Here is a 144,179-nt window from a genome sequence, read left to right as displayed (position 1 = left end):
TCATTCATCGATCTTATCAGCTGTGAACGTATCAACAGATCAATTAGACTGGCAATCTGTGGAAAACACTGATATAATATCTGATGATTGAGCCCCACAAATGACTGAATGTACTGAACACTTCTTCCCCACCTTCCAGCCAGTGCCAGCATTTTTGGTCATATTTATTAATTTTTCTAAGAACCCACGAATATTTTCCTCTCTAAAAACATAAACAATGAAAACATAAAAAAGAGCATTTCCTCTGTTGTCATACACAAAAAAACAACAACAATATTTTATTCTAGCTTCTTCCATTCCTTTTTTATCACAAACAAAAAGCGGAGTAAATCCCATTTGTGTCAAAGAAAGTCATTTTCAAGTACAAAATTGATCTCTTGTTTACATTCTCGTTTTGTTTTTCCTCTTTTTTTCTTAAGTCAACTTGAGTTCTCATGAGTTTCAGCTCATTGTTTATCTGTCTGGTCCCCAACTTTTGATCATACTGCTTGCATAGTGTCATTTTCTGTCACAGCAGGCAGCTGTTTTCAGCAAAAAAAGCTTTAAAAACTCAAGGCACACTTAGCAAACAGTAAATGTAGCACGCCATATAGTAAATACAGGGAGTGAGGAAATATTTTTTGAACATACATCAGCGTGACAAGCATTTTTGAGTTTATGAGATGTGTGTAATTTGTAAATGGGAACAATAATTAATTACTTAATTACAATAAGTTTTATAAAATTGCTACTTCTTTGCTTCGCTAAAACAGCTGGACAACACAAATGAAAAACAATAATGAAGACTGTATGTTGAGCACTTAGAAAATCCACCATGATTGGCATTACTTAAAAGCAAAGCATATCCGACACGCCTTGTAGCAAAAAAAAAAAAGCCTGTCTCTCAGCAAGCCAAAATCAGGAGCAGTTGTGTACAAAAAAAAATCTGCATCTGTCTCACACACCAAGTAATTCTCACAATTAACACCTAATTACCAGAGAGTGATCTGAACAGGGCTAAATAAAGAATGAAACTGAGAGTGATATGTGCTGCTCAAAGTTAATGAGCAACTCACCCCATGGGTCATGGACATTGGAAATATTATTTCTGTATGCAAGGAGAGGGCCTCAGATTCCACATGGTCGCATAATGGAGGGGGATTAACGAAGAATACCTCCTGTCATCTGTGGACAGCGTGATGAGCTGAGAGGGGACTGAAGGAGAGAGAGACTGATAAAGAGAGGAGGAGAACCAGACAGAACTAGGCCAATTGTTTTGATGTGCTTAACTCTTTCTGGCTTTTGTGTGAGTGTGTGTTTGTGTGTGTTTACGTAAACATTACTGCGAGTCTGAACTCAGACTATTCAGGATACATTATATCGTAAAAAACTAAACCTGCATTCAAAGACACCTTGCTGAGACCTCCAACACTGCATGTAGTGACATTGAATAAATTGAACATCTTTTTGCATTTGCTTTGAAAGGCTAAAAATGATTATTTTTATTATTGATTAATTTGTTTGTTTGACTAATCAAATTAATTTGTGCTTGATTAATGTTTATCTATTATTTACTTGATTTTTTTTAAACCACAGATTCTAGTAAAAAAAGCTTATCACATTTTTTCCGAGCCCAAGGTGACATCTTGACATGACTTAGTACTCAGGCCCTTGTGTACCAGTAGCAATACAACAATGTAAAAATACTCGAACTTAACAATCAAACACTGTGCACTGTCCTAAAAATCTTAAAAGTAAAAGTAGTCATCCTGGAGAAAAGTTATATATTCTACATTAAATAATGAGATTGCTATCTAAGTAGCCCTTTTATTGCTGTAGCTGGTTGAGGTGAAGCTAGTTTTATCAACTATAAGGTAGTTTAGTTCAGTGGCTCCCAACCTAGAGGTCACACCCCCTCCAAAAAGTGGAGGCAAAAAAAGGTCAGTAACCACTGGTTTAATTTTTTTTAAAACAATAATAACATGGCAGACTCAATGGAAGTGGACCTCCTCCATTCGTAGATAGAACTTCACACAATGATTCGTAGGTCAGGTTATTGCACACTTATGGAAACATAGATAATATACTATATTCCATTTCTGCCAAAAGATCCCCTTTAATCCACACTGGACCTTTAATCAGATGTGATGGGCAGTGGCCTCATGACATTAGCAGATAAACTAATGACTGTCATATTTTGATTGAAATGTTGTTGAACGCTGATTGGTACACAGATGCATGTGACACATAGAAATGCAAATGCAGAAGAGAGTGGACTAGATGTGTGAAGTAGCTTAAAGTGGAAATATGACTAGATTACCTCAAAACTGTACTAAATACATTACTTTTGTAAATGTACCTGGTTATTATCTACCACTGGGATGGACAGAGAAACATCCCTCAAGCAAAGCCCAAAACATATGTATGGGATCTATTCATCCCATCTAGTAGATGATAAAGATTATATACAAGTCTTAGTTAGGTAACACAGAATGCACCATTGCGTGGTAACCATAATATGGGAGGGGGGGGGGGGGGGGGCACTTTGAAAGAGGATATGCTGTTAATACCCTCCGCTTCCACCAGAATTGATATACATGCAGGGATTGTGGCATGGATTGTTTTTAGCAAAAACATCTGCATTTAATCCCCCCTGCGCATTATTCAGATGATGAGAATTCATGCGTGGTGGAATGCTTATTTGCTATTTTTAAATTCCTTACTTTCATTCTAATTTATACAGATTGTTTTTTCCCTTCACTTTACCAAAGCGGGTTCAGTAAACAGTAGGTTTGAGGTAGCCCGCACTGTAAATCCTAAATGTGATTAGACATGAGTTTAAGAATCATGTTAAAAAGTGTGCTAGCTGTGCAAAAATGATACATGAGCAAGACAAAAGACTAATATTTATATGCTAATAAACCGGAAATAACTAATGGCCGTAACACAGAGTCCTCACATAATGGATGTTTAGTTGTTAGTTGGCATGTGTTCACACTGGTGATATATTTTTGGAGGAAAGAAAAGTGGCTTTACTCTAAATGAGTCCACTTAGTTTTTGGCATCAAATTTCATTATAATGATGGAAACACTTGTTAACCTTGAGGCTGTTTAATGTCCCGAGAATCCCCACTTAGCTTTCTTTTGGTGTAACTTGGCATGTACTTGTGATTGGAGGGAGTGAAAAGGAGAACAACCTTTGGCAATGTTTGTAATGTGATGTCCATTAGGAGATTGATTCTTAACCCATAGTAACAAGACGGGCGCATGGCTGAGGTTAGTCAGAGAATGCAAGAGGGGATGTATGTAATCATTAGAAAATGAGAAAAATATCTTTTCTGTTTCCTTGTCAATACAAATTGCATTATCTCATCTATGGTTCCCCTCCCCTCCACCTCTGTCCATGCCCTGCTTTCTCCGTGGAGACCAAACATCCGCTGTCACCTGTCAATCAAGCCCTGACAGACAGTGACCTTGCTTGGCATTGTTAAAAACGATTTGAATCGACCTTGCATTTTCAAGTTGCTTTCGCTGCTGCTTTCCCCAGCAATTGACTTTTAAAAGAGGTGCCATGACAAATAAAATTGGATTGATTAGCTCTCAGATAAGTTGATTTATTGAGTTGGAGTGTGAGCGGCCAGACTGGAGATTTTACAGTCAGTTGTAATGCAGATTCATGTAGTCACAATCATGTTTTTGACAGTGAATGAGCCTCCATATTATGCCTTCGGTTTATCAAGCTAATGTATGCATCAGTGTACTTTGACATTGAAGGTGCAGAGGCACCCCCACGGGGGGCCAGGTGGGGTACAATGATACAATTACTAGCCACCCCACTGTCACTCCCGGCGAAAATAGTGAAGGCTGATATTACTGTCTATAAGAGGCTGTGGCATGCTCACTTTGTCAGCCAGTGGTATCTTACAAAACTAGACAACTTAAGGCATCTATTGGTACCAACCACATCCACATAGCTTGTTGAAGAAGTTGGTTAATAACACATATATATTTTCATTACTTTTTGGGGACATTTTCTGTGTTGTTTTTGTTCTTTTCTTTTTTGGTCATTTTCAGGTAATTTTCCTGTGATTTTTACTGACTTTTACTCATTGCCTTCCCTACATGTTTTTGAAAGAAATAAAATCTATTTGCTCAGGTGTCAAGGGGTTAAAAAACCACACATTCAAACAGGATTGTTGTGGAACTCAAAATGTTAAATGTAGCAGAATAATCTATGCACATGAAATAATTATATTAACTAACTAAAATAAGAATCCAAAGTACGTCGGTATGTGATTCTTTAACTGTCATATTGTAGTGTTTCCTCATACAACGATTCATATGAGTTCCTTTGAATTTGCAGCTCAAGAATGATGTTACGTTCTTGACATAAAGTTACATATTTAACGTAAAATTAAAGAGGTTAGTATTTAGGCAAGTAAAGTTACGGAGGTTACATTTAGGAAAAGAAACTTGATGAAGATTTACCTTAAAATGACTCAAAGTTCACACGGTTCTGAACACTGGGGAAAGTCCTGTGTTTCGTGATCCATCCATGACCTCAACCTGCCTCCTGACTGGACAGCTCTGGACCTCTTTCTTCTTCACTCCTGTCAGCATTGGTCCAGAAATCGCAGCCCTGCAAAATACATGAGTTATGGATGAATTACTGGCTCATCATTACATAGAATATATACAAATTTTGCAGTAATTTTTGAAGAACAATGTCCAGACATTGCATGAGAACAGTCTGCATGTTGGAGGAATTTTCAACTATTTATACTTCAGCAGCATAAGCAAATTCCTGAAAATCAGTTATGGATTTTATTTTTTTTCGCCACGCCTTTGAAAAAATCTAACATTTAGACATGATCATCCCATTAGCATCCACATCACATATTGCCACATGAATGCAGCTGAGCTCTCCTGACTCTGATCATCCTCTTAGAATTCCATTTTAATGAAATTTATGTAAATGTTTGAACAGACTTGCCTGAAATTCCATTACACCCCCCCCCCCCTCCAAAAACATACTGTTTGTCTTAAATCAGGTTGTTTTGCAGAATAAAAACAGTAAGCACAAACCTTGTTTTTGTTGCAACTCAACAAGATGAGAAATGCTTGACTGCAGGGCATTGTCATTTACCAGAACCCGCTATTTCGTGCAAAAGTATGTCAGCATGATTTGTGCTCTCGACTGATACTTGTGGAAGTTTGTTTTGTCCCAAATTATTTGAGAAATCTACTATGTCAGCCATGCATTTGTATCTAAACGGAAGTGGAACAAATGAGGGAGTTCAATATATGCCCGTTTGTTGTTTTTGTGTGGGTATTTAGCAGGTGGGGGAGGACGCTGAGGGAGAGCGAGGGTGATACGAGTGTGTGTTGGCAGGGTTAGCTGTCTAACTCAATCTGTCCAGGCTCATGTTTCTGTCAGGGTTAGCGTAAGCCAGCAGTCAGATATGTCAGACACTAAATGCTAGTTTCAGGGAACAAAGTCACTTTATTTTTTATTTTTTTTTACCTCCATTTCATATGTAGAGCTCAAGGGGAAAAAAAAAATCACAAAGACTGTGGAGGTTACTACTGTATGAGCATGTGTCAGGGAGGAAGATGAAGAAGAATACTGACTAGAGACAGACAATTATACAGCAGCGAAGACTCTACTACAAAAATATGCTGGTGTGCTCTGTGTGTGTGTGTGCGCGTGCATGTGACAGGAGGGTAACACATGGTGATGCTGTTCCTCTTGAGGAGACAGAGACCTGTCACAATCTGCACCTTAAGCATTCTCTCTCTTTTCTCTCTCTCTGTCGCTCTGTTTCAACCAAGCAGTCACAATGATTGGTTTTTGTTTTTTTTGTTTTGTTTTTTTTAGGTGGGACGTTGCCGTAAAATAACAAAATTGTAGCCTCTGCCAGCAGTGATTTTTGTGAAGTGGCTGTTGCCCGTCTCTCGCCCATTCCCTCTCACACATCACAGCCTCTGCCTCCCTCCCTCCCCCCCCCCCTCCCCCTTTTTTTTTTTTTTTTTTGCCCCCCCCCCCTCTCGCTCATGAATGTCACCTCTACTGATGGTGGCTGCTGGAATTCACGCACACATACTCTCACAACCACTCGCTGACTTTGGATGGGAGGAGGAGGAGGAGGGGGAGGGAGAGGAGGAGGGAGGGGGGGTTTGGTGAGGACTGTGGGAAAGGAGCGTGCCATCAGAGGCAGAAGAGGAATCTCTGTCTGTCTGTGTCCATGTCTCTGCTCCGTTTCCAGCTTCATTCCCACAACAACCGTCAGCGTTCTGCCTGCTCTTCTACCTCTGGATTTAAGTCGGCTGGATTACCGCTCGGACTCTCGGCTCATTATTCCATGCTGCCACGTTTAAATGGGAGGCAAAGTTGGACCTCCATGGACTGCACAAATGGTGACAAACAGTTTGATTTCTCTGGCGCTTTTACAAGCTTCCTAGCATTCAAAATGATGCCACTTTTCTTCAGTAAAAGTGTTTTTATATGTAGAATAAATTGAGCTCCATCTCTTTGGTGTTGTCTCGTCTAAGTAGGTTAGTTATTTTGCAATAGAATATTTTTGAAATTGGTGCATTTTAATGTGAAAGATGAGTGGGGAAGAGGGGTAGAGATTTGTCTCCATCCTTTTTTTTTAAAGTCAGTCATTCTATCCTGTTGTTCTAAAAACTGAAAATGTGACTGTGGCACTTTTTCGTGTGCTCTCTTAGTGTCAGATTTTTATTTTCGGTCAGCGTGGAGGCTTCACATTGGACTGCAGGTGAACTTGCATCTCTTCCCTCTCCAAGGGAACCCTCAAACTAAACTCTTCCCTGTTAACCCACTTAGACGCCCCTTGTCTCCCCTGTGGGGGTTTCTCTAAACTGTCTGTCCTACTCTAGTTTTTTTTGGAGAAAAAGCAAAAGCCAAACCAGCAAAACAGGGGTAGTGGGAAGGAAGACACCCCCCTCCCAAAGGTGAGAGGGGGGGAAGATGGCAGCTCTCGCCAGCTCTCTCATTAGACAGAAACGGGCGGTCAAGGACGACCAAGCCAACCGACCGGTAGCCAACAAGCGCAAGCCCTGTCCTAAGAGCAACAAGTCCTTGTGCCAGAAACAGATCCTGGTCCTGATCTCCAAAGTGCGACTATGCGGGGGTCGAAAAGGTCGGAATGAGAAAAGACCGGGTGAGTCACCGCTATTGTTTTCGTCTTTTTCTGCTTGTTTCTTTTCTTGCTCATTTTTGGCTGGATATTAAAGCTTAAATATTCATAAAACAAGTAAAAAAATGAGCTAATGAATTTTAATTTTGAATTACATCTACATCTTAATTAATAATTATTTAGTTTAGTTGTGTGATATAGACTCATTTAAAAAAAAAAAAAAAAACAGTTCCACTGGTTTTTTTAGTCAATCAAAAACCTGCCAGAGCTTTTTTTTTATATCATTTTTTTTTTTATCACATTCAATTTGTTTGCTATAGAATTAACATTAAAAGTTATACACTTAATATCTATCTATCTAGTAGTAGCCACCTCTTGCAGCTTTACCTGTTTGATACACTGACCAATGGCGGCTGCTGCCCTCAGCTCTGCAGAGTGCAAATAAAACAAGTTGTTGTATAAACGCAGCCCGATTGACTTTCCACACACCTCATGGAGCTTTAGCATCCCCAAACATGTAATTATGTAGAGACCTGTAGGAACAATAAATTTTGAAATGAACTCAATAACTGTTTATTGCAGTCTAACTACTCTCTCTGGTTTTATGCACATTAGAAGATTGTGGAATTCAAGGCATCTGTACACATTTCAGTTACCAATTACCATGTACACGTGACTGCATGCAATGGGAGGAAATAACTGGAAAAAGAATGCTAACAGATGGCTAAAGGTCTAGTGTGCAGGATTTAGTGCCATCCAGCGGTGAGGTTACAGATGGCAACCAACTGAAACTTCCCAAGTGAAACTGTGCAAAGTGTTTTGGATAACTATGTTGACAAAGGCAAATGGCCCAATCTAGAGGCAGTGTTTGGTTTGTCCTATCTGGGATACTGTAGAAACAACATGGCAGACTCCACACAAAAGAGGACCCATTGCATATGTAGATAAAAAAAAGCTCATTCTAAGGTATATATATATATATATATATATATATATATATATATATATATATATATATATATATTTAAAAAAAACACTCTATTTTCAGGTGATTATACACTAATGAAAACATAGTTATTAATATGCTATTCCATTTATGAATTTCATTCATGCAGCATCCAGCGACACAAATCCGCACTGGCACACCCACACAAGTACAAAATGTAAAATCTATTGTTTTACTAAAATTTTGATTTGGAAATTGATTAGGAAAACTACAAAGGGATATTGTTTAGATGGATTATCTATTTGTATGAATAGTGTTTTTTTAGCCTCAAAAATCTGTCTAATTTTTTTGGTCTATATGTATAATTTGTGCTGGAAACAATGACAAAATGTCTATATTGTTTATCACAAAAATTACAAAACTGAAAAACAAATGGCAGACTGGGCAATCATACATTGGCATATCAACTTTTCTTTCAAAATTAAATCTTACAGTTGTGCTATCTTGACATCCGCACCAGCCACACAACCAACAGTGTGTAAAAGTACTCCTGTGCTGGGTAACTCTGTCAGCTTCTCTGATGTACTTCCTCTTTGAAAGCAGAACTTAAACACTGAGGCTCTGAATGGAGAATTATGTGATGTGTTGCCAGCATCACCTTCTCTCTTGTCAATGGAAAAGAAAAATGTGCCACAACACAAATTAGCCCTTTTGAAAGTATACCATCTCCTTGATGTTGTGCCTATGGGTGCAGTGTGTGTTTTTATGTCCTTGTTTCATATTACTATTCATAAATGATAAAATGCCTACTTATCTTTTTTTTGTTTCATTTCTTAATATGTAAACCCCTGTGTATTCCTTTCTATAACAGCCCCCCCCCCCTTCATGCACTGTTACATTAATTCAGCAGGGAGAGTAATGTAATATCTTCGTTTATTTGCACAGTATTCTTTACTCCTTTGGTGTGACTGCTAGACAGCTGAATTATTTAATTCATCACTGAGAACTGTTTTGCCTTATTCGTGCACAATTAGCAAGTGTAGTATGCTTAAGTTAAATTATGCATATTACAGAAATGTCGCTGAACAAACATCCTTCATAAAGAGGCCGCGTGCTTTCATGGCTGATTGGGAGAAGAAACTGTGAATTTGGAGTGCCTGCCCCCCCCCCCGAGCTAAACACTGCATCTGAGCAGATTGAACGTGAGAATGATGAGCGATGAGCAGAGCTTTGTGCTTGATGAGGACTTTCATTTCATTCTGCACCACTGTGTTCACGTATGTCTACTACGCTTCAAACAGAATTGTGACTCAAAAACTTTGAAGTCCACGGCATGGTGTAAAGACTGATGTACTGTAGATAAGATACTGTACAATATTTATTATGAGACTGGCAGAAAGCTCCACCTGAAATTTGTCTGGGGATGAGAAACATGGTCTTGCTTTTCTAGTGGCATTTGTGGTGTTGTTAGGTAATAGCCATATAAAGAGGTGTTTGCACCTTCTATTATTAAGTCATATACCATTGCTGTAGTACCGAGCATACAGGTCAACGACAACATCCTGTAATTTTATAGCTACTTCTCAGAAAAAAAGTGTACTTGAACCATTAATTTGTGTCTGTGTAGCCAATCCCTGCTTTTTATTAAACTGGCCTTAAGTTGTTTATGTAATAACACCAGCTGTTCCTCTGGTGTTGTAGTTGCAAGAAGCGGACTGTGGACATGAATGAAAAAAGGCTCTACGCTCACATCAAGTTACACTTATGATCATTATAAGATTACTTTCAGTCTCTCGGTTTGTTCTGACACTCCATTTGCTGTTTGCGCTATAAGGCAGTGTGTGACATGACATAAGCTTTCAGTTTCAGTTTATTAAAACAAAAAAACAATCGTTAAAATATGAGTGCAATTCATGAGACGTAATTGAGATGGGAAATGGGACACCAATCTGAAGCTTGACAATACAGGCCCAGACACTGAGCAGATGGTATTTGAAGTATGTGTTTACTGACACGTTGTTTAGATTGAAGAAAAAGAAAGTGCATGTATTATACAGTAACAGGCCTACAAAGCTCCTAAGACTAACCAGTGACCCTAAAAACTACCCTAACCCTGACAACAAAAAGGTCCTATCACATCTGTTCCATCAGTCTTGGTTAAATGTGTAAGATATAAAAAAGGGACGTAGGCAGGTGAAAATAAAGATTTCAGCTGATTTTACGGTTACAATTGTAATTGAGAAGTCCCCAGCTGTTTAGAGTATTCAAGCTTAATTTTTTTTTTTTTTGGTGATACAAAAAACATTTAGGTTCCATTTGTTAATGTGCATGTTATGCTTGTGTGTGCATGCACCCATGTGTAGTAGCTCACCAAAAACATGACCATAGAAGTCAACTGTGCAAGCTGCTTATTACGATACATACTTGTGCGCTCTAGTGTTAAGTTAGTGTTTAGATAGACTTCCAAACTGCTTTTTTAAGGTGAAAAAGCTTCATAATGTTGCTTTAAACACAGGTAACAAGTGTTACTCTTCTTGTATTAGAAATTATGCCTCCACATTCATGCAAAAGAAGTGCATATACATTCTGTAAGATATTAACACAATAGTCTATCATTTCCACAAATGAATACCTTGTTACCAGAAAATACATGCATAAGGCTGCTAAATACTCCAATTCCACGATTAAATTCAACTTTGAACTTTAAGGTCACCATTCGCTTTAATTTTCAATTTAAACTTTTTTTGAAGCACTGACAGCTATGCCATTGTTAGACCATGGAGTTTTAAGTTTTAAAGATCAGTAGCTAATTGGTTTTTTTTTTTTGCTTTGCACTTGCATTTTCAAATTCCTCTTCCTTGTAGATAGAATACATGGTGTTATCACAGCCATATTTTGGGGCGAAAGTACCACACTAAGGTCAAATTTAAATATTTTTTTTAGATGTAACAAAAAATAACTACTTTCACCAGTTACTTGGGAACAACAGCCATTGAAGAAGGGTTCCTTACAATAAGAGCTTGGGCCAGAAAGCTATCAAATCCTGCTTATTTTTCCAGTCAAATCAGCAAGTCGTTCACTGCTGTGTTAGTTGCAATGACTGAGGTGTACCTGCGTGAAGCATAGCCTATGAACTGTAGTTTTTCTATCAACGACACGTTCATTGTTGTTGGTTTTGAAAAGTGCACCCGCAGGCTACCAGTAAGCTACACTGTGTCATCCTTTAAGTGTTGTTATTTTTTTGTTGAATGCAAACAAGTAGATGGGGATGTAGAAGAAAGAACAAACAGGGAGATTCACAGATCCTGCTTTTGATTTCAGTGATCAAAACTGAAAAGCTCATTTTGATCGATTTATGATTTAGAATTAAAATCGTGACACCCCTTACATAATATATTTTCTCCACACAGCACAGCCATCACAGGATTCTGCAGATTCTCCACCAGCTGTATTTTTTAAGAGTTTTTCCTCAGCTGTCATATTAGCATCACACCAGCACACATAAGCTATTCTAACTACTGCCATAAAGCAACGGGCCAGTGAAATGATAGGGACGGACATAAACCCTGCTGTTTGTACATGTGGTTGGCACAAAGCTCACACTGGATTAGATCCATGACAAAGCCTAGAATCTGCATAAATATACCTGCCTCTACCCTCCTCATCACCCTCTAGGTGTCCTGTCCTGTCCCTTACTACACAGGCAAACCCCTACAAGTGCCGGCCTGACCAATGAGAAAACTCCCCCACTGTCAGTGATCTGCACCGCTGCCCTCTTTTCAGATCAATTCAGCTCATTAATGTATAGCAATTAATCAATAATCACCCTCTTAGTTTGTTCAAGGTGGAATCTGGCTTGAAAGGGAGGGATATCGAGCTGCTTGCCCCTGTGGATCACCTTTCTCTAAGTTAGAGCAAATGAGCTCACAATCGTAGCATTAAACATGTGTGCATGGAATTTGATAAGCAAACATTTAACTCTAAGTGTGATATAAAGAAAAAATTATTTTGACAGCGTTGGTAGAAGAGAAATGTCACTAGACTTTACAGTAGTTCACTGTAGAAACACAAGTATGCATTAAAAATAGCAACACTATTAGCTGAGTCATTAGAAACTAATGCATGCAAATATAGTGCAGACCTAGACATCTTGTAGCATTGTGTGGGCTGTTTGGCATGGTGGCGCACTGTAGTATGTTGTAGGAGTAAGCATCCGAGGGGCCAGTCGGCAGTCGGGGCACGAGTGAAGGCCCCAGCTGCCGAGCGGCAGACCGGGTTACAAGGAGAGATCCAGCAGAGGATAGCATTAAGCTGACCCCAAGAGATCGGGGCCTCGAAACTCGCTTACTCAACAACACCTGATCAGACAATGCAGTGTTAGGTAGCTTCTCATCAGAACTTTACTGACTGTGACAGGGGTCAGAGAGAGAGAGAGAGAGAGAGACAGAGAGACAGAGAGACAGAGAGACAGAGAGGGACGGCAAGTGTCCTGAGGTAAACAGAGGTTTAAAGAGAAAAGTGAAGATGAAATTGTGGAAGTGAAATTGTATCAAAAAGGTGGAGGTGGGAGGACACAGATAAAGAGGTAATCAAAAACACAGAGAGGGAGGCAGGGAGATACAGCAGTGGATTAAAGGGGAGGTGGGTGGGACTGAAAAGAGCTGTGAATCAGACTGTCATAGAGGCAGCATGTGGAGAACATGAGATGGGACACCACAGGGCTGATATGAAGTGTCACTGCAAAACGGCTTCCCTCAGACACAGAGTTCCTCTTGTTTAACAACCCGTCCAGAAAGCAGGTGTTTTTTTTTTCTTTTGTTTGATTGAAAGCTAAACATTTTTTCTTCAATTTAATAACTGTTGCAGGTAAAGTTAAGTTAGGTGAGTATGTCTGTGATAGGTGGAGAACATTCACACATTATTTGCAAGTTAAGCCACATGAGTTTTTTTTATTTGTTTTTTTTATTTTAACATGTGCTGTGTTCTCATACCACATGCATGTTGTAGGGAGGCTGTTATGCTCCCTAATAAACACAATTTTCTATCAAACCTAAAACACTTTTGGGTTATTTCACAGAAGAGTTTTCTACATTTTATTTATTTATTATTTCATTTATTCTATATATTATTGGTCAAAGCGCTACAGACTTGTTTGAAGTGGGCAGGGCTCAGCTGGAAAAAGCTGATGTCACATCCTTCAGTGAACCAACCATGATATCCCAAAAATGTTTTTATTTCAATGTTTTTTTTACCAAAATGTTTGTGTGATGACACACTGTGATGTGTCATCACATTATGATCAAACGGTGGGCTGCTCGGCGGGTCGCTGGGAATGTTTGCCACTGCAAATCAAATCTGATCAAACCATATAGACACTGTCCTGATGAAGCTTTTTACCCAAAACTTCAACTTTCCTTACTTAAACATCAGGCATTCATGTTATAGATAACATTTTCGGGGATTTAAGGCAACAAGAGCACTCTGACTAAGGGGAAGATTATGGTCTGGGTTACTTTTTTTTTTAAGTATAGCCTACATGTTCTATCTCGTGCTTCAAGTCAATGGGTGTGAAGAAACCTCAGGAAGAGCAGCACAGGCTGATGAGAGATCCCTCTTCCAGGGCAGACACAGACGTGCAATAGATGTCGTAAATAATAATTTAATTACAATTATGACAAACAGAAAAGAGAAAGAGAGAGGAGAAGAGAGGGGGAAGATGCACAGTGCATTCAGCATCGGCATTTTGCAGTTTGGTAGATACTTTCATTAAGAACACGTGGTTATGTTTGGGTGTACCGCCATCAAATTTTCACAAGTATATCTGGCGGCAACCCTGCAGGCAACTTGGCCAATTTTTATTTACCATCAAATTGCACAAATTGAAACTGTGAAAAGAAAATAGGACTAATGGAAACACGTCAATTTTAAAAAAAAAACCTGACGCTTGCATGAAGCTGTATTTCAGGAAACTTGAAAAAGCAATATTTTGCAAAAATACAATAAAAACAATTTCACTTTTTTACGTCACATGATGCTATGGCTATGTGCTTGTCAGTAGGAAGTGGCTCCCTCAAGCATGATGCAGCAGACGCCACAAGAGGTGTTATTGCATCAAGTAATTCTTAAAAAGTTGAGTGGATCATCCGAAAGTTTTGAATCCAGAATTTCTCTGTGAAATCGTGAACTATAACCTCCCAGATATCCCTCATACGTGGCCAGTCCCATGTATAAGGGGCTTGCATTTCCATTATCGCTCTATAACACGCCTACATCTCCTTCATTTGGAAATAATGACGGCTAGTGGGGTGGCTGCAATAGAAATAAACCTGCTAATGTTTTGAACATCCATCGCCACGCTTCTTGGAATGTTATTGAAGAAACAGGCCATCATAAAGTTTCATTTGTGCATATAATTTTAATAACAGTTTTTGTTTCTCACAGACTTCATCAGCCACCTGTCTACAATTTCCCTCTTTGTCATTTTTCAAATTGCCAGCTTCTATAAACTAGAGTGCTTCATCATCGTATAGCAAACCAGTATACCAAGATGTTTTAAACTTACCAACAAAATTTCATAAAGTGCTCTGGCACAGTTTAGTGCAGACGGTTTTGAGCCCTAATCTAAAATTGAGAGATCTCCAAGAAACAACAGCTCTCTGTTTGTCTAAACAGGACAAACAAAAGATTAGTTGCTGATTGCTGTTGAGGTCATCTGGGGATTTCCAACTTTGAGCAACCCTTTTTTCATCAGAGGGAACTTAAATACAGGATCCAGTGTCAAATAACGGGCATGGGGACGCAGCTGTTCATGAACTAGGTGATCTAGTTAATCCCTTAAACTTTCTCCAAGATGTACATATCAGATTAAACCAGAATGAAACAACAACATTTTTTTAACTCTAATCTTTTAGCTTGTCTTATATGAAGTAAAAATCCATTAGAGATTAAGGGATTTATTCATGCATTTCTTTCAATTTTGAAGGTTTATCTAACTTTATGTCTCTGGGTTGCCGACGCTCTTTAGACACTCAGCAAATAAAGTCAGTGGACATGAGGGGATCAGGGGGATCAGCGACTTTTTCTATGAGTATTACTGCAGTTGCAGTTTAGAGTTGGCTTTGGAAAAGATATTGAGCTGTGGAGAGGATGTTGACAATGGCCCTAAGTCTTATTCAAAGTGTGGAGGTGGAAGGATGTGTGTACAAAGAAGCCACTTTTGTTTCCCCTCGTCTTGAAGATACCACCTTAACCTCCCACACACACCTGCTAAATTGAATCTGTGGATGCTGTGATTAAAGCTGACAAGGACAGATTGAATTTACCACTAACAAGAGGAAGACAGTGAGGATGGAGGACACCTATAGAGGTAATGATGAGAAGACGAGGAGAAGGAGAGGTTTGAGGAAGAGAGACGAGGAAGGGCACGAGCGGGAGATTGCAGAGAGTGCAACAGAACCAGGAAGTACTCCTTCTGCTACTCATACAAAAAAAAGATGTGTACCTCTAGGGAAAATACCAGAAGAAATTGAGAAGAAAGATTCAGATTTGTTTTTAATATAAGGGTAGCAATAATTTAAAAAAATAAATAAATAAGACATTGGTTAGAAAAATGAAAACTTAAATAATCATAAATGGAACGATCTTGTGAATTAAATATATGAAATGGAGAAGATTACTATGAGAATTAGAAACCAAATACATATATTTGAAGAAAGATGTAAGAAATAGAATAAATATATAACATAGAATTTGGTAATCCTGTAACATGAAAAAAACTCTTCTTCTGTCTTTGCCCTTATTTATATAGTCTTCTTGAACCTTTTTTTATGTTACTGATTTTGTTAATTTAACTTCAAAAATGCTAAAGTGCACATATGTTCACGTGTACAGACAGTATGCACATTAATATGCTACTATCATAGTTATTAGTATCAGTATTTTACTGAAATGCCAGATTATAATCTCACATGACAGTGTTTAAATAAGCAGAATGCAGTTTGTCAGTGTTAATTCAAGTGTCCATCATATATTACATTTGTTAATCAGGTCATCTCTTTCAGATCAAAATATCTTTTACAAGAGAGTTGAGTACTGTAACAAAACTGATACCCTCTTGCTGTGAGGCGACAGTGCTAACCAACACACCACCGTGCTGCACATAAAAATGATCATTCTCATTACCTTGGTCCAGGTCCAGACTGCAGTACGACTTTTGGTAGTGCTTGGTCTGATTCTGGTTTCAACCTTGCGTTTCACTTTTTTCTTTTTTTTTTTAAAAGCAGAACATCTTGAATATTTGTCATTTAAAATAGCAGCAACGCACCAACGCATCATGACCCTCATCATTTTTAGGTCCTGTAGGCTATTGTGACAAGCACCGTTCAGTCGTGGGACCTACAACATTTAGAAAGTGCAGCTGGTATAGATCTTCTTTTACATTTACATGTGATGACCTTTGGAGGTAAGGATCATTAAATCAATGGCAGAACTTCTCTTTGCAGTGACAGGTCGACAGAACAGAGCAAAAAGAGTACTCGAGACTGGCACCAGACCAGCTTCCACACCGCTGACCAACCTTTGGCTGCTGGGTGCATCCCTCGGCTACCCCAAAGGATACACCATTCACTCATGATTCACAGAACAGGAAGTGACTTATCAGGCGGAGAACAGGCTGTGGAATGTAGCTCTATATATAAATCTTATGATTCTGAAAATACCAATGCTCCCCAAATCTCATCGGAAAATACAAACATTTCTGCAAACCTGTTATGTTTGATATAACATCTAGTTTGTGCTTTGCTCACTGGCTTCCATGTTTGCACATATGTACTGTACATTCATTTGTTCAAACCTATTTATGGGAGTATTGAAAACTATGTCAGCTTAACTTGATCTCAGACGATGTTTTGCTGAAATCTACAATGGATCCTCTCCTCCCAGCTCATCAGCGTCTCTACTCATGACTTTCTTCTTCTTCTGCGTGGGAAAAGCGCACCATGTAAGGACTATATCAAAGTGTTTCGGCGTGCAAATCAATGTTCACGTTGTGAATCCTTTGTTGTCCGTCACTGTGCTGTTTAGCTTAGTTGTTTGTTTACTTGTGTGATCATCACACGATCTGACAGAGGTCCGGATGCCTGTGGGAGTGCAGAGGGATGTTTGTGTTTGTTTGTACTGCATATATTAAAGTGCCTATTTGTGTCCTTGCTGGAGGGTCCATGGGGGATGAGGATAGGTGAGAGGTGCTGGAGAGCTGTTGGGCTTGGTGGTTTTGGAAATTTTAACATGACAAAATCAAATTTGGTGCTACAATGTTATTGATGAAGCTGTGAGGCTGCTGTTTGTCTGATGTGCTGAGGATGTTGTTAACTGTCACTGATATGTACCTGTCATAATGCTAATGAAGCACATATGTGAATATTTAATGTGTGTCAGGGTAGCAGTGTGACTCCAATATGCTTCTGCTCGTGTTTGACATGTTCTTGTCAGCACCATTAATAAGCAGCAATAACTCCGTCTCACTTATGTGAACTGCCATTGTCACATGAAATGATTTATGAAGCCTTGAATTTAAATCAAGAGGCCATTGTTGGAGCTGCGGGTGATGTGACACCTCATTCATTCCTATTCCTTTAACCTCACCCTGGTCCAGCTATCCCTCTTCGTCCTCCTCTAAAACATCCTTTTTCAATCTGTCTTCCCCTATCTCCTCTCACGTCTGTGTCGCACTGTATCTTTGTATCTCTTCCCATCATTAGCCCTTTCTCTTCCTCTTGCTGTCCTTCCATTTTTTTATTTCTGGACAAACATTCCTCAGTCTCGCTTCTGTGTTGTTAACTAGCTTTCACGACTTCATTCCCTCCTTTGCTCCTCTCCGTCTCTTCCCCTCTATCTTCCCACAAGGTTGATAATTACAGTACTAGCAGCACCGTAGCTCATGGCCCAGTTTAGAAATGAAAAAAAAAAAGGAGGAACGATGTTCTTTCATTAGAAGCAGAATCAAACACTACACAAGAGACAGACTCCCTTTTCTTGCATATATGCAGCACACGTGTGCACGCTTGGATGCAATCACACATGTACTGTAAGCATGCATGCATACGCAAAGAGTGAGAGCTAGAGAAAGAGGTGAGAAGGGAGGGCAGAGTCAGGGAGTCCTGAAAATATAAGCCAAGGAAAACCCCTGTTGTTTGGTGCGGCCAGAGCAGAAGAAGAAATGCCCTTGGCTGCTCAGTCATGCAGGCCCCAGTAATTACCTCCAACCTTATCAAGGGGAGCTCGGCGAGAGGGAGATCAGCGAGCGACATACTGAGCTCAAATCGAGCCAGATAAATACATTAGTGTAATGATAACCAACACCAAGCCGTACACCACGCTGATTAGCGATAAACCTCAACCACTGCTTATTTTTCAGAGCAATTACATTGCGGCGAAGGGTTTAAGTGTCCTTGATGGCAGCTGCGATGCATGAAGTGATTACCTTGGGTTCTTATGTGCATTGACCTCATTTATACAGACACACACATAATTGCAGTGCGAATGGTTGTACTGTAACACCAGGCTCCAGTCTCCCTCAGGTGATTTCTAAAATGATTATCAGTGCTGAATGTAAATTGATGAGGGGCATCCCTGTGTAGACGGGTTACTGCTGGGATTAGCAGCGCACCCAATTTAATAAACAAAATGCTCTTATGGCTATAATCTCTCATGCTTTTACAAAACTTGTACCACTTAATAATTTGTTTACCTCTGTCTGAAAGTTGCAAATTAATATTTCTCCCCACTCCCCAGCATAACAGAACCACAACCTACAATTACCACTTCGTGGTGATATGCCTCTGCGAACTCATCAAGTTGCAGTTACAGTTTACATCCATGTCTTTGAAAACATGGATGCTTCACACACATCTTCCCCCTGGCAGTTTCGAGATTAGTGTCACCTATTCAGTATCTGACCAAATATCTTCTCTCATGTCCCTGAGTTATAAAGCTGAGTAATGGCTAGAAGAGTGTTTTTGCAGAATATTATAATCAGTCACAGTGAAGTTGACCTTTGATCTTTTTAAATATAAAATGCAATTACTTCATCATTATATCCTGTTATTTACATTTGTGTAAAATTTGCCATAATTAGTGTATGAATCCTTGAATTATTGCCAAACGTGTTTCGTGAGGTCAAGTTGGATGTTTGTGCCAAATTTTAGAAAATTCCCTCCAGACCATCTTTAGATATCACACTCACAAAAGTAAATGGACTCAGTGTCACAATGATCTTTGATCACAAATTGTAATCACTTCATTGTTGAGTCCGAGTAGATGTTTGTGCCAAATTTGAAGAAATCAATTCAATGTGCTCTTGAGATACCGCATTTATGAGAATGTGACAGACAAGGTCACAGTTACCTTGACCTTTGACCTAGACTATCAATTTTGGATCAGTTCAACCTTGTGGATGTTTGTGCCAATTTTGATTACATTTCCTCAAGAAGTTTAAAATATCACATTCACAAGTATAAGTAGGATGCAAGCTAATGGTAAATTTGACCTCTGATCTTTGAGCACCACCAAATTCAATACATTTGTGCCAAATAAAAAATAAATAAAAAAAAAAATCCCTCAAAGCATTCTTGAACTATCATGTTCAGGTGAATGACACAGACAAGGTCATAATGACCTTGAACTTTGTCCTATGATCACCAAAATCTAATAAGTACATTGTGAAATCCAAGTGAACATCTGTTAAGGCATTGATATTGTGTTCACAAGAATGGGAGGGAAAGAAAACCCAAATACATTATGCATCCAGCCATGGCTATCACCAGCGCAGAGGCAAAAAAATGTCTCTGTCAACTGGAAGAACCATCATCCTTAAAAAAACTGTGAATTTCCCTTTCAGACTTACTTTGTGTCACATAAATCGTAACATAAAATTAGATCAACAGTTACACATACATCATCTGCAATAAAAGGTGATAATGTAAGCATTTTTGAGCACTGGCAGAGTAAAATTCAACCTACAGTGCATATACAGTTATCGTTTAAAGCCACATCCCTTAAGGCACTCTGCTTTTCCGCTTGTCAACTGCAAGTCATATTTTCGCTCATGTGCTGAGAGGTCAGTTGGAAATGGGCCTGCTGATGAGTCAACATGTTCGTGGGTGCGCTGACAACACCTGTGCGCTGATGTACATAAACAGACAGGGAGCTCTCTTTGACCCACACTCCACTGACCTGGATCAGCGAATGTTTTCTGTCACTCAAGCCCACACGTGTCCCAGGAGTGATGAATGTAGTCGCACACCTCCTCTCGGCGGGAAATACCCAGGACTGTCGAGGCTGCAGGTTGTGTTTCTGTCACAGCTAGTGAAAGTTGTGCAGGGCAGATGTGGGTGTGCTCACCCTGAAAAATAATGTGTAGTCCTCTCTGTTTCTTTAACTACAGAACAGGGATGCACCTCACACTAGGTGACTAACAGCAGATAGGATACATATGGCAAATTAATCATCATTATGAGCAGTCTCAGTTGGCTCAAGAGAACAGTTTTTGTCTTGATGTATTTACTGTATTATGATCAAAATATAATACTCACAGGGGAAAACTTAACAAGAGTTTGTAATCTAAGTCTGTTCAACAGAGCAGAAGTCAAACATATCCAATTCACCCTGAAAACAACCAGGTTAATTTCCCTTCACTATTCTAATGTCATCCTACTCCCTATTTGGACTTGGATGCATTTTCTTCTTTTTCATTTTCATGCAAAAAAAAAAAAAAAACTTGTCTTGTAACATGGCTTCATTCTTAAGCCCCTCAGGGAGACTTTGTTCTCACATTGTTGTCACACATTAATGTCAAATCACCAGGCCTGTAGTGAAACATTTAATATAAAACATACACATGAGTTAAAAGGATTAGCTGATTGAATAATTACAGGATCAGCAGAAAAATGTGCAACTACTTATATATTAATAAATATTTTAATTTTTTCAAGCAAAAATGCCAAACGTTGAGTTTTCAGGTCCAGGTGGTAAATTAAACATCTTTAGGTTTCAGAATGTTAATAAGATAAAGCAAGCAATTTAAATGCCACACGTTAGAGTCAGAGCAGTTATAATGGGCATTTTTCAATATTTTCTGACATTCTGTACGTTACCCATTAATGACAATAATTAAGGCACAACTCCACTTTACACTGCGTGGGAGTACTTGTTAGTGATTTATAACAGTGGTATTCAGACCTTTTATTTAAAAACTCAAAAAATTAAAAGTAACAATACATCAATGTAAAATCTCTCAGTAAAAATCCAGCATTCAAAACGTTGTTTAAGTAAAAGTAGCAAAGTATTACCAGCAAAACGTACTCAAATTATCAAAATTAGAAACACAGAAATAGAAAAATGGCCCCTGTGAATTATGCATTATTTCATTTGGTACTATCATTATTTAGTCTGATGCAACAACGTGCAAGTAACATTAAAATCAATTCTCAATTCAGCACATAAGAGTGCTGATTTCTGGATTTGCTCTGATCCACTCTGCACTAAGGCGGTCTGTCAAATTATGGTATGAAAGCAGAATAAAGTGTGTATAAGATTATGGAGTTTTTATATATAAAAACATTATATGAGCTGCAATAATGTAAACATATAAAGTCAAAAACAACACATTACACAAAAAGTAAAAATTTTGCCTAACATAAATAAAATTGGTTGTTTTAGGCTTAAATATTTTGCTGTTGACGTCCTCACATCACAGGAAAACACAACACACACACAGGCAGCGAGACTTCAGTCTCAGCTCAGGATGCCATTACTCCACTATGTCTTTACATAGCAAACAGTGGTTTGCTGCAACATTAATGCTGTGAAAGTCACACACAAAAACTTTAAGTGCTTAAGTAAAATACTCAGAGAACTTTCCACTACTGCATTATAAGATGATTTACTTCAAACATTAGATTCATTTGGATTATGGTCTTATGAAACCATGCATGCTTTTGGCCCCTGCCATCTAAAATATGCCCTTCCTGTTTGAATACAAGTATGCCCTAACATGCCCAAATCACTAAACATGACCTTTGAGTCAGAAGCTTTCCGAGTTATCGTCTTCTCTGTTTACCCCTGTGGAGCAGTGGAGACTACATGTGCACACTACACATCCTCGTGATACAAACACAGGCTTTTTGCTCATGTAAACAACTCTGTGTGCTTTGCTAATCCAACCAGAGGTAGACTGCTGTCACAGTGTGTCACTATCTGTCAGTGTACTTCCCCAAGGCTTATGAAGGGGGAAAAAAGTTGGCGTGCCTACTAATGTGTGCTCACTCCTATGTGGCTTGGACACAAACCATTAAGTTTAAAGGGACACTCCAGTGATTTTACACATGAGGCTGAGCTTAGCTATCACAGGAAGGACAACTCAGCCTGTGAGAACATGTGTATTATGTCTTCCATGGCTCTGGAGGAAGCTTTCTGAAGCTTGGAAAAATAACACCGATGATACCCTCTACAAATACAAAAAAAGATTGGTAAACTAACAAATAGAGTATGGCTCTGCAAATACATAAACAAAATCCACAATTTAAAAAATATTTGAATACGCTAATTTATGACTATGCGTTACATACACAAATACCCACTGTGTCAAGTAATGACAATGATTAACCTATCACTGATTGTAAAAAATAAAAAATGTAAAAAAAAATAAAAAGCTTCTAGAAATATTACGTGTCAAATTACATGGCGATCACATGCCATCTGAAAATAGTTGATTGATTACAGGTTTTGCATTAACACACGTATTGTTCATCTGTCCACACAAATGATATTGAGACAAATATATTTCCATAAGGTCAGTTTGGGCTTGATACTTAAAACTGAAGTTGTGGAGTTAAAAAAGTGTGCATTTAAGAGCCAGTAATGGTCTGATGAAAGATACTATCCAGTTGTATTATTGAAAATTGAGCTATATTTGAGACTAAAAGTAAGGAGTGTTTTGGCTCCTGCTGCTTCAGTCATTCTCTTTCTAACCCGTCTCTCATCAATTTTTCTGACTTATTGAAGTGTTATACTAAATCTCTTTAGCACTCCATTAATTCATCCCCTGCAGCAGATTGAAAGATTTTTTTTTAAATGTCTCTAGACCCATATATGAAGACACACATTATTCAAACATCTGGTATATTTGTATATTTGTGAGTTTCACATGTGTCATATCAGCATGTCTAAAGTGAGATAATATGTATGAGCTGACTGTCAACGGGGATTGGAGGTGATGGTGGATGGTGCATCACCGAGCCAAGTAGGCAGCGAGCTGCAGGACACTTTTCAAAACCAACAAAAAACAAAAACAGCTGCTTTCTAGCAAGCCATCAGTAACCTGGTACATTTCCAGCCACTGAGCTGGAAAAAAGCTCACCAAAAGTGATAATTCATAGCCAAAACAAGATCTTTTCCTAACCATAACCGAGTGGTTTTGCACCTAAACCCAGCAACACATTAACCACAGCATTTGTTTGAACATGAAGTTTCAATGTATCAGTGACACAACAACTAACATAAATATGTGATGTATGCTTGGTTTTCAGAACCGTACAACACCGACATTTACTTTGCCGATTGCATTGCTTTTACATAATAACTGTCAAAATGAGTAAAGCCTATAAATTTTGTGGATGGGGAGAGTATATTAAGGTACACACAGATCAAACCTACACACAAAAATTATTTCTCCAAGTCTTTCGAAACAGATTCAAAAGCATTCACAGACATCAAATCATGTTTTAAAAATTCCGCACTGTATCAGAGTCTGAGGGTACCAAAAAGCCCTTTTCCCACTCAGTAAAAACATTTAGTACTGATTACATATACAAAAGTCCTGTGACCATAAAGAGTACTGTCCAGCACTCTGCTGTGAACTATTTCATACATAGGATAGGAGCAGCCCAAGAACTGCCTTGTATATAAACCAGCCTGCGCACATTGCCAGAGCAGACCACACTCCCCGGGAGTAAAGCTCAGTGTGAGTCATGGCTTTACAGTTTGTGATGAATCTAAGGGAAGCATGGTAAGCTGTATCACTCATACGCAATGGCAAAACAAGTGTGTGTGTGTGTGTGTATGTATGTGTGTGTGTGTGTGTGTCTGTGTGTGTGCATTACGCAGACACAGATGCTGTCAGGACAGTGAGAGGGGAGCAGTTGTCAGAATATGCATGGGATGTGGTGGTGTATCTGCTATGTGATGACACTGAGTCGAGTCACTTATGCACATTTTGTTAATTTGCATGTTGTTAGAAGCCTTGTTGATGCATTCGTCTATTAGAGCCAAAATAAGAGCTTTGCAAGTTCACAGTAGATGGAGCACACATGGAAAGATACTCAAAATAATTTCAAAGAGTAGTTTAGTAAATCCACTTTCTTGAGTTAATAAATTATCAGTAGTCACTTTATTGCAGCATCTATTGATCTTGCAAAAAGAGTTCTTCCTAAGAATATCTGATATATATCTTCTGGACTTCAAAAGTCTGTGTAAACTCTATGACACAACCTGGGACACCCTGTCCCTAAACTACGAGTCAATGTCTCATTCACCTCCACCCCCACTCGTTTTAATGCCTACATATAACATCTGGCGGTCACACAGAATTCATAATCGCTGTTATGTAACTTGTGTTTTTACGTCCAATAACAGCTAATGTTTAACTCAAACAAACCCAAAGTGTCTTTCTAAGTGGCTGATATGAAAGCAGTAACAGTCTCCACCTTCACTGATGACCAAGACTGTGTTTGAAGGCTGTTTAAACAACTGCCGTAAGCGCAGAGAGGCTTCGGCAGATGCAGCAGAGGTGGAGTGACAGAATAAGGACTATGAATGAGCGGCCGGGTGGGTGTAAATTTGCCCCAAACACTTTCAGAGGTTGACACTGTAAAATATCTGCTTACCAGCAGTTGTACATGTATTGCAACGACTGTAGTAGTTCTACAACTACTCTCAGTTGCACATTCTGTCTTTGACACTCCATACTGTCATCACTGCTGCTGGCTGTTTGCCAGGTAATTCTGGCATAATAGCGTGATCCTATGAACCAGCCTCCCAAAACCATAATCAGGAATGATTTGTTATTATTAAATCAGTTACATCGCAAATTTATAAGAAATTAAAGAAAAGTATACAAGTACTATTTGTTGTAAGGGCTAATGCAGCTGTGAATGTTGATCGTCAAAAGAAAATTGTTCTGTCAGTTTACAGTAATGCATAACACTGAAAGTTATGAAACCTCATTATGACCACTCATTTATTGACAAGTATCTCCCAGTTCTAAATAACAACAACTTTGAAAAACTTTGCCAGAATTTTCTTTCATAGGGGTAGCGAGATGGGACCACTGACAATCTTGGGATGGTACACCAAAACCAAAACCCGTAACTGGATTTCAGGAATTAGATGATGTATTGGCCTAAAAAGGCTGGTTGAATGTAGAACATTTAGAAATCGCATACTGACATAATTTGGTTTCTTGTTTAAAGGCCAATACTAAGTTTCTGGTGTGGATAGATAAATAGTGGTACAATTAACATTGTGAGTTTCACAGCAGTCCTGTTTTAAAGCTGTAGTTGGTAACTTTAATAAACCCAAAAATAACTTTTTTTCATATTTGCTGAAACGGTCACTATTCACACAACACCAAATAAGACAGATAATCTGTGAAAAAAAAAACATATTTCTCTGCCTACTCTATTGCCTTGTAGCGCTTCTAATTGCATAACTGCACATGAATGAAAACAACCAATCAGATTGTAAGTGTGTCAGTGCTGTCAATCGCTGCTCATGGACTGCAGTCAACTGTCAAAGGCAGGCATTGAGGCAGCACTGATCAAATATGAATCACATTCCTGTTACTAAATTGCCTATTTCTCACCTCACATGGATCAAGAAACATATTTTAGTGTACTGTTTAGCTGTAAAATGAGAAAGTTTGCTCCAGCCAGTGGGCGGTGCTTGGAACCTCCGTCAACTGTGTCCAACATGGCAGCTGGGTCACAAACATTCTCTATTTACAGCTTAAGAGTACACTAAAATATTTTACTAAAAACATTTGATGCAAGAAAAAGGCAATACAGTGACTGTATCTTATTTTATTTTTTGTTGACTAATTGTTTTTATTAACTTTTGACACAAATTGCAGATATAAATGAACTGCTGTCAGTATCACAACATATATTAATATCAGGGTAATGAGGAAGTTTGGGTTTTTTTTTTTTTAAAGGACATAGTGACAAATAAAAAACATATTTGACATTCTCTTAATAAATGCATGCATCATATTATACAGCCCTAGTGCCTCCTCCCTAGCTTTAAACATAACGTGTCCTGCCACTTCTAGCCGAGCAACAGAGAGCTCCACAGATAAAATCTCAATTAATGAATAAATCCGCTGTTAACTAGAATGAGTGTGTGGCGGCTGCCACCTACCCACCAACATTTTTTTTGCAACAAAGCATGCTGATAGTTATAGCAGCCTTTGAGTATGATAAAAGCTCTGCCTCATCATTAGGTAGGCAAGGCAAGGCAGTTTTATTTGTGTAGTATATTTCATACAAAGTGTTTAACAGAGTAACACAATATAAAAAAACTCTGACAAGAGGTGCAAAGATAAAAAGATTATTTAAAGTGATTTACTCAAGTTAAAAAAAAAGTTTATAGTCATTACTAGGTGTAAAAAAGGAGCACTTTTAGCTTTGACTTATAAGAGGTCAGAATCAGGGCTTGTCTAACATCATCTGGAAGTTTATTCCAGGTTTGTGCTGCATGATAACAAAATGCCTCTTCAACATGGTTGAGAGCAGTCGATTTTTTACACCTGAATTTCAGATGGATGTTTTATTATTTGTTCCCAGAAAGTTTTTTGTATTCGATCAGCGCTGCGTAGTTTGACAGCTCAGCCGCAGTTCATGAGCAGTGATTGACATGACTGACAGCTGCAGAGAGATCCCTCAGCTCTGATTGTTTTTGGTGTGCAGTGGTCGATGGCAGCGAATGCCGTTTAGAGGCAATAGGATGGGAGGATGAAGATGGTTTTTCTTTCATGAGCTGTCTGGTGCTTCTGTCAGAATATAGTGACAGTTTCAGCAAATATGTCACAGAGATATTTTCATAAAACATTACCAACTAATGGAGCGGCCAGTAGCTCAGCTGGTAGAGCGGGCACCCTATGTACAGAGGCTATGTCCTCGTTGCAGTGAATGTGGGTTCAAGTTCTGGCATCGGCCTTTTGCTGCGTGTCATTCCCTCTCTCTTCCCCTTCTCACGCTTAAGCTATCCTATCTTGAAAAAATAATAACCAACTAATGTACAATAAAGGGGGCAGCACTTATATCAAGGTGGCCACACCTCCTCCATCCCCCCTCAGGGCTGCCACTACCCTGTGATGAAGGCACACTGACTTCTAGAGCACAACAGTTTAAAATATGACTCTAGGCCTCAATAGTCCAGTGTTGCAATATTTGTATGGTAATAAGGTGGCGAGAGTCCACCGGAGCAGTTTTTGTTTTATCATCTATGAATCTATCCTGCAGCTGCAGTAAAACACAACCACTATAGTATTTGCTGGGAGCTTTCATTACACTGGATCAGAATTTATTGTGCTTTGGGATGAGGATTGTGAAGTTGGAGCCAGCTCTGCTAACTGAAACATTAGTTTTAGTGCCCCTGACACCAAGCATGGGAGTTTTGATTGCAGCCATATTGCACAAGCTGTCTATTGAAGTTGTGCCTAAATGTGGTTTTCGTTCTCTCTCACATACAGCCGTCACTCTTAATGAAATGACAGTGTCATCTCATTCACTCTCTTCCTCTGCCATCCCACCGCTCACTTCTCTCCTCCCTGATCCTCCCATCTCCCTTTCTTTCTCTCTCTCTCATCTCTCTGTTTTGCATCTGTGGGGACAAGTAATGAACAGCGTCCCTGCTCTGATTGGATGATGTATGATGTTATTAGGTGGGATGAAAGCGTACATAACTCAAAGGACATGGAATGGGGAGAAAAAAAGGGAGAAAGAAGAAGAAAGTGCAGGAGTGGAGATACTGAAATGTTTTGACAAGCAGCTTTGAAAGAGAGAGGTTGGGGACTGCTGCGGATGCTTGCATGTAACAATGGGAGTAGGTCACAGTTTCACTGATGCCTCAACCCTGGCACACTTCCTTTGGGAAATAGTCCTACAGATCTCATCCCTGCATCCTGTGCCACTCTCCTGCTCCCTGTGCCAGTCTGAAGACGACAGGCAGATTGCGCAGTGCCCTAGGCCCCTCCCTGGGGTGTGTGTGTGAGGCCACGGGCGAGGTTTAGCAGAGGGGGAACTCCCGGGTGGTTCTCAGTCCTCCAGAGGCTCTGTTATAAACTGCTCCTTCATCCATGTTTTATCTGGCTTATTAAAGCTGCATTGAAGGAGACTGGTCAGTTCAGACTAACGACTGAGCTTTAACCTGAGTCAGGGGACCTGCGGCAGGGTCCTCCTTGCTGTTAGAGTAGCTTGCTGGCCAAGGCAGCGAGGTGCTGAGCTCGGGAGACAACTTTCCACGCGCACGGGGGGCTCTAGTGATGTCTGAGAGCTGCTCAAATGATTCTGTCTGTTTCTTAAATGAACGCAAAGTAGGCTGCAGGGACTCCACTCATGAAACATTCAATCTCTCTATTCACCCTCCACCACCCAGCCCCCCTGATTATATATCTTTTATTTAGCGGGAGACAGACTAACTCTCTCACTTGACTTCATCCTCTGATGGCCCAAGCCTCTTGCTAAAAATATCACTGGTGGCAAGCCAGTGGACTGATGCTTATAAGCTTAAGTTAGACATGCATTTTATTCATCAGTTAAACTACTAGCTGCTACAGAATTTCACAATCATTGTATGTTATGGATCCACAGTGTTGGGTCAATAAGTCCAAACATATACCTGGTCAATTTACTGATTAACTAACAAATTGTTGTTCACCGTCTGAAACCTGAGCAAATTGTCTTGATCTCTTTCAAAAACATGGGAAGAAGTCGATGGGCAACTTAAGCAGAAATGACCCAAAAATTAGTAAGAAATAAGTAAAAACCAAAATAAAAAAAACAACAACAAGATAATTACCTGAAATTTATTTTAAAAAAGAAAAAACAATGGTTTTATTAAAACACAACAGTAAGTTAAAAAAAACACACCATAAAATGAGCTGAAAAGGTGCTAGAAGTAGCACTTGGAATTTAAAAATATAGTTTCTTCTGGACATTTTTCCCTTTTTAATTTTTTTTCTAAATCTAAATCTAATTCTTGCAATTTGGAGGACATTTCTTGCCAAATTGCTCATTGCTTTTTCCCTCTTTTTTTCAAAAGAAAATCAAACCAATCAGTTCAATTAGTTCAATGGTTTAAACACTTGTGAAAGATGTCTGAACGCAGCACAATAAAAGTGATGTCAATCCAGGTTTTAAAGGGTTAAATACTAAAATACTGAAGTCTTGCACTGAATATTTTTACATATTTTCTGCTTTACAGAGAAATCTTTAACGTCTAATACAGGTTTTATACTTCTGCGATGAGCTGACATCATATCTATGGCACAGGCTCTGTGCAGACATACAGGCCACACCTCAGCCTGACGTACATCACATCAGAAATGTTACTACATGTTGAGGCTACATAGACCTCCTGTTTATTTTTATATTTATTATTATTATATTATTAAAACCATTTTCCCCAGAAAACATGAAGCTTCAGTTTACTTTTATTTCACTGAGAAACAACAAAATATGAAGACAATAAAGCCTTCACAAAAAGCAAAAAAAAAAAAAAAGCATTTTAAGTCTTGTGTGTGATTTATCCTGACTTCATATGAGAAGAGGAAAGACCCCTAGGCTAATTTATGCAATGTAAAATGTCATAGGCTTGTGCTAATAACATTAGCATGTTGTATATGTGGGGCAAATGTGTCTAGTATAAGACACATTTGGCAAATTTAAGGCAAATTTCATAAAGTGACCTTTGATAAAGGATGTTGTTGTTCCTGACTTCCTGAGTAGAGGTAAAAGACCACCAGCTGCTGGGCTTAATTATGCAAGGAAATGTCATCGGCTTATCCTCATAAAACTAGTATATTGTACTTGGGGGGGAAAACGTGTGAGGTAAACAGGGTTGCAGCAGTATACCGGTTGTATACCAAGGTATATTATTGACTGTTATCATACTGTGTACATTTGCTTATTTGCAGTGCTGAAAAAGAAAGCAAACAGACCAAAATCTTTTAACTTTATTAGTATATTTTCAAAATAGATACCTTTTGTTTTTTTTTACAAGTACTCAAAAAACTGGTTTAATAAATTGCTTGTTCAACAATGACAAAAAAATAATTTGATTAAAGGCCATTGTGACTGATGATCTGTGATATTTTCTGAGACAGTACTATTAAAATTAAAATTTAAAATTAAAATTATATTGTTGCAGCTCTATTTGCAAAAGACAAGTGTTTTGCCATAAACCATGTGAGTTATAATGGAACTAAATTTTGTCCTTTTATTAAATATTGTCACTATTAAACCATGTTTTATACAGAAACCCCATCACCACCAAGAGTTTTTAAGGTGTAATTGCAGAGCAACACAGACACACCACCTCAGAAATTTAAGTGGCTTTACCTGCTTTCGCAAGTTTTTTAAGCTACGGGGTAGGCTCCATGTAGGCCCTACACACAACTAAAGATCAGCCTTTAAATACAATATAATTAGCTGCAGTCTTTTCTTTTGTAGCAAGTGTTTTATTGTTGGATAAGTCTTCCTCTATTATGGTAATGATGTTAGAGATCAATCACCATCTGTTCTGCCAGGCATTTTCCCTCCTGAAAAAACTCCCTAAAGACCTTACTCTGATGCCCAATAGGTATTTTCCATGCCTGTGATTTTTAAATGCTTTTGTTATTCACATACTGGAAGTGAAGGACTACAATAATATTAAATATAAATACACCTTACACTGACACTGTATGAGTTCAAGTCTTGTTTATCAACCACTTTGCATTATGGTATAAGTATAAAGCCCTAACATGCAATGACAATGACAATCTTGACTTAGTGATGTTTGGCAGATATAATGTTGAACAGTGTCATCATCTTTATTTCATGTGTTAGCATGCTGTCAATTGTTTAATAACTTTAAAGGATTATGGTAATGTTGTCAGGTTTGTAACTAGCATTGGAAAATATTAAATTTGAGTTGATTATGGTACTAGAAAAAAGTTGGTGGATCAACAAATTTATTGGGATTCATCATCAAAAAACCATAAACGTCTCTAAAAATCCATCCATTATGCTTTCGGATAGTACACAAACTATCTCAAAATATAGCACACATTTAAGTCCTCTGTGGTCATTATAATAAAACACTGACATATTCAACTAACCCTTTCCTTTTCCAGGTTTTTTCCCCAGCCTCTGTTGGCACCTGACTAATACAGTGTTGTTTCCTGTGCTTCCTTTCAGAGCCGCAGCTGAAAGGCATTGTTACTCGGCTATTCAGCCAACATGGATACTACCTGCAGATGCAGCCTGATGGCACCATGGATAGCACAAGGGACGAAAGCAGCTCATTTTGTGAGTGTGTGTTTTTTGCCTGTGACCTACATGTCTTTGCTTGTGGCTGTGTTGTGTGTCATTTTGAACAAATTACTCACAGACTAGTCTCCAGCACTAGTTAGAGGAATTGGGAAGAAGCCATACAATTATGAATGCATGTAACACCTGGGGCCAGATGTATAAACAATGCATATGCACAAAAAAAACATGCATCCCCTTTTTTCCCCACAGATTAACAGGTATTTATAAAGACAGAATGTGAAGTGAGGATGTGCGCACGTCAGTTACGCAATCTTCAGACCAGGTGTACACATGCTTTTAGCTTAAATAGTGAGGGAATATAATGAAGAGAAAGAAAAAAATGGTTGTTTAATGTTTATTATTATTCTTATTTGAGCCATAACCTTCTTGTTAATGATTGTTTAATTTGATCTAAAATTGTGAAGCACTTTGTAAAGTCAGTTTCAACATCAGCACTACAAATGTATCACACTGATTTCCTTATGATGTTTAATAATTAAAATGATAGGCATTTTAGCATGATAATGTTTAGCAGGAACATGTGATAAATTAGTGGTACAGATGCCACAAATCGCCACAGCTATGCATAATGACAGCTGCTCTGGAACTTTGCTGATGCAACACGATCAGTGAAATTGCATCTCTTCCATGCCATATTTGAGTCGTGATGCCCGAATAACTATCGATATGCAAACAGCAGTAAAGCCTATTTTTATATCAATTTATGGCAAACTGTGGGAGTGAAATTAAGCTTGTGCACATGTGCCCAGCTCCACAATGATTGAGAAATGTGGAGCAGCTCACATTCTCACTGGGAGCCAGATTTCATGTCAGCTCATCTGTCAAATTTGTTCCAATTTGTATGGTCATGTTTGTCTTTAATAGGAAGGACCATCACGTCACACTGCCACACTCTGATAATTTAATGTGTCCTTGCTCATATGCAGAAATGCTTGGCATATGTGCTTGTCTTTACAAGCCGTTTTTGTTTTAAATCACAGATGGAGATTCTGATTGGACAGTATTTGAAGATCATAAACCACAGTCTGAGTTGAAAGTGCTTCTAAGTGACATACTGCCACCGGATGTTCATCCTGACCTTCAGCAATCTAATTGTGGTTTTCAGATCAGAAACTCTGAGTCTTCTCTTGCTCGTTTCATTTCTTTGAATTGCCTATTTGACCTTCCAGACTCAGACATGTGCCCTTTTTCAGGCTGCAGTTTGACTACGCCACTTTTTAAAAAATGAAAGTTGTAGTTATTCAACAACCCACGTTATATCTTGATGAGGTGACTTTTACTGTTAACAGGTTTAGTTTAACCAACCCATATATATGGTATCTACCCATCCTAGAAGCCAAACATCTCTATTATCATCCTGGTTTTGAGGCAGAATAAAGCATATTGAAGGTGACTTAGTGCTGTTTAAAAAGTTAGACTAAACTTTGAAAAGGCTTAAGAAAAACACAGCATGAAGCAGCGACACTGTAGCCACTCAGGCTAATACAATGAAGAGAAAAAAGCAGTCTCTGTTGCTATACAGTGTTGTAGTTTGATTTCACAATCTCCCCTGACTTTTTCTTTCTTCTCTTCCTCTCTTTGTTGTGCCCCATCTCTCCTACTTTATTCTCCAATTCAGCACAGTTCAACCTAATTCCAGTGGGACTGCGGATTGTGGCAATCCAGGGGGCAAAGACAGGATTATACCTCGCCATGAATAGTGAAGGATACCTGTATACCTCGGTAAGTATGCCTCATAGTCATGTGTACAAAGAAGAATCTAATTTCCATTTGATCGCATATACATTATAAAAAAAAAAAAATGCTGTGACAGTAAATCTTAGTGAGAACCGAATTATGATTGCTCTGTTTTGTTCTGTAATGTAAGTGTTCAGGTTAGGATATAAGCTTTATGTCTTTCTGTGCATGGGTCTGACACAACAGAGAAGCTCTCACCTGTCAAAAGGCGAAATACAAATGAGGGCTTTATCTTCGACTGTCGTTTTGGATTTTAACGGTTCAGCTGTCCATCAGTTGAGCTTCAGTTTAATGTCTCTCTTAAATCAGGATGATATGAATGATGAGGATCAGAGTGCAGTGTGAGGACTGCCTGTTTTTGTTATTTTGTTCTGGCAGTGGTTTTCACAGCGTTAGTAGCTGTGAAACATCCCTTAACATGTTGTACAGGTAGTTGTATGTGTACTTTTGCTTGATTGTTTAAGAGAATGAGGTAAGACATTTAGTATGTTTTCACAGAGATGAAAAAACCATTAACGGTCATGTTTTTGGGGTATCCTGTTTATGTGTTTGAACAAGTAAACACCATGCCCTGTTGTCAGAAACCTGAGTGAGCCCATATCAACTTAGCAAAAAAGCCTTAATATTTTAGCTTAGGTACTCAAAAAGAAGTAGGCATGCTATTGCATGTATATACCTTAGCCCAATTATCATGCTGCTGAATGCTGCACAGGCGGGACTTAAGCCAAGTGACGTGACAGAAATAAAATGGCGGCAAAGACTTATTTATTTTTTAGTACATATTCCAAATGTTACTACTGCGACAGGTGCTTTTTACGCCTATCATGCCTAAAAGTTTGCATACTGACATAATGACTGTGATCAAATTCTGCAGCCAGTTATCAACTGATCTATTAAATACATAACAATCTGAATCATTCAGTAAAGGCGTCTGAGACTGCAGAGAAAGAGAAAAATGTCTGATTGATTCATAACATGAACCAGTTCCAGGTAACCAAGAAATAGAAATATGTGAAGCTGTACCAGGAGAAACTCTCTGAAGTGCAATACCCATGACAGCGTTTGTGTAACAACTTGTTTTGTCTGATTTAGTTGATGCTGCAAGCACTTTATTAGCTCTTAAGTGTCGTTTCAATTCTGTCTAATAAAGTGTCAGAGGGGTATCAACCAATTATCCATCAGGGCTGCAAATTGATTTTCAGTACTACTAGACAAAACCTACAACACTAGCTCCAATATGCAATCTAATCAGCACTATAGACAGGGATTTCATCAATGCTTTAATGAGATTATATGGCCAAAACACTTATTGATATTAACAACTAAAATTAATTAACTTTATTATCTAATATTACCTATTACACTGATCATGCAAAATCATAATTTTTTCAGCAAGGAAGCTTTGAAGCCCATCACAGCAGCTTGTGGAGTTTCAGTGTATGGTCAGCACCCTGGACAGCGTTAGCATCAGTTTCAGTGTATGGTCAGCACCCTAGCAGCGTTTAGCATCAGTTTCAGTGTATGGTCAGCACCCTGGACAGCGTTAGCATCAGTTTCAGTGTATGGTCAGCACCCTGGACAGCGTTAGCATCAATTTCGGTGTATGGTCAGCACCCTGGACAGCGTTAGCATCAGTTTCAGTGTATGGTCAGCACCCTGGAAAGCGCTCATAACGCTGCTTATCAGTGTCACTCAACCACTCGGTTCATAATACATAGCTATTATGGGAAATTTTAACTATTTACTGACTGCTATTGTTATTTACCCATTTATGTATACGATAACCACACAGTTAAAAAAAATCTGTTAAGCTATATACATTTAGCTATGAATAACAATGACCAGGCTAAGAAAGCATATTCATATCTCAAAAATTAATGTGTCAGTGTAACCTACAGTATACCTACTGTATATTAAGTTGTATATTAAGTTGTAATATGTATATTTTAGAAATTTTACTCGGTCTCTTAAACATGCAGTCATATATTCTCGCTTGTAAAAACACACACGAATGCATGCACACGCGCACACACACACACACACACACACACACACACACACACACATAAAAAGATAGATATGGTATCGGATGCTATAGAAAGTAGGGCTGGGCAATATGGCTAAAAAAAATAATGCAATTGCAATATTTTTATGCAATATCCCGATACAAAATATACATCTTGATATTTTGAAATCCCCTCTAAACCACTATAGACTACTAAAACTACAAATCATTTAATTAACTACAGTTACAATAAAGTTAAATAAAGTAACTACTGTCATATAAATGAAGTTCAAAAAGCACTGCTTTTATAAAATTAAATAAAATACTATCATAATAAAGTTTAATTAAATATTGTCATAATAAAGTTCAATAAAATACTGTTACGATGAAGTTAAAGTACTGTTATAATTAAGTTAAATAAAAGTACTATCATAATAAAGTTAAATTAAGTACTAACATAATAAAGTTACATAAGGTGCTGTTCAAATAAAGTTAAATGAAGTATTATTTTATTGCTTTAATCAAATAAATCAAAGTGGAACCAATGGTGTTTTTATGCACCTGACTCATATCGGCCAGAAATAATGTTGTTTTTTATAGTAGTTGTTACTGGTTAGTGTAAATTAAAACTGTTACAACTGCACCTTTAAACATGAGGACTTGTTTACTAAGAGATGGAAACAAACTAACAGCTCTCCAGGTCATATATTAACAATATTTTCAAGTTGCACAGGTGCTCCATGGTTGCAAAATGCATTAAATTGTCATTGGTCTGGTGCTAAGCACATACAAAAACATGCTACTTGCCTGCTCACACATTATCATTCAGGTGAAAGTGACATCATGTTTGAGAGTCTTTCTTTGCATGCATGTCTAGATAACTGAAATGCTGAAGAAAGTATCATGCCAGTGGCTTAAAAAAAAGATGTGACAAAATATGCTCAATGTTTGCAATATAATCATCTCATACATCCCAATTTGGAGGAAACTGCGATACATATATTCAATGTATCGCCCACCCCGTAGTACAAATTAATTTTTCAATAAAATAAATATCAGAGGATAATACAGCATGGTGGTGCAGTTTACTGGACACTTGTGTATAAAGTAAATGTCAGTGCCGCCCTACAATAATGTTGTATATTTCTCCTGAGTGGTTATTTGTGTGTTGTTTCCAACAGAGCCCTGATTAGCATGCATTACTCTTTGTTGCCTGTGTGAACAGAGAGAAGGGATTTCCTCAGCACCAGTCAGTAGCTTTTCTGCATCCCACAGAGACCTCTTTCAGAGAAATTCCTCTCTAAAGCACACACACACACACACACACACAAACACTCTAACATGAATGAGTTTATATAGGTGCTGCATAACAGAACAGCTGTCCCCTTGTGTAATATCATACATGTTTGATTTTATGACTGCATATTGTACTCTATGGTGGATATAATGTGCTAATTTGTCAGTGTAGGCGAGAGTGCAGGTGGCATGGTATGGCCCTTCATATATATCTGCGCGCTCTAACTGAGAGTGCTTTTACATTGAAAAGCCTGCAGAGAGAGTGCGTGACACAGAAGAGGAATGTTTCATTTACGATAAATAAGTTTGTCACTGTCATTCTCCAAGGTGACTGACAAGAGTGACAAGTCGCTTCCTTACAGCTTTTTCCCCATCTTTCTCGCGTATACTGCCACTTCTGCTGCTTAATGACGGTAATTATGTTGTTTTCTTGTGAACGACTAGGCGTCTTTTCCTGACAAGAGTTGCGCAAGTCGCTCGTTCACTGAATCTCTCCCTCATGCGCAAACATGTATAGCGGTCAGGTTGCAGGGCAGACAAAGTCCACTGCTGCCTTGTCTTACACATCAGCCCCAGCCACACTACCTGTGGGTGACAACAGGAAATGGCTGATCCTGATATAAAAATAGAGCTTGGCTCATTCATGCCCTGTTTTATAATCTATGTGCTCTGGAAAACTCCTCATACAGACAGACAGAGAGAGAGGAAGCTGTCTCACAGAAACTGTTTTTGTGCCAATCAAGATTTAGACATGAGCTTTGCTTGTTATAGTAAATATTTGCCTTCATGCAGCTGTTTTTTTTTTCAGGTCTTACATTTTAAAAAGCTCTCCAGGGACTGCACATGGAAATTAGCTCCTTGCTAAATCTGGTACAAAACATATATTTTTCTTGTGTGAGATTATTGTTGTTGTTTATTTGTTTTTTAAATGGTCCCTGACAAATGTAAAAAAAAATTAACACAATTAAAATCTCTGTTGCAATCCAAGTCAGGCTGTGCAATATCAGTTTTGAGACACATTAGACTGGACAATGAATGCCTAGATTTAGAGATCCCTGATCCAGACATATTTTAAAGGATCAGTATTGGCCAAAATAAATCTGCTCAAATTCCAATCCTTTTTTACTGTAATGCATTTGGATTTGTTTACCTCAGCCGGCTAGTGTTGCAATGCTGTTCCCCTTTACCAGAGACAGCTCTAATGTAAGCATACAGCTGCATATCTAAGTGGAAACTGGAGTGTGTGATGTCAAAAATTATTTGGGCACATCAGTGAGTGACTGAAGTCAGAGAGAGGTTGGAAAATTACAAAGCTGCTGTCTGTCAGTTCCTTTGGTTAAAATGAGAAACATCACAATAAGCAGTTCATATCAAACTATTGTTCAATCTGTGAGTTACTTAAAAAAAAAACTTTTACACTGCCCATTCAGTGCAGAAATATTGTGCCGTTATTAGTGGTGGGGTGATACGGCCCTTAAATAATATCCCAATATTTCAGGGTATTTTTGCGATAATTTCTTGATGATATGGCAAAATACTGGAAAATATAAAATGTATTTTATTATTAAATGACAAGAACATACAATTGTAACAAAATGTAAGTGTTGTAGTTTTATATGTCAGCATTAACAGTTTGCCTTCAGACATTCAATTAAAAATAAACAAAAATCTGTTGTTTCTTTAGCCCTAAGATTAACTAACTATTTTCTGGTGCTGACTAGCAGGGGCAGCAACATTTATTTTAATGGTCAACTACTCACTCGCATCTCTTGAGAGAACTCGACTTGAAAGTTTAACTACACTTACCACAACCTCATCCTATTCTTCACTCAAATTGTTTTGTTGAATCTTTAATTATATATATATATATATATATATATATATATATACATATATATACATATATATAAACTGTAATTTGTTGTCTATTTCTCCTCTGTTGTCATCTCTTTGAGTTGCATCAGTATGCTGGCTTCCTCCTCTCTCGTCTTCTTATTCATTTTTTTTTCTGCTGTATGAGAAACGCCGTCTGAGTGGCGACTTAAAGTTGACTTTTTGTTACATCAGCTGGTGAGGCACAGCACCATCCATTTAAAAAAAATCCAGCAGCTCATTTCACCATTGTTAAGTTAGAGCCATGGATATATTCTGAGCCAGTTAGACTGAAACGTGTCTTTGGACTACTGCTTTGCCTTAATAACGTTACCGTTACCTGTCTGAGGTGCCTGACGATTAACTCTGTTAACGTTGGCATCTCTGACACTGTGGTTTGTGCTTGTGCTTTTGGGCTATGGTGCATTTTTATGAGCGGGTTCCACTTCAGGTTATGTAGATTTACATTTTAGTCCACAGTCTACGTTTGCATGCCTTCAAGTTGACATTGTTGAAACCTGTCTGTGTACGTTAGTGAGAGATTCTGCAACAGAAGAGAGGACTCATAGCCTTGTAGAGAGAGGGAGAGAGCATGTCAAGGGCTTTTGACGAGAGCAGATATTGGCCCATCTGAAGATGCGTTCCTGTCAGTCCTGCCGCAATCTACACCGATGCCAACTAGGGGTGATAACAATTATTTGACAATTGATTAATAAGTTGTTAAGAATTAATAAAAACATGTGAAATTCAACTGATTAATCCAGAGGCTATGCAACTTTGTCAAAGAATACACAATATGTTGCTGTGAGCTTTGATTGAGGAAGACACACATTTGGTATTGTCTGACTGACATTTAAGCAAAGTTTTTATTGTTCTTTTCAAATAACTGTTCATTGTTAATTTTACCAATAATCAATAAAGGAAAGTGCTTACACTTTGGAGCCCATGTGCAAATGTTGGCTGAATTGAATGTGTGTGCAAATTTCACACATTTGAAATGCTAGATTTGTAGGAATTGTCGAAAATTATGCGTAATACCTGTTCAAGATGAATGGAGTACATGTGAGGATCTTCAGTGCCATCAGAATGGTATGATTGTGCAAAGGATCGAAAGAGTGAGAGAGTTGTATATTCGCCACACCTGAGGAGCTCACAAAATGCAGTGAAGAATAATATGAAAAAAAACAGCCCTGCCTTAGGTGAAACACCGGTTCTTGCACTTGAGGTAAGGAGAAGGGAAGGCGCTTGCCATTGCCTCCTGGATGCTCTTTTTTTAGACCGTTGAAGAGAAGGCAAACAGAAGGGTTCCTGAGCGGGCTCCATATGAAGGATCTGTATCTCAAGTAAAACTGAACACACGCTATGAATGCTTTAATGGAAGAAGGTTGCACTTTTTAGGATTTAAAGTTGTGAAAAATAAAAGCACAGCATGGGGCCATAGGATTTGAAACTCCTGCAGTTTAAACTTCGACAAGGAGTCAGCAATTTTATAAATCCAAGCAAGGTGGATCTGCTGTACAGAGAGTGAAATTGCCCATAACGCATGGCTGTGTTAGTTGTTAAATAAATCTAATAATGAAGGAGAAAAAAAGAGTCTCTTTTATCCTTGTTATTGCAGAAAGCTACAATTTGTTTCCATGACTACATGCACCTACAATGGTACATAACTCTATAAATGAAGTAGTCTGTAAATCAAATGTAATCAAACCACTGATCGTTCCAAAAGTCAGTCAGACCAAAAAGACCCCCATGTTACAATGCTCAACTTTACAGCAGAAATTAACATGTACAGCCTGGTACAAAAAACGTTTTTGTCTCCAAAACCAATTTCTCTCCTGATAACTTCACAGGGGTTTAATTTTTACATAACTCACCAGTTTAAATTTGATTAAGGTTTCAAAAATGTTAGTTCAAAAACCAATGGGTGACATCAAAGTGGCTACGTCTCATATTTTTATATAAGACCCATAAATAAATACGACGATTATCTGTGAGTGCCGGTGGTTAATAAGTTTTAAACCATGTCACCACCATGCACCCGATAACACTGTTTAAAAGACTTTGAGCTGTCCCTAACTGCTAGTTTTTCACTTTATCAACTCGTGTCATCCATCTGTGCTGCTCTCATGCAGGCATAATCATGCTTTGTTCAGATTGGATGGTATTGCTATGAGTTTAAGCAGCAGTTACAATGTGAGTATCTCTGGTCGCCAAAACTCTAAATATACCGCTGTGGGCATGTCCAAAGGTGAAATCTAGCACCACCCTTTTAAATTGACCAAATATTTTCACTACACTGTTCTCACAGTTGTCAGCGCTCACCTGGGACAGCACACAATAACACAGAGTACATGGGCTTTTAGTGCATTAAAGAACAACAGCACAAAAAAAAACACTATTGTTTGGGATTGGTGTAGCCTTGTGATACCAGTGTGTGATAGAGAGAGTGAGGAAGACAGTTAGACAGACACAGGAGAGTAATAAAGAAAGAGCGTGAGACCTATGTCCTTTCTTTTTCTTTTCATGGGAGGATTACATTGAGATGCAGGACAACACCAGCAGCCAGATAGCATCGCCTTTATCACAGGACAGGATAAAATGTGGACATTAGAAAAAGTAGTGGAGAGGATAATTGGCCAGAGCAGGATAAAAAAAGATGAAATGCAGAAATGCAATGATAAGGACGGACGTTTTGCCAGGCGGCCAATTAAGAGCACTTAGGGAAGGCAAAACCTTTTCTTTTTGACTGACTTGTGATATACCTTGCACTGCTGCTCCAAATTTCTCTTGATGAAATATGTGAATGTATTCCTTGCGAATTGCAAAGATATTTAAGTCGATGATACACAATAAACCATTGCTTTTTGTGTCCTATCTTACCAAGAAAATTTAAAGCAAGCTGAAAAAGACAGCAGCCGGTCACCGCTGTCACTGAGAGTCGAAGAGGGGACAGTCAGCCACAGCTCCTATCTCAGCTACATTATATTGACAGGGGCCTTCCAGCTGTCAGTCAGCACTGCAGAGGCACATCTGCTCTGCTCTTGTCATGCAAGTATCGTGCCTCTATAGGCTATTATAAAGCCTTACACACAGACCATACATGTGTTTATCTAGACAGTATAAACTGCCAGTCTCATCCCGTAAACCCCTCTTAATAAGCACGTCTATGCCCCATTGACTTATGTAACATGGCGTGTCATAGTGCATCTACATCTGGTGTGACAACAACATCAGCAACATGCCCTGCTGGCGGCGTTCTGTACTGCACGCACTCACATGCAATTATGTGCATGTACTGAAATGACTGTTGTAATTGAGCTTTACATTTTTTAATGTCATGTGAGCTGTGAGTTGCTGCAGGAGTAATGCAGTATTGTGGGATTACTGCAGCTGGGCAGATTTCATGTCGTTCCATAGATTACCCAGGGAGCTGATGGGACAGTCAATAGATGCAGGAAGCCTGTATGACACTGTGACCCCTGCTGTCTAAACAGGGGACTGCAAATAATTGCACGTCAGAAATGCTAAAACGTGTCTTGAATTCCAGAAGTGGAGCTGTGTTTTCATGGGGCGTTAGTTCTGATTTCATGCTTGTGTATGCATGATGAAACGAGAGAAAAAACAAGACATTAAATATTATTCACGGATCTTTTTTAGTCATAACTGTCATTGCTGTTGTTATTTCCTCATTAAATGCAGAGGAAACAGGTTAGTCAGATTTAAGGAACTCTGCCCTTTGAGTGTGTATTATTAGTATTTCACTGTCCTTGCTTGGTGGCGAGTGCAATCCCAGTGTATGGTGGCGTGGAGAGTTACGCTTCCTGTAGCAGGTGGAATAGATGTAATCAGACACGAGGGATGAGGAAGGAGGTGTTGTGTGTGTGTGCGTGTGTATATGTGTGTGTGTGTGTGTGTGTGTGTGCGTGCGTGTGCGGGGGTGGGGGGAGGTGGGGGTTACAGTAACATAAGGGGGGTGCTGCTCTGTATCATAAAAAGGTTCTTCCCATCTTGCGGATTCTCAGCACGGATGCTACATATTACCTTTCTTGTCTGCTTTCATTTAAATTCATTTTTGGCTTGAGACACGTGGAGGGGGGAGCTACCCAAGTCTCTAAATGAGACGCTGTTGAAGAAAGAGGTTTTTATTTAATTTCCAGTCCAAGCACCCCATCATTTCGATGGAAATATTCCCCCATCACTCTTAAAAATGTGCTGCCCTCAACATATCTTTAACAGTGATTCATCTGCGCAGGTAAATCTGGTGGTTTGAGTGATATCTTCAGTCAGAACACCCTGGATGGTCCCTGTAGTTCTGTTGTGGGTCTAGAGGTTATCTCAAGGTGAGTTTCAGAGATGGAGATAATTACAGTAACATATTTGTATCAGTTAAGGAGAGGCATATTGGTCCTTGTGGCAGGTTATCATGGAAAAACGATTTTATAGGCCCATCCTAGGATTTTTTTATGCCTTTACGACAGCTGTGGATGAAGGCAATATGTTTCCTGTTTGTCTGTCTGGCCGGGTCTTGTGAACGTTGTATCTCAAGAACGCCTTCAGGGCATTTCCTCAAAATTTGCACATAGCTCCCTTTGGCCTCATGGTCGAACTGCTTAGATTTTGGCGGTCAAAGGTTAAGGTAACTTTAACCTTGTGTCTTTCCTATTTTTGTAAACATGACATCTCAGGGAATATCTTCAAATTTGGCACAAATGCACACTGGGTCTAACTTTGACCTTACATGCATCTCATTCTTGTGAATAAGATATCTCAGTAACTCCTTGAGGGACTTCCTTCGAATTTTGCTCAAACCTCCAGTTGGACTCAAAGATGAACAGATAAGACTGTAATGGTCAAAGATCAAGGTCACTGTGACCTACTGTCTGTCCCATTCTTATGAACCCAATATCTCAACAACGCATTGAGGAAATTTCTTAAAATTTAGCAATATGTCTACTTGGACTAAAGGATGAAGCATTTACATTTTTGTGGTCAAAGGCCAGTGTCACTGTGACCTTGTGTCTGTCACTCTCTCATGAACGCAATATCTCAAGTAGGGAATTTTTTCAAATTTGGCACAAATCTCCACTGTGACTCACTTTGACCATGCGCCGTCTCATACTCGTGAATATGATATCTCAGTAACACCTTGAGGGAATTTCTTCATATGTTACTCAAATCTCCAGTTAGAGTCAAAATTAACTGATAAGCTTTTGGTGGTCAAAAGTCGAGGTCAGTGTAGCCTGCTGTCCTTCCCATTTTCATGAGCACACAATCTCAGAAATGCCTTCAGGGAAATTCTTCAAACTTATCAAAACATCCACCCGGATTAAAGGACGAACTGATTAGGTTTTAATGGGCAAAGGTCAACATAACTATGTCATAATGTGCATCCCAAGCTTCTGAATGTAATATCTCAGAAATGCCTTGAGTGAATTTCTTCAAATTTGGCACAAACGTCTCGAGAATGAACTGATAGAGATATTTGGTTGGATACTGAATTGGAGACTCTAATCTTGGGTGCCCACCTTGAAACTGTAAGGATTGTATAATTTAACTGTGCTGTCGGGTTGAAGATGTGTTTTAAGCATCCATACTTTTCAATATGTAGCTTCTTTGTAGCAATATTCATAGTTGATGCACTGTCAACGGCCATTGCTATGTTTAAGTCTAGACAGACATGAATGTAAACTGCAGTGTGACTGGTTGGTGAAGGCATATGTCTGCTCTCTTGGTGAACATTTTTCTCCAGACCTTTGGAGACTACTTGAATGAAATACAGAAAATGTGGCTTCTATCATTAGGCTAATTTAAGTTAATTTAATTTAGGTAATTAAAGGATGACTTGGGAGTGGGGTTATCACTAGCGTCATTCCAGAGGTCGAGCTGAAGGGTATTTTGTCGGCATGATGGGTTCTTTTTCCGCAGGGACATGAGTGTCAGATCATTGGGTGCTGGTGACTAAAGCCCTTTTCAGCCTTGCATTCCTGCTTTGGTCCTGGGGGAGATGCAAAAAAGCAGGTCTCTCTCTTCTTAATCTCCTTTATTACCCAGCAACCCCTCTGTCCTCTCCGATCTCCTGCTCTCTTTCCTGTCTCTCCTACCTATCCCCTTCTGTCTCCTGTGCTTCCCACCCCTCTTGCTCTCTGGCCTGATTAATAATGAATGAAGCAGATCATCTATCGATCCCATCCTCTTTGTGTTAGCGCAGCAGAAGATATCAAACCTGTCAGAGGACCTTAAAATAGCTCTGTGATGTGGTAGTGGTGGTAGTGGGAGAGTTTGTTGAGTTAAGCGTAGGTGCTTGTTTTTATGGTAGTAAGACGGCCGTTAAACGGGCATAAACTGTAGTGGAGCAGCAGGAACAGGAGTGGATGGAGAAAGGGCACAAAGTCCTGAATTGCCTTCTCAGCTAAAGGGTTGATGCCTCCCTGTGAAGGAGAAAGGTGATGATCTGTGATAAGTGTGAAACTGGAGGTCTCTTATACCTTCTCAATCTACTTTTGGCTCTTTATTAAAGCTTGTCTATGCCAAGTTGTGATCCTTTGGCCCTCTTCTGTCGTCCTGAGTCTCTGAGAAATCCTCCACTCAGCCATTTCTGCCCTGCTGCTCTCACTTAATCAATCCAGCAGATTGGCTTTGCTCTCTGACAGGGGAGGACCCTGTTGGGACCCTGATGGAGACTAAGAGAGATGTATATCTGTCTCTGTTGGTTAATATCACCAGTCAACATTATGCAGGGTTCTGGCTCTTTCCAGGTTAGGGCTCCTGGAATATGATCATTTGAGACTGGCTATATTGTTGGATTTGATCCAAGTTTTGCTGCTTTGATTTTGTAATGTCTATTCAGATTTAGCAATTGACATTAAATGAGAGCATCCTTTATAAAAGGGATAATTCTATTTTGGGGAAATAAACGGGGTTGCAAATACTTAAAACAAACATTCAGTCACCCCTCTTCTTTTGCTACTTTTTCAACCATGATGAAGATCCTGCATTTTAACAAATATGCTAACTAACAATAAGCCAATTAATTGATTAATTGATGAACTTATTTGAATTAATTAGCAACAACTTTGATAATTAAATAATCACAGAAATATTATTATAAAGCAAAATTCAAACACATTTTCACTCCCAACTTGTAAAATACTGGTGCTTGATCAGTGGTCCTACACCTTAAACTGTGATTCTCTTGGTACAAGGTACAAGGTAGATTTATAATTTATAATAATTAATTTTTTTAAACTATGTTTAATGAAACAAATTTAAAATTTGTCTTTAAATCCTGCTATTTGTGGAGTCAAAGGAGGAGTTCAGGATTATCTAAGCCTGGGGAACAAAGCTGTTCTGTCTGGGACTGCTCCAGCATGTCAATTCACTCTCATTACATGTATTCTGTCTTTTCAAAATGTTCTCACACGAAATTTAAAGCTTCCTCTCCTTAAATACATACAGTCTCTTATCTAAATAAACTTTGGACACAGATTAAAAAAAAATGAGAAGGGTTTACTTCCTTAGATTTGGGCAACAAAAGTAAAAATAAGTACGTTTAAAACTAGTCTGTTTTTTACTCATGTAATGTAATGCGAAATGCATCACTAGCATAGTTTGCTACACAAACTAGCACACTACATTGTCATCAAAATAAAATTTAATTAATTAAACTTTATGTACTCTTGGTTGCACACAGGACACAATCAGTCTGAAGCGTGTCTAACTCTTTCACCTCCACTCCCATCCGTGCATGCCGATGTTCTCGCTCTTTAAGCTAAACAGTTGCTGGGTGCATCAAAATATGCCACTGCCATGTGTGTCTCACACCACCGCTAAAGCATGCACCGGTGTATCAGTATCTGACGCCAAGGGCCACAGACCAAGCATTGGTCTCCGTGAGTTGTGAGTGAGACCAGGTTGAAAAGGCAAAAAAGTGACTAGTTCAGACCTCTTGAATGTGAATATTTGATCGTTTTCTTAGTCCCCTCTATAACAGTAACTGAATATCTTTGGTTTTGGCATTGTTGGTCGGACAACGCAAGCAAACTGAACATTTTATATGGGCTTTGAGAAACTGCACTTGGCTTTCTTTCAAATTAATTCATGAAGAATAGTCTGGATGAAAATAATGAAAACTTGCAGACCTACTTCTAATATGGCTTCTCTACTTGCTCTGCCTAGGAGTGCCGAAAGCATGTGTTCTTTTTGCCTCCTTATAAACTTCAGTATATGTTTAATTAGATTTTCTTTTGAGGGTAAAACATGTAAAACTATTTGATATTTCATATAGATTTAAGAAAACCCCAGAAAATGACAAACAGATTTATTTCTTCTTCTTCCTTGCTCCCATGTTGGGAACAAATTGTAAAATGCCTATCATGGCTCAGCTTGAATTTTTAAGCATGTTAAATTGTAGGCTCAATAAGCTCATGAAATGCTACAGTCAAAAACATACCTTGATGAAAGCTTGATAGCTGGGCTATCCATGGAACTCAGTGTACTGATTGTTGTCACTAATAAACTATAGACAGGGCACAACATATGACACTCTAAGACCACTTGCAGGACATCATGATACATGCAACCATAATGCACAGCAAATAAATGTCAAAATGATTTTAGAAACAGTGATTCCAAATACCCTTGTTTTTTTTTAGGTTGTGTAAATAAAAAGACAAACTACAAATTTTCTAAAGAACAAATCCCTTATCTAGTATCTTGATCATTATAGGCTCGGCAAGTTTTCTGAACTTGAAATGCCTCCGAAGACGTCAGTGCAGTTTGATGTCAGAATAAGTCATTTATATGTACAGTAGGCTATTTAATGTATGTGTGTAGGCTGAATTTGTTACTGTATGGTGTAGGTGTCAATGTTTCGGCGCTTTTCATCTACTATGCTCTTTTCCTTTGGGAAAGTTATCTTTAGCAAAGATGTTAATGTTATTTCTTCACGTATAGTATGGATTCTTGTCTTGCTGTTCCCAAAGGACCCAGATGTTCATGCTTTCAAAGAAACAGAAGTCCGGGTATAATTCTATCCCTCCTTTCCCCCAGGAAACAATCACCTAATTAACGTATCTCACGTCTTATATCCATGTTTTGTTTTTGTTTTTTTCAAGTTTGCATACATGCAATAAAGTTCATGTTCAAAGGCTCATAAAAAGGTTACAGTTTTCTCGTGACATTTTAGGGCTTTGCAGTGCAAGTACTTCATTCGCATTTGTCCCTAAAAATAGATGTGCGAACTAGAAAAAATTTTTTATGTGTATGATGTGCTTGTGCGGTTTACAACATGTTTCCTCCCACTGCTAATTGTTTAAAATTTTCAAGTACCAAAAAACTACAAGCCACAATGCTTCAGTCAAAACAGAGTTTTCTGTGATGATGCATGTTCAGTTTTTTGGATGGGGCGCCAACTTGTGAAGATCACGCTGCATGTTTGTGCCAGCCTCCCACAATTAATACATCTGTCGCCACATATTGATTTTATATCATTGGAGCTGGGGCTTTCACTGGAAGCACTATTGGAATATATACTGTCCAGGGTAGGGCTGCACCTAACAATTATTTTTGTATTGATTAATCTATCGTTTATTTTTTCGATTAATCGATTAATCTATTTTTTTAATTGATCTAAATATTATTTTTTTATTACTCAATAAATACAACACATTTACTGAAAGTAACATTTTAAAAGGCTGCAGGGCATTATTCCCCAACAAAAAACAGCTAAGTCTTAACTGGTAATCTGTGTTTTACAGGCTGATATAAAGTCTCTCCAAAATAAAATTAATGCATGCATGCATCAATGCAATGCACCCACCTGCTTGTTCCACTCAAGTAAAAGGAATGTAGTGCAATCTACATTTCACAGTCCAACAGCAAAATAAATAAAACAATGTAAAATACAAGTCACTTAACAAAACAGTTACTCTTTGTTACAGTAACAAACCTCAAACTTAGCAGTCCAACAAAACATCTTACAGTAAAATTAGCACTATAACATTTCTCTAACAGAAATAATCATAGCTAGTACATTCTTCCTGCATCAAAATAGTCCAGCCTTAACTGGGCCTTAAAGCATATCGCTGCCTGCTGATATGAGTGCTGTATTTTCACATTTATAAGCACATATTTCACTCATTTATGAAGTTGTGCAAGCTCCTGCACAGCTGACAACCCCATCCTGTAAATGTTTCAAAATAAAATGCATTGTATCAGCAACTGATGGCATTCTTTCCACAGAGACACAGTCATATAGCTTTTGTTTTGAAAGGGAAGCAAGGAAGTTGAGGTAAAACAAACATCTTTGTATTTCCTCATCTCAGTGACAGAGGGAGACTTTAAACTGCAGTATAAAGTGGTACAGAGTCAACGTCATGCGTAAAAAAACGGCAAACCACAATTTCTCTAGATGTGCTGCAGCTCAGACGCACCTGACAAGCGCTGCTCGGGCGTGTAGTGCGCACGCTCTAACTTGAAACACGCTCGGCGCAGCTCACGCTCTCAGGGTATTCATTCAACCACACTCATGGTACAAATCTTAAATTATTTACTGCACTGGGTCCAAAACTTTGCATTTACTGGCCTCTAAAACTATACAAACTGCTGCTGAGGAAAAAAGAATGCGAATTACGCTGGCATTGCATTCATGGACATCCAACAAAGTCCATATTTAGAGAGGGTACGCACAATGACGCAATTAATAATAATAAAAAAAAAAAAGGGGGGGGGGGGGGGGGGGGGCAAAAACATGCACACAAGCAACACAGCAAGTCAATACATTGATTCCACTACTGTACTTAAGAACACATTTGGGGTGCCTATACTTCACTACTCCACTTAGAGGCAAGTATTGTAAGTTACTTTTTTACCCCACGTCTCTTTTATGATTTAAGTTCCTGTAACATCATATATTACAACAAAATAACTATTGATCCCCAAGGGAAAATTCAAAAACTACCAATTAAGCAGTTCAAATGAGCTCTTCACCAACTGCAACATTAAAGGTATGAACATATTACTGCATTATCACTTTAACTTTTGGTATTTTAAGTAAATTTAAAGCTCATATTTTTGCACTTTAATTTATGCAAGATTTTGAATGCAGGACTTTTACTTGTATCTCAGTTTTTTTTACATTGCAATATTACTATTTTTATGCATGTAAAAGATCTGAGTACTGTATGTCCTCCACCATGGGTGTCTTAACATAATTGTACACATGGAGAGAGCAAACACATACATACAGTTTAAGTACATATGTAAAACATTATTTGTTAATAAACTCTGTGTTGCTTGAACATTATTAAACTGTGCTCTTAAATTTCTTTGTGTGCATTTTTTTTCATTTAGGAGCACATGTGCTCCATGGGGAAAAGGCATAGAGCTCTGCATTTGCACATTATTTTTCTTCTCTTCTTTTTTATGCTAATATGATTGCACCTTTCCCCTTTTCCATATTTCTTTTCAGGAGCACTTCACTCCGGAGTGTAAGTTCAAGGAGAGTGTGTTTGAGAACTACTATGTTACATACTCCTCCATGCTCTATCGTCAGACCCAGTCTGGCCGCTCCTGGTATATCGGTATCAACCGTGATGGGCAGGTCATGAAGGGCAACCGGGTAAAGAAGACCAAAGGAGCTGCGCACTTCCTGCCTAAAGTTATAGAGGGTGTGTGGCCTTTATGTCCTTTATGTCACTTTAGCACAACTAAAACTAGCTTCTCATTAATTAATGACATTACAATTAACTGACAGCTTCTATGTTTATTTCACAGTTGCGATGTATAAGGAGCCATCGCTACACGAGCTCGCCAGCGAACCAGTGAGTCCTCCTCGGAAGACAGTGAAGACATCAGACTCGCCGTCCCTAAAGAATGGACGGAAAGAAGCTCCCAAGGCTGATGCATCATAGCACAGGAGACTGAGGGTGGGACAAAGGGCAGCAGTGACACTGGGAATACAGCTGCCCATTATGCACTGAGGGTGGCTGAGGGAACGGCCCTCGCTGGCCACCACATTCCAGAAGTGCACTACAAGATGCTGAGGGATGAAGACTCAGCAGTCCATCAGCAGCCGAGAAGGCCTGAGAGAGGAGTCCCCCCCTCACCTGTCACCACAGAAAAGAAGCCCAGGTCCTGAGCCAGAACTACTCCCACCTCCCCCCTCCCACTGTTTGTCTCTTTCTCTGCCCCCCTGTGACTTCTTAATGCACAGTCTCCTTCATTTCTCTGTCATGCTCAAGCTTCTTTGTCCCACTGACAATTTCATCTTTTCTCACATGCCTACCAACCGTCTGCTCTATTGTACTGTAGATTCACCACTCACGCATTTTTCCAGCACTGACTCGGTTTCATAATCCTCACCCATGGGCCCCCTCTTGAGCCCTAAAGTTGGTGGCAGTGTGGCTCAGCCAGCTTTCCACCCACCATCTGCCGACCAGCTAAGCTAATCACCAAGGTCAACTAAAAGCTCAAAGTGAGATGAAACGGCTCACTGGGGAAAGATATCTGCAGGGAACCCAGTTCAGGTCAGGTCAGCTGAGCAAGACGAGGGGAGGAGAAAGTGTGTGGACTTAATAACTGCTACATTTACAGAGGAGTTTATGACGTGAAAAATAATGGCAGTTACTACTGTTTTTTGTTTGTTTTATGTTTCTGTTTTAATATTTTAACCAATCCTGTGATAAAAAAAAAATAACTGATGACAGCTCAGTTGAAAGCATAAGTTTAAATACAGAAAGATGATGACGATGATGTTAAAAGTAACGGTGATGCTTATGATAGTGACAAAATCCAGCACATCTAATAGAAATACTTGAAATGGACCTGAAGTCTTAACAAGATGGTGGACACGTGTCAAAATTATGCACTGGTAACACAAAACCAATGTCAATGCAAAGTCGATGAGGATCTTTTGTTTGGTAGAGACACAAATTAAGTATAGATAGCGAGACAATCTGGGTGGGGCAGGTCAAACAAAATTGGGCTTTCAACCAGAAGAGAGCTGTTTGTGTCCAATGTTAAACCAAAAGTTAACATTGTTACCTGATTTTACAGTGTTTACGTAAATATGCAAAGTATTTTACATAGATGCATAAGGTAACTTTGCAAAGTACGTAAGTTTACATCACTTACGTCATATATAAACATATTTTAATTGAAACCATGATCTTTTCCTAAACATCACTGTTTGTGTCCCATGTGAAACCAAAAGTCCACATAGTTACATGACTTTACAGAGCTTATGTAACTACACAAAGAACATACATTTACGTTATTTATGTAGTTATTTTAATTGAAATTATGATCTTTTTCTAATTTAACCAAGTATGTTTTTGTCTTCCCAATGTATTACTTTCACTAAGCCTAACCAAATTGTGATCATTTCACAACAGAATAGTTCATAATAGACATTTGTGTTGCCAGCACATAATTTTAACACATTTCTTGTTGCAAAATATGTAATGCATTGTTGACTAATCATGTCCATTTCACATATTTCTGTGAGACTGTGTTGCAAGATCAGGGTTTTAGCATTCCAGAAGATGTGTAATACAGAAAATTTATGAAGCTCACAAGAGAGGCACTTCTTGTATTAATGTCATATAGAAGTAAAATAAAGCCACAATTCTTTCAGGGAAGATGAGCCATAAAATAGAGCATACATTACTGGAGTTCTCACTCTGGGCTGTGAAACACCTGAGCAATATTGTACCAACAAGCCAGAAGATAAATCTCAGTGAAGAAAAAAAAAAAAAAAAGTTTATGAATGAGTGACAGTGTGAGCATTACTCTATCAACCCCCCCCCCCCCCCCCCACTTCAGACCAGGTGACCACTTATTATTGCACTAGCCCCATAAAGGCTACAAATTATCAACTGGGTCATGTTTTAAATCCATGGTGGATCTGAACTCGGTAACCTGAAAAAAGGAGCCGTAGTGTGTGTACTTCACTCAGCATCTGCTGTCAGCAAAAGCCAGGTTTGAAGCTCAACATCAAAGCCAGAGGAGCCTCTGAGCTGGAGCACTTGTTATTCTGAGGATGTCTGGCAGCTTATCCACTCACTAGCTTTATCAAATCACCTTGGAAGAAATCGCCCTCAAAAATGGAGTTGTTTGAGCCAATGTCTTGGTGTGATTGTGTTTTAACCCCTGTGTGTGGACGTCTTCCACAGTATGGAGAATGAATGCGTGTGTGAATGAATGCCAACACAGATGATAGATAGAGATACTGTGGGTAACCTCCACCACGTCCTTCAAACAGGGCACGACAATGTGCCTTTGATATGGGGGGGACATCTGTCTTGTGTACCATTTTCACTGATCACTGAGGATCTCTGCACAAGGAACCCACAGAAACTACTACTAATTAATTAAATATTTTCATGAGGTGCAATAAGCTAATGTTTTGGTTTGCACTGGGTCTTTCAGTGAGATACAATTATAGAAAAATATGCAATATTCTGATACAAGTTGAGGTTTCTAAATACGTAGTAGCTGTAAGGGTATTGGTTGTTGTCATGTCAATGCTGACTGCTGTTGGGTGCTGTCTGCTCTGGAAACCCACTGAGGGGTAAAAATGTCACCACAATGTTCAGTCAAAGTCAATTTGCATGGATACCACCAACAAACACAGACAGCAGTACGTCCCTTGATATGTCAGGAAGGGCAACGCCAGGAGACGTGTTAAGCAAACTATAAAAATGCTCATTAAGCTATATGGTCACTAACAATCACACATAATCTCTAGGGGGTTTGAATGTGAAAGGAGGGGGTTACTGAATGTGAAACGGAGGGTTTACAAATGTGCAGCATTGAGGGTGAGAGTAAGTCTGAAATAGCTTGTTGAATTGTAAAGAGGTCAGTGCATGGAGGCTGTTATTTAGAAGGAATGAAGGATTAGCAGGTGTATTCTTGAGGAATGTTGATAAGGAAATTCTGCAGGAAAGTAAGCAAGATTCTTGGCAGGGTTTCATGAGGCATGTGGATATGATAATTAATGTAAGACAAAGAGGCATGTAAGGCACTGTGCGCTATTTATGACATGGGGGTCTGTGAAGGAAATTAGTTGGAGAGCTTTGCATTTCTTCATTAAGTCTTTAATTTTCTGGGATTTTCCAGGGGGAATATCATTCCGTATAAATTTGGATATTTTGTCCTTGTAGAGTATTTTGCATTGTAGACCTACACATTTCTATTTTTGACAAGCCAGTGCTGCATCTCCCTGGTGGATTTGGTAGAGCCTAGAATGGTTTATAACTGTGCATTACAAACTACTGTAAGATATCAAAGTGTGTGCACAGCAGGAAGTATACAATCCTATAGGCTTATTTTAGCTGCTTGGACTCATACAGTTTTCAATATTTTTATATTCCATATGGAAGCTTCTTCATGCCAGTTTACATTTTAAAGTCCAGTCTATAAAAGGAAAGCACTTGGAGGTGCAAAGCAGTGACTGACTGACAGCAAAGGATTCTCGCATGCCAAAGTGAGAGGCAATTGATTCTTTACTTTAGTCTATACTGTTGGGCTGCAACTAGCAATTATTTTCACCGTCAATTAATCAGCTGTTAATTTTCTTGATTAATCCTTTGTAACAAATGCCTGTTAAAGTTCCCTCTTTACAGACAGACATCTTTAGATGTCTTAATTAGTCCAACTGAGAGTCCAAGGCCCTAAAGATATTCTCTTTACACTGACTACGTTTACTTGCACAAAACATTCCAGTTTTGCCCTTACACCCAAAAAGACAACACTCCTATGAAGCTGTTTACATGGCTAATGAAAATGAATATTCCACAAATTTTACTGTTTACATGCAGCAGTGCATATTCTGATAACAATGCCCAAACATGTCGTTTCTCACATCAAACTTTGGAAAAGTGGAACTGCTGTTGCTTGTGCCAGGATGCCAGGTTGGCATTACGATATTTGTGCATATCCAAAAACCTACTCATATCCAAGTCAATTTTTTAAAAAGTAGGTTTGTTTCTCCTTTCCACCAGAAATGTGGACTTTTCCTCTGGGCATGCATTTCTACCCTTGCAAACTGATGCCAAGTCGGTTTGTGTATAATGCATCCATGACGACACACAGAGATGACCATACACATAAAAGAGGTCATGTGTTGCCAACTGCCTTACAACCTTAATTGCTACACATATTCCAAATGCACTGTTCACATGCCCAAAGAAGGCTATTTAAATCCAAATGATACTGGCATATCCAACATGTCTTAATCAGAAAATGCTGCATTTAAAAAAGGCCTGTTCCAAATGGAATATCCTTTTTACATGACCTGCATCAAATTCTGAATATTGTCATATTCGGAATATTACTGGAATATCAGTGTGCATATCCAACGATATACAAGAGAAAAGTATCAGATTATCACATTACTAAAACTTGAAGTAGCATTTTTTTGGTATAAGTGCTTGAAAAATGATAAAAAAAACAATTCCTGGTTCATCAAAAATAGTTGTAAATTATTTTTTTTTATCTATGGACTAACTGTTGCAGCTCTTTTTACAGTGCATGAAAGCAGATAAGAAAAAGGAAGTAAACTAATAAAACTGACCTTCATGATCACTTAAATGTCCCTTTATTTCATTGTTGTGCTTAACATCAGAAATCCAAATCCTTCATAGATTTATCTCCAAAATAGCAACCAGTCCTTACTATCCTAGCACTGAAGAATGCCACAGTAAGTTGTCTGACAGTGATATTGTAAGTAGACAGACATGAACAGAGAATGTTTAGTAGTCTGATGTAGAATGTGTTGTAAGGAATGAAGCTGAATCTAAGACAGATTTAAAGAGAACAGTATATTTTTACTGCGTGAAGTAAAGGGTGTTGAGAGGTTCAAAGACAAGTAAGTGCAATGAAGGCAACAGAAAGTAAGACTTAAGTCATGTAGATATTAAAAAAAATAGTTCTGCTTTTGAATGTACAAGTTATTGAAGAAAACGGCCTTGTGAGGTTGAGAGAAACAGATAGCGATAAAGTAAAAGAAGCATTATCTTTGCTGTTGTTGTTGTATGAAGACTTCAGAAAGTATTATGTTTTTTATTGTGGATACATTTATCTTGAAAAGCTAACAGTGAGGTGGTACCATAGAAATAATGGTACAATTTAGTTTGTGTCCCCATGCATCAGAGATTTAAAGTTGTAATCCGTCACCTCTCTTTAACTACAGCCTACAGTATCTACAGCCCATTAACTTTCTTTCAACAATATGTTGCCTGTGTAGGTGTATACTTACAGTGAGTTTATAAAGTCTGTGTGTCTGTGTGTGTGTGTATGTGCATCTATGATTAAGAGTAAGGTAAGACAAGATAGAGAGGCAAGGAGAAAAAGAAAGGGCATGAGATTGAAACAATGATCGATAGACTCAATAAAACACAAACGAGAGAACAGCCACCCTGCGATGGGTGCAAAAAAAATTTCCCCAAGGTCTGCCAGAGACAGCAAAATCCATTTGTTCATAATGAACTGAGCTGTTGTTTGATTTCTAGCTGTAAACTCAACAAAGAGCCCAGTTAGACAACTGAACAGAAGGGGGGTTTTCCTCAGGGCCTCTGCACTGGGCCTGACAAACAGTTCTGTCTTGTTTGAAACAGTGTGAGTATCAACAGCTATAGCATTGTTTGAGACATGCATCCGCTAAAGGTAGCACAGGTGCATAAAATAAACCGCGTCCCTAAACTTGGCCTACAAAAAGTTATTGGAGAACTGGAGGAATGTAGCACCTTACGAGCACTGGGCATTGCTTGAAGCATTTAAAAGTTAACTTAGGAGGTTCCTAAGAGATTCTAACAAACACACAAACAGGGAATCCCCCGACCCCCGGAGTTAGTGGGAATAACAGGCAATAATGAACACTAAACTGCAGCTAAGTCTTCACAAATGTTTGAGCAGTAAAGTAGAAATTTAAAGCTTTTACTGCACAGCCACCAACATCCAGAAAAACTTTATGGGTAAACAACATTTGATTTAAAGCATATTATAAAGAACTGACAAGGCATTTTAATGACACTGAATGCAGTATATCAATGCTTTGTTAAGTTGGCATGAACTCATGTGTCCAACATGAGAGCACTATGAGCTATGCATCTCTTGATTTTAAGATTTTACAAAGTCTGTGTCCTTTTTTTTTTTCAAGCACAGTGGCAAAAATGTTATAATTTCAAATGATGCTCCGGTCCTTTTGAGAATTATCCAAAAATCCTCATAATGAACTTCAAAGGAGACCCCTGTGATCAAACAGTAGCTCATCACTGTCCAGAATAACAGTTCATTCCAATGTTTTGTTCCAATATTGTATATTTGCAGTTATTTGCAGTCTGTGTCAGTACATTGTCCAAAATACTGCTGCCAATGTGTTCTAACCAATATGCATAGTGAAATGTGTACCATTTGTGACGTTATGGGGAAAATGTGTGTATGACTGGCTCCCTCTAATGGAAGCAGTTGGTTGCTAAAAGGTAGCACTGTTAATGAGGGGCACAAAGAAACACTGGATGGCTTGTAGGCGTAATTTCTAAACATCAATCCAATCACACTCACAGCTGATTTTCTATGCTGAGGTATAATGCTCATGTTTTCACACAGAATTTAACAGCGTGCTGCTTTACTGTTTGATTTCATACAGTTCACGATGAGGTTCAGTTGTTTGCATAACGTTGTAATGTGACGATAACACACGCATAATGGCTTCCTAATGTGGTTATGCCTTGTTATGTTTTATGTGCAACACTTCCAGATGTAACAGCTCCTTAGACTTGATTGGTGCTCTCCTAATGGTACACAACAGTATTCCATACAGTGGAATTTTATCCAGTAAATACATAACACTGAAATAGAAAAAGCAAAACTCTGCTTAAGCATGACAGTTTCATTATTGGGTTTTTTTCTTTTGCAAAAACCTTTTTCCTGCAAAACCCAAGTGGATTCAGACACTATGGATTTAATTGTTTTTTTTAACTGTAGCAGCAATTAAAAAACAAAACAAAACAAAAATCAAATATAAATCAGTTCACAAGTTAAGCAAAACTGTTGAGCCCCTATAATCCTGAAAGGTTTCTTTACTTAGTTCTTACCTTGTGTGAATAAATTATTATCTTGTGGGAACAAGTTATTATCTAAAACCCACAGGTAAATTATCTTGTAGGAGCAAATTATTATCTTACACACACAAGTTAATTATCTTGCGGGAACAAGTATTATCTTATGCACACAAGTTAATTATCTTGTGGGAACAAGTATTATCTTATGCACACAAGTTAATTATCTTGTGGGAACAGGCTAACTATCTTGTGGGAACTAATTATTTTCTTTTGCACACAAGTTAATAATGTTGTGGGAACAAGATAATTATCTTGTGCACACAAGGTATCTTGTTTGATAATAGAAAGACAATAGGCTAACTTGTGCACACAAGATAATAAATTGTTTCCACAAGATCATTAACTTGAGCGTACAAAGTAATAAGTTATTCCCACAAAAAAAAAGAAATTGTGCGCACAAGATAATACGTTCTATTTTTGTCTTGTGATAATAATACATTTTATTATTATCTTGTGTGCACAAGCAAATACCTTTTGTGATTAAAAAAAAACACCTTTAGGGACTTTAGGGGCTCCGTTCAAAATGGACGTGTGGCATACATACTGTTCTTATCTATTAAAAATTGAAAACCCCATATTTCAACAAGGTTGAGCCTTGGCTGCAACACTGTGTTTGGATATTTTGAATTAAATAAGGGTTTGTATTAAAGGGCACAATCTAGAAGCCATTTATTTTGTACTTGTAGAGTTTTCTTGCTGCTGTAGCATCACATTCATCCTGTTTAAGTCAGTGGCCTCTCTGGGGAATGTTAAAAATGTGAAAGATGTAAAATGTTTCCCCTTGATCTCTATACAATGTAGCAGCATGCTTCCAGACAAGAAACCTGTCCAGGTGGTCTAAATGTGCGGAATGCTGCCAGTTTACATGTACGTTATGTCAATAATACAAGTAGTGTACATCTGATGTACTATGTCAGGTCTATTTTTTTCAGAAATGTACTTAAATAATCAGTGTTTTTTTAATTGTCTTTCAGTTGTTCTACCTTGTCATGTTTACTTTGTAATGCAAACTCTTCAGAAAGAGGAAGAATTGTTGTTGCTCTCCAAATGTTCTTCCCTATTTGGTGTGTTTTTGTCTTTGCTCGGCAGTGTTATATCCACACTGATGTGTCCCCTGAGTGAACTTCACCCAAATGGAATCCCGCTGTGCGACAGAGTTGTGTGTTTGTGAAAGATGCTATGTATTCAGTGAAAACAGCAGGATACAAACTCCTGAAGCCAACATGTGTCGTGTCAAACACGTAATGACCTTGGTGGTCTCAGAGTTACTGTCACGCAAGTCTTCCAGGAAGTTCCCACAACCTCCCTCTCCTACTTTTATGGACTCTTGGTTTAACTCCAATCTTCTTGTCTTCCAAAAAAATGACAATGAAAAAAAATGAAATAAAAAGAACAAAAAAAAGCCATACATAAAAATGGGCCTTGGTGCTGAGTAGCCACAGAGTGAAGGCCTGAATCCTCAGGCACCTCCCAAGTGTAACCAGGGAATGACACACATAATGGACTCCTTACAATAAGAGCCAAAACAAGTGGCAGGAACAAATCGGCTTTTTTGACCACTTCGGGGAGCAGCAAACGGGAATAAAGACCAGCAATATGCAACGAGAACTACCAGCCTGCACTCAAGGAAGGGAAACAAACTCAACAGGCTGATAAACTACAATCAGGATTTGCAGGCTACGAAGGCGATCAGTGGTCTGCAATAATAACTGCTAACTGTCTCGACTGACATGGGAATTTTTTTGCCAAGCATGCATTCATCACTGTTCTTTGGCTCATAAGGGATGACTCCCTCTCAAGTATCTATGGACACAAGCCCTCGATTCACCCTCTCTCCATGTTTGTCATCAGACCTGTCTACATTTCTACAGTAACTCCTACATGAATTGAAAGGAGATGTCTTATTCTGGAATATTATTCAATAAAATAACATATATTTGTATGATTGTAAGTAGTGCCCTTTGATATCGTCTTCTTTTTCCTTTAAAGCTCCTTTAAAACGCTGTGGTAGTTTCCTCTCAGAGAAGATGGACTGAACAAATAATAGTACAAGGAAAATAATACTACAAGGATATATATATATACACATACATACATACATACATACATATATACACACACACACACATATATATATAAAGAGAGAGAGAGAGAGAGAGATACACATAACATACCTAATAGTAAAATTGAAGTAACTCAAAGTTAATAATCCAAATCAATTACACCTGTTCATTCAGTCACTTATTATTGTTATTCAAAAAACTTCACGTCACATTTTCAATGTTAAAATAATCCATAATATTTCAGTGAAAAAACTTTCAACAGAACAACAGCACTGATACTAATAATGATACCAATGCGGTAATAACAGTACAATAAAAACCAATCACTTTGAGGGCCCACACACTGGAAATGCAATAGGCTATATATACGTTCAAACGTAAGTGCTTAACCATTCAATAGCAAGGACTGGAAATCATTCAGTTTTGTGCAACTCAAATCTGAGAATGGCTTTCAAACAAAACTTAAGCATCACACAAACAGCCCTCCTAATGTGCACTTCATCTCATCTCAGCTCATGTAACAGTTGTATATAAGAGATGAGGCTATGATTACCATCAGATTAAGACTTCAGAGGCCAGGGAACACACACACAGTGAATACTTTGTCACAGTAAACGCTGCTATTAAATCCGTGCTGTTTGCTGAGAGAAAAACACACCCGAAAGCGCATACAGATGCACACGCGCATGCCTCACATTTTGTCAGTTTAATACAAAAATCATCAGCTGCAGAGGAAAAGGAGACAGCAACTTGCTCAGGTATGTTTTTCAACAGTTTTTCGTACTAGACAAGAACCACCCAAACCAACACCTCTGTCTCATCTTAAAAATGGCAAACTGTCACCTGCAAGTCATGAACTGAACACAAGCCGCGAACAATTGACAAAGCCAACCTGTTGCTAGCTAATACAGAAAATGCCTTACCTTTTACGTTGCATTCTTCTGTGCAGAAACTCTCGCCACAGAAATGTATCCCAAAATAAACACCCACAGTGGTGTAAATGTTAATAGAAATAAGCCAGCTGGTTTTAAAGGTCACTTGACTCGTTTTTGGTTGATAGAAGAGCTAGCTAAATTAAGCTCGTAGCAACTCCAATATAGTCCCACTTTGTGAGGACCAGGACGTCCTCTCGTTGCCTCTGCACTGTTGTCTTCAACATTTTTGCTTTCAAAATCCTCCTCAGTCGTAGAAAGTTGTAGCTTTCTATTTCTTGTGTTGCTACTTTCTGACAAAACAGCACAACTGACTACACGCAACAGCCTGTCCATACATGGCGCTCCCCGGCTGAACGACGTGATTTCCCCAAATGGGCGTGCGAAGCTTTCCACGTGCGATTTGTCTTGATTGGTGGGTGTGTCAGAGGGGTGGTACCCAATTATGTTACCTTCATGTACTCCTCGGAAATATAGATTTCACCGTAATTACGAGTAGTGAGCACATAAACGGCCCTCCAAGTAATTAAGAGCGGCCAATTTGGAAATTTCCATGATATCCGACTTGCCGAGTTGTGACGTTTCAGGGCAGCAGAAATGGCGGAAGTCATGGAAATAGTGTCAACAATTGACAGTAATAATTATATATCTTGTTAATTTGTTTCTAGTGGCTGTCAGTTACTTTTGGTAGATGCACATTTTAGTATATGCATCAATTAACTGTAGCAAGCAAGCAAATTTTGAACCATAAAGCATGCCAGGCAAGTATACTAACATTGATAACAACATTATTTTATAGATAATAATAATATAGAATTATATATAACACAAGTTGTTGCTTGGAGTCATAAATGCATAAACATGGCGGGCAAAAGTCAATGTTTGGTCAGTGGCAATAGACTTTTTTATTGATTCACGCATTAAATATCAATTTTTGATACCATGTGAAATGTAATATGGCATTAATGTTTACTGCTGTCCATGCAGAGTGAGATAGATTAAATAGAAAAATATATAAATATATAATATGTTTAAAAAAATAAAAAACCACTGGAAACAGCTATCAACCTCTTGTTTAAATGCTCTTAGCATTAAAATACAACCATTTTCATTGTAGCTCCCACATTTTACAAACTCAAAACACATGAATACAACGTAGGAAGAAGGACTTACCAACTTGGAAATTACAAACTTCCGACATCACCTGAATGCAGCATTACCAATTAGCAGCAACTTGTCAACATACCACTTTTTGTTTTAATTGGTCATATCTCAACAAAACAAAACATTGTACATGTCATGTCATTTTATAACATTGAATAGTGATCATTTTAACATCATTTTTATGACAACATCACACATAAAGAAACACAAAAACTGATATATACGATGTCAAATTGTTTGAGGGAGATGTGGCCAAACATGATTGGCTATCAGGTAATGTAAAAATGTGAATGACCCTTGCTAGAGCATTTAGTTTGTCTATTCTGGGCTATATGCAATATGGTGCACTCTGTGAAAGAGGACCCACTCCCCATGTAGATATGTAACCATGACTGAAATAGGATAAAAACATTTTTGGAGTAATCCATAACAACAGAGTGTTGAAAATAATATCATTATTGTTGAATTTGTTCAATTTAAGCAATGGAAATGTATGCTTAATATTAAATATTACAAAATATAATAAATAATATTATGGTCCATTGGTATGCACATTTTACGGTCTGTATTTCAGGCCGGCGTTTGTTTGCGCCCCCAGCCATTATCTGAGACCTTGCTTTTCTTTGACAAGACACACATCTAATTTACACTAAATAATATATCTAAGTGTTTGTTTTCCTTGATAGGAAACATGGATCAAACACAGGGGATGGAAGAGGACAGGGGCCCTCAGGGAGGGACAGATGAGGAGAAAGAAGAGAGGAGGCAAGGAGCAGAAAGTGTGCAGGTGAGGGGAGCAGGAAAAAAGAGGGCAGAGGAAAGAGAGAAAGATGAGACAAGCTTCCAAAAAGCAACCCATCATTGGAAATCTCTCATTTAGGCTGCAGTCTGCCCAGTCTCACCACCAGCAGTGCAGACACCATCAGCCTAAATGGCCTGAGACACAGACCTTATGTGACCCATTTCCCCCTGACAAACTGTGCCAGAGCGGATTTGAATGCATCCGCTCTGTCGAGTGACAGACAGGCTGAGAACAGCACCGAATTTAACATCCGTCCCAAAAAAGGGCTCTGTCCTCTCCTAGTATTAATACACTCATCTCTGTGTTTACAATAAAGTTGAAATTGTATTGGTGAAATAAATCGTTTCTAAGACATTGTTTGCTGATTCTCCAGCCGTGGCTGGACAATAAAGTTCTACAATTCAAGAGAACTTCCTGGCAGCAACATTAAATGAATGCTTAAACATTAATGTTGATATTAAAATATTTTTGTTTATAAAGAATTACACTGCATGATATAAACTACTTGAAAGTGTAATGTCATTTTAGTGTTTACTGTAGTAAATATTCTGTTAAATAACTGTAACCGTAAATGATAATAATTAGAACAGTAAATAACTGTTATCTGCTGTGTTTAGACTCATGTCACGTTTGTGGTGTTTGCCACATTCAGGACATTCAGTTTCCTTTCTTAGAGCAGAGGAGAGTTACTAGAAGCAGCAGCTAGACTGCAGAAGCATTTGTTATGTTTTTGGAATTGGAACATTTTAATTTGATTTGTAAAGAAATCTTTGAATAATAAAGGGGAGTTCATATTTATCTGACTGCTTGTATTTATTAATGAAAAAGTAGCCAGGTGTGGTAAAATAGAAAAATGAGGATGCAATGCATCGTGATGCATCACGGAATCAAATCGTTGACATGATAATAGTAATCTAATTGAATCATGAGACCAGTGAAGATGCACAACCCTATAACAAAAACCCTAAACTGGGCGTATTGGATACTTGTATGCCACGTCTTGAAATGCTTACCTTAAGTACTTCTTTGTACATTTAACATCTCAAAACCAGGCCGATGATGGAAGGCCTCTTATTTATTGCTTTCCCCTCTTTACTGGGTTATTTATGTGTACTGAGTGTAGTGTACTGCCAGCCACTATCTGTGGAGCATGGGGGGTTTATTTTAGAAGTTTTTAAGTGTCAGCAGCAACCCTGAAAATGGCATCTCTAAGTTTGTCTGACTCCCAGTAAACAGAGAAAACAAAAATAAAATCCTATAAAACCAAACTTGCCTCTTTAGACACAAACTGACACAGGGTTGCTAAACTGTAAACCCCTCAGCAACATTGACCTCTCAACCATATTTAGTTAATAACTAAATATAAATAATAAATAACTAATTGCTCTGGCCATAATCTTCATCAGCTTTAAAAAGTGGGCTCCAATCTTGCTCATGAGCTTTCACATTTGCCATATCATCTTTCTCCCTTTTTTGAATCTCCATTCTAGTTATCAAACATGACATTGGAGCTTTAACCCTTTGAAACCTGAACAAAATGGCTAGATCTTTTCCAAAAACATGGAAAGCAGGCAATGAGCAATTATATTCCTATTGTTATTCTTGCTTATGTATCTTTGTTGTTCATTGTTGTAGCTTTGTACACATATTTATATTTTTAACTTATTAGCTTTATACATTGCATTGTAGCATGAGGCACAATTTTATATTTTACACACTTAACACATTTAGCCCATTATCCATATTACAAATTAAATATTTACATATTAGTGCTAATTGTCTTTTACTGTATTTTTTTACATTTAGATTTTTACACAATTAGATACTCAGCATACTATTCATACTATATTTTTGTAAATATTTTCAAATTGTGCTAATTGTTCACTACTACTGTATTTATGTTTTTATATTTATATTTTTATATACTTGTGCTTGTACTTATACCTGCTATAATTCTCTATGATTGGCATCAGAGCAACTGTAATGAACCACAATTTCTAATTCTGAAGAAATTACACAAAAATGAAAATGAAAAAGTTATTAGTAAAAAAAAGTTTTAAAAAAGTACAATAGAATTAAAAAAACAAATAAAATAATCAATTAATTAATTTAAAAAAAGAAAATAAAAAAGAAAGTAAAAACAGGGGAAATGACCTGGGAATAGTGCTTAAAAATATAATAATAATGTAAAATAATTTTCAATAAGTCATTATGATAATTTTTTTCCTACTTTTTCCCCCAGAAATATTCCCTTGTGTTTTTATATTATTTTTATTAAATCTTTTAATTTTTTGCAATTTGTGAGACATTTGTCACCAAGCTGATCATTGCCCTTTTTTCTATATTTTTGACTGAAATTGCACCAATTTTCTCAGGGTACTTGTGAAAGGCAACAGAAAGACACACAAGAAAAATGATGTCGCTCCAGGTTTGAAAGGGTTAAAGCAGTAAGAAAAATCTCTGAACACAAATTTTACACAACATACGTGCAGCATATAGGACAAATTGGCATGATTTATGGAAACATTGATGTAAATAAATCTGACATTATGAAGTGTTAATCTGGTTTGAGATTAACAGCCAACATGTCTTTGATCTGCTGAGGAGTCTTTTCAAAGGACCAAGATTATTACATCGAGAAGAATCAGATGGATAAATAGCTGCAATTACTTGTAGCTGACAGCCAAGCGGTCCATTAGACGTTACTCTCTCAGTGATAAGCGTGGTAAAAGGATGATGCCTCGTGTCCCACACACTGGGATAATTAAGCTACAAGTCAGACTCCAGAACAAGCTGAAGTTGAGCAGCATCTGATCTGGCAGATTATAGTGCGCTCTGGGCTGTCACTGACTTTCACGACGAGTCCCCCTTTGAGACGTGACCTCGGCAGGGGTCAGACAGCCCTCGTTCCCCCCTCTGATCCTCCCTGTGCTTTACTGGGGCATCTCAAATCTCATGGAAGCATGACTCGCGCATTTCTATAAGATTATTCTCAGTAAACCCACACAGAGAGGAGCAGTCTGCACTCAGACTTGAATGGAGCATTATATTTCTTAATGCGGCAAATAAGGATTAAGGCATTAAACCAAATATAGTTCTCACGATAGCTGGAGGAGCCAATTACCCTCAGCGTGCACATGTTTCCGTTACAAGCATGTACATGCTAAATTTGAACAGATGTGGGAAAATCACAACCTTGGAGGTTTGGTGTGCACGTGTTGCATTTAATTATGTTTTTCCAAGCATGAGCATCTCCTTACTGCACACAATCGACATCAGTGGCAATAACATCGAACGGATGGTAAACAGGCATAAAATGATTGACAACGTCATGCATGTAGGTGAAGGTAACAAATATGAAAATGATGTGATTGCTACAAAGTAAAATATATCAATGAAAAATTATTATAATACGAATCAAGAAAACTGACGATGGAGATAATGAATGAAAGCCATGTGGAATCTCATCATACACTTTCAGGGCTATGAGAAACTACAGAAACAAATGTTGCCATAACTAAAATAAAACACAGAGACAAATTACAGAGTATTTATAAAGCAGAGGGAGCTAATTAAAATAATAAGTTAATAATTAAAAGATCAATTTACATAATAATTAGAAAAATATGAATATATTATATATAATATAATAACATAATAACTGAGTTATTATGTACAAAGATTTTACATAACACAAGTAAAAGATGATGGCTGTCAAGTCCTAAATTATACTTAGTTCCTACAAATGACCTGTATGTAGACGATCAGACGATTTTTTTTTTTTTATTAGATAGGGAAAAACTATTCTTCAGTTTCTACAGTATTACAGTGTAGGGTGAAACATCCTTTTTTGCACATCATTAGGAACAAAGCCACCTTTTTTCCAGCATGTTTTAGCAAATATTAAACATAATTAAGGGTCAAAGCCTGATATGAGTGACACATATAATAAGCAAACAAATATAAAATGTAACTACATAAATGATATTGTCAATGATATGGGTCCCCCCTTGGCCTTGGGGTGGGGTCCTCATCTGCACCCCATAACCCTACATGTGTGTGTTGACTCAGCAGGGATAACACACATATTTGAAAGCAATACAAAATGCCTCAGAGCCTTAATGCAATTTGTATTTGGAATTATCACCTGCTGCCTATAATTTATGTTTTTCCTTAAATAAACAAAGACATTTCCAACATAAATTTGTGCATACAAATCCCCCCAAATGCTGGAAATTAGGTTTTTGATGCTCAAAGAAATACAGTTGTATCACTTTAGAAGACTCATTAAAAGAAAAATGAAAATGGTTCAAAATAGAACCGAAAGGTGCAATGAAATTAAAGGAACATCCATCATATTTTTCTTTAGGGGCATTATTCGCCCATGACCCCATGACCCCTGGTGTTTTGTATCATTCTGTCTTGTGGATATAAATTTATTTTCCCGCTCCAGTACAAACAAACCTGGTTTTGATGGTGGGTTTTTTTTTTCTGTTATTTCACTTTATAGAGCAATGCCCTCATGTGACTTAACTAAATCTTCATACGTGAATATTAAAAAAAAAACACAGTCATTAGAGTGCATATTTCCTTACTATGATGAGACAGGCTAAAATGATTGTCTATAGCTTTGTGTTATAGTCACATTAACCACCAGATGGCAGCGTTGCATCTAAGACATAACTTTCATAGCCTCATGTAACCTTTTGTCCTCCAGCCTGCTCTCCAGAATCATGGTGCAACATGCACACTCAGGATAAAAGGATTACAATAAGTCATTACTGTCATTGTAAAATACACAAGTGTCAGATGTTAGAAGTTCCAGGTTAAATCCTAATTGGAAAACATCTGGCCAGAGAAGAAATTATGACTTCAAATATTAATGGAATTTCAGGGGGAAAATTTTCAGGCAGGTAATAACTTCAGTAACGCTCAGATTAACCTTCATGTCATTAGCTGCCAGGGAGTCTGAATAATTTTATGAAATTACACTGCCTGCAGAAAAACATGAGCCAACCAAAAAACAAATTTACTTCGGTGGAAAAGGCTATAACTGCTTCTGTTTTGGTTTTTTTTGTTTTATTTTTTTATTCTTTTTTATGTAAGTTTACTTCATTTTGTTTATTCATACTTTTCTAAGGCTCAGCAAACGATACAGCTGGCTACAGACCATTAACCCTTTGAAACCTGAGCAAACTGGATGGATTTCCTACAAAAAAACATGGGAAGAAGGCAATCAGCAACTTGACCCCCCTACACCAAAAATAAATTAATTAATTAATTGAAATTAATTAAATTAAATAAACAAGGCAATAACTTGAAAATCAGCCTGAAAATAATAATTAAATAATTATAAATCTTCTGATTTCTTGCATTATGTGCTTTCAAGATAAAGCAAACAAATTTGCGCAGGATTCAAAGGCTTTAATACTTGTGAAAGGTGTCTGAATGCAGCACATGACAAGTGATGTCTGTCCAGGTTTCAAAGGGTTAAAATCTAAATTCAAAACTCAAAACTTTATTCAGGGGATTCACTTGTGAATAAATTGATTAAGAGGACTGAGACAGGTGACCCAGAGTGGACACGCCCCATAAGGCAAAAAAAAACATGTAAATAATCCATTTAGTATCTGTATCTGTTTCTCTCCTGGTGAGTCATCTGATTGGTCAATCCTTGTGACAAGTCAAAAAAATTCATGTCTTACTTCCCGTGTCCTAAACCTAAAACGTATGATGACTCAGACAGTGACTGTGGGTATCAGTGTGAGAAGTCCCAATGTTGCGCAAGTATCATAGTTTCTCTGAAACCTGCCGATCACTGTATGTATGTTTATATGTTATCTTGCAGTCAAGTAAAAGTGTGTGAGAAATTCACGTCTGTGCTTGTTGGGCTTACTCATGTGCGGAGATTGTTTTTAGAGGCATATCTGATGTTTTTAAATAAGCGCTTAGATACCAGTATAGGTGCTAAATAAAACCTGTTTGACTGGTGAAGTCGCTGAATCAACTCCCAGTGTAACTTTGAAGCCGCTGCCAGGCCGTAATGCTGCTGTACCACATAAGTCAAGTCAAAAAGAAACTGATCCTAACAAGGACCATTCAGTCAAATTAATATACCTATTTTAAAAATGTTACTATGGTACATTTAAAAATTTAATTTGAAAATTCAGTTATACAGGAAATACCAGAGCAAATCTAACATGGTGTACACAACTTTTTCTCTATCTTGAAAACAGGTTTTAAAGTCCCGGGATTTCCTCTCGTATCACAGTGAACCAGACAACAGTGAGAGCAAACTGTCATCTGAAAACAATACTCCCTCAGGGTGCGGTGATCCTGAAAATTAAGCTTGCAGTTTCGTACACTTTTCACTGTGTCAGGAGGAAGTTGTTTACTCTAATGAAGGATTCCATAGTGAAATGTTTCGTTGTAGTGGTGGCAGTGCCCAGAAATGCTTCTGAGTAAAGATAGAAAATAAAATAACTAAAAAGCATGTGTACAGATAGGGCAGTGAAACATACACAAAAAAATATATAAACAGACAAAAAAAAAAAAGTTCTGTTTTTTTTTTTACCACACCTGCCGATAAAGGAAGTGAGAAACTCAGTGGGAGCTGACTGGTACAGTCTATCGACCAGTAAGGGCACGTAAACTGGAAAGTACTTTGATGAAGCATTCCTTTATTTCCAATATGAATTGTGTCAGGTATCAGCTAAGCCTGACTCTACAGGATATCTGGAAGCTTAACTCATACTCTGTTCAGTGCAAACATCTCTTGTCTCTTAAGGAGAAATTTGATTTACAGCAGTCAGGAAGACAACAACACAAGCACTACATATAACAGGACATGGCTCACGAAGGAGTAGGGTATAGGAACTTCCTGCATTTTGATTAATTTTTATGCGCCAATTTGTGCATTTTCTGCATCAATTTGTGGTGAAAATGCCTTTAATTTCACTGAAATAAAATATATGCCTATAATCACAATAGTTACAGCAAATAACAAAAGAAAACATATTTATCTGTAGGTTAAAGTAGGTTTGTTGCAATATAAACACATTAATTACGCTTGGAACAAAGACAATTTTAAATCGGTTGCTGATCCCCTGTGGAGATCTGGATCACCACCCAAGAGGGAGCGGAACAAAGTCAGTAAGAGTGGGTGGTCATTTGGCTGAGATTGAGTGTGCCTTCTGCAAAACCTGTCTGTCATGGATATCGGATAGCTGCCAGTTTTGCTGACTACTTAAATATTGTTTAACAAACAACTTTTGTTTTGTACTGTAAAGTTCCTACACCAAAAAATCAAACAAAAAGTCAAACAGGAACCCCACATTTTTTTAATCTAGACTCTATTTTCCCATGAACGACCCATGAACTTATGTCCTTTTACCACTGATGGGCTCTGATTGTTATTATAAATGTCTTACAACATTACTGAAAGGATCCTACAGAGGAATGCAACACTTTTTCTTACCTTTTGCTTTTTGCAGTCTGTTTTACATTCACTTCTCGCCAGAGGAGAGGTCATGGTTTGGGATCTCATGAGAGTTGAGTAGCTGCATGAAAAAAAGAATGAAAGCGTTTGGGGAGAGGAGTGCCAATAATAGTTTGCTGTGTTGGACTACAGAAAGTGTATTTTAATCTTAACTAAAAAGATTTTTCAATGTCATGGCTGAATATTTAACATTTCGCCAATGTGAAAAAGTCTGAAAGATTTCAGAACAAGACCTAACCAAACCTGGAAACAAAAAAGATTGGAGCAAGCAAAAGTTCTGGACAAACATTTCATTTTTTCTGAAAAGTCCTTTCGGTAATGTAAGACGCTCATAAAAATTATAATTAGAGCCTTTGATTTATGCAAAACTTAAGCAATATTTTTGAAATGTCGATAAGACACAATTGAGAGATGACTGCGTTTCCACTGAGTGACGTTCTGCGACTTCTCCTGTGGTAACATTATTCCAAGAATCTTGGTGATGGATGTTCAAAACATCAGCAGGTTTATTTCTATTGCAGTCACCGCACTAGCCGTCATTATCGCCAATCCAAGGCGATGTGGGCGTGTTATGGAGCCATAATGTTAAGGAGAGCCCCTTATACATGGGAGCAGCCATGTATGAGGGATTTTGAGGAGGTGATAGTCCACAATTTCACAGAGGAATTATGAATTCAAAACTTCCAAATGATCCGCTCAGCTTCTGAAGAGTTATGTGATGCAATAACAGCTCTTGTAGCTCCTGCTGCATGATGCCCGAGGGAGCCACTTCCTACTGACAAGCATATAGCCATGGCATCAGATGACCTTAAAAGGCCAAAAAAGTATTTCTATTGCAGTTTTTTCGAATGTGAGTTTTCAAATTGCCTAAATTCCACTTCATGTGAGTGCAGGAACTTTTTTTTTTTCAAAAAATGTGAGTTTTTTTCAAAGTTGATTTGTTTCCATGATATATATATATATATATATATATATGTATATATTTAGAATTTCAATTTGCACAATAAATAACATAAATTGACAGGGTGCACCTGAGTGGTTACATTGTAGCCTGTTTTACAGCTGCTGTTAGCTGGCTGCCGCACAAACTCTACATTTAAAAAAATTGTTGCTCCCACAAGTCACTTAGAGTCAAAAACCTAGTGAAAAACATGAGTCCAGTTCCCCTTTAAAATGGACCTTTAAAATGAAGCCTCAAGTGTCTCGTCCACATTGAAAGTATTCAGTCTGCGCAGAAAGTGAAGTCTCTGCAAGAGCTTTTCGCAGACTGCAGATTTATTGAGGTCATCAGTTCTTGTTGATCACTGCTCTTCGATACTTGTAGCACTCAACTTTCTCAAGTGAGCCCTTAATTATAGCTGAGAAGGTTGATTTTTTTTTCTAAAGTCGATGGCCATATCTTTAATTGTGTGAACATTTAACTTTAGAAAGTGGTTGTAACACCACTTTACAAAGTCTATAACCCAGCCAACAATCTGTCTAGAGCAAGCTGATTAAAACAGCCATCTGAGGGCCTCAGGAGACGCCTGTCATCGCAGTCACTCCTGTAGTCATTTGCATGTAGAGTAAACACTGGTGGAGACAGGACACACCTCTGAGGTGAGCCTGCTGATGACAACAGCTCCTGGGACAGAGCAGCATTAGCCCCGGCTGCCTTGGGCCATGTTAAAAACGACAGATTTCACCACTCCAGAATTAAACTAGAGAGTAGTTTACTTACTAAAATGTGTGTTTCTCTGATTTCTAATTCACGGTGATAACTCTGGATTGTTTCATTGAAAGAAGCTGGATGAACTACATGTTGTCAGAATAACGGCAGGATTCATCAGTGCACAGTGCCCATACCTGAACAGCTGTTTGTTTAACCCATTGATCTGGTTTCACTTCTGAGCTGCGTCTCAAAGCCCGCAAGCCACTCCTGCTGCCTTTTGTCGATTTTTCTGGTTTCAAATTGGACCTCCTCCACAGCGGAGTAGAGTTCAATTCAATTCTGCTGACCTATGGCGGATAGAGAACACACCTCTGTCAGAGCAGTGTACAGAGGGCCATTTAATATGTCCTATAACTCAAGCACATGACAGCCACACACACAAATGTGTTGAAAAACTACAGAGCTGGCAAAATGGTACATGTGAAAGGATTTGGTATGAGAGATGATGTGCCTAGCATGAAAATTAATTTGTCAATCAAATTGACTTCCTTATTTTGTAAAAGTCCTTTGCTGGTTATGGATACAGAAGCTTATGTTGCCATGTTTAGATGTTGATTGTTTAATTCAATGATCAAAAATTTGTAGTAGTTCAAATGAGTTCAACAAATAGCTTACTTAGGAACATTTTCTACCCATATATTCCTGACAATAGATGGTAAAATGGCTTGTGATTACATCACACAGAATAATGTCGTATTTGATCCTATGTTCCCTGTATGGAACTTAATATTCAACTGAACTTCCACTTACATAAACGTAACTTCCCATTTTGGACAATGCACTCATGTGGAGCCTAAATCGTTACCCCAACAGGATGCAACGCGTGCATAAAATAAAGTAGAGCTCCTGCTCATATTCATGAAAATATGTGTACAACAAATAAACAGAGGAGGCTGGAATTATAATTCTGACCTGATACATTAAACCTTAAATGGATCGAAAATCAGTTTTTTATTTCTTTCAGAAATTGATATTAAAAATAGATATCATTAAAATGAGGGGAAAATGTCTAGAAGAAAATCATGAAAAAAAATTTAGCCCCTTTTTGAGGTAATTTTCTTGTTTCTTTTTGTTAGTTTTGTTAACTTCTTTTTTTTCCTATTTTCAGGTAATTTTTTAAACAATTGTTTTGCTAATTTTTGGGCCTTGTCTTGTTAAGATACTCATTGCCCTCCTCCCATGTTTTTTAAAGTAATCAAGACAATTTGCAGAAGTTTAAATGTGCTAACCTATGTACTGTATCATTATTTTAGTTATATCTGATGTGTAATTATTCTAATGGATAAAAATGTAAAATATTATGATAGCATTGCACAATGCCTTGGGGTTTTGAATCTACCTCTGGGTTTTATTTCATTTAATTTTTTTGCTTTTGGTTAGACATAATATAATGACTAATGTTGGCTCAAGTGTCCACTTTTATTTCGATAATTTCATATAGTATGACGTGTAAAAAATATTAATTAGTTTGTCATACATTTTCCATTTACAATATTAACATAATATGTTTTTTTCTGAAAAATCATAGTTATTTATTATTATATAATATTTATATCTTTTTTGAGTTTTTTTTTTTTTTGGTAATTATTTAGGTCCTTGTAATCAGGACAAGGCAAGAATGCACTTCGTAAAGAATAAATATATCAACATAAAGGCATTACATCAAAAAGAAAGACGATGGGAAACAAATGAGGCTATTATTAATTTTGTCTATAAAAAACAAATCATTACAAATCAAGCTTTAGGCTACATTTGTCTATTTCTGGTGTCAGGGGTCTATTTCGGGAAGCCTTACATCATGAAACTTCAGGTGTTTGCTGCGACGTCTGATGAGTCGAAACTACGTGCGCGTCCCCGCCCACCTGTTACAGAAACCGCCTAAAAAAGCTCGCTCCCACTACTCCGTCCCCATTCAAGGTGCGGCAAAGGAACAGGTGCGTGAAGAATCTCTGAGAGCTTTATCAACTCAAAATACCACCTCTGTCTGCCGACTTATTCTCACAAAGCTAAGGGACACGCTAAAATATAACAACAGAGAACTTTTATCAACAGCAAAGCTAAACACCGTGAGACAGTGAGAAGAGGATTTACCTTCACAGCAGGCGGACGTCGTCTTTTTTTAAATAGTCGAACAAGAATAAAAAGAAGAGGAAAATGGCCAACAAAGGTCTGCAGATTTTGGGATTCGCCCTCGCTCTTCTGGGTGTAATTGGATTGATAATTGGCACGATTTTGCCGCAGTGGAAGATGTCTGCGTACGTTGGTGACAACATCATCACGGCGATAGCCATGTACGAAGGTCTGTGGATGTCCTGTGCTTTCCAGAGCACAGGCCAAATCCAGTGCAAGGTGTACGACTCCATCCTGCAGCTCAACAGTAAGTGACACTTATTGGGTTCAAATGATGTTTTGTCGAAGTTCTTGTTCTGTAAATCAAAGTGGTACTTTTTTTTTTTTTTACATTAAAGTCCTTGAAGAGCTATTTTATTTATTTTTGTACAGGCCAAAAAGTAGCCACCCCCAGAAGTCTAAACACAGTGGGCCTAATGCAGGCCTACAATGTAGTTTAATTCACCACTAGCTTATTTTGTCGACAATTTCTGCCCTTTTTTTAGGTTAATATAGTTACTTTGACTGATTTTATATCTAAGATTTAACAGGAAATGATGTAAAACAGATATAATGCACCTGTTTGAATCTTTTTTTCCCTACTGGCCCTTATCCAGTTCCTCCTGAGCTTTCTTTTACAACTCCTGTCTGTTACCAGATTCCTGTGGCTTAGGCTAACCGGTTCTGTCACTTATTAACTCCCCCTTTATTCACTCAGAATGCAGTTATTTCGTTGAAACCACCCAATGAGGCCTCACCTGCACTGTGCAGAGGAGCAGCCTGATGGCTCAGAGCCATAAATCATTGTTTAAAAAGCCTGATGTTAATAATTCTTTAATTTATTCCACTTCATGGGATGTGTGCTGCACTTTTACACTCAGGCTCCGTGGCCATTGTTCAGTGCAGCCCACCCCTCCTCTTGCAGACCTTACACATTTACATTAGCATACTGTAGTTACAGGTTAAACAACACCTGCATAAGCCAGTGTTTAGTCAACATGTGTGAATACCAGCTCCACTAACAGTTGCTTCGTCTTAGGCCCATATTTCGTAAATCACCACAAAATAAGTTTGCATTATCTAGGGCACAAAAAATGTAGACCTTTTCAAGTGTGAAATATGGAAAAACTCAAATAAATAATTTAATAAAGGATTTAAATTCCAATTTTCCAAGTGTTTGAGCTCAATACTTATATACTCATGCAGTATGGGGCAGATAATTATAATAAACAGGTTATTCATCCGTTAACATGTAGGCCACTGTAAAAAGAAAAAATGAATAACACTTAATGGAAGTTGGAACATTCTCTTTTTAAAGTAAAAAATTAGTAGTCTGTGAAGACTGTCTGTGTTTATGGCTCTTATCTGTTACCTTAACAGAGCAATAGCTAAATGGGTCAATAGCAGCATGACAGTTGGATTCTTTATTGTACATGTTTCACATTCACCTGATCGATAGATTGCCCTGAGGTCTAAACTGCCTAAATGTCTTCGTAAAATTGTAGGTACTGTGTTTTTTTATATAGGTCCGTCCCTTTGGGTTGATCCTGGCTTACAACTTACTGTTGTTCACAAACTATTTTCTCCAAAAACATTCAGTTTTTAGTTTCTTTATTTAGTTCTGACTTATTAAAACATTTGATAAAATATCTGCAGCACAATGTGCCTTATCACCTCTTCAAACATGAGCACAAAGTAATCTTTGTGTGATTAAAGCTGTGGATAGATATGAAGCAAGTGAGCAAATATTAGCTTTTTTTTATCAGAAATACCTGCTCAAAATCTACTAACACACACCTGAAGTTTAGGAAGAATTGGTATCAAACGGGGAAAAGTGTGACAAATAGATTGTGATTCTTCAGTTGAAGCCACATTGGGCATTCTTCAAATTCTCCAGTGGGTCAGTTTCTTTTTCGCTAGTAGTTTGAAGCAAAGAAATGTCCACCTGCTGAAAAGCAGTCTGTGAGTACCTGAAATTGGGAGTGTCTTCCCTTATAATGAAACCTGAAACCCGGTTAGACCTGTTTTTGACTTGCATGCATGGAGACACACACGCACACTCCCCCACCCCCCTCCAGTTTCTCTGGGCTTCCGGTTAGAGCCAGTTTCTGTGGTTCCTTGTTAGTGGGAGCGGCGATGAGACACAGGAGACAGAGGCCGCTCTGTTGAATATGAGCAGTGTTTGTTTACGCTGCTTTTTTTTGCAAGTGGTGACTTTTAAACACTTAAAAGAGACTATGCAAAAAATCAGTTGTGGCTTATCACCACAATTCAGTCGAGAAATTCAGTTCCAAAGCAAATAACCATTCATTTTTCTTTAGTAAAGCCTGTCAAGTCTCACCACACCTATGACCTTGAGTTTACCGAGTATTAATAAGAGTTAAATATGTGTCACAATGACTGATGGATTAACTCTATACTGCCCTTTTACCCAGGTGCCCTTCAGGCAACCCGCGCCCTCATGGTTGTGAGTATCATAGTAACGGTGGCTGGCCTAGGCGTAGCCTGCATGGGAATGAAGTGCACCAACTGTGGAGGAGATGACAAAACGCGCAAGTCCCGCATTGCTATGACTGGTGGCATTATTATCCTCATCGGAGGTGAGAAGGCATTTTTTAAAATCTTTTCATTTCTTTTTTTAATATTTTGACTTGTAACAGTTTAAGTGACGTTCTTTTTTTCTCTCTTGCAGCTTTGTGTTCAATTGTCGCCTGCTCTTGGTACGCTCACGACATCATCCAAGCCTTCTACAACCCTTTCACGCCTGTCAACACGAAGTAAGTACATGTGAATTTAAGCTGAAAACTACCTTGTGCTTTTTTTTTTGTCTTCTTCAGGGACATAAGGCAACTTTTGGGAGTGAAAATTTAAAATTTTAACATGAGCATTTCCAGTGTGCTTGTTTTTGTACAGTTTTCCACAGAAGAATACAATGTCCCCAAACAAGGTTGATGTGCTGGTGTATTTGATACCTTAGCAAATTGGCTTGATTTCTTTAAGAACATATTGAAAGAGGGTGACAAGCAGCTTAGCAAAAAATGGTCAAAAAAGGGCAAGAAATTCATAAAAAGTTACAAGGAAATTACCTGAAAATAAGCAACAAAAAAGAAAGAAAAGTAAAAAACAAAAACAAAAAAACCTCAAGAAAGAACCAAAAAAATCAGTAATACAATTTTGAATATATAATTAAAATATTTAAAAATATAGTTTTCTGGACATTTCCCCCTTTTTTATATAATTATTCAATAATCCCACTTTGTGACATTTAACATTTTTTTTTGCTGTTTGTGGAAATTTTTTTCCAAGTTGCCAAGTTTTTTTTTTACCATGTTTTGGGAAGAATTCAATCCTTAATCGTAAATGTATTGTGCATCTTTGTTTTGGTCAGAGTTCACCTTTTTGACGTACTGTATCTTCTCTTTCTGCAGGTATGAGTTTGGTGCTGCCATATTCATCGCCTGGGCTGGAGCATTCCTGGCTGTAGTAGGAGGCGGCATGCTGGCTGCATCCTGCCCAAGAGGAAAATCAACACCGAAATACCCCATCTCCAGACCCCCCAGCAGCAAGGAATATGTTTGAACAGGACTGTGAACACTTTCATGTTTTTATTTTCTATTTTAGTTTCTTCAGGGCTGCCCTGTGATGTTACTGTAATATTATTTTAACAAAGGCATTAAAGTTTTAAATGATGGCTGTTTACTTCTTAAAGAGCTCATTGACCTTGCCCTGTCTGGAACTACATTTAGTGCTTACTGATGTGTATACTGTATAGTATACTTCTCACTTAGCTGACACCTGGAAAGCACTCAAAGTTAAGGTGAAACACCCACTACATGTTATGTAATTTGGTATGTAGAAATAGTTTTTTGACATGCTACAGAGTGCAGTGCATTGGAATGCACAGTGTGCTTCGGGGGGGTAATGGTTTTTAAGATGTGGCAATGGACAACTTTATCATACAATTCATAAATGTAGGCCGAATGCATAGCAGTTCATCATCTGGCACCTGAGAAACAATTTTCTACCATTATTTCTATGTATTTGTGCCTTATTTATGTGACGCCTACACATCAGTCAGTACCACTGCAGTTTAGTTTTTAATCAAGTGCCGGAGTGAAATCATAACTATATAAATGACTGTATGCTGATTTCTTTAACCCAGATTGCCATTTTTTTCTGATGCACACCGAGCATGACAGATGTGAGTTATCTATTTGTTCTGTAATTATGTTTGTGTGAATGCGCTTGGCTCATTGCTACTGTTTTTATAGTCACCAAGCTGTTGCATCCATCAAATTAATTTTTTAAAAAAGTTTTAAAATGTTGGTGTTTATGTTGTACATAAAATAAAAGTGGAAAATTTACCATTTGTGGCTTGTTGAAATGCTTTTATGCACATAGGTGTAGATTTCAGAAATGATGCATGGGGCACATTCCCCTCAATATTTCAAACATGCTGCTTTGTTCCCCTGGAAGAAAAGTAGCAGTAGCAAAATTAAAGACATTAATGCCATTAAATGATTCAGAAAAGGCACGGATTTATGCATAAAAACTCCTGTAAGGTAAAAAAAAGCTTACGCAAATTAACCCTCTGAAACCTGGATCAACAGCAGTTTCCTTATGCTGCGTTCAGACACATTTTACAAGCTGGTAAGCCCTTTGAAACCTTAACAAATCAGTGTATTCTTGGAAAACATGGGGGAAAAGGCAGTTAACAACTTGGCAAGAAATGTCAACAAATGTCAAAAGTTTATATATATATATATGTATATATATTAAAATAGCAAAATGTCCAGATTAAAATAGGAAAATGTCCAGGAAACTACATTCATAATTATATATTTATATAACATTCAAAGAACCCCCCGCGCCTTCTTGCTTTTTTTCCCCATTTGCTTCTTAAAGTTAATTTCTTGGTTTTACAATTCTTTTTCTGAATTTTTGGATCATCTTGTTGAGAAGGTTATTGCCTTTACCCCATGTTTTTGCAAAAAACTCAAACCAATTTTTGGGTTGGGTTTAAAATGGTTAATAACTGTAAACTTAAATTAAATTGGAAATTCAACTTTTAAACAGCTGCAAAATTAAATGGAACAAATTAAGGCTCTTTGCACCAATACGCAAATCAATAGTCCAATTATAAATACACATGTGCTTTGTCCTTGAAGTGGCATTGAAAAAAAAACATGTTTACAATCCATGCACGTTGTGAAACACAGCTGGCACATGCAGCAGTTATAAACACAGTAAAGCATGCAGTATGACAGAGTCAGGCTGCAGATGATTTTCATACTGAGGTCACAACCTGAAGTGATCAGAGCCACTTCAGTCTGGCTGGAAGCCATCTTCCTCAGCATTGGTGTGTACACAGCATCATAATGACCAGCATGAAGTTTTCTAAGCTATTATTGCCACCTTGGGGTGTAAGTAGGTAACTACTGTTAGATGGAATAGATGCTGTATATACTGTAAGACTGGATACATGTACTGAGCTTATAGTCCACTGTGCTTTTTGAATTTTCCTTTCTGTTTCAAATCAAAAACAAATAATTATTTGATTTTCATTTCAAAATCCAAAAATAATCCATAAAAAAAAAAAAAGAAAGAAGAAGCCATTTTTATTTTGGGGAATCAGAAATGGAAAATAGAGAACAGAAATGCCACTTAATATTCTTTTTCCCCTATTAGAAAAATTAAATAAAATACCAAGAAAGACAAAGAAAGAAACCAGAAAATGTCCTTGGTAAAAAAAAAAATAAAAAAACAAAATAAAAATTAAAATAAATGCATAGGTACCAAAATCAAATTAGGATGGTTAGCAGGTGAAGTGTAGAGTGTATTCTGACATAATTTCAGACTTTTTTAAACACGCAGAGGAGCAGCAGCTCTACTCCGAGCTCCTCCTGGATGACCGAGCTTCTCACCCTATCTCTAAGGGAGAGCCCAGCCATCCTACGGAGGAAGCTCATTTCGGCTGCGATCTTGTTCTTTCGGTCACAACCCGTGACCATTGGTGAGGGTCGGAACGAAGATCGACCGCTCCCACTTCACCACGACAGATCGGTGCAGAGTCCACATTACTGATCCGCCTGTCGATCTCCCGCTCCATCCTTCCCTCACTTGTGAACAAGACCCTGAGGTACTTAAACTCCTCCACTTGGGGCAGAATCTCTTCCCCGATCTGGAGAGGGCACGCCACCCTTTTCCGGCTGAGAACCATGGCCTTGGATTTGGAGTTGCTGATTCTCATCCCAGCCGCTTCACACTCGGCTGCGAACTGATCCAGTGAGAGCTGAAGGTCACGGCCCGATGAAGCCAACAGGACCACATCATCTGCAAAGAGCAGAGACCCAATCCTGAGGTCACCAAACCGGACCCCCTCAACACCCTGGCTGCGCCTAGAAATTCTGTCCATAACAGTTATGCACAGAATTGGTGCCAAAGGGCAGCCCTGGCAGAGTCCAGCCCTCTTTGGAAACCAGTCTGACTTACTGCCAGCAATGCGGACCAAGCTCTGGCACCGGTCGTACAGGGAGCGGCAGGATGATATCCTCGAATGTTTTGTCCTCCCTAAGATATTCAGTTTTCTTACTCTTCCCTTCTTTGGTGCCCATGCCTTGAATAATGTAATGACTGTTTTTTCATCTTTTTTTTTTCATGGTATTTTATTTTATTTCATTGGATTAAAAAAATGGCATTTCTATTATGTATTTTCCATTTATGATCCTAAAAATAATAATTGTTAATAATAATAATAATAATCTTGTTTTTTATTTTTGGATTTTGAGATTAAAATCAAGTAATTTTTCTGTTTTTCATTGCTATTTCTGAATGGAAAAATCCAAAGACCAAAAAGAACACTGACCCTTATAAATAGTGTTTGTGATTATATCTTCAAGTCTGTTTAGAGGTGTTACTGTGCACGTTGGTTTAGGTTGGATTTTTGGATCCATGTGATGCTGTTGCACATTGTGGAGAAAGTTTTCACATTTCTCCTTATTCTTCCCATCTTTTACATTGTTTCATTTCCCCTCACTTTGTCATTTTATGTCTTCAACTTATGCTTCTCGTGATTTATCAGAGCCAGCAGTGTCCTGCTCTAATTCTCCTTTCCTCTCTGTTCTCATTCTGCCTGCCATCCTCTAATCGTTATTCTTTCCTCCCCTCAGGCCAGAATCCAAAAAGTAATAATAATGATTTCACTCCTAAGTGGCCAAGCCGTCTGACCCCAGCCTGCGCCTGTCCTATAAACTCAGTCAGTGCAACCCAACCGCAGAAATCGTTTCCTCTGTTACCATATTACCATGCTCTCTCTCTCTTATGCCCTCTTTTTCACTGAAAAAACATTTGCCTCTTTGCATAAATTCTGACCACAAAGCATCTGTTGGCTCCTCTAATCTAATCAGGAGGGCAGGGTTATTGATCACAGTTAATTCAAGCCATCCCAGCATACATTTCTGTGCTACTGAGTCACTGAATAATGATGAATTATTACTGTCCCTCTCCATTTTATCACCCTGAAAGTACAGTATGCAGTACACTATAAAAAGTGATCCTTAACCCTTTATCGGGCACTCATTGAAATACTTGGAAATTCAGAATTTCAGCCCTAGAGTGTCACTGCAGGACACTACAAGACTTTTTAACGTTATTTTTAAAAATATTCAATTTTTATGTTGAAAATCAAAATCAATGAAGTTACCATATATGGTTCCTCGCCCGACTAGGGTAAAACATTTTCTAAAAGGTGTATAGATAAAAAATATAAGAAAAATACATATAAACTTAAAGGAACATTTATTTTTAACATGTTTTATGGAACATAAATAACATATATATATATAAACATAATATAACATAAAAAACAAATATAACATGTATCAAAGTCCACTTCAGTCCAGTCATTTATGCAGCTGATTCATGGTAGGCAATAAAGCAGTTCTGCTCAGCATTAAGGCACAGGTGGACCTTGCACACCTGCAGACCACATTTGACCTCTTGATGTTCCCCTTTCTGCTGCAGTACTTGCAGGTCTGGAGGTTGGTGTAGACAGGGGCATGGAATTGGGATGGGTCAAACCCAAACCGCACAGAATCAGCTGGGGTGTGGCTGCGGTGTCCCCGGACAGGCTTGGGGACATCAACAGAGGTGCGGGGGTCTGTTGAGCTTCTTCGGGGGTGAGATGTCACTGGCTTCTGGCTGCTGGCATCCTTGAACACCTGGAGCTCAAAGTTCTTTAGTGACAGGGCAGCCACATCAAGAGCCTTGCAGTCCCGCCTGTAGATGACCCAGGCATTCGTGAGGCTGAGATCAACTGCAAATGCAAACAACCTCATGTACCACCTCTTGGATTGTAAGGGGGTATGGTAGAGGTGGACCAGCATGTTGCTCTTGTCAATGCCCCCCTTTTTTGCATTGTAGCTTTTGATGACAGCAGGGCAGCTCACTTGCTCCTTTCTCTTGGTGTCACTGCAGTACCGGTGGACTGAGGACATGGGCTCCACCCCCATGTCTGTTGACAGCAGAGTGACGACCTTGTTGTCATTCCACCTGAGGGCCAGGATCCCATCACCACTGGTTACGCTGTCGAACGTACCATGAGGGACAGCCTTCTTCTCCATCTCGTTGATGGACTTGAGCGGAGGCTGGCCTACTCTGTTGTCCATGGCTGTCCCTGTGCAGTTCCTGTCTTTGAGGTTCCGCACCAACTCCAGGCTGGTGAAACAGTTATTCGCAAAGATGGCTGTGGTGGTGGAGGAGGAAATGGTGCTGAATAGGACGGAGACTATCTGGCTGGTGGCACCCATGGCTTGTTGTTCAGATGTGAGGGGGACATCGTGGGCTGCCTGCGTAGTCTTCCCCTGGTATAGCACCATATCATGAATGAAGCCATTCTCAGAAGCCCTGGTAAACAACTTGAATCCCCATTGGTGCGGCTTGTTCTTGATGTACTGCCTCAGGTTACCAGCTGTCTTTCCTTTGTAGGCAACCATGACCTCATCCACAGACTGCTTGGGAGTCTGTGGCGCACTCCTGAAGGCAGCGTTCAGGAGGCTGAACAGTGGCCGGATCTTGAAGAATTGGTCGATGGTGCCAGGGATCTGTGTGTTGTCATTGAAGTGGACAAGCCTCTTCATCAGACTGAACCTCTTAGATGACATGAGGTTTGCAACTTGTGGGACCCTGGTCTCCATTGCCCAGTAGTCCTCAATGGAGGACAGCTCAGCAATCCCCATGTATACAAAGATTGCCACAAAGTTCATCATCTCATCTACACTGGTCGTGAATGGTGTCCTTCTGAGATGCATAAAGATTGGTGTGGTATGTTATGTGCTCCATCACTTGAGGGCTGAAGTACCTGCTGAAGTACTGGAATGGACTCCCCAAGAAGTCAGGGGGAGAGTGCTGGTACTCAGGTAGGGCTGGGTCGTCCAGGTCAACCTTCTTCCAGGTAGTTTTCCTGGCTGCTGGCTTGCTGTTGTTGGTGGGCCTCTTGGCTTGTGCTTCTGGCTGTTCGTCGTCCTCCTCCTCCTCCTCCTCCTTGAGCACCTTCACTGTCACTCAGGTCTGGAGTGTCCAGGCTGTGAATGGGTGGGACGAAGTCCAGGTCTGCCACATCTTCGTCTTCCTCCTTGAACCCCTCATCATCACTGATGGCGGGGTCAGCTGGCACAACAGTCTCCCTCTTTCCATAAAAGACCCGAGCAGACAGCTGCTTAAGAAAAATATCCAGCCCACTTTGAGATATTTGTGAAGGAAAACAGTAACAGTGAAGTGTACATCTACTTAAAACAAAGAATATTAACATATAAAATAAATTGTAAATATATAATAAGAAGTGAAAAATAGCAATATAAGAAATGGTGGTACCACTTATTGTTTCTTATAATCCAATCAGAAAAATTAAATAAATCACAAATAATGAATTACTTAATCAATTTAGCAGTAATAAGGCTAAAAGTAAAAATAAACACAAATATATGCCATTGAAGTATAATAATAAAAAAAAACTGTTACAAGCTCATAAAAAAATACTCTGAGTATGGCTTACTCCGCGCATCAGGCGTATGTCTAAATACGGACATTCATCACTTACACTAGTTTTACCTGAACCGGGCGTTGTGATCAAATATAGTCTCACCATTTTTTACGCCAAAAAACACTAATTTCACTAATCCTAAACAAACAAAACGTCTCTAAAACTTTAGCACAACTATTTAAGCGTATAATGTGTGATTTTCATCAACTTACCATCGTTAGTTTCGACGTTACGACTGTCGGGGTGGGAGTAGGAAGGGGAATACAGCAGTTCAGCCGTACTTCGCGCGTTCAGGTAAGAACAGGGAAGTTGGAAATGCTTTGTCCCGCTGTTGATTGGTCCGATGACGCGATGTCATGAGCTGTGACGTCGACTAATCTTCGCTGATTGGCCAAGAGAAGTCATGTGGCTCTCCGACCTCACTGAGACGGACTGAGCCTGAGGGATGAATGGGGCCTCGTCCCCACGGCTGTATCCATCATTGTTCGCAAGTTAAAAGCAATTCAAGTCTTTGCACTCAAGTCCCCAAATTAAAATTGACAAGTCCTAAACTTTGAGTTTAAAGTCCTTAACAAGTCATAATGCACCTCATCACTGAAATTTAAGTTTACAAAAATCATGGTTATCCAAAAAAAGGGACAATTTTCTCTTCTACAAAAAGTTTGCTGCACATTAAAAAAGAGCTAGCTGGAGTTTAAACTCCATTCAAATATAATTTTTAGATGGCTGACAAACATGAAGGGAGAGACAGAAAGCAGAGAGAAAGTGAACACAAGAAGGTAAACAAAAGGTCAACAACACATCGATGTATAGTAGAGCTGCATTGTGTAGACAGCTATAGAAAATGAATTTATCTTACATTACGTGGAACGTTATCCACTAATGATTATGGTTACAATGTCATTACACACATTAAAAGTCAGTGACTTTTCCAGGCCTGGAAAATGTGATTGCAAAATATTTTCAGGTCCATGTGTACACACACACACACACACACACACACACACACACACACACAACACACACACACACACACACACACACACACACACACACACACACACACACAACACACACACACACACACACACACACACACACACACACACTTTAGAGAAACAGAATGGCAACACTTCCACAGTATTTCTTTTTATTTAATCAATCTTGGTATAGTCCATTCAAACCCACAGTGTGTTTTAAGACATACAGAGACGTGTTTCTCGAGAACATGGAATGATGCGTCTTAACAGCCTCGTGCATCAACACTTAAGATTTTTAATTACTTTAACTGGTCATATGAGCACAGAATTCATGGCCTTAAACTATAGAGTGCAGGTGGGAATTCTGTTCAGAGAACATCTGTAAATCTTTGTTTGGAAAGTCATAAGGAACTCCTTGATAAAAAAAAAAAACAACAACCACAAAAAACTCATTTTGCAAATTCCTTCATGCATTCAGTCATTCACAGAGCAAGTTCTTAACCTTCGGCCTACTGGCTAGTAGTCAAGACAATACAAAGAACCTCAACGGACCAAGCTCCACTTAGGCCACTCAAAGCTGAAATGTGCTGCGTTCTAAACTTTAAAACGTAAATGCAGTTGCTAAATACCAAATGGTTGATTGATCACGGACGGTTTGTCGTCATGGGAGCTCGACCTTAAAAATCTCACAAAGCAGAAACATTCAAAACATTTCACAAAGTGCAGGTTTTTATATTCATGTTGGACAATACTAACACATTACTGGACTAAATTAAAATATTGATCATCATTGCTGTTGTAAGCCAAAACATCTGCTTTAACCAAAACTGACAAAAGATGTCATCATGGCCAACATTAGCTGAAGTTCTATTGGCTCATTGTGCGTTGTTGTTGGTCTTGAATGTAACTTTAGAGTGTGTAACCATCTGATTATTGTTCCTGCATGAGGCCAAATGAACCTTTACTGTATCTATAAATCACAAAGATATCCTCCACACTCTGGTGCCAACAATCCTGTGAGAATTTTATTTACACATTTACAAAGATGCTAATTTGTGTGCTGGTTCTCCCGGGGTTTATTCAACAAACCGTTATCATTTCTCTGCCCTAATGAGAGGCTGATGGATGAGGGAGGACACCAGCGTGCACCACTCGCTCCATCTAGTCTCTTAAAGCAGGAGGGCAGGTGCAGCTGGATCAGATCAGAATTTATGACAAGTGTGAGGCACTGAGTTTGGCTTTGGAGGGTTTGAGAGGTGCTATGGGTATAAACAAGTCATAAAAAGAGTTAATAAAATTCACAGAGTGTTATTTGGCATCCATCATCGACTGTCTCCACTTCCACAGCTCTGTTATGACCTACGGAAAAAAATAAATATTAAAAAAAGTTATTATGATAAATCTGTTAACACAATGGCTAAAATATGTGACAGGGACAAAGTTTGTCTATTAGAAAAGGAGAATTAAAACCAACTGAGAACTTTATTTTTTAAATCAATATTTTTTTTAACTGCAATTTTATTACATTTTATTGCAAGAAATTTAGACTTTGATGCTTTTTACCCTTTTTTTGGCTGGGCAATACAGTGATATGATATGAAACTAAACCATCTTGGACATTATATGTTCAACATCCATCTTTTGGTTTTAAAGGCTGTTTTAAGTAAAATTATGTTATTTTCTGAACTTACTAGACTATTCTAGCTATTCTAATAACAATAATAATACTAATATTAATATGAATACTAATACAAACACGAATACTAATAATAACTTCAATTATATATCACAATTAAAAACAGTTTACAAAGTGTGATGACAAAGCAAAGAATAGGCAAGAAACCCCAGCGGAAATATTACAATAGAAGCCAAACGAAAACACTAAACTAAGGTCAGACACGACTTAAATTTAAAAAAGACTGGAAGCAAATACATATTATAAAAATACAATAACAAAATAAAATCTGCAAACACTGCAAACATCAGACTGCATGAAAAGTTGAAACCTAAAAGGCAAATTAATAGACGACATCATATAAAAGCAAATCTATAAAAATGGGTTTAAAGTAGTAAGTTGGTCACTGGTTGTGCATGCCTTTTTACTTATTTACTTACTTATTATTTTCCTTTTCTACTAATTAATTTTGTCAACATTACTAAGGACTATTTATTAAAAAATAATAATAACAAAACTGCTGTTAAGGGAAAGGTACAAGGTACTTAAAGAATGCAGGTATAAGAAGGCGAAATGCCGAATAGGAGTGAATCTGGAACTGGTTTTTACTTTCACTGGTCCATAGTATACCATTAACATGTTTTTCTTTAGTTTAATTCAACTTTTTATGGCCAAAGAACTAGAAAAAAATGTCCATGATAATTCCAGACAAGAACAGGTATACGACACTGACAGGCATTATAAATTTGTACTGTACCTTGGCGTCTGAGATTCTGTGACCGTTCTTCATAAAGTTCTCAAACTTGGGCTGAGTTTTAGGTAACTGTACTCCCTGTAAAATGGAAAGTACAAATGAGCAAATTCATGTCTTAAGTCATGTGTCACTCTTTCAGGTTAGAAAAAAACAAACAAACAAAAAAAAAAAAACAGTAAAATTGACAATAGTGAAACAAATTGTTTTAAAAAGGACCTCCGAGGACACCTACCTTCTTCACCACCTCCAGCAGCTTGGCTTTTATCTCAGGGATCGTTGCAGTTGATTTGGGAGTTGGTGGAGTTTTGGCGGACTTGTCACCTTTAGGGGTCTTCTCCTACAAGAAAATGATATTCATATACAATTTTTTTTCAAGAGACAATTTTAACATTCGGAGAAATTGGATAAGAGAAGGCACTTAAGATTTTGAAAATATTAACCCTTAGGGGCTGTATGGCGCATTTTTCATTCTTCCTGTTTTTTGATCATTTTTTGCTGTGTTCATGCATATGGCATACATTTTGGTAAGATTGCGTATTTTTGTTTAATCCTGGCATTTCATGCTCAGCTCCTACAATAAGTCTAAAACACACTGTGGAAACTAAATTGTTACCTTACAGACTGTTAAGTGCAAAAATGCTCCATTGAAACCCATTCATACTGCAGTGTGTGATTCCACAGCCATCAAAGCATAAAAACACGGATTGTATTTTTTCAGTGCCATTCTGGGCTTTTGCCTTGAAATTTGTACTATTTCCCACCTGATGAGGTCATTTTTTTTAACCATATTTGGCATGTGGAGGAAATACATACAATACAACATATATGCTACTTCTGCTAGTGCATTTAAAAGGGCTAACATTCTGCAAATTAATGAGTATTTGATATTTATGATTAGGACTAATGTTGGTTAAAAAATTGCCCTCAATGAAGTAGAACATAATTTTAATGTTATGTAATGTTTTAATGTAATTTTTAAAGCTTTATTTTGAAAAGCACATTTTGTGCGCAGCGTGATAAGAGTGTGTCAAATATTAAAGAGGGCCCTAAGGGTTAATATACTGACTGCATGCAACAATGGCTGAATGAAGTGCCCACGTGGCGTTCAGGTCCAGTTTATGAAAATGACTGTTACCTGCTTTTTGGCTGGAGTGTTGGGTTTGGGACTCTTGCCATTCTGAGCTTGTTTGGACGGTGTTGGCTTTGCCTGTAACAAATAAACAGCTGTTAGTGAGAAAGGGACTGCAAGTTCATCCAGCTGGAACTGACACTGCTGCATCAAGTCGGTACTTGCCTTGACAGGAGACTCTTCTTCCTCACTTTCCTCGTCGTCGTCTTCATCATCATCTTCATCATCATCATCCCTACATTTTTTTTTAAAAGATAAAAAATCAAAAAAATCATATAAACAGTAGACCATCCAAATCCCAAAATGTTTAAGCATGGTTCACAATTACATTTAGAATTGATACGAATCATTTTGAGGTCAAACACCGGATAATATATTATCAAAAGTGACGTTTGTCCTTTAAATGCAATGTATGCTTCTTATTTAAGGTGGTGTACATGTAACAAGGAAGTTAATGTTATATTTCTTAAGATTCTGACTGCTCGCTTTTTTATAGCTTTATTTATAGCATTGACTTGTAACTTTTACTTTCAATACTTAAGTACTTTTAATATAATACAATTACTTTTAACACTAAAGTAGAGTGAATTTCAGATTCTTAAGACTTTTATTTAAGTAATATTCTAGTCAGTCATTTTCTGGTAAGATATTTGTAGTTTGTAGTATCTGTAGTTTCCAAGCTACTTTAATGGCAAGTATTAAACATCGGCCAACATAGAGCTGATGAAAGAGAAAACCCTTTTTGAAAAAAAAAAAGAAAAAGAAAAAAGAAAAGATGACAATAATTTCAATTCTGCTTTAATCTGCATTTGTTTCACAGAGAATAAACAGAAAAGCTTTAGATCTCAGGCTGGGTTAAATCAATAAGTATTCATTTCGTCTAACATTTACTCTAAATCAGAGTTCAGCAAAACTAGGTTTAAAATGTGTAAAATCTGGTAGAGCTCTACAGCACATTTTAAAACTCTTTGCTTAGTAAATCAAAGTTTATTGACATGAATGAAAATTAAATAGTTTGAACAGTATGGAAATGCTTGCATACCCAAATTTAAAATAAACGTGCATGTTGTTGAGAACTAGTAAATATGAAATTATAGAGAGTGAGGAGATTTTCTTTTGGCTGCTCTGTATTCCTTACATAGAAGTAGAAAAAGGTCAGCACACTTTTAAGCTCCAAATGGGCCATTTTTTTTATTGAATTCAGGCAATTTTTTTTGCCTGAATAGATATTGTAGATCAAAATGTTGCCTTGTGAAAACAATAAAAATTTGCTCATTGGGATCTTAACAGTGTGCAAACCTTTTTATATTTTTATGCAGCTAGTATCTTTTTTGGTCCTGCACCTGTATGGATTTTAACTGGATGTGCGCTTACTAGTTCCTCTTTTGGCTGCTCTGTATTCCTTGACAAAATCTTAAATCATTTGAGAGCTAAAAAAGTCAATTAGCTTGATGTTGTGGCTCAGTAGAGAACCTCGAATTAAGCCTCCTTTAAAAGACTAATGGGCTGAATTAATGAAGCAATATGGCCCCCCAAAAATAAATGGTTAAAAAAATGGACAACAGCACAGCAAAGAAATAAAGACATTGCCTAACAGCAACTAGCACTCTGCTTTTACTTTTATTTTCTTTCACTGCTGTGTTTGACAGTTGGTTTAATCTTCATGTTTAGCTCAATAACAGTTTCCTTGCTGAACTGGTATCTTGAGAGAAATTCAACAGCATCATAAAACTTATTGAGTTGCGTCTGAGCCTTAACCTCTCTGAGGAACTTGATAGTTTACTAAATCCATTTCAAAAAGTTAAACCTCCTCAGGTAGTTCAAAGTTAAGATTTAAAGTTTTAGTGCAACAGAATAACTTCAATTAGGTATGAAGCAAACGTTTAATAGAGGTTGACAGGTTTAAATGTAACCTTCCGTAATTTGAGGCTGCTTTTAAAGTTAGGTGCAATGTGATTTAAAGTTAAACCTTAATTTAATCGGGTGTAAAGATCAAATCTTGCTACTGCGGTCCAACCTTAGAACGTTTCCACTGAATTTGTATTAGTGTGTATTTATAAAAATAGGAACGGTCTGTAATTGTGTGTGTAGAGCCTGAGACTCACTCATCATCGTCATCTTCATCCTCCTCATCGTCATCGTCATCCATTTCCATTTTCATTTTTTTCTGTAAGGAAGCAAAACCTCAGTTATAGTCACTGGAATTTTAGACAGATTTAAATGACTATTTCAAAAATTGAAGGACGTGCACTTTACACATAGAAATGGCACTTTGCACTATACAGTTTACATTGCTGGTGTTACTGCACTTTCACCCTGTGTATAAATTGTTGTATTATCTTTATTGTCCTTCCCTCTTCACCCTATTCTTTCTTTCTTTCGTCTGTTATCTGCTAAGGAACTACAGATGTAAATTAAAGCTGCAAGCAGCAATGACAGGGCCCTCACACCCCCACGTATGTCGGGGTACTGGTGGGACTCCAGCTAAAGCGGTCGTTCATTTCTGTGAAAGTCAGATAATGTATGCAGAGAGTTTGGACCCTGGAATGAGCTATTTGACACGGTGTAGTACTTTCAGCGGTCACTAGGTGACAGTGGAGGGGACACAAATTCCACGTTATAGGAGATGGCGCTATTACAACTAGTGAATATTGTCATATAGATGCGTTCAGGGTGGAACCCTTATAAAACCTATGAGGTTTCAGGCAGATCGGACAATGAACACCAAAGTTAGAACAATGTCCTGTTTTGTTGCGAAACATCAAAATTCAATGCCCGTTGCGGGAATACCGTAAAAGTTCCTTTGATGATGACTTTCAATAGGAAAGGTTTTAACATTATACAGACAGAATTTCAACTGGATCCAATTAATTGTGTGAGGCAAGTTCACAAAAGTATTAAAAAAAAACCCCAGTATTTCCTGTGGCCACAAGGTGGCGCCATCATGGCTAATGAATATTCACATACAGATGTGTTCAGGGCGGGACCCTTATCAAACCTATGAAGTCTCAGGCAGATTGGACAATGTACACCAAAGTTACAACAATTTTTCTGTTTTATGGTGAGACATCAAAACGGTATGCCAAGCCATGGGAAAACCGTAAAAGCTTTATGCAGACCTGTGATAAATTTTAATCACCGAGGGCTTGAGAATGGACACACCACATTTGAAGTCGATCAGATTAATTATTAATTATCAAATTAATTATGTAGGACAAGATGGCAAAAACAGGAGGCGAAAATGAGCACAAAATTCAAAATGGCCGACTTCCTCATGGGTTTGGGGGGTGGGTCCAAGAGGCTTTTTTGTGCATGTGGGCATGATACATAAGTGTACCAAATTTTGTAATTGTAGGTGAAACCAGCCATTGGGGCTATACGCTAGGGGGTGCTAACCAAAAACACCAAAATACTAAATTTTTCACCAGGCCAGACATGTGTACCAAGATTCATGAGTTTTTGAGTATGTTTAGACCTCCAAAAATGCGATTCATTTGCATTCCAAGAGGGTCCTTGCACCGGTTGGTGCTCTGGCCCTAATTAGCAGTCCTGCTAACTCTGGTAATTTTACATTTGTATTTCATTCTAATGTTCATTAATATGATGTTTCCCTTTTAAATGAACACTGAAATAAAACAAACCTGAGACTTGAGAGCCGGGGACGTGGCAGGCCTTTTCTTTGATGTTTTGACATCTTCCTCCTCCTCTTCTTCGTCATCTTCGTCATATTCTTCAAATGCCTGATCGGCCTCCATCACTTTGGGAACAATTTAGAAATGTCACAATAGATTTAAACGACAACCAAAGACAAGGATATGCTGTGTTTAAAAAAAAAAAAAACCTCAATAATCAGAAACTGAGAATATGCCCCGGAACACTTAAAACGTCTATGATCTTGTGAGAAATACTCACTGACAAGATGTTGCCCACTGATGTGGATCGGACCGGCACCTGCTTTCAGACGAAAAACTGCTGGAGGTGTGATTGTGAAACCACCGAGACACACCTGCAACAAACACTCACATTAACACACACACCTCCATGTTTTACAGTGTTGTGGTGCATTCTGAGGATTTGGAGTTCCACAGTTTTAAGATGTTAATGGTTGTTAATATTTGAGTTATATAGAGCAGCCATTACAAGAATGAAAAGTTCATTAGAAAATTAGTAGCATGATCAACTGATACAGCCTTACACTTGTGTGGGTCGAAACACTGAGAAGACACTTTGTTAGAACATCTCTACCTAAACACAGAACGGAATAAATTTACTTACACTTGGAAGGGTGGAGGGCTTTAGTGAGACCAGTGCTGCCTTGATTTTCTGCCCCTCCGTGTCTTGTCCTTCGACTTCCACCATGTGAAGTTCATCCTTCGTACTGGGGTCCACACAGGCCTACAGGGGACAAGGCAGCAGTTGACTGTAATACCTCTATTCCACCAAAATAAGGGCATACACACAGGTAACACTGAAAAAAAATTGACTATAAAGCAGAGCTGTGTACACAGAAAGGACAAGTGTTCTTTCTGTGTGTGTATGTGTGTGTGTCTGTGTTTTTTTTCTGTCTTAGTTTTACTATCAATATTGGCGTACAGCCCACTTGCTAATGTAGCCCAAGTTTCCACAGTGCCTGTCCGAAACTGTGAACTAATAAATGGTCCAGAGCCATACAGAGAAGAAGCTCAGTCCTTTTAAGGGAGTTTTTAAGAAATCACCAGCACATGAAGTCCTGTTAGATTGCTCCTCTGACGCACCTCTGACACAATCAGGTGTGCAGAGATTTTCTTCAATTTTGTTTTAAATAAAAAATCTCAGGGAGGGATAAAAACATATAATCACCGGCAGGGGCGTAGCACCAAATACTGCATTAGCTAATGCAGAATGCAAAAGCTGTGTCTGTGCCCTGTACTTTTACACTCTTAGGATTTTTGATGATTTATTTATTTTTTACAAAGTCAGTCTGCTATCGTTCCCTTTCCGTATTTCTGTGCTTCTCACACAGAACTCAGAAAGATGAATCTAAGTGTAGGGGTAGAATAATATGTTGGTCTTCCAAAGAAAATAATTATGTACAAATAAATCTAAGAGCTTCAGGAAAGGCAGGTTTATTCAGATTCTTTCAACACAGTTGCAATTTCAACATATTTGCAGACATGAAAACAGAAAACAGACTAAAAATATTTATTAGAATACAATATAATATAATCAAAATGTTTACTTGACCCCTAGTTTTCTTTCTTTTTTTGCAAATGAATTGAGTTTTTGAGAGCTTTAACATACACAAAAACTCACCAAATTATGCACATGCATCAGAACTGGTGTTAATATACATATTTCATAGGTCTCATGTTTGGGTATAAGAAAATGCCAAGCCTGGGGTTTCTACTTGTTTGACACCATTTTTGGCATATGAGGTCCACTTAGAGGCTTAATACTGATAATCCATCATTTCTTTCTGAGCTCTTTGTGACACCAGAAAAGATACTTATAAATGCATCACTGGATTTTTTTTCTTTGGATACTGACCGATTCAGCAAACTGAATGTGAGAAACAAAAGTTCACGGCTATTCTGATAATGAGTGTAAATTAAGATGTTTGTGCCTGAAAACTACTGTCAGGTAAAAAAGCTAAACACTGACTTTGCTGGTGGAGCATTGAGTTAAGACTCAGATTGTGTTTTAAGCTAAGGTATGTAATTATATCAATGAATATAGTAATTATTTTTGATAAAGAGACTGAATGTAACTGACACACTTTTTTAAGCAATGTTTTCTTCAGTTAACTTGTTTGCAAACCTTTGTGCACAGTGGGTGCAATGGCCATGCAATGAGACATCTCTAACTGTATCAAACTGTAAAATTTCTTTTTCAATATTAAACAAAGAAGAAACCATACATCGTGAAAAGTGGTTTCAGAATCATCAAAAATGGTGATCAGCAGAGAAATGGAGAAGTACGAGCCCTGTTTTAAACACCTCAGATCTCAGTGTACTTACCATCCGTAGATCTAGCTGATGCTCAAAGTCGTCATCCTCAGGATTGAACACCACCTCCTTTCCAGCTTCCAGCACACAACCTGATGACAAGATTTCAAATTAAAATTCCAACATTATAGACTAAGTGCCCCCACATCAGCAGTTTCTGATATCTCAGTCAGAATGGTTTGTCATTTGTGTTGAGAAAAAAAGTGAGGGAGGTGACCTCATTGAAGGACGCTCTACCTTCATCGCAAAATCATTTGTAAAGTGCTATATTCCAAATGCACACAAGAGGGAGCTTTGCACACTACTGATGAATATTTCCACATGGCCTTGGCATGGGGGAATACACCAAATGTGGGACAGACAATTCAAATAATTCCACTTAAAACTACAAAGTTCAAACTGACACAACTAAAATTTAACAGTGGTACTTTGTAATGAATGTTTCGACCTACAGCACAACAGGAGATAAATATTTAAATATACTTCTGAGTGCAGTCATTGAGAATATAGTTATGAAGACGTTTAACCATAAAGTTAAGATTTTACAGAATTCTCCTAGCTAGAATACTATTCTCAAAGTGATATGGTATTCCTAATTACTGGAATAAAATTATTATCACATATATCACATGAAAAAAGAAAGTAAGATTTAAGACACCTTTGACCCTTTGAAACATGGATCGACAGCAGTTTCCTTGTGCGGCATCCAGACACAGAAAGTAACAGATACATAATAAGAGGTACATAAGTAAGAATAGAATTTAAAAAAAAAAAACTTCACAAGAGCACAACAAGTCTACGTATGATTAAGATAGGTGCTCAGTTTTCTCTTGTTTTAATGATTGAATAAAGCGCAAGACTCAGTGTATCATATTAACATAATATAGAACAATATGGTACATTTTGATACAGTATGGGAATGCTACAGTTAAAGTGTCAAATAACACAATACATAGTATAGTGCAACAACATAACTGTAGTAGTTTAACAACATAAGATACAGGCTAACATTTTATTATAAACAATATACTATAACAATTATAATGATAAGAACATTAAACAATATTACTAATAATTATAACTACTATGTGTAGTATAGCAATGCAGCAATTTTTCAGGACTGTTATTCTTAACTTATTTTTCCAACTTGAATGTAGGCTATATTTATAATGTGACACATATTGTGTATATCCTTATTGTTATTCTTTCTTATGTATATCTATGTTGGTCTTTGTACAAATATGTATATTTTTAACTTACATACTACTTTACCCCCCCCCCCCAAATCTCTGTTAAATTCAGCATATGTGTCTGCAGACTACACTGAAATCATGTCTAAATATCGTTTTAATCCCACGAGGATCGGTTAGTCTGGGTAACAGGACGGAGAGCTACACATGATCCGAGGAAACACTCTTAGTGTGACTTATCTTTATTAGTCGAACCAGGAAAATAAAACATCCTAAAGTGTTTTCTACGAAAGATCCAAAAAATAAAAAGGAAAAGAAATTACCTAATTGGAAGTTAAGTGGGTCTAGCCAACGTCACATTAGCCTATGAATGAAGCGGAGGGAGTGAACAGGTCCACATGTGATTGAACCCACGTTGAGGTGGTTTTACCGGCGAGCTAAAGCTGTCATGTCAAAATTTGGCCAACAGTGAGCAATTAATAAAATCTATAGTTCATAAGTGAAACTATAAGACAATTCAAACCTCAAGTGGAAAGGAAAAAGTTTAAATTATTAATAGTTCGCCAAACATGAGCGCCGCCATGTTGGTAGTCAAACACGTGTATGTCTGCAGCCTGATGTGAACCCGCGCTGTTCAACTCGCTCTCACCCTCCTGACAACATATCTCTACAAAACTTATAGCTTATTTACTTACTTTAAATATTTTGATATGAAAATAAGACCAATACCTTCCATTATAGGAGCACACGCAGCTACGTTTACTCGTTTTCTCTAATCAGCAGTCAAACATGAGGACACGTAACGTTACTTCAAATAAACACATTGAAGTCAAAGAAGACACGCGGAAGTTAGCTCACCGTAAAGGAAGTTCTGTGGCGCCATTGTTTCCTCGTCAATGCCGTTCATTTTTAGGGATTAAAAGCTGACAACTTGCTGCTTGTCTGCAGTGGAGGAACAACCAACTACTAACTTCTACTAACCCACTGACTAACGTGCTATTCCGCCTCCTCTCTTCTTCGCTTTCCTCTTTCTCTTCTTCTCTGATTTAATTGCGACTCGCGAAACGTGTATAGCTGCCTACCGCTGCCTAGTGTTGCGGAATAGTAACAACAGGGTGCAGGTAATAGAAACGGTTTTAAGGGAGGAAAAAGGGCAAAGAAAAACAACAGCAATAAATAAATAAATAAACAACAAAATAGCAAAATATACTAGGCCTAGGCTGTATCTTAGTCCTTTGGAACCTGAGCAAATTATCTTGATTTCTTAAAATAGCACGAGAAGAAGGCAATGAACAATGACCGAAAAAATGAGCCAAAAAATATTTAAAAAACAACAATTAAAAAACAATAACAAAGCAAAATAATAACCTGAAAATTATTAAAATTAAATTAAATTTAATTTAATTTAAAAATTACATTTACAATGGGAAGAAAAGAAAGTTAAAAAACAACAAGGAAATGACAAAAATGAAAGGTTGAAAGGTTTAAATACTTATAAAAGGGGTGTGAAAACAGCACAACAAAAATGATGTCACTCTAGGTTTCAGAGGGTTAAAATTGAATCCACTAGGTTATCTTTTAGGGAAAGAGAGCATTGCAGCATCTCACTTATCACTTAAATCTTGTTTAAGCTCATATATCTGGTCTGACTTGGTCCTAATTTAGCGTAAAAATGGACGTTGACAATTGGGCTGTGTTTAGACCGTCTGGATACATTTATATCCAGATGTGTGTTTTTTTTCTGGGACAAATGTAAACTGCCCAGTAACTCAGACTGACCCCGCGGTGCCTACTGTGTCATGAGCATGCTGTGAACCGCCACATTTTGAACGTTTCGACCGATAACTTTCTGGAACTTTCTGAACATAAACTAGGTGAACCTTTCAGTTGGTGGAACTTTCTGGACCGTTAACATTCTAAAGGAGTCCTTCTCATTTGGTGAGTATTTCAGAAAACTTCCAACATTGTCGATGCCATTATTGCGGTTAAAAAAGGCAGTATTATTTTTTCTTTTAGATGTATTACTGATGTATTTGAACCTATAATATCATGCCGTAGTGAAAATTGTTTCTTTGTGATTGGAAAACTAGTATATTTTGGACAATTTGAAACTGTTTTTAGTAAGATCAGTACCACTGATGCGATGCTGCACCAGGAAAAACAGATGTGGGGGGGGGTGATTTCAACATAACATGAGGTCCCTAGATAATAATAGTCCTGTGCGAATGGGCCTTATGTCTATATTGTGTTTTTGTCCCCTGTGCCACGACTATCCCTCTATATCTCCTTATTCTTTGTCTTTCTACCAGTCCACACTGGTCCATGCTACATGGTCTACATGGTCCATGCTGGACTTCTGGACTCCAGTCTGCTACCTCTGGTTCACACACTTGACCGAGCAAACTTGATCTACGAATAGTAAGGGCCATTTTTACTTTCTTTTAAGTCTGTGTTGTGGTTTTGGTTGGCTGTCGTGCCGACCGATCTGTTTGATTATTGATCGTGTCCGCCGTGTCATGACTATCCATTTCTCATGTCTGTAACTATGCCTTATCTCTGGTTTTACCTCTCTATCTCTCTGTCTATCTCTATTCCTCATCCGTTTTTATCTGTATATAACTGCCGTGCCCTGACTATCTCTCCATATCTTCTCTATCTGCTGTGAGATTTAAGTGTCATTCACATTTTGCCATCTTAGAATTAGAGTTTCTCTCTGCTTTCTGAGCAGTTTTTGGGATATTGAGCTTCAAAGTTTTGCATTCCAAATAGAAAAAATTATACAAACCTTTTTTTCTTTTCTCAATAAAAAATCTCCAAATACATATTGCATATACATATACATATACACACATACATATTTTACGAAACACCTAACATTGTGTTAATAAGATATAATAGAATAAGAACAATACTTTTGACAAAAATGGTCGGATAGAACCTCATAATGCTTAGGTGGCGATTTTTGTTGTGTTTGGGTGGTTTGATTATCTGTCACGACCGCCCTGCCATGACTATCTGTTGTCTATCAACTTGGATCTATTAGTTCAGATACAATATTGTCAATATTGAATATTGTACTCTGTTGTTATTATTTATTACACACATACACACCCGCACACATGCACACAAAGGACCTACAGACATGCATTAGTTCTAGAGAGATGTCAGACTGATGGAGCTGAAACATAGTCAGAGTTCCAAGCAATTAAAGCTTTAGTGCCTTGCTCAAAGGCACCATCCTCCAGTTTCCATGTCAAGTCCCTGCAGACTGAACTATCACCGCCGAGCAAGATCTACAAAAAGTAAGTCCCATTTTTATTTTTCATGTTGGTGTTGTGTTTTTCTCTCTATCTCTGGCTCATCTCTCTTGCCTCTCACAAAACATATAGAGTGTTTTTATTTTCTTGAAATCTGTCATGTGTTTTTGGTTGGTCGCCATGCTGACTTATCTTTTGGAATGATCTTGTATGGCTGCCATGCCATAACTGTCTGTTATGCTTCTATATTTTTTTATAGCTTGAATCAATTTTGATACAACAGGAGTCGCCTCCTTAGAGCGTGTAGGCTGTGTCCTCCGAAGGATACAGACCCTGAATTGGGACACAGCTCAGGTCTGTCATAAATTTCTCAGTGTCTGTCTTATAAATGATTTGGCCTTGCCTTTTCCAAAATGAACTCTCATTATTTCGTCATCATTGAACCCTTCAGTACCTTAGCAGATTTTAAAAACATTAGAAGAGGGTGACACGCAGTTTAACAAGACATATAGAAAAGAAAAAATAAAAGTAAAAAAATATATATATTGAACTTTTTTCTGTATCACCATTTTAAATACAGAATTAAGAGAATAAAAATCTATTTTCTGGAAAAAAAAATAAGATTAATAAACTAATGAAGATTATTAGATTTTCAGATTACCCCCCCCCCATTTTATTTTTTCAACCGCAGTTTAAGTGACTCTTCTTGCAGGGTGCTCATTATATGTTTTCAGTTTCTTTTTTTGTTAAAAGTTTTTGTTGTTTCTGAGGTTTTAAAGGCATCCTTACGCAGCACAAGAAAACTGATCCCAGTCGAGGGGTTAAAGAGTTCATTTCAGTGCTCTCCCCTTTTTATTATATTTTTTACTTTTTTCTTCCTGCAAAAAATACACCTCTAACAGAAAAGCAACAAGATGTGTAGAAAAGAAACGGCGCCACCCACTGGACCACAATGTGTAGAGCACACAGCTCAGTCGCAGTTATTCCACTCAGTGGTTTGCTTGCTTTCAGTGACTCATCTTAGAACTGTAATTCTTCTTCACCACTAAAGATAGCAGATGGGAGAAAAAATGATTATGAAATATGTGATTTGGGGGAAGTGGAAAGTGCACACACGGTGATGACTGAAGAATTTTTCCCCAGATGCTGAATGGGCAAAACACAATACTTCAGCCCAGGTGATCAAAACTTGCAGTGGTTGTTGCAGTAAGGACAATGTGGATTATTAAATTAGGATTTATTTATTATTTCTCATGTGTAAATTTTATAAATATTTGTGTCAGTAATTTATTACCTGAAAAGCACATATCTATGTATACATTGTCAGTCTGATCAAATTTATAGGCCTAACCTGAAGACGCTGTAGGCAAGGCAAAGCAGCTTTACTTGTGTACATTTCATAAATGGCAATTTAAAGGGGTTTACAGCGCAATAAAATATAAAACATTTTAAAGGATAGAGACCTACAGTGAAATTACAAAGAGAAAGATGTAAAAGGCAACATTAATTACAAAATGATTCAATTAAAAAATCACCATTAAAAAATGCAAAAGTGCAAGGACAAAAAGATTATTTTAAGTGTTTAAAATCAAGTTTAAAAATATTTTTGCAGTCATTAGCGGGTGGAGTTGGCAGAGTAAAAAAGGAATGTTTTAGCTTTAACATATTTAATGCACAGTATTTCAAAAGACGTCTACGTGAAGGAAAGTTGGATCTTTATCCCTGAAGCTTCTCCTGACTGTAATTTCTTCATCCAATTTGGACCCCTGATTGTAGATTAAATTAATGTGTGGTGTTAATGTGCTCTGCATGTTAATTATCCATTGGGGAAAAATTAAACGAGAAAAAAACCCAGAGAAGAACCTCACCACCATGAGCTAAATGGAGTGCTTCAAAAGTTCCTGCGGCTAAATGGCAACAGAACAGAGGTTTTGCTAAATGGTCCACACTGTGTGACTGAAGTGCTTAAATACCAACTGGGTACCACTCTGCAAGAAAAGTCATATTTGACGCAAAGCTGACATTTGAATGAGGCCAAGAAAGTTATTCAAGCTTGTTTTCTGTCATTATAACCATCTCAGAAACAAAATATTTTCTGTCTTCAGTGATATGGCGAAGGTCCCTAATCCATGGTACTATTTTTTTGAGATCTTACTATAGCCATAGTCAGAAGCATCTTTCACATCTCCAGCTGGTTCAAAATTTTTAATGAGCATTAATCCTTTGAAACTTCTGCAAATTGGTTTTATTTCTTTAAAAAACATAGAGAACAAAGAAACAAACAAAAAATGACCCAAAAAGTGCTGAAATAGTATATATTTTCTTTTATTCTTTTTTCTCTTATTTATTTTTAAATATAAAATTATGACAATTATAAATCGGGACATTTTCCCTTTTTTTTGGTGTGATGATTATATGATAATTCTCCCTCTTTTGAAACTATTTTGTGCTCAAATTTATTGTTACATTTTACTTTTTTTTTTTTTTTGCAATTTGTGGGACATATCTAGTCAAGTTGGTTATTGCCTTACCCCCACCATGTTATCAAAAAAAAACAAAAAAAAAAACCAATCTGCTCAGTCTTCAATGGGCCAAATAGCTTGTGAGAGACACCAGGTTCCCACGGGTTAACAAAAAGGAGCATTATTATACCTGCCTTATACCTGCTCTGCATCAATGCAATAAATAAAAAAATGTAGCTATTACTCACTATACTTGATCTACACATCTACGCATGCATACAAGAAAGAACAACTGAAGTAAGACATCACTCATTTTAAGAATTTACATTTTTATTCTTATGGCTTAGAATTATTTTTTTATTTGTGAGATTTAATAACTGAACTGTCCAAACCAAGATATGAGAGACCAAAGGGTGTGATGTCACAATGACGTACCATAAAAGCTGCTCCACTGACAGAAAAAAAGAACGGTGATGAATATTTCAGTGCTACTATATCCCAGTGAGTTTTTTTATTATGGTGATGCTTTCAAACTCTGACTCACAGAAAACCATCTGCAGGCAGCTGCAGGAGTCTGTCACCCGGTTCTGTCTGCAGCCGTACGTCAGCGTGACATCACAGATTTGGTTTGCATGAAGGAGACAGTGCCAAATGTTCACTGATACAAATGGGGCTGTTCTCAGTCTCATTAAATATCACATTCCAAAGCTGACATTCAGTGGTATTTCCCTGCAAAGGCTAGAAACTTTCTCAGGATTTCATTAGAGTGACCCAGCAAGCACCATGTGCAGCCAAGTTTCCAGAAGAAAGTGTTGGCATTGTATGTTGCAAACCACAAATACCCAAAATTTACACGTTTCGTACCTATCTCGACATTTCCTAAGTTTTCAAAATATATACACTGACTTTGTCATCGGAATGTGGAGGGGATGATGGATGGTGTGTCACCAGGTGAGGGGGGGTGCCTCCCAAGCTGATCACCATTCAGGACCAACAATCACAAATCATTTCTGTGTTTCCAGCTACTTATCAGGCATCAAAATTGGGTTTTACTAGCAGCCTAGATTTTTATTTAATCTGTAGCTGTTTTTCCAGTGGTTTTTAGACCCAAAACATGGGTATTTTTAATGACCAGTTGCTATTTTTCCTGTAACTTTTTAGGATTTTTTTCAGCCCTAATTGCAACTGTTTATCATGAACCTGTCACTGTTTTTCCAGTGGCTTTTCAGCATGTCAGTTGTGGATGTTTTTTGGGATCCTGTTGCTGGTTTCAGTGGCTTTTCAGCTTGAAATTGTGGATGATTTTTAGGAATCTGTCGCTGTTTTTCCTGATGCGTTTTAGCACCCAAATGCGAGTGCATGTTTAGGAATCTGTCGCTGTTTTCCCAGCAGCTTTTCAGCCGTAATTGTGGTTGTTTTTTATGAACTTGTGACTGTTTTTCCAGTGGCTTTTCAGCATGCAATTGTGCCTAATATTTAGGAACCCGTCGCTGTATTTCCTGCTGCTAGCAACCAGTCCCTATATTTTCTGGGACTTTTAACCTCAAAAGGTGGGTGTTTTTCAGCAGAGATAGTGGCACGAAAAGTGGTTTTCTTTACACTGAGACATTACTGTTTTTCTAGCAGAGATTGTGCCCCTAAAATCAGGTATTTTAAGCCAAGAAAACAATCTTTTCCTAATCACAACCAAGTGGTTTATGTGCCTAATCCTTACTACATGTTAACATGTTGTTGAAACATAAACTTTCAACATATTATCTAAGTAATAACACCCATGTGTAACATATCTTTGATTTGCAGATATGTACAATGCCAACATTTTTTTCCGGCAAATGGGTTGCCATCTGACAGTTTCTCAAATTAGCTTTTTTGGCCAAGTTTGTGTGCACATATAAGGATTTTCACTCAGTTATAGGTACATCATTTCTTTTATATAAACATACCTATCCGTGAGATCAGCAAATTTTTACCATACCAATACTTCAACATCATCAATGTCACCATCTCAAAATTAAACCTTAGTCCCTTGTCACCTGTGCAAAAAAAGATTCACAGGTTTCTTCCTGATTAATTATTCAACACCTTCGTTTTGTGGGCACTTCATCATGAAATCCAAAATTTATGCACATCTGTCACAATTTCTTATTTTTTTTTACATTTTTGACAAAACATCAACTTGACCACAAGAAGCAAAGCAGCAGGTGAAAATATAAAAGTATTATTCGATATCTTTCTTTTCACTAAAACCTAAGTTCCAACATAGACAGACAGATGGGCACACACCACCAGAGCCATTAAAAGACAGTTTAGTCTTTGACTTTCTACTGTAAGATTTAGACAGACGCTTTAACAACAAGCATCAGACAGACTCAGCAGATAAGCAACAGCCAGGTCAACACAAAGTACAAGGGTTCACTGCAACAGTGATGCATGAGATAAATATAGAAGTCCTCATGGCCGAAATCCCATAACAAATCTGGCAAATGTTGGGGATAAGTCAAAACTTCTTGCAAAAGCATGCAATTATATTTTGGCAAAATAAGAATGTCTTTTGGCAAAAAAAAAAAAAAAAAGGTTCTGCTGGTTGAACAATAGCTCTTTGCTGGTTGGGAGCAGCTTTGCAATGTAGGAGCATCTTTAACATGCCGATCTTCAAGACAGGACTGAGAGAGATGTCTTCTACATCCAACTCTTACACATGGGTCACTTGGTTTTGTGTGGGAAAACAGCAGGAAGGCTTAAAAGCATTCCAGTCCCTTCTTTTGAGTCATTGTGGGGGAATCGGACTGTGTCCAGGGCTCAGCTGGATGACATGGGAGGAGGAAGAGGAGGGACTGGATGTATTGTACATATGCATCCACACACACGCACTCACACCAGGCCCTCTCAATTTCCATGTCCTTGTCTCCATCGTGTCCTCTTGTCCTACATCACGTTTTCAAACAGCTGCATGGATCTCATCATCATCTCATCCTGGGCAGAGAGGAAACAAATAATCAGGGCAGAATAATGCAATTAACTGGCAATGTGCTTAAGCCCTGTTTATAGTAATGTATGTGCTGTACAGGCTGCAAGAGAACAGCAGCTTCCACATACAGTATAACATCATTTCTTTGCACATTAAACAGGACGTCAATTTCAAGTGTTTAGACACTATGGAGGACGTGTTGATGTTTGAACAAGTTTTTATTCTTTGTGGCGTTTAATAGTTTGCACACTTGTGTTATGTGTACTCCATGCACTGTTTGAATTCTGTCATTGTGAACCTCTATCTATCTATCTATCTATCTACATATACTATATATACAGTAAAGAATAATACAATTACATTTACAATTTTAAACATTTGTTTTCATTTTTTTGTACTTTTTTTGAGTATATTATTTACATAAGTATTGTACTTTGCTACATTGAACAATTAAAACAGTCATCAGTCAAAAAAAGTCAGATCAAAAAGTCATAATAAATGTGCGAATAATGGAGAAGATGAAAGGGGCCAAATCAGCAGCTGCAGTGGAAAAGAAGTGGAGGGTGTGTCTGCAGCTGCAGGTCACATCTCATTCTACACTCACATTCCTTATGTGAGTAACTGTGGGTAAATGTATGTGTTTAACACCTGTCATATTCGTTTCCGGCTTTAACACTTAAAAGTTGACAGCATATGTTTAACTGTTTCTATATATAAATTACTATTATTACACATAAAAGTAAACAGCTCAGATGTAGGATAATACGTACCTCCTGGCAGGCTACAATAAACTCCTCTAAAGTCACCACTCCATCTTTGTTTTTATCCATTTTCTGCAGGGAAAAAGTGATTAATAAATAAGTAACAAATAGAAACAAATGTTTGATAAATATGTTGTGCTCATCTTACATACAGAAACTTTTCATACTAGTCCACAGGACACAATATTGAGAGTAACAGTTTAAAAAAATATATTTAAAAACAGATACTGACTACAAAGTTGCCATATGTACCTCAGTAACTGGGGTTGCTAGTTTTCCTCATTGAAAACTTGTAGGCTAGACCAATGGTCACTGTAAAATGTTAATTCTCTAGAATTAGAAGCTTACCTGAAAAAAGGCGTCCACGTGCTGCTGTGGGACGTCGCCTGTTAGTGCAGGGTAGGTGTACTTGCCCATCATGTCATAAATGGCTCTCACAATCTCAGTCATCTCCTGAAAGAAGGGAAATTTGAGGTGAAACATTGACTTTAGATGACACACTAAACACTCTCATCTCTACTTGTCATATTTTGACGCTTTGGCAGAAGCCCACAGTGTTTACACAGAGACAGCAGTGTCTCACCTCTCTGTTTATGTAGCCGTCTCTGTTAATGTCATAAAGGTGAAACGTCCACTCGAGCTTTTCTGTCAGTGTTCCTCGCAGCAGTATGGACAAACCCATTACAAAGTCCTGACAATATCGAAACACAAGTTAGATTCTGAAAGCATCGCAGCACATGGAAGGAAAGACAGGAGTAACATTTTACACTAATAATGGTAAAAAATTAACTGACCTTAAACTTAATAGAGCCATTGTTTGCGGTGTCAAATGCATTGAAAAGATAATGCGCGTACATACTCGCATCTGCAACACAAAACAATGAAAGTGTAAGGTCTCCTGTTTCCAAAAAGCTTTACAGAAAAATGAAAGAGAGTTTGCGGCCGTACACTTTACCTCCATGAGGGAAGAACTGTGCATAAATGTGTTTAAATGTGTCCTCATTTACCACACCGCTTGGACATTCCTGTGGAAATAGAATGAATTTAAGTTACTCAGTTCATCAGAATTCACCTGAGTTTTGCATTCACCCTAATCGTCTTTGTGCATGGAGTATTTTTTGGCACAATCGCATTTTAGCATGTTAGCCAGCATTGTTAACTTGCTAACATACATTTTCTAACATAATTTTACTCTGACATAACTCAAATATTGTCTTGTAGGGTTAATTTTTTTTCTTTAAGAGAAAATGAACACTTCCTTGTAATTGATCTTAGTAAAGTGTTAAGTTTGGCATTCACTGGCTACATTTAAAGGTGTCCAAGACTTTTAGAAATGAACATCTATTACACAATGTCATGGTGTGATTATTGTTTTGTTTTAAGTGTGGAGGCATTATCTGTGCAGCACTGAGTCTGAGACAAATTTCCCCTACAGGGAAAATAAAGTCTATGGTGTTGTGTCGTGTCGTGTTGTGTCGTGTCGTGTCGTGTCGTGTCGTGTCGTGTCGTGTCGTGTCGTGTCGTGTCCTGTTGTATCGTATCGTATTGTATTGTATCGTATTGTATTGTATCATATTGTATTGTATCGTATCATATCTTTGCCAAAGGAGTTCACACAATGTTGTTGGAAAAATCATGCTCTGTGCTCATGCAGTTTAGGAGAATAAGATATTTTTTTCTGCTGTAATTAGGCTTTTTTACTGTGCATATTTTACCACATAACTTATTGGAATGTGATCTGCAAATTTTGCATTTTTTAAAAAAAAATTACTGTAATTAACACAAAGACAGAATATATATCATCATATATCAATCAAATTGATGTTCAATTAATTTAACTGTTTCACTCAGTTAGTTCGACTACAATGTGCTTCAAATTATTTTTGCATGTTAAAATCACTGCATTATAATTCCACTGAAAGCAGAAAAACAATTACGTCGAGTTAGAGCCCTGCTTAAGACCTGTCCTTTCTCTCTGTTTACATTTTTTAAATTATATTTACAACATTAAAATGATACACACGATGGGAGAATAGTTGTTTGCTGCAAGGAGAAGCCTGCACAGTGTATAAGAGATCCAAAAGTGTCCTCATCATGACTGTACATCAGCTTATATCCACGCAAAGTGTAAAAAGCATAACTGTGGCCTAACTCAAAGCACTGATGAATCTAAATGCAGCCTCATAGAGCTGCTAGCATGGCTCTAGGCTCTTAGTCTTGTTCAAATAACCAATTATAAACAGTCTGCATGGATAGACACCAATGGGAAATGTATGCTTGGAATGTAAAAGTTTGAAGTATCTAGAATCTAGTATCTAGAATGTTTTCTGCTCTGTAACAACCAATACTGATAAAATCATTAAGTGTCTGATTACATTCTTGAAACCCCGATAAAGGATCTGCAGCTCCTGTTTGGTGAAGTTAGTCTGGGCTTCTAACTGGTCAAGACCCTCTGGCCTGTGACACACCATCGTCATCTCGAGCTCATCATCTGTTTTATCTTCAGGGAGGAGAACAAAAGAGAGATGGAAAGAAACATGTTTATTACATAGAATCATGTCAAGACTTCTACAACCCCTGTCTGACATATGCTCTTCCCTTCCCATGCTCTTTAGAAATGTGAAAACTGTAATACACAGGGAAAGAGACTAGTCAGCGAAGCATGAGAGTGTTATGTCGACAAGAAACATATCAAAAATCTGATTAGACTGCAGAAATGAGCGCTCACGGGGGGAAGCAGCGGAAAAATAAGACAGAGAAAGGATCATAGAAATAAAAAGAGAAAAAGAGATGGATCTGAGAGGAACTACGTGTCCTTGACAAATAGATTTCCCCTTAGGACTTGAGACTTTTTTATTAATGGCAACATGGTGCTTGATATCGGGTGCTGTGGAGATGGATAGTGGTTAATGATGTGAAGAGTTCTGGTTCTGGCTCTGGGCAAGTGCTGCCAATACCTCATTACTAAGACTGTCTCCAGCTACAGGGCAACACTAACAACCCGACATCTGGCAGTATAGACATAATCCACACAGCAATGAACTCTCAAACATGAGCAAACATCCAAGAGAAAACAGCCACATATAGATCTCTCTGGGAGCCTTTATTGCATTCACTGCAGCAGCAGGCACATAGAAAAATGTTGAAGAAATGAAACCTAAAGTATATTATATTAGCGTGGCAGGACAGCATATTTACACTGTGATTTTTGTAACTTGGTCACTTTTATATCCCATCTGGTCCCTGTTATACAAGCAATATATTTTGATTTTATGGAGACCAAGTGATACTATATGCTACGGATGAATTATTTCAACACACAGCTCATTAAATCCTGCCAAATTTCACAATGAGTGCAACCAAATTAATGCTCTTGACAAACATATATGCACCCACAAACAAGCTTTATAGCTGTGTCAGCATTATTGGCTCACTCAGCCTTTAAGAAAAGGAGATTAAAATTAATATGATATGCCTGCTTTTTTGGATGGCGGCCATGACTCATTCATTTCAGCCCATTCAGCAGCAGTGTGAAGATTAATCCTCGCTGCTGAAACTGTATCTAGTATCATGCATCATCGGCCAGAGGCGATCTTAATTTGAATTTTATATCCAATATCCAGTTGGTCCTCTGCTTTTTAGCCATTCCCAGAGGCAGACTGCATGCAGGGATAAGTGCTGAAAGTAACCTCTAATTAGTCGCATTTGTGTCTTTGTACAAAAATAATTGCTTCTGCTTTAATCTTTGAATTAATCTTCATTTGGATCCTGTTTTTTATTTGTTAGATTTCAGTTTCAGTCTAGCGAAAACCATCTTCAAAATCTGTGTTAATTGAGATCGAATGCAATTTACAATATTTTAGTCACATAACCTGCAGTTTCCATATTCTGTTTTTTACTTTTATAGTGTTAAAGTGAAGGATGTTCATTTTACAAGTGTTCAGAGTTCCAAATAAACAAAAATGTAATTACATGTGGGCTAATCTCTGTGAGGAAAAACCTCAGGTTTTTCCACTGCTCCAAATATTTCGTTTCCCACAGTTGTTATCTACTCTGGCTACAGTATGACATCATAGTGTGCTGGATTTCTTCATACGGTCATTTGCTCCAGGTATGCTGCTGCAAGCATTAACATTACGTAGCTGATACTGCTACTTGTAGCTACATGCTAAATTCAGGGAAACATATAGTTTATGTTGCAGATGTTGTAAAATTCTCCCCAGTTTGGGGATCATATTCCTGCTGGAACATGTCCGGTTGTGTTTAGACAGCTTTATTTGTAGTTTTTAAATGGAAGAAAGTGCTACTATTCTCTGTTACAGTTATTCCCTGGCTACATGTTCACTGCTAATGAACAGTTGCTCTATTTCCATGGTAGGAAATTACCTGGATCTTCCTTATTATGGTGTCTATAGATCCTGCACACTAGAGATTTAAGACGGCTGAGCGCAGCTGACTGCAGCCTTGTGATGGTCTTCCGCTCGCCAAATGGCTAATTTCTGGTTTAGGACATTGCTTAATTCAGTGGGGATAAAATGATCTAATCTCGCAGCTCTTCTAGACTTTTAATATGTTATTGGACTCAATATATCAAATTCTAAGAGTGGAATCATTTCGTTGGAGTTTGACACTCAGAAAAATGTATCCACAAGGAGAGTCTATGGGAAAAAGTTCTTTTGGACCCCATCATATAACTGACCCTGACTGTGTAATTCAACTTTTGGTCACTACATAAAACTGGCTTCAAAGCCTGGCTCCGTTTCTGGGAACTGTGGCTGCAAGCACACTGCTACATGTAGCTACATGCCAATGTCAAGGAAACATGTAATTTTGGTTGCAGATGTTATAAATTTCTCCTCAATTTTGGATCAAAGTCCTGTTGAAACATGTCCTGATGTGTTATGAAGATTTTATTGGTGATTTTTCACAGTAAAAAGTGCCAATATTCTTTGTGAAAGTCATTCCCTGGCTGCAATGATGGTGCAGAGACCTGGAAGCAATGACCAATCAGAGCAGTCTGGGGTTTCTTGGTAGGGGGTCTTAAAGAGACAGGCACTAAAACCTAGCATTTCAGACAAAGGGTGCATACAGGTGTTCCAGAGCAGACAGGACAATTGACTATTTTTGTACCACTGAAACATGTTCTAGTAGAAAACCTAAACACAAGTGTCAACCAGAAAATGAGCATAAATAGGTCCCCTCTTGCTTTATGCTAATTTAGAAATGACAAGAAATAATAAAATATGAGTTTGAATGAGATCTTCTACATGCCCTGAAAACTAGAATCACCTAGAAAGATACTGTGCCAACTAGTTTAAGCAATTTTGTGTAAAATTAGCATACTCTGAAAAGACACTTCAGCACAAATCAGCTGCTTCAAGGTCCTGTTTCCTCCAGGTTTTAGTGAATGCTGAAATAGTGAGGAATAAGAAACTTTATATAATATATAATTTATATAATAAATTATGTAATGTAGTTCTCGGCTGAACATACAGTATTTTGGTATGTATTGGTTTCTCTCGATCTTCCCTCCATCTGCCTTTCAGCTCCTGTTGCAATCTCCCTGACTCTTGTTGTCATGGGGATAGACAGGAAGGATAATGTGAACAGTGGTGCGTATACCGGATCATTATTTGTACATGTATCTATCCTGTGAGAAATGGGAAATGGAAAAAAAAGATGAAGGTGGCAGAGTTAGGACACATGGTGAGAGGAAGAGAACACATGGCGGCATAAGATCACACAATATGTTTAGAGGACATAAAAAAGAGTGGGATTTCATGAAAGACAAACTATTGGTCTTGAATCTACTCTTACAAGATTTAGGCACAGGAATGCTGCAGACACGGAACATCCCCAGTGTTGATGCCTATAGGCAATGCAGGAGTCCTAATTTAAATGCTGCAGCAGCTGCACATGCACATGCTCATCAGCATGCACTGGGGTGAACATGTCACATGATGAAGTAATGAAGATAATTATAGGAGTGTGTCAGATGGTGACTTTCTAGAAAAACCACAGCTCTGTCAACTGTTGGAACAGCTTCAAGCCAGCGCTGTTTACACACACAAACAATTAGAGTGAGTGCTTGTTCAGGTGCTGCAGGTCCAACACAACTGGAGCTGTGATTGTACACAACAGGTTGGATTCAGTGTGCATATCTAGTATGCATTGCGGTGGTGTAGCCCGAGTGTTAACAAAGCCAAAGCGTTTCACCACAAAGCATCTAGCATTTTCTAACTGCCTTTAAGTATTTGTTTTTTGCCTGACTTTAAAGCTACAGTTGCTAACTTTTTTAACAAATAACTTTCTATCATATTTGCTGAAATTGTGTCACCATATTTTGACAGTAGTGCATGAGACAGATTTGTGACAAAAATCAGGTTTCTCCTCCCCAATCATTGTGCTTGACAGTTGCAAGAATCAAACACACCTGAACGAAAACAACCAGTCAGAGCTGAGGAGTCCCTAACGCATCTGTCGTTCATGCCAACCATTGCTTGTGAACTGTGGTCAAACGCAGCATCGATCAAAAATTAAACAAGATTCTGTTGCTGTGTTGCATATTTCTTGCCGAAAATGTTCTCAGAAACATAATGTAGTGTTTAGCTTTGAAATGAGAGCGTTTGCTCAGTCTTGTGGGAAGTGCTTGGTTTTTGCAGTTGGAGTAAGAAATAGGCAATGCATGAAACGTATTTTACTAACTAAAGAGTTAAAGAAATTGTTGGAAATTTTGGGACATATGCTTATCCATCCTCTTGCTGCATATAAGCATGCATATAACTTTAAAAAAAAATCACAAAATGAGAATATATGAATAACACAATTTTGACAAAAATGTTGATAGAACCTTATAATTCTTAGGTGACGATATTTAATATTGAAAGATTTGATACCATTTTAAGTTACTGAAAAGCCTGTTTTTTCCCATTTAGACTATTTGACTATTTGACTATTTGTTGTTTTTCACTGAAAGTGACTTTCACAAAAAAGGTGTCTGTACTATGTGTGATGCAACAAAAATATTTGTCTTAACAAAATTTAAGGTGAGGTGATTACAGTAGTGCTAAATCTAGTAGTTTGTGATTATTGCTATAATATCGGAAATTGCAAATATTTCAGCATGAGTAGTCTTGACGAACAGTTTTCATATTGTTCCATGCCTTCCATGCAGTGACTTTCATCTGGGCTTGTGCTTTGTTTCCAGGCAAACCAGATACATTAGCTGTATTATTATATTGTATTTATTTATTATATATGTATTTATATATTATTTATTACCATACTGGTGACATATAGAATGGCAGGTACTGGTGGCCGGTGACACAGACAGCAATTCCTCTAGACATAAATAATATCAGGCATTTTTTTTTTTTTTTTTTTTTAAACAGATTTTGGTGGCTTTTTCACATATACAGCACATTTACTGTGTTTTCTTTTGGTACAGTATCGCACTGTGTATTCTTAGCTTTCTGACTCTGTCTTATTTTTATTTATATACTTCGTTGGCCTACCTCTCTGCCCTGTTTCTTGTGCTGCTGAGATACTTATTTTCCCTCCGGGGAATCAATCTCAAGTATCTTGTCTCATCTTATCTCATAAACCTAAGACAAACTTTAATGGAGCCCAAAAAAAAAACTAGGATGACCTCTGTTCTTTTTGTCCCCATTTCATTCAAAGGCTTTTATCAGAACAAGGACACATGACTCCATCTCTTAAGGGTAAAAACAAACAGCGAGCACCACCTTCAACTTGTGGGTCGCTGTCTACTGTCAGAGAGTAATCGCTTTGTTTGCCGGCTTATCTATTTTATCTGTTCCACGCTGCTATAAATTCATCATTCATCCGGGCTGAGGATCGTTCTCACTCTCCTCTTATGCCCCTACAACCCAGTCTCCATGACAACGAGGATCTCAAGCATAAGGCCAGGAGGAGGTATGATATGTGAGCTGCATGTTAAATCATATGCTCTCCCGTGGACCCTCTCCCTCCTGCTCTTTCACTCCCTAACACATTCATAGCCACAAAACACACGGAGTAGTCACGGAGTCAGGGGCAGTGATTTGGTTCCCGCATTATCTTCAAGGACATCCAAATTCACTGCGTAGTGTAATCTCTCTATCAATTTTGAACCTAACACCTCTTATCGCCTCATCTCTCACAATTCTGTTTCCACTTACTTGACTTTCTAAATCTTTATCCTCTATTTTTCCACTGTCTTGTATGTAAAATTGCATCAGCGTTATTGGTTTATACACTTCTTTCCCATGTCATTTGGTTGCATGTATGGCAATCTCTTACAATTCTGCTGCCACTTTTTTGACTTTCTAAATTCTATTTTTTTAAAAAAAGAAGCTATTCTTATTCCCTGATTTTCCATAATCCTGTATCTAAAAATTGCATCATTGTTATTGGTTAATGTACTTGTCTTCTAGGTCATTTTGTTACATGTAGGTAACGCTCTCGCTCTCTCTCTCTCACAGGTCTTCTGTCACTTCTTTGACTTTTGAAATTTTTATTTTGAAAAATAGCCATTCTTACTCGCTGTTTTTCCATAGTCTTGTATATGAAAACTGCATCAACTCTATTGGTTAATGTACTTGTCTCCTAGATCATTTTGTTACATATTGGTAACACTGATTCTCATAGTTCTGCTACTTCTTTGACTTTCTAACTTTTCACTTTAAAAATAGCTATTCTTTTTCTCTGTTTTTCCCATCTTGTATTGAAAAATTACATCAATGCTATTGGTCAATGTACTTGTCTCCTATGTGATTTGGTTACATGCAAGTAATGTTTGGTAAATGCATTAGCCGCTCTATTTTTGCAGTTTTTTGTCTGACTCCTTTCTTTAATAATTTATAGTCACTCCACAGAAATATGTCAAACATATGGATGTTATTGTTGTGTTGTGTGATTGCACATACATGCAACATGTAGAAAGCAACACAAAACACATACTATGAATTAAAAATAATGATCTGAATGCTTTTCTCCTGTGTTGTTTTTCTCTGCTCACTCTCAGTTTAGCCTTCTGTTACTCTTTTGTCATCTCTCCGTCTTTTCCTCTCTAATGTTGACGTACCTCTGGATGGTCTTCTCTGCTTGGTTTGCATGGTCAAAGTGCCCACCACTGCACCCATGTTGTCGCCGTGGTTACCAGCCTGGTCAAACAACCCACAGTGATAGTCCTCTATTTAGTTCTCGATTTTTGTCAGCCTCCACGTCTCTGAATCTTAAAGGGGTTTTGCTCCTGTTGATTCCTCTCTCTGGTTCCAGATAGAGCCCCTTCTTTGAGCTGATTCTCTTGGATTTCTGATTCCTCTCTCCAAACACACACACACTCACACACATGCAAGCTGCTGCCTTTCTGCGCCACTCCCTCCGTTCTGTGCCGGATTCTACTCATCTGTCAGCCTTTCCCCCCCTATTTCTAGCTCCCTGCCTCCTCATGCCCTCATGTTGTTGTGGAGTGCTGGCAACCGATGCGGTGCTCAGTAATAACACTACTGACAAGTGAACAGCAGGTGAAGGACATGCATTTCAAGCTGACAGATCTCTGGTCCCTGTAGCCATTACACTTAAGATCTTATCTATCCAATAACATTTTATCTCTTTATTCATTGCTTCTCATTTGTCTTCTCAGTTACCTAACGCATGCAGTACATGCACACACACACACACACACACACACACGGCTGGATGGTTAATGATGACTTTGATCCTATACCATTTTGAATCAGTGCTCTGCTCCCTGACGCATGGATGTATCATGATGAGGGTGCAGATACGTGTCAAGCGGAGAAGCTGAAGCATTTTTGTGTTTTTTCACAACAGTAAAAAGGTTAGACCTTATCGTCTCTTATTCTAATGCAGAGGGCAACAGAGATTTATTTTACTGCAGTACAAACAAGAACATTAGAGCGTTTAATGCTGTCAATTAATATTCATCGAGCAGCTTCAATTGAAGAAAATGAGACTGTGTGCACTGTGTGTATGTGTGTGTGTGTGTGTGTGTGTGTGTGTGTCCCTACAAGTGCTGAGCATTAAAAATCAATCAGGGCTGTTGGAAGCAATAGTGTTTATTATATTGTAAGTGCTATTGCTACTTAAGCAATGTCATGAAGCTAAAGATCCTATCCTATAGATCAATCCAATTGCCAGAGAAAATGTTGGCATTAAACTTTGGATATGCCACTGTCTCTGCTGTGAAAATAGTGACATGTCACTAAACACACCCACATTTGGAACTAAAAAGCAGAAAGAAAAACAGCTATCAGTTGCTAAAAACACCCACATTTGGGAACTGAAAAGCTGCTTGAAAAGCAGTTACAGTTTGCTAAAAAAAGACTGATGCTTCAGGGTTGAAAATCCACTGGGAAAACAGCAAAGACTGCCAAAAAAAAAATGTTAATAAGCTGAAAAGCAGCTGGAAAACAGCTACAGGTTGTTAAAAAAAATGCCCATGTTTGGAGGCTGAAAAGTGGCAAGAAAAACAGCTATAGGTCACTAAAAAAGACTTGTGTTTCAGGGCTGAAAAGCCACTGAAAAAACAGCAGAGACTGCTAAAAATAAAATGTCTTGGGACTGTAGGTTGCTAAAAATGCCCATGTTTGGGGCTGAAAAGTGGCAAGAAAAACAGTTACAGTTGCTAGAAAACAACCATGACCGTGGAGCTGAAAAGCTACAGGAAAAAAAGCAAGGTTGCTAAAAAATACCCATATCACCTGTGTTTAGGGGCTGAAACTATGGGAAGAAACAGCTCCAGCTTTCTAAAAAAAATGCATGTTTGGTGTTTAAAAAGTGGCAAAAAAACATTGAAGGGTGGCTAAAAACCTGATGACTAAAAGACAGAAGCTTCGGGGGTAAAAAGCCACTGGAAAACAGCAAAGATTGCTAAAAAAACATGTTTGGGGGCTGAAAAAACTGCTAAAAAATAGGTCTGAAAGAAAAGGTTGCTAGAAACACCCATATCACCCATATTCTGGGGCTGAAAAGCTTCCAGAAAAACAGCGATTCTTCACTTTAAAAAAAAAAAAAATCAGCTCTGTTATCGGTTGGACTCAGATAGTGGTCTGCAGTAGTAGGCGTGCCACATCATCCTCAGTCCTCTGCATCTCCCGATGACAAAATCAGCTTATTATATTTCATCACTTTAGGAACATTGATATGATACACATGAAACATGCAAATGAGACATTTTCATTGTTTGCAGAAACATACAATGCCAAAAAAATAATTTCTGACTCCGGGCTACAGCGATGGGATCTTACTGTAGTCTTTTTTTCAGGATTTGAGATGTGTAAGGGCAGTGATTCTCAACAGGACTCCGCTGAACATTATTTATTCCCAAGTAAGACATATTAAAAGCAATTGCTTTGGTATGTATGTGGTCCATGTACTAAAAAGGCACTGAGTGAAGTACAGAAAATGTGTATGTCTTTTTAAATATTCTGCTGGCTGCAGACCAGAAATGTAAATGCTCTCTGTGCCTCATTTCTTCTTTATGTATGTGTGTGTATGTGTGTGTGTGTGTGTATTAGAGGGGGCTTCAGTAAAACCTCTCTTGGTTTAAAAAATTCATGGACTGCCATCTTTTCAATGGCGTTTCAGTTGCCTTGTTTCTTGAAAGTTGCGCTCCACCTTCTTGTTAGAGCAGTGAAAAGAGCAAAAGCCAGTATCAACGAGCAAAAATGCAAAAAAAAAACCCGGAAGATCCACAATGTATTACATCATGAGTTAGAAAGCTTAAACTCTGCAGTCTTTCATAAATATGAAATTCATTCCCTCATAGTTATGTAAGCCTCGAAAACTCGCCTTATCGCCGTGTTTATCACGCTGTTTGAACAGCAAAGGATGCACATACCGGAACTATGCAGGTCGTTAGTATTCAAATGAAGTTGTGTGTGTTTGTGGGTGTGCGTGCTGTTCGCTGAGGGCAGTCCTGTGATTGCCCAGGTGGAGCTGAAGTAGGAACTTAACATGCGCTGATAAATTAAACATAAAGTCATACATAATTCTGATAAATATACCCCTCTCTCACGCTCTGTGCTTAAAGCCCGCTTCCTTTTTGCATCCCAATTTCCTCCTTTAAGTACAGACACTAAAATAAAAAGTTACTTCCTCACCTTTACAAATCATGTAATGCCCATGCAGTGTATTTTTCTATCAAATATTCAGTACTTTTACTTCCTGGAGAAAAAAAAATCAGCGCAGCTCATATGAGACCAGGAAGCATCAGTAAGAATTACAAGTGTGCAAACAATCTTTCCCCTCCACTCCTCCTACTGAAAATAGAAACGAGCCCCCTGACACACCAACACACACATACTGTACAAACACTTGCAGATGGAGAATTTAGCATTCAGAAAGCTATAAGTAACCCACTGTAATCCCCGTGACAGATGTTCACCATCTGGAGCTGCCTTTCTGCACCATATCATCCTGCACAGTGACACTGCAGCACTGCAGTCTGACCTCATAATCTCCTCATTATTTTTTAAGCAGTTCATGATCTACACAAGTCAGTTCAGCACTGTCAGCCGCCAACAAGCACAGCTAACGAATGTGTGACAGGCATTGTTGAAAAGGTAAAAAATCAATGAAAATACAAATCAAGACCAAATGAGCAAATATAAAGAAAACCATATACATTATTTTATCAATATGTAATTTTCAATATGCCCATTATTTTTCCATGATAACAGATGTGTGACTGCATTACTTTTCTTTTCACTAACTTGTTTCATGACACCTGAGACCTCAGCATCCTCAGTTAGATCTTCATGTGATGAAATACCACATTTTTCTTCGAGGCTCAACCAATTAAATTTGTGAGAGGAAGGAAAAGCTACGCTTAAAAAAGAACCTTTTGATCTGGAGGAAACTGTTTTAGCATGAGATGGCAGTTCTAGTTCTCGTTATGCAAGAGCTGCCATCATTAAATTATTTCTTCTCTGCTGCTCTCTTCTTCACCTCAGTCTTCCTCTTTCACCTTCATTTTTCATACCAAATCTTGTGTGTACTTTAAAAGAGGACAGACTTGTTGTTGAGAGAAAAGGGCTACATGATGAATCAATGGATGGCTCTATATGAATTATAGATATACTGTACAGTTGTTAAAAATAGTGTAGTGCTTTTTTTATAACATTCTTTTAGAAAAAGGGACATTATTGGAATGACCTGTATTAAATTTATGATCAAATTTTACAAATGTATGTAAAAAAAAATGTGACTTGGTTTACAGATTAATTTATTAAGTGCAGTAAAAAGCTGCTTTCTCTGTTTTATATTATTCTAAAACTAATATCGTCAGCTTCTTTTGACAATTCAAGTCAGTTTGAGCACAGAATTTTATAACTAATTAGTTAAAGATGGGGTGGGTGGTTTAATTTTGGCATCACTGGGCAAAAATCCCCAAATGCACTTGGAGCATCTTGTAATTCAAGTGGACTGACACAACACTAGACATCTGCCCCTAATCTTGGCTATGTGTTTTCAGGATTTAGAAAATGTAGGTCGTGGCAGGAGATTTTGGCAAATCTCAGGTCATTTCAGACTGAGAGCATTCCTACTGGCTTTTCTACAAATGCAGATGTGTGGGCACGTCCCTTCAGATGGTGAAAGTCTGATTCATTGGCAATGAAACCTGCAGAGAAAGTTTCATCATTGGCAACAACTGCCTACACTGCAAAGCAACCCAAAAATAAGAAAGATGGACTTATCAAGAAGAGAGTCAAAGGGCACTTTCACAACAGAGCTGTTTGGTCTGCTTTAAACGGACCAGAGTTTGTTTCCTCAGATAGCCCGCTTTGTTTTGGCAGGTGTGAGAGCTCATCTGAACTCTGGTGCGGACCAAACGAGCGAACTCTGGTCAAGCCTGAAAACGTGGGTCTCGGTTTGCTTGCAAGTGAACCCTGGTGCGGTTCGCTTACAGTGGGAAATGGACTATCCAGTGAACCAAAGAGAGGAAGTGACGTTCAGCCCAGTGCATTTCGGGTAGACAAACATTAGGTAACAATTAGGTTTGAACACCAAAGTAAAAACAAAAACCCCAAGACTGCATAAATTTGGTGTTGCTCGATTGTTTTTGTGGTGAACAAGCCAGCTGAAGGGGATGGATTTCCGTTTTCGGTACTGGCCAATGCATGAGCCGGGTTTTCTTCTTCCTCATGCTTTTTTTCTTCCTGGGTCAGTGCTGGCTATTGTAAATTTGTGACGTTGTCCAGGTGGTTTGGTCCACTTTCAAAAGTGCAGTGTGAAAGTGAGCCAAACCTAATCAAGGTGTGAAATTTTTCATCATTCCCTGCCCAATCGAACCGAGTCCACCGGACTATCCTGGTGTTAAAGCGCAAGATTCTGATGGTAAATTGAATAAAATCTGGATTAGCAAACTTTCTGTTGCTGCTGTTACACAGGTCAGACCTAAGGGAAGCCCCCTTTGATACCCAGCAGTGGGTGGCTCTGACCAAATCTGAGGTGATACAGTCGCTGACCAAAGATCAGTCCCCTGAGCTGCTGCGCACTCTTCTCCTGGGGAAGCAGTCCACAGCAGAGGGGTTTGAGGCAGACGGACTGTGGGGTGGCTAGCAGCTAATTCTTGTCTCATTTGTTGTCTGATAAAACACAGAGAGAGAGAGAGCGGCAAGGAGTGGCTTTGTGAATGCACAACTCTACAATGAAATAAGTTTAAGTAAATCACTTTGTGGATACTGCATGAAGCACATGCATATGCCTCTGGTTGTCTGGTGGGAGCTGCTTAGGACAGAGAGGGGAGAGCTGCAGGAGGAGGGTGTATTATTTATATTCTGACGCATTGTTTTCTTCCGTTTTCCAGATTTTGGCTTATCCCATCAAATAGGTGAGTAAAATAATTAGTCACAGCAAGTTGTTGAAAGTTTAATAAGCTTTTTCACTTATTTGACACCAGTAGATCAGCTACTAGTTTTTGCATACAAAAATAGTATAGCATCTCAAACTTGCTCCACATTAAAGAAATACAACAGCAAAATGTTGTTAGTGATGAAAACAGAATAATACAGTATTCTATAACAATATAACATTGAAAAGAGCCACTCTACAATGAATACTTTTACTTTGATACTAGATTCTGCTGATAGTACTTGTGTGCTTTTACTTGAAATTGAGTATTCTTACTTAATTAAAGGATGTTACTTTTTCCACTGCTGGACAGCCATACTATTTACCAGTTTTTAAATTTGTTATTTGGTAATAGGGTAATAGGGTTTCTTTGGTCTTTTTTGTATTAAAAAAAGAACATCTGGAGAAGTTCAATTACAATATTACAATACAATACATTACTTATAATATTTTATCATTTATTTTTCATTTATGAAAAAAAAGGGGATGCAAGTACAATCAAGAAAATATACTTAGGAATTGAGAAATAATTGTAGTCACTGCAAAACATTTTAAATCTGTGTCATGAATCAAAAGAATTAAATTAAATTAAATTAAATTAATGGGGATGGATGTAACTGCACACAACCACAGAAGTGTTCACTGTGATCTCTCCTTCTGTTGTTGTGGTTGTGGTTGTGTTGATGTGGTGTTACTAGTTGAACGGCAGGGGGCAGCAGAGCACAAAACTTGCTGATACAGTCAGCTTCTTGGGTCACCATTGTAAGCTCATTCTGTTTTTAAATAATATACAATGCAAGCAATAATTAACAAATAAATAAATATATATATATATATATATATATATATTATATATATATATATATATATATATATATATATATATGAACATGTAGGCAGAATCTATAGTAACCTCTTACAATACACATTGATCACCCAACCATCACCATACCCTCACTGTGCCAAACACTTGTCCATCAGTCTATGAAAAAGGGGATTCTGTATGTAAATATCAGATTGTAAAACAATGAGGCTGGTGAGGATTAATGTGCAGAATGAAACACACAGAGGGGGCAAGAGATAAAAATAAATCCAGAAGAAGACAGTTACATAAAAGTGTGTAGTGAGGTGATGTAAAAAATTAAAAGCAGAGACACACACTGTCAGCTCCAATCCACTGCCTTTACAGCCGCAGGAGAAGTGAAAGAGAATGAGAGGCTGAGGGAGGAGGAAGAGTTTTTGGGGAGTTCACAGACGCAGGGCAATGCCGGGTAATTCTGCCATATGTTTTAGAGTTATGGCAGAAGTACGCTGCCCATAGATCTGAATCTGTCTCCGCAGTGAGGGATGACAGGACTCTTGCTGCAAGGTTATGCACTTAGAGGACACATGCGACTTGTAATAGCAAGGGACAGGTGCAGCATGGGGCCAGATGGGAGAGTTTCTGTCTTCAGCTACACTCCTACTTTACAGATAGGGCCAGATAGTTTTTACAATCAAGGCAAACACATACAAAATAATCACCACTTTTGTTTATGTATGTATAAATATATATATATATATGTATGGACATATACAAACACATATTTATAATTTATAATAATACTCTACCCTTTTTTTAAAACTAATTTTTAGTTAATTTTCTTGTCACCCTTTACTTATTTCTTGCAATTTGTGGGATGTTTCTTACCAAGTTGGTCACTGCATTTTTTCCCATGTTTCTGAAGGAAATCAAACCAATTTGCTCACTTTTCAAAGGGTCAAATTGCTCATGAAAAGCACCTGAACACACCACAACACATACAGCTACCATTGCTATCTATGAAGTATTCTGGCAAAAATGACTGTTTTCCAATCAGTAATTTAAATACATTTGTACACTTTTTATCAGTTACATCCCAATGTACCAACCAGGAGCTTTGTATACATGGAAACATGCTTAATTATGCTGTTCAGCTGTCATTACAAAGAAATTAAAGGGTAACTTCAGTGTTTTCCAAGTTGCACCCTATTTATCCATGTTTTTGTATCTAAACAAAAAGTGCTTCTTTTTGCCTCTGTCAGGCTCAGATTTTTATTCCAAGTGTCTGATAACATTATGAGGACCTAATTGCAAAAGATCAGGCAGGCAGACGACTAGAACAAAAAGTGAGCTTTAATGCTGGCAAAAATCTCAAAAAATAAAATAAAATTAAATTAAAATAGACAAAAAACAAGCAGGCAAGAAAGTCAAAGTATAAAAGAAATAAGATTAATAACTAACCTGAAAATCAATTAGAGAGAAACAATGAACACGCACAATGAAAATGCAAATTGGAACACGAGACTAAGCAGGGATTAACACAGACAAAGTGACAAAGGGAAGGACAGGTATATATATATATATATACAGAAAACTAATCACAAGAACAAGACACAGCTGGAGCAGCTGGGCAAAGGGAGGGAGGGAAACACAGCGATTGGCTGACAATAAGTTTGTGGCAGGGAACACGTGGGTCGAGCAAACAACACTAACACAGAACAGGTGTGCAGGGGAGACTGGAAACATGGGAGGACTAACTAGACTGATGAAAGACAGGTGTGTCCGAAAACAGACACATGAGGAGACTGACTTTCAAAGTAAAACAGAATATAAACTAAATGGAAAAATACATAAACAAGAAAAAACATAAACAAAAAAAACCCAAAGCAAAGTCCTCAAGATGACAGAATATAATGAAAACCCAAGATCATGACAATGGAAAGGATCCCTACAGAGATAGACCTTTAAGTTGAAGAGTAATATAATCCAGCCCCAGAATCTCCATCACCAAACACACCAGACTCCATCTAAATAAACAGTAATTTAAGAGTGTAAAGAGCAAGTATATTTTTACATTTAAGTGGGTGAATTAAGGGTCTAATTCAACCAAACCAGAGTTAGTGATTATTGGAACAGCGGAGAAACAAACCAAGATGGCTATATGAGTTTTAAGTTGCTTCTGTCGACTTTAAATGAATTGTGTTTATGATGATAAAACTACCGTTTATTTAAATAGAGTCTGATGTGTTTGGCGATGGTAATTTTGAGGTTTTTTTCTGGGTGACAGAAAGGTCTATCTCTTTAGGGATCAGTTTCATAATGTTGGCAAACATAGTTGTCACTCTCTTTATAAGTGTGTGCAAGCAAATATGCATAACAAACCAAACTACTGGAGCTACTATGCGTGTCGATGGTGTTAAGGGACTTACATTTTTCAGTCTACCTGACATGCTTGCGTGCATGAAACTGAATCTGCATGTGTGTGCATATCTTTGTGCCTTCTGCCATGCATATGATATATATGCAGAGAGCAGGATGCGCTGAGACATGGTTATGTGTGCATTGTGCTGAGAAGGGTTTTAATTTAGTCTCATGTGCTTTAAACCTCCATAGAAAGATTAACTCTTTCCGTTCTCTTACATCTTTCTTACTTCTTACACAGAGCTAATGCATTGCTGTCCATGCTGCATTCAACAGTTTCACATGGCCACTAAGTTAAATGGCAATCTTGCAAGAGGTAAGGAGGTCTCAGTTGCTTTGGGGGTGAGAATTATTTCAAACTGATTAAACAGATTAAAAGATTGCAATCTGTTTACCAAAAGCTGTAGTAAAGCTAGCCCTGCAGCTAAAAATCAAAACACAAACATGCAAACTGCTATAATGCACATCGCGCCTCATGCAAGGAACAATATGCAAACAATATGCAAACAAATGTTCATTCATATCCATGATTTGCTCTTGTTTTGTTGGTACCAAATTATTTATTTATTTGTTTCTTGCTTTTCTCTTAGTAAGAGCAAATTTCTTGAGTGGTCGAAAGCGCTTACACGATAAGAGAAAAGCAGTCCACAAAATCTTCTTCCAATGCAATGAAACACAAGGATTAAGGAGATTCATTGTCACATGCAGCAAACATTACACTGAAATTAAGTCTGCCCGACCCACCAACTATGCAAATAAAAAACGTTTAAATTTTAATAAATACACAATAATACAATTAAAAAAAGCATCAACACAGGAAAATCTCTATCAGAAATATCCACGTGACTTATATAAAACTGTGTGCAAATTTGTGCAAATGTATGTGCAAAAAAACATCAGCAAGGATTATCTTCCTACAACAAGATAGTGTGCAAACGGTATAACCCATATGGATTGTGGAAAGAAACTCCTTCTCAGTCTCTCAGCAGATAGTAGGCACAAGTTCCTAATTTGAGAAAATTAAAAATGCATGAACAGCATATAATCAAATTTAGATAAATATTTTTAGTAACTATGATAATTGGATTATCAAATTTGTGTGCTAAGCATACACTTACAGTCTAATTTAATTTAACTTAATTTAATTTAATTTAATTTAATTCTTTTGATTCATGACACAGATTTAAAATGTTTTGCAGTGACTACAATTATTTCTCAATTCCTAAGTATATTTTCTTGATTGTACTTGCATACCCTCTAGTAACATTACAAATTATGTACATAGTGAAGTAGAGGATCTAAATACTTCTTACACCACTGCTGCTGACATGGCATTTACAGCATCATAAACGTTTCACCATTGCTGGGTTTTTGATTTTCCTGTAATGCTTGCACTGACGATGATCTGGATGAGTTTAAGTTTATTTAACATTTCTTTGTTTTCCCTACTGCAGAAGTCCTTATTACAGCCTTTTTTGGTGGTGGCACCTCAATTCTTGGGCATGTGTCAGTCTTTGCACCTGCAAAATCAGCTGCACTTATATAGTGTTTAGGGGGCGTTACCTTTGCTAACAGGTTACTTATGATAAAGTGGATTCATCAAGATTCATCATTCAGCACATCGGGCGGCGAGGCTAGAGATTCAGAAACAACTGGCCTGGCTTTGGAATTACGCTTGGTTGAGAAAAACACCATATAAATAGTTTTTAATAACTGTTATATATAAATATGTGTGTGTTTGTGCATGCATGTGTTTCAATATATATTAATAAATATTAATTTAATCATTTTAGTTCATAGAAAAGTGATTTGGATCATTTTGTGTAACTTTTAATTTTTTTTATTAATAGACACTATAACAGGAACATATGTGTGTACAATATGCAATGCAGTCTGTTAGTGTGTGTCAGTGTGTTCACTCCTTTTCAAATGTGTAAATGAAAGAAAGCTTTGGCATGTTGATATCACAATGAAAAGCTGATAGTGAATAATTCACACATCAAGTGTTGTGCTAAAGCTGTGTGTTGAAATGATAGAATCAGTTCCAGTATTACACAACGCATAACTACGTATTTCTAATAGAAGCACCTTATTAACTCAGTGACATTCAGTTACGGAGTTAAATGAAGACGCAGCCCCTGCGCTGCCCAATGCACAAGCATCTCAACCTTAAGTAACACAAGGTCAGTACCTTGTGCTGCAATCAGCAAAGCATGAAAGAACATTGGAGGAGACGCAGCAAACATGTCCAGAGGCGCAATGTCATGGGCCGAGATGTTCAATTGAATTCACACTCCAATTTTATCAGCTGCTCATCCTTTGAGGATGCAGAGGGCAACATGACAAAATACAAAACTCTCAATTTAATAATTCCTGCACTTTTAACTTAATTTGTGCTCTGGATTTAATATTGTTTTCTTGGCATGAGACAGATGCTTTCAGGCTCTGTCTTTTGCTCTTATGCTGCTCCAGTTAATGAAAGGGCCCAATTTTCTGCTTGTAGAGGTTAATACAGGACACTAGACAATGTCTGATTGTCAAGTTTTTTTTTCCACGTTATTGCTTTACTTTGAGCAAATGAAGATTCCCCCCTTAGGGCAAAAGTGGGATTGGTATAGTTCAAATATTTCTCTGTTGTCTTATAATATGGATAGTCCAAAGTCTCTTAGTTCTTAGACACTTAAGATATGTGACTGCATCGCATGACCTAGATTGTCAACCCATGCGGCCATTAAGTAGGCTGTATTATTTCTAGAACAGTATCTGATGAGGATATGACAGAGCACATATTCATGCTCTGCAGGTTTCTTTGGATTTTACTCACACAAGTAAAATTAAATTGTACATTTTTGCATAACAAATTCAAAAACTGCAACACTTGGTAGTTTTATTTGTATCAAAGTATGATCATTCAAACATGCATACTTTAAGGCATTTTTGAAGTGCATTAGACAACCACATCCCAGGTAACACGACACGAGTGAGATTGTGTTCATCATGAAGTAAAATGCAATACAAATCAAAACTGGATGGATCTCTGCTTTATATGTGAAGCAGTGATATGTTGCTCATGTCAACTGCATATTCAGGCTTGAGACAGAAACTAGAAAAATGGGCTCAAATATACAAGTTATTGAGTTGCATTTTTAAAAATAGCTTGCCACTTCTGAAATTCAAACTAAAAAACTGACAGAAATCCCATCTGGCAGTGAATATGCTTACAAATGATTAGAGTTAGGTAGTGAGAGTATCCAAATGTTTTCGAAAATAAGCATCTGGAGAATATATTTGTATTGGAAGAGACAAGTAGTGGGAAAAAAGCAAGAGCAGATCAGTGTGTTTTTGTTAGTCGTGACTGACTCACAGCTGCTCTATGACTTGGTGACTCAGCGTTTGTTTTTTTCTGCTGTTAAGGTGAAAAGTAACTTTGAAGTAGAGGATGAGGGAGGTCGTGAAGAGGGCGAGAGACAGGGCTTTTAACGCAAAGGTGATGAACACGACGAGGAGTGGCAAGTGCATCAGAACTGATGCTTTAAGGGTATTGGATGATGCATGCACGACCTCATCATTCAGCTCTTGAAGGTGTAACAAGATTAATGAAAAAGTCCATGCCTTTGGTTGAAGCGTCTTCTTTAAGACTAAACTGACAAAAGCTAGTCAAATTCTCTAAATGCTAAGAAAAGGTGATTTAGTGCTCTTATCTCCTTTAGCATAGAGAGCACTGCACCATCCTCTTTGAAACAGAGGGAGATAACACTGTTGCACCATTCCTTGTTCTGTTCACAAAGACAAATGATATGCCATTCTTTGAAAATGATTTTCCTGAGTTTTTCAGGAGAGTTAGTGTGAACAAAAGAGTTGGGTAAAAAACTCTGGCTACTCAAGGTGGAAGAAGACGTCAACAAAACAAGCCCCATCTTTAAAACCCAGAAGAAGAAGAAGAATGATTATGTCATGATCGAAACTGCCACAGAATGATTATGTCAACTCCAGATTCCAATGGGTCCTACTGGGGTCCTTCACTGCAATGGAGACACAAAAGCTGAGAGGACCGACTGACTTCCCACCTCCCTTGAGTTCCCCAATAGAAACACGACCGTGCCAAATGTCAGTACCTGAGAGTGCCTCTGGGTGAACATGTTGGATCTAGACAAGAGGTGTAAGTGCCGTGAAGTGCCCTGAAACCGATAAGGCTACCACGGAGCTCTACGGTTGCTCTGAATGCTTCCCAGTGATCTGACACTACGACTACTACTCTGATTCTTTGAGTCCTTATGAATTCCCGTCACAACTTTCCTTGACCTCATGACGTTCTCCATCTAGGTTGAGGAAAAGTGTTTGGGCAAAGACATAGTGCATACCTTTTATGAATATATAACCACAGCCCAAAGGAAACCAAATCCATTGCAAGTTTTCCCTTAGGGAAACCCAACAAACTCTTCAACACCCTTGATGACAGTGGCCCATTATTAACAAATCAGACCACACTGCAGTCTCAGCTTTACCTGCTTGTTTGCACACGTTAAACAGTGAATAGAATGTTTGTGGGAAGCTTAAAGTGTCAAAAGGTGTACTGGTAAGTTAAATTTTAGGTGGGCATAAATAGCAAATGATTTTTAACTAAACTTAGGTAGTAATATTGTAATGTTTAATCTACCTACAACTAAACATTTTTAAATGTAAGTTGAACTATATAGGTGTTTTTGTTGTAGTGATGCGAAATTTTGTGCAATGATGGTCAGAGGTTTCCAGCCTTAGCTTGTGACCCCTTAAAATGAAGCAAGGTAACCTATCATGCAGGTTATGTATCTCCTTAGTGTTTTTAAGAATTGTGAACCAGGGTAATTTTCCTTTGCTGCCACTGTTTCATTTAAAGCAGTTTTTAAAAAGCAACAAAATGTGAAAATACCCAGTATTTCACATGAAGAAAAGCAAAACATAAACTGAATTCTGTGTATAATTCTGCGAAATATCTTGCAATCCTTTCTATTTATCTCAGTACCTGAGAACCACTGGCCTCTGCGTTTAAGACCCACGAATCTCTCGCCGTCTGCCTCATCGGACCTGATGGTTCAATATAGCTACCATGAGTGCAGCACCAGTTACAGTATGTCATGATATTCAAGTGTCCAAACCCTGAAAACGTCCCTGATCCTGATCAGCAGTTACACAAATCTTCTCTGAGTGACACTAGACGCTCTTAAATCAAGACTTGTGTTGGAATCTCACATATAACCTTTACATTTCAGCACTCTTACATAACCAAACAAAAGATAATGCATCTATGTTCTTAGGTTGTAAGCTGAAACTGTCTGACTTCAGTTGTGTTGCACGAACTTAGTGTTCTGCTCATGGACACTGCAACAGAACACGTGGCTGCTGATTAATAGACTTCACTTTAGCTGATGTGGGAATTGAATCTTGACCTTGACCACATGGTTGCTGCAGCTGCATGAAACACACACAGTCTCAAAGAAATATGTGAAATGGACACAACCTCTTAACAACGCATTACATGGTGGTGGGCATATTGTATCTTGTGTATTGTATATTTGAACATTTTAATGATGTTATGTGTTATGCCTTTGTATGTACCTTTGTTTGAGAGAAGCCAATGCCAAATTTCCACTGAGGCTGACAATAAATCTATCTATTATCTATATTGTTAATGCAAAAAATGTCAGTACAAAGTCTATTATGAACAGTCAAAGCTTCAAACAACGTTAACGTGGTTAACATTGTTAGACCGCCTTAGCTTGGTTATGTAATGCTTTAATTTTGGAAAAGATTGGGGTTGTGGTTATAATTTAGGATGAAGGTAAGTCTTTAAAGTCAAGTAATTAGGTTGACTTTTGGTTTCACATGCGACATGAACAGCTGGAAAATAAACGTAATAGTACTTGAGTACTGTTGAAATTATTTCCATGTGTTTGCAGCCTGGTTGAAAGTCCATGTTTGTTTGACCTGTCCACACCCTTTTCCATTCACCCTACGCAGACTTTCTCACTCCTTAAACTTAGATCATGTCACGTAGATCATGTCTTCATGACAATGACCCTCACTGACTTAACATTGTTATATTTTTGTGTTTTCAGCTCATAAATTTTACACATTTCACGCCCAAATCCACGTAATGTGTTGTCAATACAATACTAAGGTGTTGTGTCCATTTTACACACAAAACCAGGCTGAAACGTGAGAACTCAATAGTGCCACGCCAATCAACAGTATAATTACATAGAGAATTGTTTAGGCTTAAAGTCAGGGTGTTTTAAAGAATTTCAGTTGGTATGACATCAGTTGCTTTTAGTACTAAAAGTGTGTTTTTTTACACACTATTGTATGAAAACACCACTGGCTCACACAATCACAACAGGGTTGAAATCAGTTGGTATTTTTCACACTAATGTGTGAAACACTGTCCCAAAACCACATTGTATTTAATCAAGTACATTAAAAAATGCATGCACTGCGTAAATGCACACTGAGTGACAGATTAGAATGAAAATGTTACCTTTTGTGAGGGTTCCTGAGACCAATCTCTGCAGGGACTGGATTAGTTTAAGCACCCCCTGCCTGCAGCGGCTGGTACAGCCAGCCATCCTGAGGTTGAGGTAAAGGCAGGGGCAGACGGGGCCAGTCGACTTCACCAAAGAAAGACTGTTTCCCCCAAGAAATTGAGGAAAAAAAACTTGCAAATGTCTCCACAATGTCCTGTCTGGAGATACTGCTACTGTGTGGGGAGCAATCTTTCTCAGTAGTTTTTGTGATTTGACATCGTTAGGTCCTTAGAGGGGATCTTTGTAGAGAAAAAAGTAATATCTGAGATGATGATTCACCAGCAAAATTAAAGTTGTAGTGTAGCTTAAGAACAAAACTCTTCCACACAGTTAAATCAAAGAAACAAACACACACTGCGGTGAAGTTTAGAGGCAGGTCCTGAAATGGTACTAGAATTGCCAAAAAAGCCAGATGGGTAGAAATTCTGATTAGAAATAAAATTCAAACTTTTTAAAAAAGCAAAGTTGTGTTCCACAAACCAAAATGAGGCAGAAGATAAATTATTAAATGGACTCCAAAAGTAGAACGTAAAGCGGCGTGTGCCTGGGGAAGTTCTGTCCAAGAAAAAGCAAAGAAACTGGTCCACTTCTTCTCACCTCCTCTCCGTCTCTGTCTGATCAGTCTTTTCTTCTCCTCCTCTTTGTCCTGTGGTCTTGTGAGGTAGCAGTTTCTCCTCCAGTGCAGCTTTGTGTGTGAGGTTTTTCCTCGGAGCTGCAGTGGGAGCCCTGCGGCTGTGGTCTGTGGAGGAGCTCTGCTCTGGTGCTCTCAGCAGATCTGTGCTGCAGAGAGCACCAGCAGCCACCACTGTACCCGCCCTCCCTCCTCTGTGCTCCCTCCTCCTGTCTTGCATTTGTGCTTTCTCACTCTCAATCTGGTTAATGCTCTTTCTTCATGCCTTTTTTTTAAAAGAGCTTTCCCTTCACAGTTGCATGATCCAGTAAAAAGTGTAAAAAAAAAAGGGGGGGTTAAGGTTGGAGGTTTGTGGTTTTAAGGCCAGATCCCAGAAGTGCGTAAATTCAGATCAGTTTCTAATGAAGTTTTTAATGAACTATTACAACATCTTCTCCCCTATCGGCTTCATGAGTTAGACATTTAAGTCTTTATTTTACTTTGTAAGAGATGTTTTTTTCTACCAAATGTCACATAAGAGAAGAAAATTGCATCCCACATTTCTTCTATTTACTTCCTTGTGTTGTCAACACACACACACACACACACACACACACACACACACACACACAAGGAAATTCAGTCTGTGCCAATGTTGCCCAGTGTAGATTACAGTTTGTTTTCAATCATATCTATCCATTTTTGCTAAATGTCACAAATAATGATGCACCTCTCCCTGCAGAAAAAGTGATGGACTCATCTATGCTCAATGTTAAATACATACATGGAGCATTCTGCCCTTACTCTGTGTTTATTTAGTCCATTTTGTCCGTATTTATCCAGATTTTCTGAAAGCTTAAGGATACAGATGAAACAGAGTAGTACCACCAGAGATAAGATACGACCACAGGAGAGTCATTTAAAAAATGGTACCAAAGTAAGCAACGAGCCATTGTCCTTGCTCTATAGAGCTGTGACCACATACTTGACTCAAAGTCAAATACATTCCCAGCTGGCCTCCACCAGGGCTGTCACTTGTCATTGATTCAGTTTGTGATATTCATGGACAGGATCTCAAGGCACAGCCAAGGGGAGGAAGGCGTTTGGTTTAGGGACCTAAGAAATGCATTACTGCTCTTTGCAGATGATGTGGTTCTGTTGGCTTCATCACACGGGGACAGCCAACATGTACTGGAGCGATCTGCTGCTGTGTGTGAAGTTGCTGGTATGAGAGCCATCAACTCCAAGTCTGAGGCCATGCTTCTCTGCTGGAAAATGGTGGATTGCCATCTCTGGGTTTTAAGAGAGTGACTGACCCAAGCCAAATATCTTGGGGTCTTGTTTAGGAGTGAGGGTAAAATGGTGTGTGAGATGGAAAAGGGGTTTGGCATCAGCAGTGATGCTGGTCCATCTACGTCCCAGCCATCACTTATGTTCATGAGCTTTGAGATCATGGACAAGTGGCCGTCAATAGTTTCGTCTGGAGGGGGGCCGGGCTCAACGTTCTGGAGGGAGCTGGGAGCAGAGCCAGTGCTCCTCTGCATTCAAAGGACTCAGTTGAGGTGATTCAGGTATCTGATCCAGATGTCTCCTAGGTGTCTCCCATCAGAAGTGTTCCAGGCACGTCTAACTGGTAGGAGACCCTGGGACCCACCTAGCACAAGCTAGAGGAATAATATATGTCTCATCTGGCCCAGGAACACCTTAAGATCCAACAGGGATGGATGGAATGGAACAAATCGATAATTGGTGAAAAGAATTCTCTGTCCAAATGTTGGGATGTATTTATGGCTTCACAGGCCACCGCCATCTTCAACACTACCTCAGTTTAAAGGTACATTATTAGGTACTGCTCCACTGCCACCTCATTTGGAACAACTGACTCTGCTCTCTGGCGCCCTCTATTGACTGTATCTATGCCAACATAAAGCATGCATGGAAGTATGAGGGCAGTAACATTTACAACCTTTATTTTCGTATGTAAAAGGAGTATAAATGAGCTAGCTTATCGAGCTAGCTTTCTCTTGTGTCAAAATATGGAAATCCTCAGTTAATATTATAAATAGACAGAAATGCATATCCAGGAGTCTGAGCACAGGATAAGTGAGTGCCATGTGTTTACAATATGATGCATCCACTTTCTCAATATATTTAAAGTAAATTGCTGCATGTCTACATGTGGATATTTCTATGGAAAAAGGATGGACCTAACAAAAATCACTATGTTAAAATATACAACAGAATCTATCCTGAAAGAATGGCTGCCTCTAGTGATAAAATTAATTACCGTCATCATTATTATCGGTGCAGCTATAGCAGCAAAGTACATCTATAATCCCTAATGCACGTTTCTGTCACTATAGTGATCGGGCACCCACCAGAACTGGAAAGCTACTTTATCATTGCTGAAACAGAACAAGGAGGTCTGTGCCAAATTCACATACATGCAGAGCAATCGCCCATAAACACACAGTCTAGTCCATCACGAAATGACTCTAAAACAGGTTATGTAAGCCTGCAGTTTGCTTTTGGAGGTTTTTGTTTCTCACTCCACTGAACTGGGGAAATGCTCAAGGAGAGCATGACGCAGTGCTTCCTCTGTCTATTTTTCTCCCCCTCATCCTCTGTCTTGTCTATATTTAATGCTTATAGATTCTATTTATCTCCCTGCAGTCAGAGTCACCCTTGCATTTCAGGAGGTCCCTGTCCTACAGAATCTCTATCCTAAATGTCACACGTAAGGGGAAAAAAAACATAAAATAAAGACAGCAAAAGGAAGACCCTGGCTTTCGTGACTTGAGGTGGTTGTTCTCACAATCCTGTTTAGATCCCAAGAGAGGAGCACTTTACTCACAGAGTGGCAGAGTAAAAATAGCAGCATAGTGTTAGTCACAGTGTCAAAAAGAGAATAAGTATGTGCAGGATATTTCTAATTGTAGGTAAGTTATAAATTGTAATTATAACAAAAATTGTGCTGTTAAAATCCCATTTTTGCTTATCAAGCTGATTTATTGACTCACTCTCGCTTTTTTTGTAACACTTGTAATTTGTAGAATTTAGGGGGATATATTGGCAGATATAAAATAAAATAATAAGTATGTTTTCTTTAATGTACAATCACCTACAAATATGAATCTTAGTGTTTTCATTAGCTACAATTGAATGAGCTGTTTATATCTACATAGGGAGCGGGTCCTCATCTTTGGAAATCAACATGGTGCATTGCCATGTTGCCACAGTATATTACTGCCAACCCTAAAAAGACAGACATATTGTATAATTCATCACTTTTGGTGGGATACTGCACATAGAAATTGTCAGCAAGTTGCATTACATTTGTATATATTAAAATCAGGATAAGGACTCACACCCTTCACTTGAATAAAGTACCAACATAACAGTCTTAAAATACACCATTTAAAGTAAAAGTCCGGCAATCAAAATACGGAAATAAAGTAAAAATACAGAAATATAATCAGCAAAGTATACTTAAAGTACTCATTTGAAAGTAAAGTCTAACTGATATATTATTAAAATGATGTTATGATTAATAATAAACAATGATGAAGGTTTTAAGTCATATAGCTATTGTTAAATAGTTTAGGCCAGTGGTTTCCAAGGATTGAGCCCCCTCCAAAGTGTCACAAAATAAATCTGGAAGGTCATGAGATGATTAACAAGAGAGGAAAGAAGGGAAAACAAAGCTCTGCCTTATACATTTTCAGAAGTCTTCATTATAGCTATCATTTTTGCAAATTTGTAAAATATTGAAATATTTTTGAACAACACAAAATGGTTGGGAAAAACTTGTTTAATCTTTAACAATGCATATAAGCTTATTATATTTGTTCAATAACAATGACTGAAACCCTGAGAGGCAGCTGAAAAAAAAATTGAGGGAAGTTTTGGCCAAAAAGTTAATGTCATATATGCAAGATATCATCTCCAAGGTGATAATTCGGAGATAATGACATGAATCTATCTTTCTTTTTCTTTTTCTTTCTAGCTCATGGAGTAGATTGCATATGTGCATGTGTGGGAACCTACACATTCTTGTGCATAACAAATAGAATCCTGTCAGTGCCCACTACTCTGCTTAATTGTATTTGACAGTGGAAATTTGCAGATACTAACTGAAAAACTAAAACCTTTTGTTTATGCTGCATTTGAGTGGACTTTCGATTTTCTTTGTATAATGTGCTAAGCACTTCATTCACACTCTCTAAACAGCCTTATTAGGCCAAACTGTTAATCTCCTATGTAGAAGATAATACCTCATATATATATATATATATATATATATATATATATATATATAAATTAATTAATTCATTTATTTTTTCACCTTCCTCGAAGGGCTTCCATATGAGCATGAAGTAACAAACTACAAATAGTATGCGAAGCACAAGTACACCATGGGTAAGCAGAAGTATTTTCTTTCCATGACTGCAAAGAGTCCAGGAACAAACAGGCATAGATTCTCATATGCTCATGCATCCACCCACTCCATGCCATATCTGACCCCTGAAGACCATTAGCATGCCGAGCAATGTCAACACACATGATTCAGTGGTTTAATTTTGCATCACTTCTGGGCTCTTCCCTCCATGGCTCTGTCAAGTTATTTATGTAGCCCCTCATCACAATCATTACCCAGAGCCCTTACATACCATATCATGTATGCTATCATGCACTTAAAGTAACCTAACTTCTCACTGGGCGAAAGTGCCACCTACAAACATTCTTAAAAAAAAAAGTTTCTTGCTGAAAAATAAATGCAATATTTTCTCACAGTATTGTACTTGGTTTATTAAAATCACGATGGCAGCAATACCCTAACATATTTGTGATCTACATCACCAGAAAAAACTAAAATAAGATGAAGAAGAAAAAAAAACCTTCACAGTTACATGAAAATATCAGTGTCCATGGTGATATTGAGGTATTAATAAATAAACTCTCAAAAAAATTACCTTGGCACATGCTTGGGAAAGATGTTGTTGCCATAGTGAAGCAAATTCCCTGTGTAGATTAAAGAAGAAGGAGAATGTTGCTGCTAAAGAGTTGAGGTGACACTTTTATAATGATACTGACTTTGAAAGTAAGACCCAGTATTTATTCATTCTGATTATTTTGGTGAGTGAAGCCTTGAGTTTTCCATTTCCTCGGGGTTGGCTGCCCAGTGATGTCAGTATAAAAACTGCTGCTGGGTGCAGGCAGCCACAGAACCCCGCAGCAGCACTGCATCGCCTCCTACACTCTTTTTAAGTCTCCCAAGCCCCCGCACGGAGCATGCTCAGACAAACCTGCCTCGTATCTCTAGACGGGAGTTAAGCAGTCCTCTGCACATGGAAGGATGAGAAGTGACAAGAACAGTGGGAGGCCACAGAGCTGAGATATCTGGCAGTGTGAAGCAAAGCCAGCAGCTGTTTTATTGCAAGTCCCACGCACAAACTCACACCCACACACAAAATCACATAAAGGCCCACAAAAGCACATACAGTAAGGAAGCAAACGTGTCTTGGCTCAAGATAAGATAAGATAAATTTTAACGTCTGTCACAAAGCAACAGAAATTCTTCTATGACAAGGCTCAACATCAAACATTGCTCATTTAAGATTTAACATTATTCTATTCGCTGGTTTTCAATACTGAGGGGATGGATAATTGTTATAAGTTTGACTTTCCCTCTGTCCCCACAGTACAACATAACTTATTGGTCTTGGAAATGTTGAGCTTGAGGGAGTTTCCCCAAAAGTCTGGACTAGATTGTTTACTGCCTGATGGTATTCAGACAGAGCATTGGTGCCAGTCAGGTGGGCCATTCGAGCCACATCATCCATCTAGTGTCATTCCTTTACTGGAGGAGAAGTTGTTGGTCTAACCAGAGAAAAGAATGAGGAGTAAACACACAACCTAGAGGGAGCCCTGTGTTTAAAATCTACTTACTGGATTTAAAACAATTTAGATACATCTGTAAACTCTTGGTCCATAAAACCATCGTCAGGTTGACCAACATGCAGAGGGCCCAACCATCTCTTCTACATAGGCACAGGACAAATAGACTTTTTGGTGGTTTTGGCTCTTTCTGTTTTTGTTTTGTGTCTGTTTGGAGTTCTGTTGTATCTCTATTTGTATCTCTATTTGTGTCTCTTTAGGCCTTGGGTTGTGCCTCTTTTAGGATCCCTTAGGGTCATTTTATATCTCTTTGTGGTAATTGTGTATGTTTTTTGGTCGTCATGTCTCTTTGTACTCATTTTACACTCTTTGAGGTGAATTTTGTGTTGTCTTATGCTTGCTTTGTGCAGGCTACCATTAAAGGTGCCACCAAAATTTTAAATGTGCTCATGCAGCACTAGCGCATCCACTAGTAGGCATTTCAGATTCAATATCATGCATTATGGGGAGGCCTGTGTAACAGTGCGCTGACCCCTGGAGTATCAATGAAGCAACACCTTGAGTCACTTAGCTTGACATTCTATGCTATAGCCACACTTCCTGTTTATATTTGCAAATTTTACTGACAAACAACTGGCATGCAAATTATATTGTCACGACAAATGCAACTTGATATAATTTCTCTATGAACACTTGGCTTCCTGAACATATATTATAAGAGAGTGAGTGTTCAGCTGCCAGGCTAAAGATGAGGGATGTAGGCTTACCTGTTGCTTTGCTGTCACTCAGTCAGCTCGCTCTCTGTGATCTGACGTTGTTTCGCTTCAGCACTTCTTCGACATTTCATTTGAAGACATTAAAACACTCAACTGTATGGAGAAAGGAAAACTCCACTGTCCATCTTCCTCGCAGCACTGAGAAAACATGCCTTCTCATCTGCGGCTCCACACCTGGTCTAAATCTTCTCTCTTAATTACCTTTCAGACACATACAGGCTCTATTTCTAGGTAAACCCAACCCACCTCACCTGACAGCCATGCAGGACAGCCAAAAAACATAGTGTGCCGTGACATTACATAATATTATATGTATAAGTTAAGTAATTAAGCTGTGCTCATAAATTTAGGCAGGTAACACATGGTAACGTGAGAAATCTAGGCAGGTAACACATTTTACACAAATGAGACGCTGGACTCATCTGTGCTTTGATGTTCCATACAGACCACAGCTATAATGCATCACATGTGAAACTAACATTTGCTCATTAACACAAAACATTAGTGGGTGGTGGATTCGTTTTGTAGATGTATTTGGATATTAATGATAAAATGAGCCAAAAATAATGTTTGCCTTATGGTGGCACTAGATTAAAAGTCAGGACATCACTAAAGTTATTACAATTTATCCTGAAGAGACCACAACCTGAAAAATTGATAGATTGACATTGCTATCCATAGAGACACACTGCACACATTGCAAAGTAAAAAAAAAAAAAATAAAAAAATAAAATAAAATAAAACACTGTACAAAGCAAACAGTAAATGAAACAACATGGGAGCTTAGGAGGAAATGTAAGAAAATGTTTAGCACTACACAACAAGGCTCCACCTCTGTTGCAGCTGGTGCTATTGTACATTCAATAAAGGGGTGCTGAGAAAGCAGAATCCACATGAAGAAGACGAGCATTACAGCACACTGCGTTAAAGTACAGTTAAGGTATTTATCACAGCCTTTTGGGCACAAACACAAAAAAACTGCAGACTGGAAATAAGACACAGATGCCACAGCTATTAAAAATATAATTACTTTAACAGTTTGCTTGTGTTTCTTGTGACCAATTGGCAAACCTTCACAAAATCCCCCCTCAGTGTAGCCTGCGGAAGAAATTTGTTTAATTATCCATGGCAACTGCTGTCCTGTTCAGGTCCACCGGGGACAATTAGGACTTGTGAGTTAACAAACAGTAGCAAGCACTCCAATCAGATACAGTGGCAGTGTTTATAACCTCTCAGTGCAAGCTCCAATGATGAGAAAAAAGGAATCTTTTTTTTACGCTTCACACCTCACCACCCACCTAACCTCCTACTCACTTGCATAATGTATGAGGTTATTAAGCACTCTTATCACATTCCTATGACAACAAGTAAATAGATTCATGAAATAAATGAACATACGCATGATCCAAAATCCCTAAATAACAACTTCTTACCTTAGACAATGAGCTCATGTCATTTTTTTTTTCATATTTTATAATTTCTTTCTTGATCTTTCCACACCTTTACTTTAATTACATTAAAGGTTTTTTTAGCCATCTTGTACTCACAAATCTTAAAGATGATTCACTCCACCAAACAGTATAATGCATGAGTTTAAAAAAAAAATTATTTAATTAGTTGGCAAGTTGCAAATGAACTGTCGGTCCAACACTTTGAGGTCATACTGACACAGCGGCATGAGTGCTGTCTTGTACTAGATCCAAAAACATGATGATGTCAGTGTATCTTTTAAGAACCCTGCAGACATATCCCCCCATACAAGGTTTCCTTCTCCCCTGTGGTATAATCTTACTTGCATGCTCCATCATCAAGATTCCCCTTGCATGTATGTGACATGGAGGCAGAATAAGACCTTGGGAAGTCCACATATTATTTAAGTCTGCAAAAAGAACACTGGTTTGTACTGCCCTCTGGTGGACATATGTTGAGATAATTACTGCCCTTTTCTCATTTATAAAGGGTGCCGAAGATCTCATTTTTATTGACTTTGCAATATATCACTGCAAATCTACTCATTGAAAAAAAATGTATATGTATTCTCAGCCAATCAGGTTGAACATATTCAAATCTATGAATACTGCCATTATGAAAAGGCAGCAGTTGCACCATGGTCAGATTAACCCACCAGGGGGCCCTGCAGCATAATTTAGCTGTGGGCCAAGACTGACCTCTGTTTGTGGTCATTTGGAAAACACACGTGTAATTAGGAGTATGCACCATATCATTTTTCTAAGACACAATAAATAAGCCAGGTTTACCCCAAACTGACTAACTGCACCCAAAGCCCTGGGACCCCCTGAGGGTTTGGGGCCCTTGGAAAGTTGCCATCTCAGTATCACCACCTCTCCATGTTTTCACTCCAGAGAAAGCAGTTGACAAAATCGCTACAATTGGCTTCTTAGGAAGATATTTGCAGTTGACTCACGATTTCACTCCTCTGCCTCAGCGCAGAGTGTGCCACTGCTGCAGTTAACTTGTTAGCAGTTGGGGATTTGTTGTCAGTGATCCCTTTGCCCCTGTGTTCAGCGCACTTCTACTATTCCCTTAAGGCAGAAAGCTGTGTTCATTCACACTCTCTAAACAGCCTTATTAGGCCTAAGTCTGTACAGAGCATCACTTGGGGCTGGATGTGAAGTATAAAAAAAGGCATGACTACACTTTAGCCATGTGTACCAAAAGTTAACACTTCATTCAGCTTATGTGGTTATTGGTAAGATTCATCACTTATCACCATGGATGGGTTATTGAACAGGCCTATCAGGCCCAGGCCCAGGGCCCCAAATTAACCCATACCCAGAGACTCCAAATGACCACACCGAGTTGCAAAGGAACTGTGAAGAGACAGAAAATAACTACAAAAAGTGGCAAAACAACAATAGACCCAAACCACAAAAAGACAGAAAATTACATCAGACACACAACAATCACAAAGAAACACAAAATGACCAAAGAAGATACAAAACAACTGCAAAGATACACTAAACAACTGCAAAGATACACTAAACAACCAAAAAAGACACAAAACAACTACAGTCACAAAACGACCAAAAAACAGACAGAAAATTACCATAAAGAGACCATACAAAGAGACACAAAATGACAGAAAATGACCACAAAGAGACATAAAGACAAAAATGACTTAAGAGACACAAAACAACCAAAAAGACACAAAAGGACTTCAAAGATACACAAAATGATCAAAAAAACAAACAAAACCACTACAAAGACAACCAAACCAGAGATAGTAGAGGTAGTAGTAGAGGTGGTCAGGCCTTTTGCATATCTGTGCCCAGGGGCCTATTGTAGTACTTTCTGGCGTGTAATTTTTCACATTTTAATTACATTGATTACAGTAACACACCTCTCTTTATTTGTCCTGCTCTGTTTTCTTATCGTTTCAACCCCCTAGTTTATCTAAAATACTATTGAAAAGTATTCTCTATGCAGCCAAGCAGAAGTCCTAAAAATCTAGCTTCATCCCCATTGTTGGATTATCTCTTGACACTGTAAACATTGTTAAACTGTACCTACCTCTATCCAGTTGAATTGTCTGTGCGTCATTAACACGGTTAAATAGACACTGACACACACCAAAACAATAACAATACAACTATTGACACTGAGATAAAAACGCTACCCTTTGTTAAGCAGGAGGGATTTTATTTATCTTTGTGCTTTAGAGATGTATCATATGAAATGACAATGTGCAAGAAAACACAGATTACCACAATGAAAATCAGAGCATGGTAGGTAGCGCGGTCACCAGGCCTTATGTAACTAGTGAGGCAGGCACAGTAATGGATTCGCACACTTCTGAGGCAGTGCTACATTTTCATAAAACACATGATGATGCACATGAAACTATTGTGGAACTCATTATAAAAATATTTTGGTCCCATTATGAATAATAATTAAAGACAGTTCTATCATGTGGCTTGGTTATAATCAGTGGTGGATCCTTTTTTATTTTTTGCATAACTCTTTTTGTTCTGTATTTCTTTGGGATTCAGTCCAAGTTCAATTGCGGCACTCTATTTATCATCAAACATTTACAGAAGCACAGAAACCAGGCTGATAAGATTTAAATGTGTAGCCTATTCATGAATGGCACTTGTCTTTATAAATGCATTTTGAAATAGAACAAATGCTTTATGTCACCTATTTTATACTTGATATATGATTTGCAATAATAATAATGTACATTTTTATATACAATATGCCGGTAGATACATTTCAGAGCTTAAAGACATGTATTAATAATTATATTTTTTTAATTTGTTGGCAATCAAATAATGACCTTTAACTATACTTTTTATTGTGTTTTTTTCCTACATTCTGTACAATTCACCATCACAAATACATACAAACAAAAAAGATGTGAAAAAGTGAAGAAAATTCACTCACTCATTTCACAGACAGCAGATGAGGGGCTCTTTGCGAAATTCAGAGGGTATGGTTTGCCTGGACGTGGTTCTCAGCATAGAGGTGGCTGAGCTGTTGACTAGAAGCTAATGGTGCTAATGCCATAAACAGCACCACATGAGGGCAACAGTGCTGGCAGAGCTAACGGGTGGGACCCAGAAAGTAGGCACTACGCTTCCACAGTGACTCTGTCCCAATATGGCAACCGCTGTATGGCAAAAAGCTAGCCATTGTACATGTACAAACATGCATGTGCTGCCAGACTAGCTCACCACAACAAACCACAGAGAAGCTCAGATCACACAGAGGTAGTGTGACTTTTGCTCAGGATGCCATTTCTTCACCATGCCTTCACACAGAAACCAGTCTTCTGCTGATATATCAGTTCTCTGAATGTTGTATATAGAACCTTTAGAGCACCAAAGCCTCTGGATAAATTGAAGGAAGTTCTCTATTTCATCATCTGTCTTTCATTGATTAGTTGACACAGAAAGCTACACAGCTGGCAGAGGAAGTAGAAAGGATAGTATTTAAAGCAAGAACATAGATGCATATTGAATTTATTTTCATCCTGATGGCTTAAGCTGATTTTAGAATATAATTCATTGTAACTAATCATTCGCAAATATCACACTGTGGAGTTTTGCTTGGACAAGGAAAAAAAAATCTATTTTTTCTAGGATTAAATTCAAGTCTAGCAGACGATTACCAGTTATTTCTGAATGCATTCATTGTTACTGAGTGACATATAACGGCAACAAATAATTGCAATTTTCTAGAGTCATCATAAATCATCTTCCTTTATATTTTACCTGCAAAGTCATAGACCTCAAACTTAAGTTTTTATTTTTGTTTGACATTAATACAAATATATACTTTAAAAATATAAAGATAAATAGTAATAGTAATAATAATAGTGTTTTAATTCAACAATACTGTTGCATTTGTGACCATAGTGACTTTTGGCAAGTTATAAAAGTACTGGCATTTTTGTTATTGCGTTAAGTATTTAGGTCTAACTATCCTCTCTGTTGTGGACCTACAAAAACATCAAGATGCTATTGGGTCTAAATGACGGGAGTCTTGTTTTGTAAAATAACATTCCATTCCACTGCTCTTATTAAACGAAAAAGACAAACCTGATTCCTCTTGAGGGTCCATTGCATGTGCAACCAAAGCTAGGCTGTTTTCTCACCTTACGTTATTGACACGTAAGGACCCTCACTGTGCCCACTCATGCTCATTCCTTATTTCGCAAACTGGGAGACTGGTGGCCACTAAAGTTCAGCTTTTATTTTGAAACATTTTCTTTGTCCTGCATTGACAAAGCAAAATCAACAACTTAGTGAGAAGTTTATTATTCTGTCATATCTGCATACATGGAGTTTTTAATTCTAAAAACAATAATTTGACACTTTTGGAATGTTGCTTAATGGCTTTTTTCTGAGAGTCAGATGAGAAGGTCAACAGTACTTTAATGTGACTAACAAGTTGGAGTCTGGAGACAATTAGCATAAAGACTGGAAGTACCAGGAAACAGCTAGCTTGGGTGTGTGCAAAAATGTTTTTATATTAGCATCTCTAGAGCTTAGTAATGAATGTTATATCTTGTTGTATCTGTTAACAAACAGATCTAGGCAAGTCTAGGCAACAAAGTCTAGGCAACAAAAGCACATGGCAACCAATGCTAGGACATCAGCAAAAACACATGCTTGCATGGATGGTTAGGATAAGGTAACAAAGGCCTCCCTCTCTATAGGGACCATTGTGCTCCTTAAATTATGTCTCAACCTGACTCTGTCCACTGGCATATCATCCAGATGTGACAGGTTCCATCTCCATTCTCAACTCACCTTGACCACGAATCAGGCTGCCACGGCAGTGCTATCTGGCTGTCCAGTGGCAATAATAATAATAATAATAATAATAATAATAATAATAATAATAATAATAATAATAATAATAACACCGCAAGCAGTTTTGTCCAGCTGTGCCCTCAGCTGACGCCACCCAGCAGTGTATCATGATGACGTCAAGGTCGACTTTTGGTGTCAGGTTCTTATGCTGAAATTGCAAAACTGCAAAAGTGGTGGTATATGACAGCTTTGGAATAGACACGGGCTGCTATGAGATTCACAGCTGAAATACATTGTATAATAAGGTCAGTGTGTTGTGAAATTGTCAAAATTAGGTTTAAACAGCAAAACTACTCAATTAAATTTCAAGAAAACCATCATGTTTTGCATTAAAATAAGTACGTTTGTTATTAATGTAAAGTGACTACAATTGGTGACATCAGTGCGTGACCACTGCAAGTACATTACATAATGTTAACATTAAAACAACAGTGACTTTTAGTTTCACAAGGGACATAAACTTTAGTCTCCTGAGTTAAAGTCTATGTTTGTTTGACCCATTCTCATCCCGTTTCTCCCACCCTATGGGGGCTTTTCTTGCTTTTTATGCAATGTCAGTTGCTTTCAGCATCAGCATCACCACAGATGGATTTACACTAAAGATAGTTGAAAGCCTGGTGCATCTCAAAACAATGCTAAGTCTGCCTTCGGC

The 144,179-nt window shown here is 38.0% G+C and overlaps 5 protein-coding genes across 6 annotated transcripts; 2 read left to right on the top strand and 3 right to left on the bottom strand.

Annotated features, from left to right (window-relative positions):
• Window positions 1–6,970: 6,970 nt before the first annotated feature.
• Window positions 6,971–50,552, top strand: fgf11b (fibroblast growth factor 11b). The gene is made up of 5 exons (XM_042499385.1): window positions 6,971–7,163; window positions 31,599–31,709; window positions 33,352–33,455; window positions 50,111–50,309; window positions 50,416–50,552. Exons 1-5 carry the CDS (start codon window positions 6,971–6,973, stop codon window positions 50,550–50,552), a joined length of 744 nt encoding a protein of 247 aa, XP_042355319.1.
• A 23,281-nt stretch (window positions 50,553–73,833) lies between these two features.
• Window positions 73,834–78,407, top strand: LOC121952960 (claudin-7-B-like). The gene is made up of 4 exons (XM_042499847.1): window positions 73,834–74,311; window positions 76,479–76,643; window positions 76,736–76,820; window positions 77,472–78,407. The coding sequence occupies exons 1-4, from the start codon at window positions 74,089–74,091 to the stop codon at window positions 77,620–77,622; spliced, it is 624 nt and encodes a 207-aa protein (XP_042355781.1). The 5' UTR covers window positions 73,834–74,088; the 3' UTR covers window positions 77,623–78,407.
• A 3,537-nt stretch (window positions 78,408–81,944) lies between these two features.
• On the bottom strand, window positions 81,945–84,361 carry LOC121952791 (piggyBac transposable element-derived protein 3-like). The gene is made up of 2 exons (XM_042499616.1): window positions 84,295–84,361; window positions 81,945–83,755 (listed from the first exon to the last, which is right to left on the bottom strand). Exon 2 carries the CDS (start codon window positions 83,349–83,351, stop codon window positions 81,945–81,947), a length of 1,407 nt encoding a protein of 468 aa, XP_042355550.1. The 5' UTR covers window positions 83,352–83,755; window positions 84,295–84,361.
• An 854-nt stretch (window positions 84,362–85,215) lies between these two features.
• On the bottom strand, window positions 85,216–96,809 carry npm1a (nucleophosmin 1a). Its single transcript, XM_042499957.1, has 11 exons — window positions 96,653–96,809; window positions 94,617–94,696; window positions 92,896–93,015; window positions 92,533–92,626; window positions 92,262–92,377; window positions 90,726–90,787; window positions 88,786–88,855; window positions 88,627–88,698; window positions 87,724–87,828; window positions 87,495–87,569; window positions 85,216–86,421 (listed from the first exon to the last, which is right to left on the bottom strand). Exons 1-11 carry the CDS (start codon window positions 96,699–96,701, stop codon window positions 86,371–86,373), a joined length of 894 nt encoding a protein of 297 aa, XP_042355891.1. The 5' UTR covers window positions 96,702–96,809; the 3' UTR covers window positions 85,216–86,370.
• A 5,016-nt stretch (window positions 96,810–101,825) lies between these two features.
• Window positions 101,826–130,647, bottom strand: kcnip1b (Kv channel interacting protein 1 b). Of its 2 annotated transcripts, none has more exons than XM_042499754.1 (8): window positions 129,860–130,647; window positions 107,618–107,742; window positions 106,198–106,267; window positions 106,037–106,107; window positions 105,826–105,933; window positions 105,591–105,695; window positions 105,252–105,314; window positions 101,826–104,486 (listed from the first exon to the last, which is right to left on the bottom strand). In XM_042499754.1, exons 1-8 carry the CDS (start codon window positions 129,945–129,947, stop codon window positions 104,439–104,441), a joined length of 678 nt encoding a protein of 225 aa, XP_042355688.1. In that variant the 5' UTR covers window positions 129,948–130,647; the 3' UTR covers window positions 101,826–104,438. The 2 variants fall into 2 exon arrangements, with proteins under 2 accessions (XP_042355688.1, XP_042355689.1); XM_042499755.1 differs by lacking the exon at window positions 129,860–130,647 and adding an exon at window positions 114,328–114,795.
• Between the last annotated feature and the right edge of the window lie 13,532 nt (window positions 130,648–144,179).

Source organism: Plectropomus leopardus, chromosome 13 (genome assembly GCF_008729295.1).
Source record: "Plectropomus leopardus isolate mb chromosome 13, YSFRI_Pleo_2.0, whole genome shotgun sequence".
Classification (NCBI taxonomy): Eukaryota; Metazoa; Chordata; class Actinopteri; order Perciformes; family Serranidae; genus Plectropomus; species Plectropomus leopardus.
The sequence above is the reverse complement of the archived record's forward strand: the minus strand, read 5'-3'. Positions and strand labels throughout refer to the sequence as shown.

Coding starts and splice junctions, on each gene's coding strand:
- LOC121952960 (XM_042499847.1), top strand. CDS start 74,089: ATGGCCAACAAAGGTCTGCAGATTTTGGGATTCGCCCTCGCTCTTCTG. Junction 74,312..76,478: donor CTCCATCCTGCAGCTCAACA/GTAAGTGACACT, acceptor CCTTTTACCCAG/GTGCCCTTCAGGCAACCCGC. Junction 76,644..76,735: donor CATTATTATCCTCATCGGAG/GTGAGAAGGCAT, acceptor TCTCTCTTGCAG/CTTTGTGTTCAATTGTCGCC.
- kcnip1b (XM_042499754.1), bottom strand. CDS start 129,947: ATGGCTGGCTGTACCAGCCGCTGCAGGCAGGGGGTGCTTAAACTAATC. Junction 106,108..106,197: donor ACAGTTCTTCCCTCATGGAG/GTAAAGTGTACG, acceptor TTTGTGTTGCAG/ATGCGAGTATGTACGCGCAT. Junction 105,696..105,825: donor ACGGCTACATAAACAGAGAG/GTGAGACACTGC, acceptor CCCTTCTTTCAG/GAGATGACTGAGATTGTGAG.
- fgf11b (XM_042499385.1), top strand. CDS start 6,971: ATGGCAGCTCTCGCCAGCTCTCTCATTAGACAGAAACGGGCGGTCAAG. Junction 7,164..31,598: donor TCGGAATGAGAAAAGACCGG/GTGAGTCACCGC, acceptor GCTTCCTTTCAG/AGCCGCAGCTGAAAGGCATT. Junction 31,710..33,351: donor GGACGAAAGCAGCTCATTTT/GTGAGTGTGTGT, acceptor TCTCCAATTCAG/CACAGTTCAACCTAATTCCA.
- LOC121952791 (XM_042499616.1), bottom strand. CDS start 83,351: ATGCATCTCAGAAGGACACCATTCACGACCAGTGTAGATGAGATGATG.
- npm1a (XM_042499957.1), bottom strand. CDS start 96,701: ATGAACGGCATTGACGAGGAAACAATGGCGCCACAGAACTTCCTTTAC. Junction 92,627..92,895: donor AGCCCTCCACCCTTCCAAGT/GTAAGTAAATTT, acceptor TGTTTGTTGCAG/GTGTGTCTCGGTGGTTTCAC. Junction 92,378..92,532: donor CAGTGGGCAACATCTTGTCA/GTGAGTATTTCT, acceptor TTGTTCCCAAAG/TGATGGAGGCCGATCAGGCA.